The sequence below is a fragment of the Lagopus muta genome, chromosome 1 (genome assembly GCF_023343835.1).
Source record: "Lagopus muta isolate bLagMut1 chromosome 1, bLagMut1 primary, whole genome shotgun sequence".
Lineage (NCBI taxonomy): Eukaryota > Metazoa > Chordata > Aves > Galliformes > Phasianidae > Lagopus > Lagopus muta.
The window spans coordinates 170,303,909-170,448,087 of record NC_064433.1 but is presented as its reverse complement, the minus strand read 5'-3'; positions in this window follow the sequence as shown (position 1 = coordinate 170,448,087).

The following is a 144,179-nucleotide window of genomic DNA, read 5'->3' as shown; positions in this document are numbered from 1 at the left end:
ACATGGGAACAGTGCTGCAAAAACATATTCCTTGGTGCAGAAAGTGAATGAGCTTATACATTAAAAGTCTGTAGTTTATTGGTGGGTCAGTGAATTAGGAGCGAAGTTTTAGTTTTTGGTCTGTTCTCTCAAGGTTTTCTTAACATTACATCTTGTAAATACTTCATGCAAAATTCATTTTAGTAGTGAGAAGAAAGGAGCTCTCTATTTCCCTCCCTGCCCAGTGCCAGACTATAGTATTGCTCCACCTCATTAACAGATACTCTGTTATTAAGTTTTATTTGTATCATTTTACAAGAAAGAAAAAGTAAAAATTTTTTCTCTGTTTCATAGCCCAATTCTGCTGTCAGTGTAACTCCAAAGAAGTTTCAGAAGAATGTTGGGTATTATATTTCTGGAATTGTTTACCCACTTAGTACATAGAAATAATAAACTTAGGAAGTGTTGATAAATATGGCTCTTACGGATAACTAAACAAAATTGAGTTGAAGATGAATTTAGCTCTTAGCCACTGTGTGACAGAGGAAATAGCCTAAATACTTGTGGTGGATTGCACTACAGACTTAGAAGAATTAACTTTTCTTGGGTCAGTTAACATTATTTCACTTGCTAACATTTATTTCTAACATTTATATTCTAACATCATGGTGAGGCAAGAACTCTTTGTGCTAGAGACAGGGTTTCAAGTACTGTGCACCAAGCAGTAGATGCTTAAGTTCATGGTGTCAGGACTAGTTATACAATATATATATACAAATATATATGCAAAGAACTTAGCTGGGTCAGTGCAATGTTGTAGTTAAGGTGACATGCATTGATGATAGTCCTTGTTAGCTTATGTACAAAAGTGTCAGTGATGATGTACTGCTCTGTGATGTGGGGTATTATCTCCACAGTGTTCTATCAGTGTCTCATGTATGTATCTATATTGCTGATGGTTGATTCAGCATCATCTGTGTAATGTGAAGAGGCTTGCAAAGGCATGAGACATTCCTGAGACAGTTAGAGAGACCACAGGTCTGTCTAGTAGAGTTGTTGGGCAGCAAGGGAAGTGGTGACTTTCCTCTGCTCTCCTGAGCAGTTAAGCACTCATCTTCAAATCATTAGCAATGATGTCATTAATCATTCGTACCATTAGTCAGTTATATTCAGATTCCAGAATCATGGCTTCTCTGTGACACTCAGCAAGTGTTTGACAGTCCTAGAGCTACTGGTCTTCATTTTGATGGCTCACTCTGATCGTATTGATCATATCATATGCTGCTCTAGTTAACTTAATGCAGTTCTCTGATATCAAACACAGCAGTGAGACCAAACTTCATTTCTTTTTCATAGGTAAACAACATCTCGTTGAACTTCTTCCATCCAACACTTAGTTACTTCATGATGCATGTTCCTAGTTCATGTTGGCAAGGATAGCCCAGTGACCACTGATCATTTCTCTCAATTTTTGTCCAGCATTCTAGTCACCCTCCACATTCAGAATAAGAACACTCAAAAACTTATGAAAGCTGTTCGGATGCATTTCTTTGGTCTCATATCAGAAGAACAATCCCATATATCATTAGCTGGTGAGATATCTAACAACCTTTTTGCTCTTGATATCTCTAGTGATAATTGTCTTCTTTGCTATAAGAATGCATTTCATTTGGCTGTTATTCCATGGCAAAACTGAATGGCTGAAGGTAAATGTAGAGATCACAGTGATGCATTCAGCAATGATTATTGCAGGACTTTGGAGAATTTCTGTGTAACACTGGAATGGCAGTTGCTACCCCCCTAATTCAGATAAAGAGAGAATGAAGGAAAAAGTGAAAATTTTAGAATACATTTGCTATTCAGTTGTTTAAGTGGGCATCAACTCATCAGGGAGATATGTGTTAATTTTGGTTTACATCTGCTTTACTGAAATAATGACATTCTAGACTTTTACAATGTTCTTTTTAAACTCTGTTGTTCTGGAATGGGTATTTCAGGCATTCCCTGTGTTAGAAAAATCTGATGAAGGGAGTGACACTTTTTTGGAAAATGGTCTGTTCAGGAGCAAAGGGAGGAGTAGCTCTGTGCAAGGCAAATACTCTTGTTTTTATGAACAACATACTTGTTTTCATGTGCTGAACAAGCCCATCAAATACATGTAAAATATGTATGGGGTTTTTTTTGTTACATTTATATACCATATTAAAATGTTCTTTAGTGCTATATACATTATGACTGGAATTCAGTTCACTGATAATTGACCTGCATGAGTAAGAAAAAAACTGGAATATGTGTTTCTGAGCTGCAGCTCTGAGTTTTGCTCTGCTGCTACATCTTACTAAAGACGGGCTCAGTTGGCAGAGTTCAATTGCAGGGAACAATATTTCCATCTCATCATCACCACATTAAGTTGTTTTGCTGTGGGAAGCAGTACATAGAAGCCAAGCAACTAATGAGAGTCAGGGGATTAGGAAAAAAACTGAAGTAAGGAATGGAATAATAATTTTAAAGTTCTTTAGATATACTTAATCCTGGTTCCATACAACTCCATCTAAATGATTATTTAAGTAGATCTCAAGGAATTATCAACCTTTTTTCAAGTGATTTTGCGTTCTATTTAGCTTTGATCTGAGAGGACACAAAGAGCAAAATAACTTCTCCCTGTCTCAAAGAGGCAGCATACCAGTAGTTTATTCTTTCCAGTGCATCTTGTCTATGCTTGATGTTTACTAATATGGTGGGAAACTGTTAAGGCAGATTTTATTTTGTTTTTGGATGGATTTTAATGATCCACATAGGACCACTGATGAAATTTTCTTACAATACCCAAGGTGTGTGTATCCTGAGGAACTCTCAGACCTCTTCTATTCTAAAAACATCATGAAAACATCTGCATTATCCCTGTGCCAAGGGTTTTGGCTTAGCAGGCACTATATGAGAGATGCTCTTCCTTCCAGTCACTTCTCCCAGTGCTCTCTTCTTGGGAGGCTGAACCTGATTAGGTCTTGGACAGGAGGACCTGATGGAAACACTGCAGACACTGACACAGCAGGCTGCCTTTCAACTCCAACTCTTCAAATATTCAAATAATTAACTCCTTCCTACTAGAGGGAGATTAATGCTTTTATTGTACATGAAAATCTGAGGATATAGCTGAGAATGGCAGTAAAGCACATCACAGGCCCCCATGAATGTGTCTGATAAGACAACCAATGCTAAGAGAGCTAAGCTCAATCTCTGGGCTGGAAGCAGAGGTCATCAGCAAACCTGGCTTCTCATACCAGACATCTTTCTACCCCATCTGCATGTATGAGCTACAGGAATGCTTCCACCAGTGTGGATAATGGGCTGTGCAGGCTTGAACATACCCTCTAAGCATTGCAGACCTCAGTGGAACCATCTACTTGAGGTCCCAACCTGTTCTCCACATGACAGGGATAGTTACTGTGTTTTAGTAAGATTTTGATGCAGATCAGTGATCTGTTGCCTGGCACCACACAGTCTCAAGTTACTTTGATGAGATGATGCTACTTCTTTACATCCAGCACTGAAAATGGGTGGAGCTACTGCACTTCAGCCCAGAATGAATGAAGGAAACTGATGATTTTAATAAAATAGAAAATCCTGTAGGTCAGTTTATGAGAAAATTGCATTGACTAATAAACAATATTTAAGAATGTAGAGCTTGCAAGACAAGCTGATACTTCACATTTGAAATTTTTTCTCATAATAATGGAAAAAATTACCAGGTTGTAATGTCTCTTCTTTACTTTTAAACATTGGAAGGCACTGGTACTGTTATGGATAACCAGGTGCAAAGCTATTATTTAAACCTTTGCCTCTTATGGGCAAGAGTAACATAGTGGGTGTTGGCACCTATGAATCAGCTGAGGTACAACATTCAGGCCCATAGTCAGTTGCTATAAGGAAGAAAGTTGGCCAAACAACTGTTGCTCATGGTAAAAGTATAGTCACCAATGTGGCAAAACAATAGCATCACCACTAAATAAAGACTGAAGATTTATAACCATGGTTCTTAGGTGAAACTTTCAACGTATGGAAAAATTCAGAGAGCTAAAGGTGAAGAAAGCCTGCAGGCAGACAATCCAGTGGGAATATGAATCAATAAGCAGTCATTTACATTGCCAGGTCAGGTCGAAAAAAAAACCATCCCATTTCATCAATGAGACTAAGAAGGGAACCTTGAAATATTTTGCCTGTGTGTGTGTGTGGAGGGGGGGGTTATATTTTCTGTTTTGTTAGTTTTTATTTTTCCTTCTTCCTTTTTCCTTTTTCCTTTTTTCTTTTGCTTTTCCTTTTGCTTTTTTTCCTTTTCATTTCCTTTTCCCTCTTTTAAAAAATACTTTGGAAACATACACTTAAGAAGCTGGGGCAGTTAAGTACTACAGGACTGAGAATTCACTGGAAAATGACATGAAGCAGTGTCGCAGGGTATTTGCCAAGCAAAGTACAAAAATTGGTAGGGAAAGGTCTCACAAGAAGCAGAGGTACTGAAGGAGACCAACAGTATGCGTCTGGAACCACTGTGCAGTGACATCTGACATTGGAGGCTTAAATGCAGCAGGATGTGCCAGCTGCAGCTGAGTGCTGGGAGCGTGATATAATGAGACACCTCGTGTCTGGCACCATCTGACACTGCTGGAGAGGAGGCTTGCACAAGAGCTGTTGGGGGAGTGACCAGGCCTCTGGAGCTGCAGTCATAAAAGCTCAATAGGTTTGTTCCGTTGTTGGGTGAACGCAGTCACATGCAAAACACTGAGATGAGCTGCAGTCAAGTGCCCTATCTCTAAGAAAAGGAGAGTCTGAAAGAAGTAAAAAAAAAAAAAAAAAGATGAAGGACATCTATCTCTGGCATCTACTTTCTTACTGCTGTGTGAGCGTGCTCCTGGAAAGTAGGACTTAGTGTCAGGAAAATGGCTTGAAAGCAGCCCTAAGGAGAAGGATTTGGGGATGTTAGTTGATGAAGCTGGCAGTGTGCTCTTGCAGCCCAGGAGGCCACCCGTATCCACTGCTGCATCAAGAGAAGTGTGGCCAGCCAAGGGAGGTGATTCTGCCCCTCTACTCTGTTCCCATGAGATCCCATCTGGAGCCCCAACACAAGAAGGACATGGAGCTGTTGGAGCAGGTCCAGAGGAGGGTCACGAAGATGATCAGAGAGCTGGAGCACCTCTCTTATGAGGACAGGCTGAGAGAGCTGGGGCTCTTCAGACTACAGAAGAGAAGCTCCAGTGACACTTTATAGTCTCTGAAGGGGTCCTACAGGAATGTCCCCCTACAGGAGGAACTTTTAATAAGGACATATAGCAACAGGACATGGGGAAATGTCTTAAACTGCAAGAGTGTAGATTTAGACTATATATTAGGCAGAAATTCTTTACTGTGAGGTGGTGAGACGTTGGAACAGATTGCCCAGAGAGGCTGTGGGTGCCCCCTTCCTGGAAGCATTCAAGGCCAGGCTGGATGGGGCTTTGAGCAACCTGGTCTATAGGGAGATGTCCCTGCCTATGGCAGGGGGTTGGAACTAGATGGTCTTAAAGGTCCCTTCTAAACCAAACCATTCTATGATTCTATGATTCTGTGATATGTCTGTGACTAGCAATGAGCACTAAAAGGATGGTAGAGAGGTTGAGTTTATCTCTTAGTAAGGAAGGATGATTTGGCTGTTATACTCTATAACCTGTGTCTTGAAAGAGTTGGGTTTGTCTGGACTTTTACAGATTTTGCACTCAAACTTGGGCAACACATTCCATCTACATTGTGTTTAGCTCTTTGTCCTGAGTTTACTGGGCCTTCTATGGTGATCCAAAGATTTAATAAGCACGTGCGTCTACTTCAGTTCATGGTATCTGAGATAGCACAGGGGCCATGTGCAGGCTACAAAATTGTTTTTTTCATAATCTGTAGTGTAAATTCTGTGTTGAACATCCTGAGGAGAGGGAACATAGGAGTGTGTGTGCTGTGTTTCAGGGTACAGAACCAAAGGAAGTTGCAGGACAGGAAAAGAATCTGATATAGTGGTTTCCATTTTGCCTTTTGGAGGGATCCCTGCACTGCCTCATATCCATAGTCAGACTTTGCTTGCTAGCTGGAGCATGCTGTGGAAAAATCTAAAAATACTGCAGTATGGACAGCCGGTGTCAAGCTGTGTCCCCAGCCTTTTCTCATTTAGTGGTGCACGTATTTCATTGCTTCTATTTGCCTCCACCTCTGAGCAATTTCTATTTCACACAGACGGTATGTGAGGAGGAACAGCAGGGACAGAGAAGCCACTGAGAGCTACAGTAGTGATGCTGGATTCACATTCAAGTAGCTTTGAAAACTGCAGTATAAAACACTGTAAAAAATAGTTACATTGAATAGAAACCTAGAATAAAGAAGTTCAGAGCAAGGAGAAAATAGGGTCACTAATGGATTAAACAGAATGTCTCTAACAAGCAGCAGTATTAGGCAGAACTGGGAAATCAAGTGTTTTAAAAGGCTGTATGATACTTGGTCTGTCTTTATAGGCAAATCTGTCTGTCTTTAAAGCTTTACTGCAGGCAGAGATGAATAAGCAGATTTAGAGATGTGTCTCCCATGTTTGGATCTGATACTCAGAATTATAACTTTCATTTCGTTATCTGATTGAGTATCTGGAAATTACCCTGGGCCTGCTGTACATGTCTCCCAAGACCAACATGACTTCTTTCTAGAGAGAATTTTGAAACTTCAGAAATAGGTTTTCCTTCAATTCCAGAAATCCCCAAATAAGTTTCCCATTTTCAGAGTTCTCCAGGGAGTGTTACTGATGAATGGTGGAACAGCTGGCTGCTGCTGCTCTGGGACTGTGGGCTGCCCATGCAGGAATGCAGCACCCTGCCAGGGGGAAAAGTTCAGGGCATACCTGATGGATCTTGTTGGAATGGCTTGGTTTCCATCAGGTCATGATAAAACAGCATAAAAATGTTCTCTTGGAAGCTTCCCAAGTGGAAACACCCATTAGTGACACCACATCAAAAGCATCCAGTCTCCCTCAATCATAAGCAGAGAGACAAGCTTGCTAAAGCATAGCAGACAAAAAGTTTTAAAAAGATGTCATAGAATTATAGAATGGCCTGGGTTGAAAAGGACCACAATGCTCATCCAGTTTCAACCCCCTGCTATGTGCAGGGTCACCAAACAGCAGATGTGGCCCAGAGCCACATCCAGCCTGGCCCTGAATGCCTCCAGGGATGGGGCATCCACAACCTCCTTGGGCAACCTGTTCCAGTGCGTCACCACCCTCTGAGTGAAAAAATTCCTCCTAATATCTAACCTAAATCTCCCCTGTTCTCAGTTTTAAACCATTCCCTTTACACACTGTCCCTAAAAATGGCTTGCAAATTGAAAACACTTGACAGCAGGAGGATCAAGTTCTCATGGGCTGCATCTTTTTGCCAAAATGCAGTGATGAATTAATGTATCCTCTCATTACCTGAGGAAAATGCTATTTTTTTTTTTCTTCCAATTTAATCAGTCAGGGTTTTGTGGGAATTTGCTGTTATATGTTGTGAGGTCACGAGACAGTTATTAGTAGTGATCATCCTGTGGAGGGTTTCTTTTTCAAAGTGGGCTGTGCTGGGTTTTGGACATGAGAAATGTTGGTGTTTCCTTGAGAAAGGAATACTTCTCATTGGGTCCTTGGTGACAGGCATAGTATAAAAGCTTTTAAAAATGAGATGACTATGTGAACAGATAGCAATGGCTATTGGTTATAATCAGTGCAAGAGAGAAACAAAAGAAGAAAAGTCAGGTCCGTAGCATGGATGATTATATGCTTGGAGGGGGAAGATTTTAAGGTTGGAGTAGGTATCTTTTATAGATGCTTTTTATCTCCCATCTCTCCTGGATTCCTCATTTCCAGTTAAGTACTGGAAGTCACCTTAAGTACTAAGATCATAGAATCATAGAGTTGCTCAGGTTGGAAAAGACCTTCCAGATCATCAAGTCCAACCACAACCCACATGTTCCCCAGGCAGGAGCTATGAAGAGTTAACACTCAAAATAAATATTTGAAAACAAAACAAAAACTTAACCAAAACACTTTAAACACGAAATTTGTAAATCTGCATACAGAAGAGATTAAAATCAGAGACACTTATTTAATGGTTTCAAAGGTCTTGAAGCCTGTAGCAGCTACACCATTGCAAATACACTGCAAGAACAAAAGGAGACAGAGACTCTGCAAAGTTTTCTAATAATCACAGTCCTTACTGAAACTGGAAAGGAAAGCTATAAAAACTTATACTGAGTCTTGCAAAGCACAGGGGAAAGATATAGTGCAATGAACACTTAAGGTCATAATATTATAATCCAAGAACACAACCACTGCTGGCAATTACGCTGTCAGAGGGTGCCAGAGCAAGAGTCTCAGTGCCTTTGTGACGAATGATCTGGAGCCCTCCTGCAGCTGTGAGTCATTGTGCTCGGAACTGCACACAAACAGGGCTGACACCGGGTGTGGGAGGCAGGGAGGGAGAGTGCTGCATGTGAACAGGTGGAGCTGGGTGGAGGAACTGCCCTGGTCCTGTGTAGTGTGAGCCCTTGCTGGCACTGCTGAGAGAGAGCTGTTACCTCAAAGCCCTGCGACTGGATCTGTCCCTGCAAAATAGTGTACATTTTCTCATTGCACCCTCGTGAGTTTGCAGGAGTAGTTGGAAAATGCAGCTCCTTAAGTATTTTGTTGGCTGAAATTTGCATGGTCATATTGCTGTTATAATAAAAGAAGTATTTATCTCATTCTGTTTTTTTTTTTTTATTATTTTTATTTTTATTTTTTTCTTCCCTGCCCATCAAGTGAGATATAAAGAAAAGGTTACAGGTATAGTGTAGTATGTATCACTTCTACATTTTCCAACTTCTTTTCTCTGGGAATGGCCAGAGCTCACTTCATGTTTTTAAGAAAAAACATTATCCATATTTAAATATCCAATCCTGAGGTCACTTGGCTGCATGCAGCGATGTATAAGTAGCTGTATATTGTAACACCTTTCTCAAATACTCACGAACATTTTTTCTTTATGATGGATTGCATAGGGTTGTATTGTTTCCCTCAGATCGGTGCATCCCTTAGCACTTAGTGAGCATCCCTGCTTTGGCTCTGTTTTTCTCCCTCATCTCCACTCCACTACATGTATGGCCTCATCCCACTTCTCTGATGCAGTCTTAAGGATTTTCCTTCTTCTTTGTTCTTCACTGTCCCTCCTTCAGCTCCTACTAGAATTTGGTCATTGTCATTGTCACTTTATCCCACTGATTCATTCAGAATCAGGAAAGCCTATTAGTACCAAATCTGATTTCTAATACTGGCAGGTGATGGCTTCATTCTGATGTGTGCACACACACACCTGTTCTGCCTGATGGAGACAGGGGCAGTCTCCAATCCTGGATACACCAGCTGGAGGACAGTGATGAAGCAAGTCCAATTTTCTAACTGTTCTTGGGAATTAAATCTTGATAGCTAGAGTTAATTCCAAGTAAAAAATAATCAAGTTATATTATAATGATATACTGAAATATGGTAATAGCAACTTCTTACTGTACCCTTGCTGTAGCCTGAACCTGATTACCACTCCATGTGTTTTTGTTTAGCACCAGTGTGTTACTGGAAACATGGAGAAAACCACATGCAGAGAAACATGACATTTCTTTTGAAAGAACTAGCATGTGATGAAGTTAAACTTAGAAATTATGACAAATGTAATAGAGAAACCCTTTAAGCTGCTCTAACACAGCTTGTGCCTGCATTTATCTTCATTTGCATCTTTGTATCTTCAGTTATTGTCCTATAGTGAGCAACATCACTGGCAGGATGGTCGAAATCAGTTAGGTCTTATTGGAGCAGGAGCAGCTTGTGAACCATTTTCAGCCTCTGCCTGCCATGTTCCCAGGTATCCGGAGCTGGTGTTAAGCTTTTCCTCCTGTCATTTCCATTTCTTCTGAGATCTCCAAGCATAAATAGTCAAAATATTTTTGGCTCCAACCAGTGCAGGTCCACTAAATTCTCCATTAGTTCCATTAGAGTGGTGGATCTCACCTCATTTCTTTCCTTTTTAAATTTGACATTCTAGACATTTTCTTACAGTGCCACTTTAAAAGGCAGCTTTTACCACCTGTCCTCTTTGTTGTAGCCAAGCATTTGTGCATTCGTTACAAAGGAACTCACTAAGTGGTCTTGTTACAGGAGTCATTTGTGGTGTCTACAGATTCATTGCCACGTTTCTTTCTCTGAACAAACTTTCAGCTCGCACACAACACATTCAATAATCCTGGACTTGGTCTATTTATTTTTTTTTCTGATACTGCTGTGTGCCTTTCATGCGTGTTCTTGTAATTGACTATTTTTAGTATTAAATGCCCTTCCTTGGTAATTTTACAAGGACATTTTTTGTTGAAATCCAGCATAATCTGTCATTTGAAGAGCCACATTCACAGGATTGGCATCTTAGTTGTAAGCCTGTGAAAAACTTAGTTCCCTTGTGCTTTGCTTTTATCCCGAGCGGATACATATGTGAGAATAATCTGCTTACAAATGAAAATCTTCCAAGTTTTTCATCCATTCTTCAGAGCTTCCCTCTTCACTGCAGCTCCACTGGGCACACTGGACAGAGTTTCCCAGCCAGCCTGAGTCAGGTGAAAGATCTGCTTGGATTTGTAGTTTACTTACCTCTCTGGCTTTCCTATAATGTTAAGCTTGCTGTCTGAACCCTTTCCATGCATGTGTTTCTCTGCATTGATAGGGTTGGTGACAACATCCTTATACAGGTGCCCTGGTAGCTATTTGAAACTTTTTGGCACTCTGTATTGTACTTCTGGCATCACTTAAATTTCATTAATAAGCGCAACTGGTTTCAAAGTAAAACTGTTGTTAGAACCTGAAAATACATGCAGGAATGAAGTAAGAAAATGTCATGTATTTTGCTAGGGGTAACCAGGGCTTTTGATCTAATTGTTTCCATTTCAGTTCCTTTCAAAAAATAAGAAATGACATTGACATCAAGAGTTTTTCTCTTTAAAACTCCTGTGGGTTCTGACTCAAAGTTCTTGTGCTCTGGGCCAACAATCACAGTGAACATGGCTCAACTTGAGGGTGAAAGTTGATGTAAATCTATTAGATCTCTTTATCTTCATTTCTGGGTCTGAAAAACTACAGCCATGAGGATATGGTCTTCCTGTCTAAGTTCCCTCCAAAATGTTTCACTGACAGCTTGGTTTGTCACAATAACAGAAAGAAGTGTGTGATAAATCCCAAGGGGATGATAGTGAGATTGAACTTTGGAACTATCTTATTGGAAATCTGGCATGTTCAGAAGTTACAATATCATCTCTTCCCAGCCCTTCTGAGTACCTGACCATGTTTGCTCTCCATACTTAAAAGAATTTGAGAGACACATAACTGCCTGTCCCCACTGCGTCTTTCTTCTCTTCAGTATATAATAAAAATTAATTATTTAATTAATTAGTAGTTAATAATAACAAAAGGAAGATTGCTACAATCCAAGCCTGGGATCATTTCTAGGAACAAGGAAAAGATGAGCTTAAAAAGGTTGGGCTTGGAAAAATTAGACGTGAGGGAAGAGACAGTGAAAATGATGTTAATTTGTATATGTAAAAATATTAACATGATACCATGGTTGGGAGCCAGGGGAAAAAAAAAAAAGAACCACAAACACAAAACAGGGAAAGAAACCCTAATATTATATATTTACCACTTACATAGCAGAGAATTAAAGAGAAGCATTTGCGAGGAACAGTTCAGCAGATTGTAGAGTCTGTTTTATATTAGTGAGCATCTTCTTGCTTGTCTGCCATGCTTTCTTATTGCACAGCTGTTCATATATTCTATCTAGAGTGAAACTCAATTTTAAAAAGGGAATTGAACCTCATTCATTACCAGTGGCCCCCAGTTCATCCAGACGTACTTAAATGATTTACTATTGGTACTGTCAAGTAGCATGTATAAAACTATCTTGCATCCCTTAAAGAAAAAAACTATCACTGACTTCAGGACTTGGCATTGCCTGCTCTGATCTGTCCTCTCAGCACAGGCCCAACAGAGACTTCTTAATAACAGTAATTCTATCTTAGGAACTCTTGCTACTGAGCTTTTGTGAATGGGTTGATTTTGGGACTGGGGACCTCTGGCAGAAGAGAAACTACTTTGCTGCAACTAGTTTGAGAAGATCTGCAAGCATGTCCAGAGCCAGTGCATCTTTCCCAGGAAAGCTGCAGTCCCATGACAAACTCTGGCATGACTCTACAATTGGGACTCTGTATTGGTCAATGGTATGGAAACATTCTCATGGTTCTTTCAAGGTCATATTTTAGACGAGACAGATAACTTTCAGGAAAAAAGGTATTTCCCAGAAGTATATGTCAGGTTGTTTGTTAATAGGAAAAAGTGACATAAACTCTTATGATAGTATTTCAAATGTAAACTTCTGAAAATAAAATTTAAAAATTAATTGCAGTGGGTGGAAAACATAAATCTGAAAAGACATCAGAAATATGAAAAAGACATGGGTCTACTCAAATGATCCTCCATATGCCTTGTGTTTTGCGTATGATATATCTGAGGATAGCAGAAAGGGCCTCAGGAACTATATATTTAGTCTTCTCACTGACTTCAGATATGCTGAGTTAAGCAGCAGCTTTCTATCTTGCTCTGAAATTTGTATAGATATGAGCAGATCAGTTTATGCATAGTAAGTTATTATGCTGATCTTCAGAGAACATGGAAGAAGGAGATGTGTAATTCTGCAGTTTTAGAATTAATACACATTTCATTGCCACACATTTCATTGTCTTTTTATTTCTTTATGTATTTTTTACTGAATAAAACTACAAATGTCATTTTGAGGCTTGCATTTGCCTTTTTTGTCAAAACAAAAACGTTTATCTAATGCTAAATTCTTCTTTGACTTCTTCCTGCCCATTTTATGGACCTACTTTTAAAACACACGTGCAATTTGAATAATGTACACTCTGTACTGTACAGGTACTGTACTCTTCATCAGTTTTATTATCTTTTTTCCTTAAGAACATTTGCTGCCTGGGGTAACATAGGAAGTACTGGTTTGGCTCCAGACTGAAGAGATGAAGAATCTTACACCTCTGCTTGTAATAACTGTGGCCTATTTTTCCTTCCATGTCTGCATGTTCATCTCCCCAGTAATATGTAAATAGGAATAGGAACATGAAATTTAAGAACTGGATTGCTCTGAACTTTAAGCCAACTAAACCACATTTTTTTTATTGTCTCTTTTTCATTTCCAAGAGAATTTTGTAACCTAGGGAACTGAAATGACAATCAACTGAGTTTTGATATGCCCCAAAATAGCTAACCAGAAGTACACAGAAACAGCTCTTGTAATTATTGTATTTTAATTACAAATTATGCTAATAGTTATTATTTAATTACAATTATTCATAATTACTTAACAGTTATTTATTATCCCAGTAATAAATATGATATTGATGTTCTTGAATAAAATAGTAGTTTGGGCCCAAGTCAGTCTTCTCCTTCCTTTTGTTGTTCCTACCTGAATGTGCGATGAGTTTGTGTTTGAACCCTGAGACTGAGGGCTGGTTAGCTGAATCTGCATGCATTAGAGGTGATCCAAGTGAGCAGAGCCCTATTACCTCATGAAAGAGATGCCAGACCAGAGTGTGGAACACTCCAAGTGTTACTGCTGCTCTTGTGTCTGCCTGTCCTGAAGCAGAATTAGTGGGTTTGGTCACAAACCTTCTCTTAGAAGAGGATAGTTGTGATGGAACACACCTGAATGAGCCTCTACAGTAAAAAGTAAAAAGCAGTGTCGCTAGACTCTGTGTCTCCCACTATTTGCTCTTGGGGAGAAGGAGGCCAAGAGGTGACCTCAGTGCCCTCTGCTAATCCATGAGGAGAGGAAGCAGAAGGAGGTGCCAGGCTCTTTTCTCTGTCAGACAATAATGGGATACACAGGAATAGCAAAAAGCTGTGCTAGAAGAGGTTCAGACTGGACGTTAGGAAAAATTTCTTCGAAGATGTTCAAACACTGGGACAGGCTCCTGGTAAGCCAGTTAATGCCCTGAGTGTCAAGAGGCTTCAGTCTTGCAGGAAGCCCTGGATGGAGCAGGGCACTGCAGCTGCTCAGACAAACTCCTGTCAGTGTATGGGAGTGCTTGTCAGGAGTTTAACGCTCAAAATTCCTTCCCTGCCCAGGAGGACTTTCTGGCAGTAGTCCATTCCCAGGCTACTCTGGGTGGGGATGGGAGTGGAGGGGTATTTCTCAGAGCACACTGTGTGCAGAGCTGCCAGAGTGGCAGCCACCCCTACCAGCCTGTGAGAAAACTATCATTCAACATCTCGGGAAAACATCTTTGACTTGTGAAGGTGTTTTCACCTCGGGGCATAACATTATAAGCAAAGCCTATGGCTCAAGTTCTGCTCCCAGCTTCTGCCAGTGCTCACCTTCCCTCCCTGTCCTCCCAGTACAAACATTTAGGAAGTTAGGACTACTTTCAACACATGGCTCAGTTGCACCCTCACGCTATACTTCACAGCTTCAGCAGGTCAGATTATTCCCTCAGCTCTGTCTTTTCCTGCCTTCATTTATGGATGAAGAAAGTACTTACTCTTTAAAATGTAACTGGCGGTTTAGGCTTTAGGAAATCCTCCTATCCGGTTAAAGTAAATTGTTTTTTTTCCCACGTAACTTTTGTCTTCCTGGGCTCCTCTTCTGTGTTTTCTTCTTTTTCCTGTGGAGAAGCAGATGTAGCCTTCGGGCACTTTGTAGGCAGCAAATTATGGCAAAAAGGAGGAATGTGGTGAGCTTGGGAAAATCATGATTATTTGTTCAGCATGCATACTAGTAAGGCAGGACTTAATAAGTTCTGTCATCCCAAACTACTTTGTGCTCAGTCTGGATGTCTCTGCCTCCATGGTGAGTTTTGGCCTCAAACCAGATAATATATCTGCTGACACCAGAGAAAAATGCTTTTTCTCTTTTTTCTACATCTGGGACATTTTAGACGCCAATGTGATACAACTTTTAATTTAGATGTCACATTTAGTTATCAAACAATGTTAGAGTTATAACACACCATCTTCTGTGTTGCTTTACCAGCTTAGATGAAGAAATACTAGTTTAGTAAAAAAAAACTGCTGAATGTAGCTGTTTGTGCTCCTTTCCTCTACCAGGTCCAAGACAAAGAGCCATATTTCCTATGTTTTTATCTAGCAAATGTGAGACTCATACAGTAGAGGGCTCTGAGTGGTGGTTGTTGTACTGTCCCAGAAAAGAAGAGCACGCTTTAGTGAGAAGGAATACTGTTATTACTTAGCCCTATGTCTAGTTTAAGTATGCAGTGAGATATTAATGGAATTTCCATGCTGGTTAACTCCCACCATAACTTTCGTAAGGTAGTACCAAAGGGCAATGAATTACAAAGGTAATCCATGTGTTATTTTAAAGTAGTTAATGACATTCTCACAATCTAGTACAGATAGAGTTGGCAGTCCTATCTGTGGCAGGCGAGTTGGAACTTAGTGATCCTTGAGGTTCTTTCCAACTCAAGCCATTCTATGATTCTACGATTAAAATAAACAGAACAAGGGATGGACATAAATAAATGAAGTGCATTAACATCAGAAGCCTGCAGAGATACGCTGACATTTCTTCATATGTTCAAAGAATCAGTGCACAGTTATTCTTACTCTCACACAGTATATTTGAGCTGAAATGCACCAGGAAATAAAATGACTCTTAGTAATGCAGCTTTGCTGGAAAGGAAGAATAACTGGTTGGATTGGAGAGGACAGGGTGTTTTAAATGGTCAGGAACTGTAAGACAGATTGCAACATATTGCTGCAGAGTGAATGGAAATTTACATGTCCTTGTCACAAATAAATAAATAAATAAATAAATAAATAAATAAATAAATAAATAAATAAATAATCCAGTCACAACTTTCTTTTCACCATGTTCTTCTTTTGCATTTTAATAAGAGGCTGATTTCAGGGGCTGAAATCTCAGTCTGACTATAGCTGAAAGTAGAATACTCATTTTCTTCCATGCATGGACGTTACTGGACATGTCTAGTTTATGCATTTTCAGAAAAGAATGTTTTAGTCATCATTGTAAATCATTAAGTATTTTCCAAATTCACACCCCTGAACCTGCAAATCCAGCCATCACGGGGCATCTGAAAACAGAAGGGACAAAATCATTAGTGGTTTTAAAAGAACATGACTTTTTTTTTTCATAATCTCCATTTGGTACGTTCCACATGCAAAAAAAAAAAATAATAAATGCACACAGCATTTGAAAGTAGCATAACTGTTGCTTAACATAATCTCATGCATCTATGCATTTTTTTGTTTATTTTAATAGTCAATTTAAATATTTACGGAAATAACTTTTTTTTTCCCCCATTGGGCAAGAAACATTTGCAATTTTAATACTGAGTTGTTTACTTTCTTAATGGCACTGCAGTTTGTTTTTGAAAATATTTATTGTACATGTCAACTAGACATTAATCTTCCCATTCCAACATCTTTCCAAGAAGCGTTGCTTGCAGAAGATGAGCAAAACTGCCCCTTTAAGGGTGTAAGGCGCATTGTTGGCCCAGGTGAAACAGCTGTTGGTTTGAATGCTAATAAAACAATACTGTTTTGTTTTTTTTTTGTCTCTGTAATCACATAGACCAGAAATGAAAATGAAAAATAACCTAGGCTGTTTGCATGGAAACTTCCTATATGCTTTTGATTACCTTGTGTTGACAGCCCTTTGGATTATACTGCTTCTGATGCCAATTTACACTGAATTTGCAGACAGAATTTACGAGGTACTGTCACATCTCTAAGCTGTGGGTTTCATACATTTTCATGATGTGCACTGTGTTTTGACAGAAACATTGCCTCTTGGAGAAACTCCCTTCCCTTTCTGCATCTTTTGTCACCGATGAAAAGTACAACTCACAGTTTTGGTAGTCATAAATCAATATTATATTACTCATTGTTTCACTAAAGGCTCCAATTCATTTTCTTCTCTTCAAACATTTTTTTTTCTATCCTTTTGCCTTTCAAAACCAATTTCTGCATTAGCTGATTCTGTCTATGATCATTGTCCCCTCTTGCCCGTGTATCCTTTTCCTAAGGTCTCCTCACTTGGATTTGCTGTGACTCTTTCTCTCCACCATGTTGTCCAGAAACCCGTGTGCATTACTTCTGGGCTCTGCTGTTACGCTGGTAGCAGTGAGTTACTGAGGTAGTAACTCAGAAAATCGTAACACTAGATGCAGTACTAGATTGCGAGTGACATCTGAAATAATGCTTTTAAAGCAAATGCTTTACTTCACATGTTGCTTGCGGACGAAAGTTATGAACTTTGAAACAGTTATGAGCTTTGAAACAGAACTTTCTGCCCACTAACTGTGTTTAAACCAAAGTTTTGCTGGATCCCTTCAGCAGCATCTGCCTCTCCATTGATTAGAGCATTCAAGCTCATATTTGGAGGACTGGTTTATCAGGCCCTTACAATTAGATAAGTAAGCCAGGGATGTAGGGCAAAGAGCTGAGTTTTCAAACACATTTAACACTGTGTTGGGAACAAATACAGTCTGAAAAACTCCCCGTGTCGGGTCGAGATCCCCATCTTATAAACACTGAATTTATTTTCCTACTTGCTAACATGTTTAAAAATGTTCATTAGTATGTATTCAGCTTGGACCCTTGCCATAGCACTGACTTCCAGATATTAGCTTTATTCTAATAATATTCTTCACTCCTCTTGTCTCTGGATCTCAGATCAAATTCTCATAGCTGGAAAATCTTGCGCACTTGTACACGCATAAAGCAACACTTCTATGCTTAATAGCTAAGCCAGCAGTTCTAGTAACCAGGGTGTTTCTGAAAGCTTGTTATTCAAATGAGAAAATGTCAGCTCGATTTGCATTTTCTGTAGAACCAATGTAATCCAGGATTAAGTAAAACCAGTTTAGTAAAATTTTTAATACCTGCTGCCTTTAATGCTTTTACATAGTATTTCTTGTTGACTGATTCCTATAAATGAACATTTCAAGCCCATTCACAAAATAGAAAAACTTCATATGCATCCCTATTAACGCATAAAATGATATTGCTTACATCCATCCGGTTACATGTATAATGACATCAAATAAAAAGAACTCAAAGCTCAAAGGGTGCTATAAAACCATAGCCTTACTCAGCCTTATAAACAAAGTCGTAGAGATTCAGCCTAAACAGATATAATTTGTTTGATATTTATATGTCCAGAGAAAAATTACTTATAAGGCCATGAAAGAAGTGTTAAGGTGTCTGATTTTAATCTGCTAGATGGCAAAGTTTCTTGCACTTTCATAGCAGTTTCATGTGGAAGCTGCACTGTATTATTACTGTTAATATCAAGTTTCCTATTTTTTTAGGTGATGGGAAATATTTCCCTCTGCTCTCACTGTTTTCTCATGAAACAGCTACTAATACTCTAGGTGCAAAAGCCATCTCCCTTCTATATCTAAATGTGCCATAACTAAGCTACAGAAGGGGAAAGGAAAACAAAAAGAGAAAAAAAAAAAGGAGTGTCAAGGAAATAAACTAAAATTATTAGTTCATTAGTTGATTATTAGTTATTATTAGAAGAATATAGACAATTAGACACAGATGAATAATAATTCATCATTCATTTCATATTTACATGAAATAACAGAATTTTGTGAGCATAAAAATCTGTATTGGGTTGGAAAGAATAGCTTCAAATCTAAGTTTTACTGAAAGCATACAGTGAATCTGTGAACTGCTGTCAAGATGACGCTTTTCTCAGGACAGAATCCACAAAAGACATGAGCAAGTTGATAAATCCAGACCTGGAAAATCCTCACTCAAGCAATAGCCAAACTGATAGAGAGAGCAGCAATGTGACCAACATTGGACCGAAGGGCTTCCTATGGAATGTAAAAAGCCATGGATATTTTGGTGAATTCGGGTCTTCTCTGAAAACTGAAGGGATGAGGAAAATGAGAAGCAAGGAACAAGCAACACAAGAGAACACTAAGAAGAAGCTTGGTGAGGGGATTCCAGGGCCTGCTTCTTTATTTTTCCCCTAAACAAAACTCACTGCAAAGAAGATAGCTTAATCAATTTTCATTTTATCTTAGTGCAAATTTTTATGGAGACCAAACAGTGGATGTGAGGCTGTGGGTGGCGTATTTCAGCAGTGGTGACAGTGATGGGAAAGACAAGCCATGTTCTGGATGGCCATGCAAATGTTCACGAGTGTGGCATTCAGGCTCTTCTTCATCACTGGTAAAAGTGCACAGCTTATTGTGGTGAGTATATTGAAAAGCAGTGTTTTGTATCTGAGAATTTGCTTTATCAAATAGTGCTATTGTGCTCTCTGTAGTTTCCATGGAAATAAAAAGGAGGCATTGCTTTCAGAACAAACTGTCTTAAGGACTGTAGTGGTGCCATGCTGGTGAAAATCGGTGTTGGGCTTTGGCAGTTATGCCATTTCAGTTGAACTGATCTAGATTTTTCTTTCTTTTTTTTTCCTTCCCCCCCCCCCCCCCCCCACGAATCAGTCATTATAATTTGTGTGATTTCTTTCTTGTGCAAAAGACTACTGATTCAAGTAAATGGTATCTGTTAACTTATTCTGAGACATACCACAGCATCACAATGTTTAAGAGATTCAGATATGAAACCTTAGGAAAAGCTGTCAGGAGCTAACTAAATCCCTGCTCCCTGAATCCCTAATTCTAAGAGGACAGGATTTCTCTTGAACAATTGAAATAGAATTCCCTCTCAAATATCAAATATTCATCCCTTCCTCAAATAACATTCTTAAAAAAATCACTTCTCCCCTTTTTTTGCTTATCTTCTATGAACCTTCTACATTCAATCTGCAGTAACAACACGAGTTTGAAGAGAGACCTTCGGGAGGCCCAAAAGGGGAATTAGTCAGAAAAGATTTATCAAAATGCTGCTGAATACAGGAGTCTTTCCATTAACTGCCCCTAGTGACATAAAACTGTCTCCACACTGATAGAAAAAGTTCCTTAAGCAGCAAGTATTAATTACATACGTGATTAATTGTCTTCACCAGAGCCTTTTATGAGGTTTTTCAAAACTCAAGTGAAGAAATCTTGTCTCAGTGCTTACTTCACTGAAGAGGTTCATGTTCCTGTACAAAAAAGGCAGGTTTTCGTATTCTGAAATCTCTCAAAGCTTCTTAGAAATTATGCAGTTCTTGGCAGTTTATTTTTTATCCGAAGTTGAATCTATGATATGTTAAAATTAAATTTTTATGGAAAATGAAAATAATAAGTTTCCAATGCTCTTACCCAAAGAGGCAAAAAGTGTGATATTTTAAAAGGAATGCAAGCAGAATTTGGCTCTGAAATGTGGAGTGTTGCTTATAACATTCCTTGGGTATTACTTCATCTAGCATACAGCAGCAAATAAGTTTTTTAATTGAAATGTTTTGGGTTTTTTGTAAATTTTTTTTTTTTTTTTTTTAATTACCAAGAGATCCAAAAAAAGAGGAGCTTCCAAACACATTGATTTAACTTCTGGAGAGTCCTTCAGTGGCTCTTTACTGCCAGGAACAAGATGCTATTGTGTTGATCTGGAGTCATGGCAGGAAAACACAACAAAGATGAAATCAAAGTTCTGTGTCACACATGTTGGCTGAAAAGCCTTCAGGCAGCTAGGAAGGGGATATTTTTCTCTCCTGCTTTTCATGTTGCCTCTTGTCCGACTAGTCCTGAATTTACCTGGTGAATGGATGTAAGAAATATTTTGCCTTTTTCTTGTGAAAGAAAGTGTATGCAATATTCCTTTTTACTCAAATCAACATTATGGAAAGTTGGAGTACCATTGTTTTGTTACGTATTTCAGCAGATAATCAGCCCCAACCATAATGACTTAATCTAAGGCTCTGTGAGCTTCTCCAGAGAGATATCTGGAAGACGACATTTGAAAAACTATCATTAATTTGGAGGGTTAGAAATGGAATTTAATGTAAGATTTGGGCTAGCCGTGTAAAGTTTATCTTAGAAATTGCATGTCTAAAAGTACCTGACATTTTCACGGCAATACTTTTGCAAATCAGGCTGCTTTTTTGGTATCTCAGATTGGATGTGTGATTCTTGGCCTTACTTGAAAAGTGTTACGACCTCAAATCTCTCAGAATTACACGTACTAACAGCTGAAATCAGACAGATTCTTCCATCTTCTGATTGTTAATAATTACTGAGATGGTGCTATTGCATAACATCCATATGGTCTACTCCTAAAAGTGCCCATACAGCAGAGCCCTGAATACTGTGGGCTTGTCAAAGGTGCATTTGTGCTGCAGCTCACAGCTGAGGACACAGATGAGGCCTGTGGAATCTGTATGCCTGATCTGGATGCAAACCTGCGGCAGTAGGTGATGTTGTATGGCTTCCATAACTGTATGTTATGCTAGGGCTTCTTTCAACCCAAAGCCATGCTCATATAGCTACAGGGCAATGTGACAATTCTCTGCATTGGAAACCTGTGTATCAGCTCTTCCAGCTTGTCTCATTGCAGATTTATCTGCCAGCTGGTGTCTACTGCAGCAGGAGAGGTGTTCTAGGGGAAGGTGGTGGAGCAGTGGAGTATTGCAGACACCACAAGACCTGACATGAATCTGATAGTACATAGATTTTGGCATGCAAGGACTCTGCTGCAAGCTTACCTGCTCTGCTACAGGTTGACAACATCTGCTAACATCTGATTTCAGAGCAAAACCATCTCACCTGGAACATTTTTTGGATCAAAACATAAAGTTAAGGATTCTTAGAAAAACAATAGGCAGGATCGTACTTCAAACTCCTCTAAACTGAGGAGTTGGACTGGATGGCCCTCAGAGATCCCTTCCAACTCTAAGGATTCTATGATTCTATGATAAATCAATACTTGTTCAGAGTAATAGTTTTGTTTCAAAGCCTTTTCTACTTACTGTGACCAGGTGGAGGAGCTGAAAGCAATTTTAATTGTGGAACAAAATTTTAAAATAAATGAGGTGTTCTGAGTATTGAATTCACTTTAGTAGTGCTTTTTTTTCTCAACATATTCAGACACATGCAAATATCTCACTTCCCTCAAAACTGCATCACCTACTGGAGCAGGAAACTAATTAATTTGAAGTTTTCATCACTCTTAACCACTTGGGTTAACATCCTGGACACTTGGGACTAGAGGTATGGTAACTTCACAATGTTTTCTCTTACTTTTGCAATATACCTCCTAAATTCATTATATGAAAAGTAAAAAAAGGAAGCAAAAGAAAAAGAACAAAAGCAAAATTAGAGCTTTTTCACATTTATTAATTCTTTGGAAATAAGTTTGAAGATTTAATTATAAATAAAAGCTGAAAGAGTTTCTACACTGAAATCTGTGGAAAAATTGAAACTTTCCATTTTGAAATTGTTACACAGAATGCACTTTAACTGAAACCAAAGCAAATATCTTTTTATTTTTTCAAGAATCTTGACCTTTTTCTAAAAAAAACTGAAAAAAATCTGCTTAACCTTATTTCTTAAGCCTGAGCTAGCATATTTCTAATGAAACAATCTTAAATGCCCTGGCTATCACTGTTCTTTTAGCAGAACAATACACAACAGCATTTTTAGCACTCAGTCTTAAATACAGTATGATAAACTGCGAGTTACAGCCTCTTTAAATTTTTACTTGCTGTCTTAAGACTTACTATAATCCACTGAACAAAATGGGTCTGTGTAGGAAAAATATACTGGCTTCACAGCAGTTTCTGAATCCTCAGTAACGGTGGTTTGCCAGGTTTGCCAGTCAGAAAACAGAGCAACAGGAAAAACAGATCATAAGAGTGTAAGTAATCCTTGATTCACTGGTCTATGTGCTTGGCCATCATACAGCCTCAGCTGTAAACATACCAATATTCATCTTTAAGTCCGCTGGTTTTGAATGTAGTTGATTTTCTAATTTGTTTTAAATATTCAGTAGAATTGTTTGTTCATTATAGTGCTGTTTAAGTAGCGTAAAATCAGGCACTAATGCATGCTAAATCTGAAAGTATAGATAGGTAACATTTAGTTCACGTAGAATAACTGTCAAAATAAGATAATTTTGGAGAGAATATTATCATTTGAGACACAATCTGCTTTTCTAACTAGAAGTATTTTGCCAAGAGGATCTAAGAAAAATATGGAACTCCTCTACGCAAAGTCCTGTTTCTAGTAATCATCTCTCACTTTCTCAGCATTTGTTGAACAGTTTGTTTGTACAAGCTGGTGGAAAGCTCACTTGAGTAGGTGAAAGAAGAAATCTGTGATTAGGCTCTACAGGACAATATACAAGTGGTTTCTACTAAATTTAGTTTATCTAAGAAGAAAATGGGCAAACAGTATTTGGTGCCAAATAAAACAGGAGGTACCTTCTATGAGGTAAATCGTATGTAGGATTGTTTTGTGGTTCATTAACAGCACAATTTTCTCAGAAAAAAAAAAAAAAGGATAATCTTTTTTTGAACACAAATATATTAGAAAATTGATTTTTTATGTGATCATCATTTGATTAGGTATGATAAACAACATGAAATCAAAGAGGAACTTGCTAGCAAGCAAGATAGAGTTCTGAGAAAAGATATAAAGGAATCATTAGAAGAGATTTCTTCAAAACTTACAGTGGAGTTAATAGGAATATTTCCAATTAAGCTTAATGTGTAGATCATTTACAGTGCTTTGTGCCCTAATTTCAGTTTTGTACTTTGTGTACTTCTCTCTGTTTTACAATATTTCAGCAATACTATAAGCCAATAATGAGTAGGTAAGATCACAGTAAAAACATCCAGTATCACTGGTTGGGTAGAAGAGGGCATGTTCCTCCTTACCATCTTTTTGAACTTACTGTCAGCCAGTTAGATTCAATGTTGAAGCTACCAACACTCTATTTACCTAACTTCCTGTAGCAACAGATTACAGAAGATCACCATTTTTTGAATAAAGAAGTATTGCTGCTATTCATTTTAAACTGATCTCCTGTGAATTTTAGTGATTGCAACCTAGTTGTGGAAATGTGAGATTTGGTGAAAATAGCCCTGCATACACCTTACTCACTGGCTCTGATTCTGTAATGAGTGTGCTAAAGAGGTAGAAAGTAAATCTGAGAAGTGAAAGAGCAGACAATTCACGGCAACTATAACAAAAACAATTCCTATTGTTTTTCTCTTTGTTTCAAGTGATGGAACATTCCATGCAGGGTCAGATGACCACCCAGAAGTGGAGCAAGGGAGAGCCTGGGAGTCAGAAGGATGCGTTGGACCACTGCCATCAGCAGTTGGATAGTTTCAGGTTCCTCAAGTGTCAGTCTTCTGTATTTGGGTGTAAGCAAGCAGCAAACCCTTATTAAATATTTGCACAGCTCTTAGGAAATCACTGCAGTACTTTATTTGATCTCAAAAATGAAGAAAACTGGCCAGTTCTGTTAAGCATATGAACTTTGTCATATAGCTGTAAAATAATCTATTTTCAAGCTTCTATTCCGGTTGTAAATAATTATCACCTTAGAATGAGCAGCAGTATGCCTTTGAAATACCTACTTTGAGTTAATTTATTGTGTCTTTGAATCTCAGACATTTCTCAGCCCTGTCATGCAGTGGTTTCTAAATGAGGTTTTCACAATGACCACCAAGTCATCCTCAGAGATTTATTCCAAAGATAAATTGCTTATCATAGATGTCTGACCTGAAATTTGATGATATTTGAAAAACATATCCTTATTTCACTTGAAATGGGAAAAATAACTCTATATTATTATAAATTATACCTCTCATATTTCTGTGATTTGCAATATTTAGCAGTAAGGGTGTATGCTTTTAATTTTATTAACAAGAAAGTCCATGACAGATCCTTCCAGGACATCACCTGAGTAATGTCTGTGTGATGTATCTTTTCCTAATACCTGTTGGCAACTACAATTTGAAACCTGTCATTAAGGAACTAAGCCAGTAATATGTCTAATTTTTTTCTTAGCTAGAATTCTTTTCTTTTTTATTCCAAGGTTTTAAGACTAACATTTCCTTGAGACATCTAACATTTAAAAGTGCGCCATGATTACTTACATCTTACGTAAGTCCACTTTATGTAGACTTATATAGAAAAATGAATCTTATCAAGAATTATATTAGTGGACTATAGTACCAGAGAGACTGAAATCAGAATTGCAGCTTGTCAGAACATGTAGGCTTAGAAAATTATGTAAGTTATACACCAGTGCTAAATGTTTTTAGGTCAAGAAAGAATCACAGAATCATAGAATCACCAAGGTTGGAAAAGACCTAAAAGATCATCCAGTCCAACCGTTCACCTATTCCCAATAGCTCCCACTAAACCATGTCCCTCAACACAACAAGAAGCAACAGAAGACATTATTGTTTAAGAAATCCCATCAAAATAGCAGCTGAAAATACTTTCATATCACTCAAACATTTAAGAGACTACTTAACATTTTTCAAGTAATCAATAGTGCTCTTTTTTAAAAATTTTTTACTGATCCATGGATATTCTAATTTTTAAATGACTTGGCTGCACTTCGATAATATGTTTTTCTCTGGAAAAGAAATACAGCCAAATTGCTGCCAAGTGAAAAACACAGAGCAAATATGTGAATTACAGTATCTTTTACTGAAGGAGTGCTTTTGTCAATAAGCATTAACATTTGTACTCCTTCAGAACAGATGTTTAAATGCTCTCATGCCTGACTCAGTCTTTTGGCCTTTCAGGACAGACAAACCATGTATTGTTGTCTTTTCACTGACATCTTAGTAACAAGTCTAAGTCATCAGTGCCTCTGTGAATACCACAGGAGAATGGGTTTGTTCTATACCACTGCACAAAACAGCTTTTCTTTATGTGCCCTGATTATTCGTCCACTTGCCACCTTTGAGAGATCTTTATTTAATACTGCTTCGTGTATTTAGTCTGTGAAGAGTATAATCTGTAGAGCTCTTGAAGATTAGCAAAAAAAAATAATTTTTGATGCTCACATAAACCACTCCAAACCTCAAAAATTTGCCTGGAAGGAAAAAGTAATACATTAGTTTTCTTTAAGTGCTACTGTGGTGCTTCATCATACTTGGTTTTTGGCTGTCCTAGGAGCCTCTGCCTTTCTGTGTCCAGTACTGGACCTGGAAACTTTATTACCAGTCACACACCATTGCCTTTGACTAAACTGATTAAGTGCTATAGGTTATGGTGAACGATGGGATATGTAGTCCAGGAAAGACACTCAGTCTAGACAGGAGGGTGGGATCATGAATAGTTCTACTTAGGATACTCCTGTGAGGCACTGTGGCTGCATTTCAGAAATAATTTGGAACCTATGTTTCAGTTTTGTAACTTTTCTGAATATTTTCTATGAAGAAACTATTTTCCTGCTCTATTTCTATTTAATACATGTATCTCATCATAAAGTAAAATTCATCACAGATTTTGTGACTTGAAGTTTTGAGAGAAACAGGGCCTTGATCATTGTTTGTCAATACTGCCCAGATTAAAAAAAAAAACAAAACAAAATGAAACAACGCCCCCCAAAAAGCAGTAGGGCAGTTTACAAACTGTTTCCTGTATAGTTTATGTGGCTTAGGTAATGCTATAGGTCAGTAAATATATATTGGTAAGTAAATACAGTATCATAATGGCAGAAAAAAAGATTATAAGAACTGGAAGACACATGGTAAATTAGCTGAAATTAATCAGAAGTTTGTTACTAGTTGAAGCAGGACCAGAATTTAATCCTTCAGATTATATTTTAGAACTCACTTTATGCAAAACAAAAGATAAATTAACATTTCAATGAAAGCATTTAGTTCAAAACTATAGGAATAATTGAGAGATTCTGTGGAGTTAGTACTATTTATCTTGTGCCTTGTACGGTTAGAGTGTAGCGCATTAAGTAAGATATCTCAGGGGAGACCTCATTGCACTGGACAGCTTCCTGAAGGGAGGTTGTGGTGAAGAGGGGTTTGGCCTCTTCTCCCAGGCAACGAACAGAATCTGAGGAAATGGCCACAAGTTGTACCAGAGGAGGTTTAGGTTGGACATGAGGAAGAACTTTTTCTCTCAGAGAGTGGTCAGGCACTGGAATGGCTGCCCAGGGAGGTGGTGGAGTCGCCGTCCCTGGCAGTGTTCAAGAGGTGTCTGGATGACGTGCTGCGTGATAAGGTTTAGTGCTTGTGGTAGCAGTGGTAATGAGAAGATGGTTGGACTAGATGATCTTATAGGTCGTTTCCAACCTTGTAATTCTATGATTCTATGATTCTGTGATATGAAGAACTTTATGATCAAAAGGTAGACTACCAAAATAGAAAAGAAAAAACATACTGGTTGAAATAACAATATGTAAAATGTAGTCAATTTACAAACACCAAGCTTCTTGGCATTATTCATATTTTTTCCTCTATTTATATGAGAATAATTCATCATAGCAATTCTTCCACTTTAGCTAAAATCACTTTCCAACACCATTAATCTGTAATTATAACTTATGATAATATTCATCTGTCTTCTCTCACAATAGATAATGTTTTTCTCTAAGTTCTCACTGAAGGTGGATAATTTTAAGGTATATTATTAATTTTCTGTGAAAGAGAGTGGCAGAATCTGACTTCTGGAAAATTTAAAATTAAAATTTAAAATTTTTTAAATTAAATTAAAAATTTAAATTAAATTTTTTTTAATTTTTAAAAATTTTTTAAAATTTTTTTAAATTAAATTAAAAAATTTAAAATTTTTTAAGCACATAATTTGAAGTAGTTTGTCACAGACTCCTTTGGGAGGTATTTGCTTATTTTCATGCAGCAATCAGTGATATATTCTTCTTTGTCCCAACAGTTATTTGGTGCATATGTACTACATCACATCAAGTAAAGACTGTAGTTGTTTTGAACTCCTTCTACAGTCAAGGGCAGATATGAAGAAGTACATGGGAATACTTTTCCACAGTGTAGATGTCTTAAATAGGTATGATGAGAGTGTAGTTGATCCTGGCGCAGCTACTTTTCTTCCTCTGACAGGGACTCAAATGACTAACTCAGGTAGATAAACATTTATACTGTGGTTATTTAAAATTAGATGACCAGTGTCCTACTCATCCAAGAGCTGTACTAATCACCTCTTCTCAGTTAATATACAGAGACCCTAAAGAATCTAGACTAATGAGTACCTAAATCTATCTGCAGGTCTTTTTATGCAGGGATAACAAACCTTTGTGACTCAGTGGAAGATGATTATAGAAATATGGTAATGTGACCCGAAGGAAAAATAATAATAATAAAAGAGTATTTCCTTACATACACCCATACATTTCCCACTAATATTGAAAGGTTCCTAAGAAGCTACCAAAAAGTGCCTAAATTATGGAACTTTAAAATCACAGTATTATAGTATAATAGAATCATAGAATGGCTTGGGTTGAAAGAGATCTCAAAGATCATGTAGTTCTAATCCCCTGCTGTAGGCAGCCTTGCCAGTCACTAAATCAGGCAGCAGATCATGCTGCAGACTCTAACAGAAAATGTATAAAGGGTCTGTTGGTGTTAGGACTCTCCATGTTGAGGTCAAACAGGAAATCACCATATATTTCTTATTTGAATCCATCTAAGGAGCATGTCTAGAGAAGGGCAAGAAAGCTGGTGAAGGGTCTGGAGCACAAGTCTTATGGTGAGCAGCTGAGGGAACTGGCATTGTTCCATCTGGAGAAGAGGAGGATCAGGGGAAACCTTACCACTCTCTACAGCTACCTGAAAGTAGGCTGTGATAAGGGGGTCAGCTTCTTCTACTGGGTAACAGCGATAGGATTGGAGGTATTGACCTCAGTTGCACCAGAGGAGGTTCAGGTTGAATAATAGGAAAAACTTCTTCTCAGAACAGGTGGTGAGGCATTGGTACAGGCTGCCCAGGTAGGTGGTGGAGTCACTGTCAGCTGCAGGTAAAAAAAAAAAAAAGTGTAGACATGGTAATTAGGAACATTGACTGTGGGCAGTATTGGTGGTAGGTGGATGGTTGGACTAAGTGATCTTAGAGGTCTTTTCCAACCTTCTTGATGCCACAATTCTGTGATTCAAAGGTACTATGGCACAGATTTTTGTCTGTAACCTTTCTAGGACAAAGATTGCGTATTTGGTACTTTTTTGTTCTAGCTCTTATCTGGTGTTCATTGAAGGGAGGCCTTTGAATCCTAATGAATTGATACTTAACAGACACAACATTTTTTCTCCTAGATAACTGCACAGAAAGAAGCTTGAACTGATTATCTAAATAAGGGAAAGCTAATTAGCCTGATTTAATTGTTAATTGTAACATTTTGTGTTGTATTTACATTACTGTGCCACTATGTTAACTAGCATATGATGCAGCCTTATGGCTTTGTGTCCTGTATGAGTAAATGAGCTCTTTCTACCACACAAGTGACTTCCCACATTGTTTTGTAATTGATATAAATGCTGACTCTAGCAATGTTTCTGTGGAATCAGATTGCTCTGTAAACTCCCTCGCTGTCAGTGAGAAGAGAAAGTTGTCTGAAAACTATTGTTCTGCTCCCAGGAACATAGGTTTCATGGGAGGGTCTGAGTCAGTAATTGCAGCCATATGTAAGTTCAGTTTATTTCACAATAATTGAACAGTTGTAGATACTATTCAAAAAATAAAAAACAATTCCATATTATTCATATATAACAGGCTGACATTATCCCAGTTTGCACAAAAATGTGTCTATTCCTAAAGATGACAGATGGTGCTGGCATCAAGATTCTGCCTTGTTCATTCTACTGTATTCTTCTGTCATTTTTAACTGATGTTCTAAGGCTCCCTAGAAGCTTTCTTACAGCTTCACTGCACCACACTCTGACACTCTGCAGGCATTACCCATGAGTGAATCAAACACAGTGTAACTTGAGGTTAACACTGAGGGTACTACACATTTGTGAAATTTTGTATTTTCAATTATTCTTGGTCAGCTGAGGTTTCTGTTTTCTTTTTTTCTTTCACAAAGCAGCACAACAGTGGTTACATCCAGTCGTCTAATCCTGGTCTCTGAAGTCACAGTTGGTAATTACACAAGCTGTTGCATGGGGCATAAGAACTCCAGCTTAATATCCATGTTTTTGGAGAGATGAAGTGATGGGAGTTCAGGAAAGAATTAGAGATCTGCCAAGCTACTCAAAACATCTGACATTTTTAAAATTGCACCAATCAGATTTTCATTTTAGATAATACGGTAGGAAGCATTTTGTTTAGAGCAGGTGCTCTAACAATTGGAAAGAACCGTGCAACGTTTTCAGTGAAGAAAATATCTTAGCATTAATATAAAAGAATATAATTGATATCTGATCAATGTTTCTTAAGGGGCCACTAATGGATTTAAAGAATTGGCAGCATATTGATATTTTGAATAAAATCGTGCATTATTTTAACCAGAAATGAATTTTTAAAGCCTAAAGCCTGTCAGCATGTTACTTGCCATTGATAAACAAGACAGATAATACTTGAAGAAGACCAATTTCTCTGCACTTTCCAGAAAGTTCTTTTACAAGTTCTCCGGACCTACATTAATATTTTAAATTCACATACTGATTAAGTAAATGGAAGCAATGAGACCATTCACATGGAAGCAGAGAAAATCCCCATATTTATCAGTTTTAAGTTTGAAGTTCTGTCTCAGATCAGACTTTTCACATTCACTTGAATCTCTGATTTGAATGATCTGAAACTAGCTGATGGGTACAACTGTAATTGTAAAGGGTTTTTAGATAGATCAACCCTATGTACACCTGCGCATTTGCAAATGATTAATGAATGTGAGTGAGCTGATGGTCAAAAAAAGAGAGCCAGACAAGTAGCAATGAAGGGGAATTGTGAGCTGTTGGAACAAGTCTAATTGATGTGGAATGAGGGCAGCAATTGTAGCCACAGAATTTACAGGAAGTGGTTGGGTGGCATAAATTTTCTTGTTTAAAGCTATGGTTTGCTGAAGGGTGAGACAGAGCACAAAGAGAACTAGTGTACAACATGTACCTGGCTCTTTCAGCAGTTAGACTGTAAAGCAGAGAGGATGGAAGGGCCACATCACTTAGATTTTCCTCTTTCCGGTCTTCTTGACATTAATCGTCCTGGTATCCTGGTATATTTTCTTTTTCTTCTTTTTTTTTTTTTTGGCAGTGAAACTATTTCACTCATTTCCTTTCTAAACTGGGCAGACATTAAGGAAAGCCAAATGACACAGCAGTTTCTGACTGCTGGAGGCTAGAATGCTAACAACTTTGCAGACATCATAATGAGTGCAAGAAACTAGCAGTATTTCCTTTTCCTTTGTAATTTAAAACTAACTTAAATATAATTGCTTTTGAGGGCACACTAGCTGGGGTAATTGTATGACTGTATGAAACTGACGCATTGGCTTGAAACTCACCATGGCCATAAACGAATAGTGACTGACTTGGAAATGTAATGCTTTGCTCAGTCTGTACAAAACTGGAATGAAAAATACTCTGGGTATTGCAGAGAGACAGGTTTTATTTTTCTAAAATGCAATCCTGATTGACTCTGAGCTCCAGCAAGCTTCTTTATAGAAGAAGGTACTGGATTACAGGACAGATTAAAGTTCATAGGACACAGCTTGAGAAAACCAGATGAATTACATTAATGGTATGTCCATGGCTTTAAAAACTGGGATGGGCTCATACTTCTTTCTATGCTAGTGTAACTGCAAATGTGTATACTTAGGAAATGGATGTATATGTAAAATGATGAATCTATATGTAACACAACTGGTGGAATGCATAACATAAAAACACATTTAATCGATCTTAGAAATGGAAATCATTAAGATCTTTCTTCTGGAGACTTGCATAATTAAAATGGAAGCCAAAATATGTCATGCCACTTAGTGGGATTTAGCTGTTGGTAGTTTCAATCTAGAAGAGTCACATGCCTCTTGCACAAGAAATCAAGCATGCAAAATTTAGCTGTATTCAAAGTCTCAAGTGAGGTACTTTTACTTGAAGCTGATGTTCAGCCTTTAAGGTAAATGAGAGCATTCTCTCATTCCTCCTTAATTGAAACATATAAACATATTCATGAGCCACAGGGACAGACTTCATCCTTGCTGTATGGTGGGCGATATAAAATATTTGCTCAAACTGCAATGGGTCACAGAACTGAAAGCGCTCAACTCTTAAGCTTCAGCTCCGGATGTGAAATTTGCTGATCTGCTAGATTGCTCCTTTTGCATCTTTTCTCCTTGCATCATCAATTTTTTTCCCCCTGAAACACATAATGTCTTCCTTCAGATAAACATACAAGATTTACTTAAAAAGGCAATATATTCTATTTTAAAAAAATACCTTCACCTCCATGTATCAAAGTAAAAAGGAACAATTGTTTTTCCCTGCCTCTAATTCAATCAAGCAGCCACTGAATAAAAATGACGTACAGTTACATTATTTTAAAAAATGAAAATAATCTATGAATGCGTAAGAGGTAATGCATTTGGATAACAGGGCAGGATGCCTTCAGGTACTGAAACAGAAACATTTTAGCCATGACTATGAATCCAGCTATTTTTATAGAAAATCTTTTATCCTCTGCAGTCTCAGTGTAAGTCTCAGCATCTCTACTGATAGTTTGGTAATGCTTGGTCTCCTCAAATCTCCAAGGGATGTACAGAAAAGTCTTTTTCTGCATGGGATGAGATAGGTAACTCAGAGACAGTGGTGAGGCACTAGAACAGGTTGCCTACTGTGATTGATACCCCATCCCTGGAGACTTTCAAGGTGAGGCTGGATAAGGCCTTGGGCAACCCGATCTAGCTGTGGTGTCCCTGTTCATTGCAGGGGAATTGGCCTAGATGGCCTTTAAATGTCCCTTCCAACTCTAAGGATTCTATAATTCTATGATTCTACGCAAGAGATTCAGCTGAAATCTGATTTGTTAGATAAATGGAATATGTTGCAGTAAATCTATGTTGCAGTTTCTTTCCATTGTTCCTTGTCCTTCCACTGGGCACCACTGAAAAATGTTGGGAAGTATCACAGAGGACTCACCATATACTTATAATCTTTATTAAGCACTTGCTATTGACTACAAAAGCAAGAACGGGGGCTATGGGGACCTTTGAATTAACCCAGTACAGCTATTCTTGTTTTCTTTTATTTTTTAGGGAATGAGGATGAATATGCAACAGCACTACATGAAAAATTTTAAATGAGAAGAAGAAAGCTGTATATAAATTTGATGAGAGAAATAAATCTATCCAGGGAATTCCAGGAGATCTGATTGATTGTCAAGGATCACATCCACCAACTTCAAGAGGAACTGACTTGAAAGCCTGCCTAAAGACAGAAGGAGGCCTACATGAATTAACAGGGAGCTATGGCAGTCTATGACTGCCTAAATTAGATGACAAAGAAGAAATGTTTTTACTTCAAGAGACTCAAAAGTGGATGAACCAGTGATCTTTACAGTACAAGGGAAACATTGTGCAATAGTATTTCCAACTGGAAACAGATGTTGAAAAAGAGGCGCTATTCAGGGAAGAGACAGTTAAATAGGTTACAAATTGCAAAGAAATATGTGACAAGGAAGGTAAAAATAAGCATCTTATATCAAAATCAGCTAGAGAAAGTAGAACTGAGTAGTGTTATAGTACGATAATCTGAAGTTTGTTTAAATCTCAGGTATTGAACTTAAATCGAGAAGATTAATAAAATAAAGGAAAAAACTTGTGACATTAAATGTTGAACTCTGGAAATGAAGTACAAAAAACGTCTTGAAATTTCTTCATGAAAGAGGTCCAACACTTTTTGGAACTTATATTTAAGTGAGTAGAAGAACTTGTTGTAAAAATATCCTAACCTAATTGAGTGATAAATCACAGGGAAGGATACCAACCAGAGGCTACTAGGAATGGAAATCCAGACTTACCAGAACAAAAGTTTGTCCTTTAGAACAGTATGCATTGCTATAAAGTGAGGAATTCTGGAAAGGACAAGATAATCTTTGCAGTTTTGAGAATCATAGAATCATAAAATGACTTAGGTTGGAAAGGACCCCAAGAATCAGCAAATTCCAACTCCCCTGCCACAAGCAAGGCCACCAACCTCCAGGGCTAGATCAGGTACTAGATCAGGCTGCCCAGGGCCCCATCCAACCTGGCCTTGAACACCTCCAGGGATGGGACATCCACAACCTCTCTGGGCAGCCTGTTCCAGCACCTTACCACTATCTCTGTAATGAACTTCCCCCTAGCATCCAATCTAAACATTTCCTCCCTGTGCTTAAAATCATTCCCCCTTGTTCTATGACTGTCTACTCAAGTAAAAAGTTGATTCCCCTCCTCTTTATAATCGCCTTTTAAATAATGGAGGGCTGTAATGAGGTCTTCTCTTGTCCAAGCTGAACAAGTCCAGCTCCCTCAGCCTGTCTTCTTCTGGGGAGGTGCTCCAGCCCTCTAATCATCTTTGTGGCCTTCCTCTTGGACCATCTCCAACCGCTGCACATCTTTCTTGTATTGGGTGTCCCAGACCCAGGTGCAGTACTCCAAATGGGGCCTCATGAGGGCAGAGTAGAGAGGACAATCACCTCCCTGTCCTTGCTGGCCACCCTTCTCGTGATGGAGCCCAGGATATCATTGGCCTTCGAAGTTGCAAGAGGAGAATGTTGGCTCATGCGCAGGTCCTTCTCCACAGGGCTACTCTCAAGGAGTTCTTCTCCCAGTCTGTATACATATCTGGGATTACTCTATCGCAAGTGCAAAACCTTGCACTTTGCTACATTAAACCTCATTAGGTTCAGATAGGCACATCTTTCAATTTTGTCGAGGTACCTCTGTGTGGTTTCACTTCTTTCTAGCATGTCAACTGCAACACTCAACTTGGTATCTTTGGCAAACTTGCTGATGGTGCACTGAATTCCATCATCAGTGTAATTGACAAAGATGTTAAAGAGCACTGGTCCCAAGATAGACTCTTGGGGGACACATCTCATCAACAGCCTCCACCTGGACATAGTGCCATTCACCACAACCCTCTGTTTATGGCCTTCTAATCAATTCCTTACCCACTAAATAGTCCACCCCTCAAATTTGTTTCTCTCCAACCTAGTGATAAGGATGTGGTGGGGGAACATGCTAAAGGCCTTGCACAAGTCCAGGTAGATGACATCATTTGCCCCTTTGTCCACTGATGTTGTCACTCCAACATAGAAGGCCACCAGATTGGTCAGGCGTGATCTTCCCTTTGAAAAGCCATGCTGGCTGTAACGGATCACCTAGTCATCCCTCATGTGCCTTAACTCATTCTAGCAGGATCTGTTTCATGATCTTCCCAGGCACAGAGGTGAGGTTCGCCAGCCTGTAGTTCCCTGGGTCCTCCTTCCTCCCTTTCTTGTAAATGGGACTGACATTTCCTTTTTTTCAGTCCCTGACAGCCATGACTTTTCAAATATGATGGAGAGTGGCTCAGCAAGCACATCAATCAGCTCCTTTAGGACTCTGGGATGCATGTCATCCAGCCCCATATACTCATATATGTTCAGTCTGATGAAAGTGTACAAGACCAAGACCTCATGAGTTGGCCTTGGACTTGCTCTGCCTTTACAGTGGGGGATGATTTACTCCCCTAGTTCCCATCTAGAGGCTCAGGAATGCAGAAATACGAGAATCAAAGAATCATAGAATGACCTGGGTTGAAAAGGACTAGTTTCATTGTCTAATTTAATTAATCTAGTTTCAACTCCCCTGCTATGTGCAGGATCGCCAACCACTAGACCAGGCGAGGCAAAAAACTCATTTAGTACCTCAGCCTCCTCCATATCTGTTGTAGCCAGTTCTCCTTTCTCATTTACCAAAGGAAGTACGCCCTCTTTGGCCTACCCCTTCTGGGCAATGTACCTATAGAATCCTTTCTTGTTGTTTTTAATATCCCTCACCAAGTTCAGTTCTATCTGCAATGAGGGAGGAACTGTCAGTTCCTTGCTCTTGTGCGTATAGTCATTCCTATATGGAAACAGAAATGTAAACATCAAGGCAGAAGTACAGCTCTATAGAGCTCTCTAGTGCAGAGAATTATAGTACCTTCCATACTGAAGAAAGATGAGTTCATATTGCTCGAGTGGGAAAGATACTGCAGGAGAAGGCTATGAAAGTAGAACATACAGCTAGGCATGCAAAGATTGGCCGTCAAAACAAAGTGAGAGGTGCTGATTCTGTGATGCTATGGAGAACAACATGTGTTGTCACGGGGATGTCCATCTGCAGCTGCTACTGACCCGGGCCTTGGGGTCTGTGTGTGCTGAGTCTCCTGAATGTAATATGTGGTGTCTTGTGTGGGCTGGATGTCTTCCTTTTTTACGTGTTCACTGCTTGCATAGACAACAAACTCCTGTCTCTGTAAAGCCATTTGGATTTTACAAAGAAAATGAGTCATATCCCTGAGTGATGCAGCTTCATTGTGTGAGTCTAATCTTTTCTACAAAATATTTTCTCTTAAGCATATCAAATTCGTGTGGTCAAGACTTCTAAGGAACAGATAATATAAACAAACTAATTAATTTGTTGTTGAAAATTTCTCCGCAGATCACAAACTGTTTAAAAATGTTAACAGATGTATTTTGAGATAGTTTTCTGGTAAAAACAAATAGAAATAGTATCTGGAGTATCTTTATTGGTCTATCCTTCCACAGCAGTTGTAGCATTCAGAATGAATTAACATAAATTAAATGGACTTTTATTATATAAGGTTGTAATTTACTGTTCTTAAACAGAGTTTTGTTTTTCTTTTACACAAGCATATGATACTCTACAACCATCTCATTCCTTCATTTGATTAAATAAACCAAGCAAAACCACAAAGGAATTATATCACTGCTGGACAGATAGGAGCCAAATGTAAAGACCAAGGAAGCATGATTTCCTTTGGCTATTGCTAACTATGTCTGTCTTTACTCCACACAATTCAAGAAATAGCCAGTCTTAGTTCTGGTTCCAGTGCTGCTGAAACTGGAATTTCACCTGGAGGCTTTGAATTTATTCTCAGTACTTATCCCAACAACTGTAGCATATATGTAAAGTCTGCATTCAAATGGCAGCAATACACGTGACAGCACATTTGGAAAAGCTGGTGAAACAGACCAGTACACAGACAGGGACAATCTGCTCACAGTCACTGAAATCTCCACGAGTAAGGCTTTTTGCTTGGGCAGCTATAACTGTAGTACAGCACCTGAGATATCAAATCAGAGAAAAATCAAAGCATATTATTTTTTTAGAGGCTTATATATATTAGAAAAAATGCTCATATATATTTCTGTATACATTTCATGTGACCTTCAGTGAGTAAGTAGCTTTCTTTTCCTTATTGGTTTGCTCAGAATAAATATAATACGTATTCAGTGTATGAGGGCTACTGCAAAAATGACACCTCCCATTTTGTTACCTTAGTCCACAACATCAGAGGTGGATGTTGGTGCTTTGGCAGCAGAGGTTCCTGTTATATTTTGTTGCTGTGCCACAGATAGAAGCAGAGGGGCAGTCTGGCAGAATGGCATCTGATGTGGAAGGGCATATGAAGGAAAGGTGTGATTGAATCTCTCCATGTGAGAACATTGCACTCACTGACATTCATCGACACCTGTTGAACATTTATGGAGACTGAACAGTGGATGTGAGCACAGTAAGGCATTGGATGGTGCCTTTCATTGCACATTTTAAGGAATGTGCATGGCATGTAGGCTCTTGTTCATTGCTGGTAAAAACACACAGCCAATGGAGGTGACTATGTTGAAAAATAGTGTTTTCTATCTGAGAATTTGCTCTATCAAATAGTGGTATTGTGGTTTTTTTTTTTTTTTTTTTTTTTTTTTTTTTTTAATCTGATATAGTTTCCATGGAAATAAATAAAAGGCATTACTTTTGGAATGACTTACTTGTGTGCATGTGTACGTATGTATATGAAGCATGACTTTATCATGAATGAGGGATTTGTTATACCAAAATTTCTGTGGTCCTTCTGATGTACTTGAGTTAGATGAGTGTCTCTAATTTCTTAGTGTGTTTTCAGCTGGCTTCACCTTTTGGGTTTTTGTATACGCTGCCTCAGAAGTAACTCTAAAAATATTCCTCTAGACATTTTTGCTGTACAGTGTGTCTGGAAGAAGAGATTCGTCTGCTTGCCTTCCTGAATCAGACTCTCCTGAATCAAACTTTCCTGCAGAAAAGCCAGAAGAAACTGCAGAACACAATTAAATAACCAAAAATGAGAATTGCAGAAATGCTGGATTTCTCTTGAAATGTCTCTTGCAGTCCTGTATGAGTGTTACAGCCTCTGGAAAGAGAAAACAGTAATGGGCTGTAATGGGTTTATCATCTCAAAAGCACACGACCTGATGGCTTGGATACCTCTTCATGTTATTAATTTATACTGTATCCTTCTGTACATTACCTGATCCTAACAGGGAGTTTAAATTGTCACGCTCTGGGCATAGTGCTGACTTCCCATTCTGAACTCTTTCCTTTCCATGTAGGAGAAGAGCACTGAGGCAAGTATTTTATATTCAACCAAAAGAGTAAATGAAACCACTTTCTAAGAAAATACCTTTGTAATAAATCAGTAAATCTCTGAGACTATCATGTTCAAGAGCAATCCAGTGATTTCTAGAGAACATGTAGAATAATGAAGTTAGAATGGGGGTAAATCCACGGGAAATATGTCAGTTGCTCAAAATGTAGGTTTGAATTCTGAGAGAGTTCTCAAACTTCTTAAATTAAACTGTCCTGCAAATTTTCAAAACTTGAAAACTCCAGTACAGCATCTATTTACTCGTTCATACTGAAAAACCAAGGAAATCTACAACCCTCAGTTTCTATCAGCTTTGTTACAGGTCTCACCATCAACAGGGATGTCCATCTTCTTGATCTTTATTGTTTCTCAAGGTTTGTTTTGGATTTAAATCCAGAAATCAAAGTTCAACTAAAGAAATATAGTTCTGATTGATAAAATAAAAGACAAGCCTTCTTTCTAACTTTGATCAAACTAAATTACTGAGCCGTCTAAATCATTTTTTTTTAATTATATAGTTTTTTTTCTGTGCATTTTTTCAGCCTCCTTATCTCTAGACAGTTCAAGTTTCTGTTAGTCTCATCTCTTTGAAGAGTCATATTGATTGTATTGCATCATATTGGACACATTGGTTGTGCATCCAGTTCTGGGTCTCCCAACACAAGAAGGACATCAAGTTGTTAGAGCAGGTCCAGAGGAGAACATGAAGATCGTCAGAGAGCTGGAGCACCTTCCCTTTGAGGACTGGCGAGGAGAGCTGTGGTTCCTCAGCCTGGAGAAGAGAAGGTCCTGGGAGAATTGAGAACAGCCTTCCAGTTTTTGAGGAGGACCTACAGGAAAGCTAGGGAGGGACTTTTTATAAAAGCATGTAGCGACTGGAGGAGGGAAAATGACTTTAAATTGAAGAGGATGCATTCAGACTAGATATTAGGAAGAAGTTCTTCACTGTGAGGGTGGTGAGACACAGGAACAGGTTGCCCAGAGAGGTTGTGGATGCCCCCTCCCTGGAAGCATTTAAGGCTGGGCTGGATGGGACTGTGAGCAACCTGGTCTAGAGGGAGTTGTCCCTGCCTATAGCAGGGGTTTGGAACTAGATGATCTTAAAGGTCCCTTCCAACTCAAATCATTCAGTGGTTCTATGATTCTATAAAAATACAAAATGCTTTTAGTATCTTCCCTATTGCGACAGAAACCACTGATCTCAAATACTTATATAATGTTTAATATAATCTTTTATAGTGGGGACTGTTTTAGATAATACAACACAGAGGCAAATCTAACATCCCAGTCATTTGTGCCCTTAATCTGTATTATTAACTGTGGATGTGAACAAATAATTGACCAAAATTAGTCTTTACACTCAAATCTCATCTTACAGCACAAATAGTAAGCTAGTAGGCTGCTATTAAGAACTTTTCCACATGAGGGAAAAGCACAGCAATATGTGGTTGGGAATCAGGTCACTTGTTAATTACATATGTCAGTTCTACAACAACAGCAAGAATTTAAAAGAGTAATGATACAGCATCTGTGCTTACAAATCTCTTTTACTGCTTAGTTTGGCATTAAAAAATTTTGAACTAATTCTTTTGCATGCAAAGTTATATATTATATATAATTTATATGCATTTGATTTGATTCTTCTGTTATAATTCATAGCTAATGTCATACTATTTTAGTAGATAAGCATGAAATTCTAAACTTTCGTGTTCTGGAATATTTAACATCTGTGCTTGTTTTGGCTGACCTTGTCAATATGATGTCTGCATTGTTAAATACTCTCCAGTTCTGCTGCAAGACTGGCCACTTCATATCAGAGCTGAGTCCAGCTTCATGATTGTTGGCTGCTGCAGGGACGGGAAACTGCTTAATAACAGCAGCAACAAACTTATAAACCAGCATCTGTCTTCACCTGTTTTTTTTTTTTTTTTTTGTGTGTGTGTGTTTTTTTTTTTTGTTTTTGTTTTGTTTGTTTTTTAAATTAAAAAATGGTTTTGGCACTAGCAAATGTTGCTCTGGAGATAGGTCCTGCTGATTAAAGCTCTGCAGTTGGTGTTCTCAATATTGCAGTCCCTGCAGTCCCTGGCTCCCTGTGGAAAGTGGGGGCATTCCCAAGATGCACAGGGACACGTGTCCAGTTTTGCCCCTTCAGTTGTCTCTTTCTTTGAAATTGAAATAATAGAATAGAGTAGAATAGAAGGAAAGGACCTACAAAGATCTTTAACCCATCCAACTGAGGCTGATAAGGATGTTAAGAGGGAGTCTGCTGTGACAGTGACATAAAATGCTTGGCAATGTGGCTGAGCACCACGATGAGCTGGTTCCTCACCCAACACAAGTTCATTTTGGAACTTTGGTACTTTGGAACCACATTTTGGCTTAGGAATGATTCATGGTGAGAATATGTGAAAGTGAGTTTGGGAATGGAGAAGGAAAGGTGCCTGGCTTAACCTGAGACTGGGAAAGAAGGAGAAAATGTATTTTCTTAAGTGTTCATTTTATTTTTTTTCTCAATACCAAATGAGTGACACTGAAGGCTCTTGTTCATCACTGGCAAAAATATGTAGCTGATGGTGGTGATATCCAAGAATTTATCCTATCAAATAGTGCTCTTTGAGCTTTTTGTATCTATTGTAGTTTCCATGGAAATAAATAGGAGGCATTACTTTCGGAGTGACCTACTTATATACTGAAGGGGAAGAAGAAAATAACTTTTCTGTGCAGAAAGAAATTGAATTTTGCAGATACTAAGTTTTAACAGAACTATACCGTCTTGTTGACACATCTGAAAAGACCTTCCTGAAATATTTTCTCCCGTGTTTTTTGACTATATTCCATTGTATATATATATAAATACAGATACTAGCAGACTTTGCCTTTCCTAATACCATTTCTTTGTTCTGTTTCTCACGGATAACTTTTATTTCCACATGAAATTAGCATGCTTAAATAGATATGCAACATTCTAGCATCCTGATATTCCAGAGACAGTGCCAGACACATGTCTTCAGTACACGAAGAAGCAAAAGTGAACAAATGAATACCTATTACAAGTAAATTACATCTAGTAGCAAAATCTGAGTATGGAGCAGCTCCTGAGAAACACTGTAACTAGATCATGAAGAGATGAAAGCTATTCACTTCTAGAAAGAATATTTCTACAATTGATTTATTTGGAGACAAATTTTGAGGAAGTCTTGGTTAAGGCCTTTTCAAGCATAGGGAAGATGCCCAATCTGATTTCAGAAGTATGCACGCACAGATTTCTAGAGTTCACAGTGCACAGATTCCTGTCTACCAAAAACAGTGGCAGGCCATAGACTTTCTGTCTCTTGCTTGCTTGAATTTCTGGGATACTTCAGGCTTGGTATTAAAAGAAAAAGATTTACGTGTTTGTTTGTGATTTGCATAGCATCACTGAATATCCTGAGATAGAAGGGAAATGTCAAGATCCCTGTGCAAGACCTCCCTTCTACTAAAGGATTTAATAGCTCCTCCTAAATTAGCGTTGTCTGCAAACTTAATTAAGATGCATTTGACATCTGTATCTAGATCACTTATCAAATCATTGAAGAGAACCAGCCCTAAAATGGAGCCTTGGATAGCCAGTGGCCAGCTGCCAGCCTGGTGTAACCCCATCTACCATAACCCCTTGAGTCCAACCCATCAGCCAGTTGTTTACCCATTGTACCTTTCCAGCTGTATGCTGCATCTTTTGTCCAAAGATGCATATCCCGAGAGGGAAGCTTTCCTGAAAGCAAATCAAGCTACCAGGTAGCTGAATTTCTCTAGTTTCTTCTTTCTACCTGCATATTTTTTCTTTCCAAAATAATCATATGCCTGTTCTTTTTTAATTATTATTTTGGAAATCTAATGGTCCCACTATTTATATTGCATGGTACTTCTAACTGGGCTTCTGTGTATTTCTGCAGCATGCATACACATGACAGTGCAGGGGATGACAGTCAGTCTGGAAAGGTTGACGGTTGCTGTGTTTGCATGCAAATTGTGAATCTGATACCTCCAACTGCATCAGATTTACTACATGGATTTCTCATCATTTTCTCAAGATGTACAGACAGGAGCTGATATTTCATTCCTGCATAAAAATGATTACCCAAAGCAATGAATGTTAATCTGTCTTTGCTGATGATTTTTTTTTTCATGGATTTTTTTTTCTTCTCAGTTAGCTGCTGCCCAGAGCAGAGGGATATGAACTGACTTTTACCTGCACTCACAGAACCTTTTTTCTCTGCTTAAACCTTATCAAGAGAGCTCTTTGAGAATTGCTGAGGAACTTGTTATGTGGTCCCTGAGAACCCTGAGTTGGGTTGGACACTTCGTGACAGACCATATTAGGGACCTCTTGAAAAAAAGAATGTGTGGGTGTTTTTTCCCCCACAGAATGTTGGCTGCTCAGAAGGGTATTTGCTGCCAGTGCTCCTGTTCTTCAGAATCATAAACTGTGTCTACTAGCTTTTTGTTCTCCAGTCCTGTTTGGTTTTTATAAATTTGGCTGATCTTATTCTGCTACTCTGGTTAAATAAAGTTCTTCTTGAAAAGAGAACTGACAGAAGTCTTATGGTAAGTAAGGCACATTTTGGAATGAATACCACTTATTTTTAAACAGAATATAAGGAGTTCTTAGTTCTTCCTATTTAATTGGCATCGGTGTGTACTAGAATTGACAGACCCATCTTAATTTATTTCAGACAGTAGAAAAATATTTCTATCTAAAGTAATGTACTCTCCATAGGAAAAATGACTCAATTCCTTACAACTTCCATGTGGAGTATTTTAAACATGAGGTAATTCAGGATCAGATTATGCTTAGGAAAATCTTCTGTACTGAACTTCCTGCCATGAAAGTCAACAACTAAATTCAAGTGGTTCTGCAAATCTTCACAGAATTCATAGTTTCAAATAAAAATACAGGACAACCCATATGGGAGTTAAGTTTCTGAATGGAGATATTACAGCAGCATGATCTGAAAAACTGAGATCTAGTTGTGAGAGCAGGGCTTGGTTACAAGCGAGCTAGAGAAGGAGAATAAAATCCAAATTGATTAGCTAGAAACAGCCAAAAAGCAGTTTGTGTAGATACCTTTAGGCACAGTACAGGGTTTGTCAGATGCCTGAAATCAGTGTGGGTGAAAAAAAGATTCTGAACAGTGTGATCTAACATGGAAGGTGACTTTGCTCTGAGCAAGGGCTGGGCTGGACCTGATATCCTGAGAACCCTTCCCTCCTGAATTAGTATATGATTCTGAGAACTAAGATGCACTTCCCAACTGGTATAAGAAGGGAAGTTCACAACTAGTCAGGTATCCTTTCAGGAAAATAAATCTAGCTATCCAGACATATTTAGTTTGTGGATTAGAGGCCAGAACTGCTTCTTGTCTTATTCCCTTTTTTGAGATGCACAGGGGAGCCTGGATTAATGCTGCGACTGACTGAGAAGCTTTAATTGAGCGGTTCCAGTTGGAACTGATCTAGGCCTTGGAGTGACAATTAGGGTCAGTGGTAACACTGATGGAGCAGAAAAGGACCCAGAGGGGCAGCAATGGCAAAACTACCTGCATAGACACACATTCCTCCCCACATTTCTCATGTCAGAAGGAGCTTAATCATCATTTCTCTGTTCTCCAAATTTCACAGCAAGAGACTGGCTCCCTCAAGCCAGGAGTCTGTCACAAATAGAAAATAATTATTTTAATGCTCCCTTTTCTGATTCAGTACTTAAACGTAAACCTCTCTACTGGCCAAAAAATGTGTTAATACAGTTTTCGACTTAATAACCAATTGGTCCTGTGAGAAATTATATTTTTAGTTGAAAAGAAGCTATCATCAGAGCATAGTCAACAATATCTTGAAATACAAAGAAAGAGTGTGGATCATCTGGCTTTAATTAAATTATCCAGAGAATTGTTATATGAAAGAAAACCCTCAGTTCCCAAGTAGTTGGAATCACTGGTGAAATTAGCCATCAGAGTCTTAAATTAAAAGCTTTTTTCTTTTTGAGAATACATTAATCTGAGGATCTCTGACAGGCAAAGAAAAACAAATATCCACTTAATGGAATGATGTACTTGAAACAAGAAGGAAATGTTAGATCATCTAGTTTCATTTTCTGTTTGAAATGGATCAAACAACTGCATTCAGCTCTCTTCTACTGTGGCTAAAGCTTATCTTTCAAGAAGACATCTAATCTTAATTTGTAGACATAAGAAATGTCTTCACCAGAAGGCTGGGCTGTCATCCAGAGGGACTTTGGTAAACTGGAGAGGTGAACTGACAGCAATCTCTGCTTTATCTACATCTTTTCTCTGCCCCTAGCTGATAGAGAAAATTCTGCTGCAGGAAGCAAAAAGGGAGCAGGGAAGCTGCTGCATCTGTAGTGCCTCTCAGATATCTGCTTGCTGCATATTTTGTATTTCCTGTGGATGAAGGTCTGTGTTTTCCTATTATATCTATTTCCACCTCTGATATCAACTTTATGTCAACCAAGATTCATTTAATGGGTTAGTCTAAGCTGAGAGGTGTTTTCCTCATTAGATAATAGAGCAAAAGTAATTTTCTTCCATCAGCCAGTGTTAATTTCCCAAGTACATGAAAATTAATTCCCGCATTTTAGGGGATAGAGAGCAAATTCTTCCTATTTCAGAAGGTGAAGGCAACAATAATTATATTGTTATATTGTTATATTCTATATGAAGGCAACAATATTATTCCTTTTTATGTTTTTTGTTTTGTTTTGTTTTTTGTTTTTTTTCCCCCGGTTTATGATTTGGGAAATCTGTAAGAGGAAAACAATATTTTCAGAGGACATACATCTTTTGTCTTTAGAATAATGTCCTTCATCACTTCTTAGCCCACAACACTGAGTTTTCACATATTTCCATGGTTAAAATTCATCACTGTTTTTGCAGCTTTCTTGATAATGGGACAACCAATAAATACTGCAAGAGCTGAAAGTCAGTTTGCAAACTGCAGTGTGAACGACACATAGGTAAGTACCTAAAAAGATTATTGGAGCAAAGCTTATGGAAACATAGGCTGCATAAGTAGAGTAGTCTTGTCAAAACTGGATGAAGTTCCCAACTTGGGGTAATTTGCAATAGCCTGTTTCAAACAATGCTGTTTCGGGCAACATTAATATTTAATATCACAGATTTAAAAAAAATCAACCCAGAACTTCACCTGATTATCCCCCTCTTCATCTGAACTGAATCCAATTATAATTCTACTGAAGAAATGAGGAATGTTTCTCTGGAATTAACTATCAAGCCGAAAAGAACTCACACTGTTTATTCCTCAAGTCATTCTGTGAGAGTTTTCATGTACTCTGTAAAACGAAGACAACCTCTGTCTGTGATGGGACATGGACGACTGTTCAGTAATAAGTGAAGCTATAAACATAGAAGAGAACTGAGACATACATCCCTGACATGTGGAAGGATACTTCCACGTCCTTTGCTTTTTTCCATTAAGAAGATGAAAGAAAGAAATTTACTGTGTCCAGTTCTGGGCTCCCCAGTACAAAAAAGACAGGGATCTCTTGGAAAGAGTCCAGCGGAGGGCCACGAAGATGGTGAAGGGCCTGGAGCATCTCTCCTATGAGGAAAGGCTGAGTGAACTGGGTCTGTTCAGCCTTGAGAAAAGGAGACTGAGAGGAGACCTGATCCGGGTCTATAAATATCTAAGGTGTGGGGGGCAGAGTGGCGAGGCCGGACTCTTTTCAGTGGTGAGTGGAGACAGGACAAGGGGAAACGGCTGGAAACTGGAGCATAGGAAGTTCTGCACAAACATGCGCAAGAACTTCTTTACAGTGAGGTGACGGAGCACTGGAACAGGCTGCCCAGGGAGGTGGTGGAGTCTCCTTCTCTGGAGATGTTCAAGACCTGCCTGGATGCCTACCTGTGCTACCTGCTGTAGGGAACCTGCTTTGGCAGGGGGGTTGGACTCGATGATCTCTGGAGGTCCCTTCCAACCCCTACAATTCTGTGATTCTGTGATTCTGTGAAATATCTCTTCTTCCTACAGTGAAGTACCTGAATATTGACCTGAATATTTTTTTTAGCATTAGCTGGACAGTTCACAGACTTCATTCCACACAGATAACTTGAAAGCATCTCCTGGATGGCAATGACAGGAAACTGATCTGTAGACAAAAATGCACAGTGAAGACAAGCAAGAAATGTTGATAGGAACGAATAATTAATTATACTCAAAAGGTTGCAGCTTTGCTAGAAGATTTACTCAGACTCTTAATATTTTGTTAATCCACCCATCCACATTTCCCACTTTCTCCCAGCTCTTCTGGGGTGTCTGGCCATTTCTAGGCTCTTTGGGTAAACAAGAGAAATGAGAAGGAGAAAGTTTTTTCTCCCTTGTACAGCTCTAAGTGTTTGTGGAAAAGCATTTGTACTGGTGGAAAAGTATTTGTACTGAAAGATCTTCAGTGCTTACTGCTCCTTGCTGTACAGAAATGCTTAACCTTTAAATGGAATCTGCTTACACATCTAAATCTAGTTTTTATTCAGCAATGCAGTGGCTTTGCAATTTCCATAGGTTTGTTTGGTGTTTTTCCTTCTGTGATGATATATTCTGCAGAAATAGCTTTCTAAGAATTTGACATTATTACCATGCTGCTTTGAACTTAGAGAATATTTAATGGTTTGATTATGTAAATCTAAGAATGTCCTTTTGGTTTATTTAACATTTGCTGTGCATATGGAATCTTGATTCTTTGTCTTTACAATTAAATTATACTGTGTATGTTTTTTCTATTATTATTATTGTTGGCTCCCACTGCTAGAGGATTACATTCAATCTGGCTTTTATCTGGCAGTTATGTAGAACTCTATATTCCTGCCCAGTTGATTTTTTCATTAATTCTTTTGTGAGTTGGTTTGCTCACACACATACAAATCTTCAGCTGCTGCCTGAGGAACTGGTACAGAGTAGACAGAACAGATAAGCCTCTCTTGCGTCTTGGTATCTAGGGTCTGCTTTACAGCAGATGTTTTACTCATGTCAATAGATGACATATGCATTAACAGTTCAAAGAAAAAGATTTCTTTTTTCATTCACAACATACAGTCCCAAATAATAAAATGATGTGTATAGTTTAATAAACAACAAATTTTTTATGAACATGCAGTTTAATAAACAATCTACTGTTTTCCTCTCCAACCAATCTGAAAAGTCAGATGGTTAATGTGGTGACTGGTTACCCACCAAGTCTGAGTGCTCCCTTTTGACTCTGCTTTATTTTATTGGATCAAATATATAAATATGTTAAGATAAATGAGCTTAAACAAGAATTTACCTGACCAGTTCCTTTGTCAGGTATTAAACCAACACTTCTAATCTTTTATTATGTTAAGCATTAAAGAACTAAGAAATAACTTCCAGTCCTGTCCTTGTCCTTCCTCTCACTGCCAGTTCCTGGGCCATATAATTGATACTTGCTGTGATACTTGATTTGATGCTAGCAAATGGATTATATTTAGTTTTCTTTATAGTTGGGAAATACTTGCAGTCTTTCTAAAACATTTGAAAAGGAGATAGATCAGTGATACACTTACGTTGTATTTGAAAATGTAGGCAAAATGGTTTTGTTAGTGTGCATACTGGTGAGAGCTTCTGCGTGACTCATACAAACTCTGTCAAAAAGCTGCAAACATGGCTTTATTTAGAAATCAAATAACTGCATAAATACATATGCCTTTGGTATCCTCACAGTTTCCATCAGTAAGTACTCTGTCTGACTCAAACCAAACCAAATAAAATTGAGGAAAAGATCACCGCGGGCGAGGAAAAGCCTATGCAGCATGGAAAGGTGAAAAACGTGATTCTAAGTGGAAAATCATAGTGCAAATATTTATGCTCATAACCAGGCATCTGTGGCTTTAGTCTATTTCCAACTTCTACATTAAGATTAAAATAAAATGTACACAGTATGCTTTAGGCTATAAGATCTGAGACAAAACACTTTCTCTGCTTTAAAAAGAACTATGCCTAGATGTTCTTAGGCAAAATTCTGAGACAAATGTTTGAACCAACTTACTTTCACAAGATTAATCCTTTAACAGGATTATTTAACAGGATTTTGTTTGGCGCTTTCTGCTACCATTTTCCCTGACATGGGCTGCTAGAATTTCATCTTTTGGAGGTAACAAATTTTATGGCATGGTCAATTCAATCATAAAAGAAGGCAAACAGTCTCTCTGAGCTTATCTTGATTTAGGGCAATTGAATAGGATATATTCTAGAAACCAGGGGTTGTGGAATCTTTCATTATATCATATATGACCTCTAGAAAAAGCTATTTAATGATTAACTACTAGTTTCCTTTCTGTCACAGTTCCTTTTCTTTCACAGTTTATCTGTTCTGTCTACTCTGACTCTTTGAAATAGAACCTGGCTCTGCAAATGAGAGGTAAAGTCCCTAGATGTTGAAATACTGTAGAGAGTTTCCAGTTTTCTACACTAAAAAGTTTTCCCAGATACATTAGACTTGCAACAAACCTTCCAAAAAAAAAAAAAAGAAAAAAAAAAAGAATTAATTCTAATGCTCACTTATATGCTTACTTATATGAGCTCTGGTCAAAAGCAGCAAGCAAGAAAATTGAACAACAAATAGCTAAAAAGGTAAAATATCAATTTTGACCTTATATCTTGATTACTATTTTCTACATCACAGTCTGCAGTCATGATGCCTTCTTCCTCTTTTTTTTCTCTTCTTGGAATTGCACTGCTCTGCAGAAGTAAATATGCATGGGTCTTGGAAAGAGGATCAAGATCTCTCACATGCTAGGCAACTGCCATAGCTGCTAATCTGTGAGTACAATTTCTTGACAGTTTCTTGCTTTCTTTTTCTGTTTCCTTGGCTTTTGCTTCTTCTCATGGAAAAAAAAAAATAATCAGAACCTGTTAGGTTTGTCTTGATGAAAACGGGAATATTTGTCTAAGCTCATAAAGTTATGTGATATGGGAAATCTTTCCAAGTTAACTCTATTAGGATTTTCTAGATATTCTGTAGAGTAAATAACAAGTTGTCAGCAACTGCAGGTCAATTTCAGGTGTTGCTAACTGTAATCGTTAGCGACAACTTTAAGGGTTTTGGGTTAGGAAGAACAAGTTTTTTCAGAGGCCACTACACACTAAAGTGGAGAAACCTCTGAGAATCCTGAAAGTTAAGTTATGTGACTGAAACTCCCACTTACCGAAGCTGCAAGGATTATTGCAGGTATCCATGCTGACCAACCCTCTACCTCTTTCCTCACTTAGCACAATCAGATGTCCCAGTAAAGTCACGAGGGCCAATTTTTATCATTTGTCCCAGTGAAAATGGAGAGTTTTACCGCCTATGTCCTACAAGCATGGCTACTGCAAATTTAGCTGCAAATTTGTCTTAACGATTTGCTGCCCCCACTGGGCAAAGCTAATCATCAGGGAGTAATGGTTGTAATTTTCCATGGACAGATTTAGCAAATTAACAAATTATGTTGGCATAGTTTTGGTTTTGATGTTAATTTTTTTCAAAGATACTTGTATGATGCTGTATTTTAGATTTTTATTGAAAATAGCAGTGATAACAAACCAATCAGTTGTGGTAGAGCAGGCCTTACACAGAGTCAAGAACTTTTCTACTTCTCATGCTGTCCTGCCAGTGAGGAGCTGGAGGTGCACGATGATCTGGGAGGGGACAGAACCAGGGCAACTTGCTCAGACTGACCAAAGGGGTGTCCAATACTGTATAGTGTGATGCTTAACACTAAAAGCTGGGGAAAGAGGAGTAAAGGGAGGAATATTTAAAGTGTTTGTGTTTGTCTTCCTAAGAAACCACTGCACATGATGAACCCTGCTTTCCTGGAAGTGTCTGCTGATGGGAAATAATGAATGAGGCCCTTATTTTGAGTTTCTTGCATGCTCAGCTTTTGTTTTACCTAATAAACTGCCTTTGTTTCAACCCATGGGTTCTTGCACTTTTCCCTTTCCAGTTTTCTCTCTCATTTCATATGGGGAGACTGAGCAAACAGCTGGGTGGTACTTAGCTGCCAGCTGTGGTTGAACCACAACAGATGTTAATGTATAATCTGCAAAAACATAGATCCTTTCCAAATGAATAAACAATTCAAAGGTTTAGCTGGGGATAAGCTAGGACACAACTAACCACAAATGATAGATTTATGTTCATATTCCTTACTGGGATACTGGAGCTGCTCGGATTTAGTCAGAAGACAAATAATCTACACAAGACAGACCAGATGAAGTAAAATGTTCATGTGCCTCAGGAGTGTGGGAGCAACCCAGTTTTGTCAGTTGTCGAGTCAAAATACTGCATCTAGCATGCCACTCTGTGAGGTAGACTCCAGATTAATAGCAGTGTTCATTGAATTCTGTGAATGAAAGATCTTTTTTGCTGCCCACACTACTTTTTTTAAGTGAAAAGGAAAAAGCCTTTTGTCAGTCTTGCTATGAAAGGAAAAAAAACACCCTGTTGTTTTACAAGTATTAGTTTTCGGACCATTAGTTTTCAGGAATGGCTATTCAGACTTCTTTGGCAATATTTACACTTGCTATTAATTAGACTACAGCTGTCAAAGCTTGCTGTTGAAAATATATTCTAAAATCTCAGACTCATCAATGGCTTCAATTATTTTATTGCTCACATAGCTATTGAAAAACAAAGTATTTCAACTTCCTATCTCAAAATAAAGGCCTTTTCTTTTTCAGTGGTCTCCTATTGTGGCCCTACCAGAAACCCCTCTCCATTCAGAGGGAATCAGCAAATGAAAGAAGTATGGGACTGGACTGATAGATTAGCTGTTAATTTGCAAATCCTTTTCTTAGACTTGCCTATGCACAGGGACACTCATACCTTGATGGAATTCATTCTCTTCTACTCACTTCACATCTATTACAAGCAAAGAAAGATCAGAAACTAAAACCTCCTATCCCTTTGAGTTCATGAGTTGTGAGTCCAACTCACAAAGTTCAAGGCCTTGCTTTTATAGTTAACAACTACTGTACATTTTTTCAAGGTCAGATCTATTTGGGTCATTTGGTTAAACTCATATGATCTGTTGGTATCCGTTAGTATCTGTTGTGGCATTTGTAGAAGTTAAAAGAATTTCTTAAACATATCTATAAAAAGACTTAAGCAGAAATGGAAAACACCTTTAGGTCATCTAGTCCATGTCTTTGCCAAAGGGGCATTGTTCCCTTGAGTATAATTTCTAGGATTTTGAATAGATTTCCAGTTGTTTTTTTTTATTGGTTTCCTCTTTTGAAAGTTAACCCAGGACTATACCTATAAAGCTCAGATTGTAAACTGAAACTCAGTGTTTCCAAGGTACATAGACTGCTGATCCTTCTGGAAATATTGTTCCATTTTGGACTATGATTCTGTGGTAAATGGAAAGAGAAATATCCATTATTATATTTTGAAGATGTTAATATTTCTGAAATAAATGAATGGAACCTTCTACTTTAGCAGTAGTTGTTAATGTTGTCCAGTGAACGCATTTGTCTTGCATTTGTTCAACTTCTTGTAAACTTTCTGTTATGGGCTGCAAAGATCACATATGAGGCAGAACTGTGAATAGAAGTGCTGTTGTTCACTGTAGATCTCTTTTGCTTGATCTCGTTCTCTCTCTTCTGTCAAGAACTGAAATGATGTGCAGAGAGTCATCAAACAGAAATCTGGTTGAAAAATAGATATATATATTTTTTCCCAGCTCTATTTATTTATATCTAAGTGTATTTTCACTCAAACCAGAATTAAATGTGGTCTTGATTTGCATTGGATTTATGTTTAAAATCACAGAATCACAGAATGACAGAATTGTAGGGGTTGGAAGGGACCTCCAGAGATCATCGAGTCCAACCCCCCTGCCAAAGCAGGTTCCCTACAGCAGGTCGCACAGGTAGGCATCCAGGCAGGTCTTGAGCATCTCCAGAGAAGGAGACTCCACCACCTCCCTGGGCAGCCTGTTCCAGTGCTCCGTCACCTCACTGTAAAGAAGTTCTTGCGCATGTTTGTGCGGAACTTCCTATGCTCCAGTTTCTGGCCGTTTCCCCTTGTCCTGTCTCCACTCACCACTGAAAAGAGTCCGGCCTCGCCATTCTGCCCCCCACACCTTATGTTCTGTTCAAGGTGATATAAAATAGGTTATGATGATACATTACTTTGAGTGAAATCTCCTTGGTCACTTAGAGAGGATCAAATAAACTGTTAACTGCGGAGGAAGAAGTTAAATTATAATCTGGAAGTCACAGAGAAGCTGAATAAATGAATCAAAATACCACCACAGCTTCTATTTTGGTGTGTTTATGTAAGTCATGCTGAAAGTAATGCCTCCTATTTATTTCCATGGAAATTATATCAGATACTAAGAGTACTATCAATATTTGATTGAGCAAATTCTCCACTGCAAAACACTCTTGTCAAAGCAGTCACCACCATTAGCCTTGCATTGTTGTTAGTGATGATGCATGTTATGCTCATGAATATCTGCACCAGCAGAAATGACCTAGTGTCACCACTGCTGAAACACACCACCCACCACATCACTGTACTCACATCCACTGTTTGATCTCCATGAATGTTCAGGCTACAACCATCCAACAAATTATCTGCCTATTAGGCCAGCCTTCAAATCCCTATAGAGATAAGGAACATGATGCAGGACCATGCCAAAGGCCTTGCACAAGTCCAGGTAGATGACAGCAGTTGCCCTTCCTTTGTCATCACTCTATCATAGAAGGCCAGCAGATTGATCAGGCATGATCTGCCCTTGGTGAAGCCATGCTGGCTGTCTTGAATCACTTCCTCATTTTGCTTATGCTTTAACAACCCTCACAGGAGGATCTGTTCCATGATCTTCCCTGGCACAGAGGTGAGGCTCAGTGGCCTGAGTTCCCTAGGTCTTCCTTTCTCCCTTTTTTGAATATAGGACTGATGTTTCCCTTTTTCCAGTCTCTGGGATTTCACCTGACAGCCAACATTTTTCAGATATGATGGACAGCAGCTTGGAAACCACATTAGCCATTTTTTTCAGAACCCTGCAATGCATGTCATCTGGTCCCATAGACTCATACACATTCAGACTCATGAGACTCTCAGGCTTGCTCCACTTTTACTCTGGAAATAATTTTGCTCCCCTGATCCCACTGAGAAGTTCAGGGACATGAGAGGCATGAGAAGCCTGACTGGCTGTAAAGACTGAGGCAAAAAACTTGTTTAGTGCCACAGTCTTCTCCATGTTGGAGGAGGCCAGCTCTCCCTTTTCATTTATCAGAGGTAGTACACTCTCCTTTGCCTGTCTCTTTGGCCTGATGTATCTAAATAAACCCTTTTTGTTGTTTTTCTCATACATCACCTAATTCAATTCCATCTGTGCCTTGACTTTCCTGATCCCATCCCTGCATATCCTGACAGCATCCCTGGATTCTTCCCAGGCCACCCATCCCCAATTCCACTGCTTATACTTTTCCTTCTTTTCCTTCATCCTGGACAGCAGATCCCCACTTGGTCATGCCGGTTTCCTGCCTCTTCTGCTTCATCTTTTATTCTGGGAGATGGAAAGCTCTTGTGATCTCAGAAATGTGTTCTTAAAGTGCTGCCAGCTCAGTTCTGTTCATTTGTCCCTAAGGACGGTTTCCCAGGGGATCTCATCCAACAATTCCTTAAACAGCCTGAAGTTTGCTTTCCTGAAATTCAGGGTTTAGCTTGGTCTTCAGTTCACTCCAGGTGTCTTTATAGGGGAATCAATGAAACAAACTGAATAAGTGAATAATAAGAGTAGCTGTTGCTAAATCAATCAATAAATTAGAAATTATAATAAATTAGAAAAAAATAGAAATTCATCTCTATTAGGTAAGAGTTTATTTTTAAATCAGCAATATAAAAACAACAAAAACATTCAATACATAGTAAAAATAAAGCAACAAAGAAATTGTTGCTTCTAGATAAACATACAGATAGTCTCAAAGAAGTTTAAGCATTCCTTTATGTTTAGGTAAGTTCTCTATAAATTAATAGATGCAGCCGAGCTTCCAGATGTGAAAGTGTTTGTGGGAGAGAAAAAAGAAAGGTGAATTTGAAAGAAAAATGTTCCCAGGAGAAGAGGGGAAGGATAGGTGAGGACTAGCTATTTTGCAAGTAGAAAATCCTGTGCTCCAGTTTACACCAGTAAATCCAGTTTTTCATGTTATATCCTGACATACCAGACCCTCTTATATTCTTTTATTCTCAGTGAATTTTTTCAACATGATTAAGATCAGCAATAGGCTGAATGATACAGAGGTGAGACATTTGCAGAATTGCACATCACTCTTATCATTGACAGAGTTTCCTGCAGTCGTTTCTCATAAGTTGCTGTAAGTAATCAAATGTGATGGCTGCTCTGAAAGTAATGCCTCCTATTTTATTATGTTTTCCCATAATGTCAGAGACAGATATTAATGGTATGAAGATGTTGAACCTTCCCACCAATATTCCGTTACATTTTGTTGCTGTGTGACAGATGGAAGCAAAGGGACAGTCTGACAAAATGGAGCCTGACGTGGAAGTGCATATGAAGGAAAGATGTGTGTTTGAATCCATCCTTGTGCAAACCATTGCACTCACTGGCATTCATCGATGTTTACTGAATATTTATGAAGACCAAGAGTAGATGTGAAAACAATGAGGTGGTGGGTGGTGCATTTCAGCAGTGGAGACAACTGTACAGTTACGTTCTGTACAGCCATATACTATTGCCACACCATGAAATGAATAGTATCTTCATCAGCTCACTTGCACATAATCAGTGGATTACAACCAAGGAACTGTGTATGGAACTGAATGTTGGCTTTGATGCATTAGAAATATCAGTGGCAATATTGGAATATAGCAGTTTGCATCAGATGGATTCCTCAAATTCTCACACAGGAACAAAATGAACACTTTTTGCAAGTTTTTCAGAATCAATTGAAAGAGTATGAGGCAGAAGAGGCCTGTTTACAAGATTTCATCATTACCTGTGATGAGATGTTACGTCACTTCTGTGAGCAGGAGTCAAAATTGCAGTTCGTGGAGTGGTGACATGTGAATTCTCATCAAAGAAGTTCAAGACGCAGCCCTCAGCAGGTAAAGCGATGAGCACTGTCTTTTGGGATAGAAAAGGTGTGATGCTTCTGGATTTACTGTAACCCAGACAAACCATCAAATCTGACCACTAAATCGTGGTACTGACTAAACTAAAGGGTTGAACTTCCAGAATTAGACCAGAGAAGACAGTCTTTCTCTTGCAGTATGAAAATGCCAGGCCCCATACCAGTTTGAAGACTGTGGATCTCATTGTAAATCTTGGCTGGACTGTCCTACTACAACCAATGTCTATTGTGGATTTAGTGCCTTCTGACTTCGGTCTGTTAAGGCTGATGAAAGATGGACTGCATGGGCAACATTTTCCTAGCAATGACACTGTTACTGCAGCTGTGAAACAGTGGATCACCTCTGCTTGTGCAGATTTTTATGAGCATGGCATGCAGGTTCTTGTTCATTGCTAGTGAAAACACATAGCTTATGGTGATGACTGTGTTGAAAAATAGGTTTTGTAGGTGATAATTTGCTCTCTCAAACAGTGCTGTTGTGTTTGCTGTAGTTTCTTCAGAAATAAATAGGAGGCATTACTTTTGGAGAGACCAACAGTTTGAGTTATGAAAACATAGCTTAATGAACAAGAAATCATTTTTAAAATGCCTTTGATATGAAATTTTGGATATGTTAAAAGTAACTAAACTCAAAGGAAAATAGATTTCAGACAACTTGAATCAAGAGTCCATTAAAAACACATTTCCCCTTTCAAACAGAAACTGTAGTGCAACCAGTGCTCCATTATTATTGTATTTGTCTGTGGTCTAGCAATGTCTGAATCACAAAGTGTAGGCCAGACTGTGAATTCAATTTCAGCTATTCTAAAAGTAGAAATTACAAATCTTAGATTGGTGTTTGTGCTGACTGGATTTTATTTGCTGATGACTGGCATTGATAAGTATATGTATTTCATATTCTTTTTATGATCTCTTGAAAATTAAGTGCGAAACTGGGGCCAGGACATAAAATACAGATTTTTTCAACCCATCAATCCTCAGCTCAGAGCTAGAGGTGATAGAAATGAAAAATTCAGAAAATCTAGGATTCAGTTTTGTAATAGATTTTCTTGGCAATACAGGTTCGTCTGCTAGACTTATTACCAGTGCCTACTTAAATTGCAGATATACTGCAAACTAAATATATAACCAATGCTAAAAATTCAGAAGATTTTTTTTTTTCTAAATAGTATCTGATGGTATTACATCTGGAGCTTTTTAAAAATGACAGTTCTGAACAGAAGGAAAATGGAACGGAGATAAATCTGCTGGAATAAATATTCACAGAGGGGAAAAAAGAGAAAGCGATCCAACCAAACAGCCCTATGTGTTAGACTCTTTTCGTGATGCGTGTCTGAAGCTCACATGATTTGGATAGGCCTGATGTCTCATACTGGGTAGCAGTTGATGGCGCCAGATGCTCCATCAAGCAAAGATAATCACAAACTGAATCCTGCCAAGTTGTTGATGTATTAAACACTCTGTCTGTAAGTAGTGTTATAAACAGAGAGGCTGTTGCTCTCATCAGTCCTAAAACCAATGATGTTCAAAAGCAACTTTTAAAAATTTTTATATCTGTGGGTGTTAAAGAGGCAGAGATACCGTAGTTCCACAGATCGTGCTCCAACAGCAAAACTGCCTGTAGCTGTTCCTGCCCTTCTCCCCTGCGTCCATGCTTATTCCCATCCATACCTCGTCTCATTAGTGCAGAGGTGCTTATGATACAATGGATTTGCCAATTAATCACACATATATCAGCCGATTCTGATTAAGAATATCTTTTAAAAAAGGCTATTTTTAACCTTAAGCCTTTTTAATCCCTTCCTTGTATTGGTTCATCTCACAGTCTGACAAACAGCTGTGCTGCGCAAGGGTATGGCATGAGAACAAGAAAGAATACCTCTGGGCAAGGGTGGAGCAAACTGAGGAGCAGCCAAGGGAAACATCCGCCGAACCGCAGTTCAAGCCGCATGATTTCCTTTGGAGCAGTCAGGCAGGGAGCCATATACAAAATCAGAAGTAGTCCTACAGCAGAAAGCTAACGAGGTAAAAGAAAAAGACAAAAGGCTCCAGTGTCCTGCTTCACTGATAACAGCTGACAGGTGGATCCCAAATGTTGATGGTTATCGTAGTTACCATAATGCTGAACATCATGGCCCTTTCTTTTGCAGTTCTAGTGAATGTAACATTTCTAGATTAGACCTATGGACCTACTCTCCTGCAGATATGAGACTTGCTCAGCAAAACAAGAAGGAAACTCCCTGTAGATAACTGAAAAAAAAAAAAAAAAAAAAAAAAAAAAGGAATAAAAAGGAATTTATGATATGCTCAAAATGAACAGAATAGGAAAGTTCCCTACACATACTGTGGCAGATAAAAATATTCCTGTAACGAAGAGTAAAATCCCTCTGAATGCGGAAGAATACATGCAAAACAGCCATAGAAAAATACAGAGACACTGCAATTTCTTTTGCAGTGGCAAAAATAGACTTATGCTGCAGCTTTGCTTAGCAGTGAGAAAGAGTGAGGGAGCATACCTTCAGAGCCTTAAACTATCTTGTCAAGTAAATGCTTTTCTTATGTCTTTCCTATTCACTTTAAATCTACTCAAAAGATGCTGAAAATATTTTCTTATTGAAAACTTCAAACTTAAATAACAAAATCCTACCACTTATAAAAGCAATCCGAATGTTTCACAGTTCAAGAAAAATACCGGTGCACAGAAATATTCTATGGAACATCTTCATTCCTTCAGAATAATTTATTTCCCTCTTGAGGATGTGACCTTTCATGATACACGCAGTGATTGAGATAACAAAGCAGTAGGTGCCTGGCCAGCAACATCCCAGTAACTCCCTTGCACTGTTGTTACAGTACCACTGAGATGTCCACTTCTGCTGCAGCAACATTATCTAGCACTGCAGTTGACTTTTAAATTAAAAAAAATTCACATTGTTTATAGAGTGTATATCAATTAGCTATTATATGTAATATACACTATTTCTTGCAGACCTTGAAAAATGTTCTGAGAGGACAGGAATAAGCTCCAAAGAGATAAAGCCTTCATGAGAACCTGTTTATTTACATTTTAAATTCTTCAGTTTGGAATGATTATTGTGTCTTCTTTATTTATTCTTTTATAAATATTTCTGTAGAAATATGAGAGTTCTAGCATCTGGTGGTGTTAAACTAAGTAAAATAGAACCTATTCTTCAGAAATGAACTATGTGAAAAGGAGCGTCGCAGTAATTGTAACCTGGTAATTCCTTGCAAAAAGAGGAAGTGAATTAAAAATATCATGTATCTACACTGAAAAGCTGTATTTTAATCAAGAAGAATCTCTTGCGGTGAAATTAAGATACTGCTAAGGAATTAGCAAGTAGCAGAAGATAAAAATATTTTCTACTGTTAAATATTTGACTGTACAGACCATACATTCCTAGAGAGGAAATGTGGGTCTAGCATGGATAAACAAAAGGTTAGGATAAGATTTCTGAAGTCTGAATGTTTTCTGTTTTCTCTCCCTCTAAGCATCTATCTGGTTGGTTTTGTCTGAGTAACTGACAAAGTTTTCTTTCATTTCTTGGTATTTAGGTTGATGCACACTTAGGATTTGAACAGTCACGCATTTCACTTCTTTGTTATATGTTTAGTGATATTAAATAAAAATACTGACAGTTAGCAATATGAATTATTGCTTTCTGCCTCGTAATCATATTTGTCTCAGTTTTGAAGTGATGATCTATGACCTAAAGACCCGAAAGAATGATGATTCTATTCAGAACCACCATCCTCAGGCCTTTGCTTACTGGGACTGCTGGGAGCAGTCTTCTCTGAGGTTTCAGAGAGAGTGCAATGGGCTCCTTCAGGAAGGAAAGACCACTTGAACCTCCCTAAGACCAGAAATTGTTTCGGATTGACAGGAAATGCAACACTTCCCTTTCCTCATAAAAACGTTAACAATCCTTTTTTTGTTCTTTAAAAAATGTATTTTTCTAATTGATCGTTCTACCTAGATGTGATGCAGACTGGCAGGTGATTTCTGTTTCCTAAAAATATCTTCTTGATAAAGTCCTTATGTTTATCTACGAATGAACTCTTTTTTCCTCAAACCTTGTTAAAAAAAATAAAAAGAACTGATTTAAATAACATGGCAAACCCCATGAACTACAGTAAGATGTTAAAATGGAGCAACAAACACAGAAGCAGCTGTTGCTGCACATGTAAAGCAGGTCAGAACTGAGGCCCAGAGTCCTGTGCTGACAGAACAGCTGTTGACCTGAAGACACAAGCACAGCAGGGTAACAGCGTTGCCCAACTCCCATTTTTCACTGCTATTTTCTGTGCAAGTAGGAGGTTCATATTCACACTGTGTATTTTTTATATTCCTTCAGGCAAACATGTTTTTGTTGGGACAGATAAGGGTGCCTGATGTTTCCCCTTCTTTCACTGCTGTTTGGTAGTCTGACAGCATATTCTTCCGCTGCCGGAGAAGTAGAGCCAAACCCAATGAGCTGTGCAGGAATGCACAGGAATTACAGGAGGAATACAGGAACAGAGAGAGCTTGCTGTGCAAGATCCTTCATGGCTGTTTGCACTTCTGATATTGTGGGATGAAAATGAACCAGCTGCTTTCTCTGCTGTACTTCTTTTTTTAACTTTCTTTTGTCTTTCATTTTTTTTTTTTTTAACTTTCTTCTAATGCAATGAATGTATACAGAACACTAACTTCACAGTCATTAATAGTATGCTCTTATGAATGGAGACCAGTGTCCTCCAATGGGTCTCCATCTTGGTTTGCTCCCCAGCTGTGTGAAGAGATCTCTTATCAGTTCACACATTATATTAATATTAGCTTGGGACACAGGGAGATCAAGAGTCACTGTGAGAAGCAGCACTAACTTCTAGCGGCAGGTGGTGACTTTTGTTTTCTTTATTTGCTTTATGCTTGCATATGAGACACGGCATGATTGCTTCCATTGGGGATAAACAGAGAAATTACTCTTGGAATAATGTCTCATCTCCTCAAAGGCAGCAATTTTAGACGCTATGTGAGCTTTTTCTTTATCTAGTTTTCTTGAAAATGACTTTGCCACTGTAACAAAATATGTAAATGAATGGAACAGAAGAGCTACACATTTTAGCTACTAATCTGTTGAGATATCTTCCTGCCATCATTAGTTAGAAGCTGTTTCTTGAAGAGCAAAATTACGCTTAAGTAGTTAAAAGCTGTTATCCAATAACAGGCTACTTTGGTAATACACAGCTGGATTCCATCTAAGTTATTTAATCTCTTATTTAGGGACTCATCCTTTCAATCATAAACATGGTATTTATGCAGATTTTATAAGAAAAGTAAAAAAAAAAAAAAAGATTAGATAATGTGATATTCCTTTGAAATAGCAACATTGAGTCCTACTTGTCATTAATGGAGCATATTTCACTTTAAGTAGTCAGTCAAATTCAGCAAGCAACCTTAGAAAACTGACAAACACCTGCAAAACCCTTCTCAGTTTCTATTTGTTTTCCTTTGTTATAAGGGTAAGTATGCAAATATACATACCTGTGTACACACACACATAAGTAGACCTTACAAACTCAATACAAAAACTGTGGCTTCACTAACAGTCTCAGACACTGCAAAATGATTTTCAGATGTAACATATTTGACTCATAATCCCTGAAAACCCTTGTAGCCAGAGAGTCCATATTTATCTTTTCTACCTTAAGAGTCTATCTGCAGGAGCTTTGCAATGCCAATGAAGAGCCTGCCACATATGGTCTTTAGTTTCTTTTTACACAGGGCTGAAGGCTTTGTGTTTCAGAGAATGTTAGGAAAGCTGTAGAAGAAATTACACTGGGAAAATGAGTAGCACAAGCAAGTGACAGGCACACTGGTTTTATTAGCTACGAGAAGTAGAAGTATCTACTATTGGTGTTGATGGGTTGATGGCTGAATGACATGATCTTAGTTATCTTTTCCAACCTTCATGATTCTGTGATTATCTACCACTATCTACTATCACCTAGACATGAGGAAATCAAAGCAAGAATATTCTCAATACTCTGAAGAACAATGGTTCAATGCTGTAGTTTGGTGACAAAAAGTTACCATGAGTTATCTATTTAAAAAGTTACTGGATGCTTGTTTAATAAAAGGAGATATTTCCCTGCAAAAAATACTTATCATATTGCAGAATTAACTGTGAATTATGTTAAAGAAATGCAATAAGTATTGTGTAGAAGTGTCAGAATTCATACTGTATATTGCCATTCTTGACTAGTACTGCAAAATATGAGTGTTTAGGAAGGTTTGGCTATCAAAATAACTTCCAAATTATGAAAGGAGGCCTTGTAGTTTTGTAAAAACAATTTCTTTTCTTTTTTTTTTTTTTTTTGTGGTGAAATTGGTCCCTCTGAGTAACGCATTTTCTAGAATAGGTGCAGAAATGGCTAAATACCCTGATCTGCTTTTGGAAGAACAAGTAATGTATGAAATGTGAATTAAAAATAAAAAAGAAACAAGTAATTCTGAATATTGGTCTATATATTACAGGTTTTTGTTTTAATAGATAATGAGATAAAGATAGAAACTATTTTCACCAACTGCGCACCAAATATCCTGTCCTTTAATAACACACAGAATCACAGAATGACCAGAGAGTAGGGACCTCAAGGATCGTGAATCTCCAACCCCCCTGCTACATGCAGGGCCACCAGCCTCCCCATTTAAGACTACACCAGGCTGCCCAGGGCCCCATCCAACCTGGCCTTGAACACCTCCAGGAACGGGGCATCCACAACCTCTCTGGGCAGCCTGTTCCAGCACCTCACCACTCTCATAGTAAAAATCTTCCCCCTGACATCCAACCTAAATCTGTTCTCCCTCAGCTTAAAAACATTTCCCCTTGTCCTGCTATTATCTACCCTATCAAAGAGTTGATTCCCCTCCAATTTGTAGGCTTCCTAAAAACACATATAAACTACATACACAACAATTTTATGTGCCAAATAGATATTTATTAAAAGTGACGTGTGTAAAATGAATTTTCAAATGTTTAGAATATCTTAGTTTGAATGACTGCAAAGCAAACCTTAGTATGGTGGAGGCTAGCTGAACAGTTTCCCACAATAACACATATATTGTGCCTCATTTACATATGCAAATCCCACTGGGTATTTCTGTTAGTTGAGGTATGCATAATGGTCATAGTGTTTTAGTAGACTCATAGGGAGAATATTTGTTTTTCAAAGTCAGTATAATACAATACATTTCCCCTCAGTAATCTTTATAGATTGTGTTCCATATAATCTCAGCAGATGGGACTTGGATTTGTAGATGTTACAGAATCAAATGAAAAGCATATGCAGAAATTAATTAGCAAGTGAATGAGATGGCTATGGATTTATATGTAAAGACCATGCACAAGTCTCAAATGTCTCACTTTCCACTCCAAACTAGGAAACAGGACTGAAATTTGTTCACATAACTATGTGCTATTTGCCGAAGCAAATACTTATAGATGCATTGATAATCATGCCTAAAAAGACTGCTGAAGGACATCTAGTCCTTTTCCCTAGGAAGAATAAAACGTTTTACTCCTTGTAGATATTTATCTAGAAATTTCCAATAATTTATCCCTGAAATCACTATACTTAGAGATGATGTATGGATGACATTTTTTCAAATTTTAATTCTTAAAATGATATTCTTTTTTCTACTGATTCTGTTTGTGTCTTTTGGCATATGAAACTTAAAGGAGGGGTTTTCCTTCTTTTGATGTTAAGTACTTGAAAGCCTCCACTCTGTAGCTTACAGAAAGGTAAGGGTTCTATTACACTTTAAGGACATGCACTTCTATTATTGACAATTTGCTTTTCAGATGAACTATTAATTTTCATTGGATAGTGATGATATATGGGGAAATACTTTATCTGACACATATATTTGAACACACTCTGTATCAGTATTCTTAAAGTTTCTTTTGGAAGAAGAAAATATAATATCCATATTACTTTATGAACAAAACAGACTTGTTCTATTTAGAAAACAGCCTCCATTTCTTGCTTTCTATGTTTGGGGGTTTTAGCAGATCAGAGAGATTTGCTGAGACTATTATGGAAAAAGCTGAAAAGCTGTAGGCAAAATTTAATGCAGGTATTTATCAGGCAATGCAAATTTTTTGCAGTGATTAGAAAATCACCTCTTTAGTTGCTTTAACTTATTTGTATATTTTGTATTTATGTGTTGTTTATATATAATGACTTCCTTTAGATGAAGAGATACATTATATTGTCTAGTACATAATTAGTTTTGCCACACTTTCTCAAACAAAATAGCATTTATTCAGAGGAGAAATTCTATTAAAGATCCAATCTGCAAAATTTACACACCTGCTTAGCTATACAACATCCAAATATTCCCACTGAAATCAGTGGAAATGCTCCCAGGTCTCAGTTCTGCAGGCCACTGTTATTCTGCAAAGTATTTAAACATATTCTCAAGTCCCTTTACCTTTAAACAGCTGCAAGAACAAGTTTATAATTAAGCAGGGAATTGTGACAACCATTCCATGTTGTCCAAATACACTTCAGCCAAATGTCTTTGGGTTTAACTCCTGCACCCCAGTTACTACTATATTATACAGCAACCTTTTCAAATGCAAGAATGGTTTTCTTTAAATGGGTAAATATTAAAGACATCAGCAGTAACTAAAGTAGAAAGCCATGTGTTGTGAAAATTAACATGTAGGCCCTAATTTAGAATCATGTGATCAAATATTTACAGGCACTTCTAGTCAGTCAAATGTTTACTTTTTTAAATGCATACCCAAGGCAATATCCATATGTTAAGGGTGAGGGTTTGTTCTCAGTCCCCAACGCAAACTCCACAGCAAATGTAAAGCAAAGCAAAGCTGTCTTGCCTCAAACAGTTCTCTAAACGTCCTATGGGGAATAGTCCATGGAACAGACTCGTTCTGAATAATACCTACAAACTCCTGGAATGGTGCTAACTAGGCAAGGGCAAAGGTTTCCTGGGACTGAAATGCCCCAAGGTTAGAGATGACCAGAATTGGATGTTCAGGTCTATGTCCTGGACCTCATAGTCTTTCTCTCACAGATACGTATGGTAGGGCAGATGTGGAGAATAGACATCTGAGTGTAAAATTTAAATACCACAATGAATGTGAACAGACTTCCTGAATGGAGGAAAAAAAAAAAAAAAAAAAAAGGAGCAAAGGCTGTTCATGTTTCATAGAACCCTAGAATCATTAAGGTTGGAAAAGAACTCTAAGATCATTTAGTCCAACTGTAAATTAGAATTGTGGTTACAAATACAGAAAAACTGTCTTGCCACTCATACTGCATGAAGTAGACTTTCTTTACTGTTGGTGTAATGTGTTGAACATGTTTCTCAAGTAAATTCTTGAGATATGTGCCTTTTTAATGTATTACTCTGAATGATTAATTATAAATATATTTTTCAAAATCTTTTGCATTTTTTTGGTCATCATGAATTCACCGATTCTTTCAAATTGGTGGTAATGTAATTATCTTTCCATGGGGTTGCAAATTGTGCATTAAGAGCTTATTTCAGCTGTAGTATCACTGGTTTCTTTTTATTATTTTTACCTTTTAAACTCAAATCATAACCAGATTGTTTTAGTCCTTGAGGAGAGGAGGGAAGCATTAGGAGGCTGAAGTATTTTAAATGGGAGAATTTTGACTAGTGATTGATGAATAATAAGCACCATCATCTGAATCATTATTTTTTTCCTAGAAGTCCACAGGCTTTTGATTCTGGAAGAACCTTTATTGAGTCATACCTTTGGCTTGGATTCAGGCAAATATTTTTGTCATTCTGCAAATAACAGAAGTGGTGAATTGCAAGTTGTCATTTGTTGAAAATTTCCATCAACTCCTGTATGAAATAGTGGTACAGCTCTATGTTAGGCTTTATTGCACATTTTTTCTGGTTTAGAATTTCTCTCCATAATAAGACATTTCTTCAGCTAAAATTGACTAGATCTACGTGAGTTGTGGTTCGGATACTTTGGTATTAATAACATTCGAAATCATTACACAATTCAGATATGACACTTGGTAGTTCTTCACCTCTAATTTCAGTATGTCCCAACAGAAAAAAATGTATAAATAAATTAAATAGCAGGGCTATCATATGACTTTCTTACACTGAATTCTCCTAACATCTCCAAAATATGTACAATTAACAGTAGAACAGAGTTTTCTACACAGACTTTTTCTTCCATGTATACTTGCAAGTACTGGGATGTATGAAAAACATCCAGAGGAAGAATTGAACATGACATCAGGGAGAATCTGACAACATCAAAAGATGCAGTAACTGTACATATGTTAATTGCTGGATAACTGTTCTAACACATAGATTTGTGATTTTTGCACAGATATTTAAATACTTTCTGCCTTTTATGACATCTTGTTTAAGTGGAAAATGATGGGGTGATTTAGGTTTGGCGCATTCACTTCCAGTTTAATACTCTTAACAGTATTAAAATGACTCCCACTGAGCATGGTTAAATTTACTTGGGAAGCCAATATCAAGGAATTTTAGTACTGAATGGGGGTGATGAAAGTCTTTATATGGTTTGATTAATCAAATTTAAATTCACGCCTCTAGGGTCTTCTGATCAGCTCTCCAGAGTTTCCCATTAAGTGCAGCAAAGTAGATTTATTGTCTTGTTTCCTACCAGTGAGAAGGAAATGACTGGAAAAAAGCTTTTGTAGCACATAATATAATTAGCACAGTACAGTGCCATTACCCTAGAAGAGAGATGTTTCAGAAGCACAAGCTGAAGATGTCTACTGAAGCTTGGCTTCCAACTCACTGCTGAAATTCAGGTAACTTTTGTTGGTACCCTTGACAATTTTGCATCAGTCCACCAAAATTATTTGAAGTCACTCCAGAGCAATGCCATTCCCTCTCTGCTCCAGTGCAGGAGGGATGTTTTATGATAAATGCCCTACTGACTTGAAGCAAAGACAGAAATGCAGACAGCAACGTGTATTACTCCAGCCTTCTGCTCTCCAGAAAAGACAGTGCTTGTGAGATCTCATTCACATGTGTTGTGAAGGCAGCACAGGACTGGACCAGAGAAATAGTGAAATTACTTGTTGACTGCTCATATGTTATCCCCAGACATGATCTCCTTGATCTGTAATCAAGCAGATCATTCTGGTTTATATATGGAAGGGGAAGGCAGGCAACAGATTGGGAAGCTGTGGAAGAGAAAATGCATCAAGTTCAATTCAGCAGAGCAAGCACTTAGAGAAGCTAAAGGGACAAATCTCACCTTCAGAGGTGTAAGTCCCCTTTTGATTAATCCATGAGATAGACCACCTCTTGATGCCTTTTCGCTGGCTATATGAGAAGGTAATTGAATTGGAGTTGTAAACACAACTAACTTCAGGACTTTGTACACATCTTTATGTTTTATATAACAGAAATGTAATATTTATGCTTTAATTTATCTTGTTATTATGCTGCTCCTGTTGTCTTTTTATTTTAAGTGAACATGGTCAGGCACTACAGGTATAATATGACCATGGACAGATGTCATATTCTTTGACAGTAAAGATGCAATATTTCTACATAACAGGATTAGAAAAGGTGATATTTTTTCAGGTTATAAATGTATATATTTACTGACTCAGTAAAACACACCTGATAGTAAAATCAGATATCTTAGCTAGTCATCCATGACATTTTATTCTTATCAGTTAGAATTCATGAAAATAAAACATCCTGCCCCCCAAGCTGAGAATCTCCCTTGGCTGTTCTCCACATGGTACTGAATTAAAGATATCACAGCCCTTTTCTCTCAGTCATTTGCCAGTATATCTGGTAAATTTAAATTCTACATTCATGTTCCTTCTACATTAAATTTTAGCAACCCATCACATGTTGAAGTCAATTTCCCATGAATCCTACTTTTTTCCACCACAATACTTATTTTGCTGTTTTTTTGTTTTTGTTTTTGTTTTTAATAAGTGTAAGTTGGATAATAATCATCTTTCCCTTTAGAAAGATCTTAAAAATAACCATTCTAGGAGCCTTTATTTAAAGCAGTGACGAGAACACTTAGGACTATAGATTGGACTACGACTCCCAGTGTTATAGAGATTAAGAACACAGGAATTTAAGGCAGCACTGAAATATGCAGGGTTTTCAGACGTGTCTATCTTCTGATGAGTTACCCAACCTACTCAAAGCAGAGCTCTTCTAATGCTGCATCCATATATAGTTAGTGGAAACCTAGGTTTTTTTTTCTGCCTAAACACTATTTAAGCATTTAAATTCTTGCTAAGAATTTTAACATTAACATAATGATGCTAAATGGAAAATTTATTCTCTTTTATTAACTATAAATTTTGTATTATATAGGGCCACACGCGATGTGGATTATTGTGCAAAATATGTCCTGTTTAGAACCAACTATTAGATTAGACAGATTTGGTCTGTTATTGCGTATCTTCAGATCTGTTTTTCCAAAGGAAGTAATCAAGATTCACCCCTCAGTCAATGCAGTGGGAAATCTAATATCATTTTAGTACAAAGAAACTTGAATTGAAGTGTAAAAATCTGCGTCCCTTGAAGTCTGCTCTGTCAGTATGTATCATGGTCATTGTTACCATGCAACCAGCCTGCTTTATTGAGAGGAGAGCATTCATTTAAAAATCCTAAGTAGAAATAAACTATCTAGAAAACTTTCTAAAAAACTGCTAGTGATGTATACTGAAAAGTCTAATCCTAAAACCTTCATAGGACTCAGTCGGATAAATTTCACTAAGTCAAAATCAGGCCAAGTTCTATGCATCATTTTGAATTATATTTAGGATTAAGTGTTCAGGCATCATGAAAGAACCAAGCAGCTCTTTGAAAGTTGACTCCTTTAAGTACTATTTCAGAACTATTACATTTCTTTGTGTTAATACCCATATTTCTGAAGTGTCTACCTAACATTAGATTTCTCAGTTGCAATAGTTATTGGAGATCGCAAATGGCTCCAATTCTGTCATGTGCAGAATTTGATGCTTGACATTAAAACAGCCTTATGCTTTCAGTTCTTAAATCGTTGCTGGAGTTGGAGGACACCCAGGGTAGATTCACTGTATTGAAACAGCTGATTTGCATGAATGCAGGACTCCTGGAGTGCAACAATATTAGGACTGCTCCTTAAGAATAAGTGAGCCCAGAGATAAAGGGTGGCAACAAGGCAAAGGCTCCATCCCATGACACTCAAGCAAGAGGAGTCTGGGAATGGAAACTGAGGCAGCCAAACAGCCCAAACAGCCACACAAGTCTGTGATGATGGGTCTAACCGTTTGGTAGAGACAAATACTGCAGACACAACCTGAGAAATTGGATGAAAAAGAGCAGAGGGGAATGTATTCATGTATGTGAACCAAATACATAATTTTTAAGCTCAGCCTTAACATGTGAAATAAATCTTCAGAGCTGTAAAAGGAGGGCTATCAGAAGTTCACTTGTAGATTTTTTCTTTAATAAATATTATTTCAAATTTATTCATAGTAATAAAAATATTTCTTATTAGACATTACATTTTTTTCAGAGATTTTTTGGATAAATTAAATGCATGATTCAATACATTTGATGCTTCACTCTATAGGGAGTTAGGCTGATTATCAGGTTTTTACATAAATGATCTCTATGACTGAAGTCTGAGCAGTTCTTCTGAAAGAGCAACAGAAGTTAGAAGTCTGATTTAGTCTGGCAAGCAGAATGAAGGTGAATGCAATACATTCAAATAGGCTACGGCCTTTTATCCCTTTCCTCCTTAAAAAAAAAAAAAAAAAAAAAAAAAAAGATTTAAAGAATTTAAGTTGTTTAAGTTTTTTTGAACAATTACAAATATGAACTCCAAAGCTCTTTGATTCTCATGTGCTCTGAAGTTGTTCTTTTATAGTTAAAATTGTATCCCCTAATTTACTGACAGGGTTATAGCACTGTGATATGCCAGAAATTTGAAAATTATCATAAGTAATGAAGCATTAACTTACATTGATCACAAGCATTTTTAAGTGCAGCTGTTATAGATCTTTGAAGATCTCTGAGGTCATTAATGGAGAGAAAGTTAAGAAAGATAAATCTGCTAATCTATGTAAAAGTAAACCGTCTCCCCGAGTGACTGTTTTGGCTTCATGCATCCTTTTCATTATTTAATTTGATGGTTTGGCAATTTCAGCTGCCAAGATGAACCTAGAAAATAGGGCAACAAAAACCATAGAAATACTAGAGAAAAAGAGGTACAGAAACTCTGTTGCTTGAAATAGTTGGGAACTAGGAGGATGTAGCTGCAGCTTCTCCACTGAATTATTTTGCCATAACTAACTCTCTTTCCAGCCTCGTTTTGAATGGTAAATGCCATGTTCCTTTTTGAAAACAATCCTTAGCACAAAGTATTTTGTGCATCAGGCCCAATTAGTTAGGTCAATATCTTTGGAACCAATTCACTTGACATTGAATGCAGTGGAAACAATGGCTTTATATAATGTAAATTAGGAAGTAGGAGACAAAAATAACTCTTTAGAAAGTGAAATTCTCACCAGTGGTATGTATCTGTATCCGAGTTTCCTTTTGCATATATTTATATGGCATATATTGGTTAATCCAAGTGACCTTGAGCAACTTGTCTTTTTTTTTTTTTCATTTTTTCAAGTATGACACTGTTTCAATCTGACTGTTCCTGAATTCTCATTTTGTCACAGGTTGGTGGAACTGAACATATACAAGATGATAATTACTGAGGACTTTTCAGAGAACTCACAAGAATCCCTCCAGAGGGCTCACTCTGTACCAAAAAAAATATCAATATAGATGAGTGAAACTTTACAGTCAGGAAAACCCCGTTCACTGGGAAGGTCATTATCACAAGAGAATTTTTCTCTGTGGGGAATTTGCTCTTCAAAAATATGATGAGATAAAACATTACTGGTACCATGTTTTATTACTTCTACTGAAATGGGAACCGCGTGGGTGGCTGACAAGCTTAAGGGAGTGAAAATGCATCTGACTAATACTGTTTTTATCTTATCTTTTCTGTGGGCTGAAAAGCAGCATTGGGAAACACTTATGGAATGGTCTTTTCTTCATGGCTCTTTAACTTGATTATACCCTTATTTACTATTTATATTCCTTCAAGTTCTCCTTTATTATATCGGAATGCAATGCATGATTCAAAGGATTGAAGGTAAATAAGCAGTAGTTCATTTACTCAGAAGCCTAGTGATTTTTCTTTAGATATTTATGTTTGCAAGGCACTGAATCAGGTCCTCATCAATGAGTAGATTTTTATAGCATGGATAAGATAATGTGATTGACATTTTTTCCCATTAATCTAATTCCTTCTAATGTCTATATCTTATGTACAACAGAGCAAGTGTTGCATGTTGATACACAGCTCTGTTCACCCACATGGATGCTTTTGATAAACTTCTCCTGAAGCCCTCTTTGGTGCTGGGAGAGTAACTTTTGGCCATGGGTTATTCCAAAACAAAATAAATGTTTGTGGGAAAGATCAGCTGACCAGTGCATCTGAAACTTGTGTCGTTTCCTTTCTGCCTCAAGGAGGACTTGTAGATTACGTTGGATCAGCCAAACCTGAGTTCAAGACCTCATCCAGAGTGTTGAAACTCTTTGGCAAACCTAAGTAACATCTGCAAAACCTTGGGAGGATGTTATGTATAGCTGCAATATGCTCAATACACGTCGCAAACTCTGTTAAGAATTACACTTTTTAAAAAACTGCTTCAACAGGATGTAGCACAACAGTAACGAAGAAAATTGTGATCTTTGCTAAAGTTTGCTGGGCTATATATTTGCATACATAAAAATAATTATACCATATATTTATGTGTGTATGAGTGTGTGTATAAATAACTATTTTGTTTTCAAATAACTATCTTAGATTTCAATCCCAGTCTTACTGCATGCAGTAGGAATTACTCAGTGAATAATGAGAACATAGAAAAATAATTAAAAAAAAAACAACAACCATTGGATCTTACTTTCAGTGCTGTGTGATTTTAAAGCTAAGTTTGTTAAAAAAGATTCAGTAGATTTAAAGCATAAATATAATTTGTTTATTTTTCCATTATTAATTTATATTAAAGACATTTGTATAAAAAAAAAAAAAAGGAATAAAACAGAAAACTGGTCACAACAATCTTTAATTTACAAAACTATTTTCGATGTGTCTTTTTTTTTTTTTTTTTTTTTTTTTTTTTTCCCATGGGGATTTTTCTAATCTCCTACAAAACTATTAAATTAAGTAAAATCTTCTCAGGTTTATGAGAAGTCCGTGCAACTCCAAGAAAGGATTGGAAACAGACACTTCTCACCCTTGGAAATTTTTGACACTTCAATAGTATAATATACAGGCAAATAAGAAAAAAAATGCTTTCACAAACTTTAAAAATCTTAGTTGAAAAAAATAATTTTCTAAATTATTGAAGGCCAGTTCACCACTGAATGAAATTTGTTTGAACTTGCATATTATCTAAGGAAGCTTAAATTTTATGTTTATTTATCTTTTCAGTCTCCTACTTGCCTCGTTTCTTGAGCAGGCATCATGAATAATAATATACTACAGTCATGGGGCTTTCAACCTGTTTTCCAGGTACGGGATTCAAAATAAGTTATGAAACCTGTAGCATGAATAGGAATCTTGTTTTCTTAAGTTTTATGGCTCCCACAATAAATATAAAATTGGTCTAAAAGTAAATAATTTAGAAGTGAGTCAGCACTGCTCCTGAAATCTCTGCCATTTTGTGTGTCCTCTCCCCTCCACGCTCCCTACTGGCTCCCACCTGTGGGTGGAAAATCACTTTTCATACTAATCAATCCCACTGACTAGTTTTACCATGAAAATTATGTGCAAAACACAAAACTCAGTGAGAGCTGAGTAGCAAATTTAATTGTAAGATTAACAAAGTGATGTAACTTTTATATATGTATTGTAGCAGAGTATTTCCTAAGGGAGTTTTAGTGTGTGGTCATATGTGCAAGATCAAGGTGGCCATTACATGCATGGTATGAAGAGAAAAGTGAAGGAACAGCAATAAGGGTGAAATTATTGAGGGAATACAAGACATGCACTGGGACTGTGAAAGAAACACACACTCATGTTTACATTTGCAAAGACTATCTTCCACAAAACTGAGAAAAAATAGCTTTCCCTATGTAATCATAATGTTCTTTTTAGTTAGCACTGAATATGGACTGTTGAGTGCTAGTATGTATTTGACCCAAATTGCACAATGTGAATAACTACTTGGATTGGTAAAAGCAGTCTGGTTGTAGTCACTGTGTCTCTCATTACCAAATCAACTGGACTTTATCAGAATGTGACAGAGTATATAGAAGCCATCTTTCCTGGGGAAACAAGACTCATGCTAACTCATCTCTCACTCTTTTTCTTGGCCAATCTTTGTCTAAAAATATTTGAGCCCACAATTAGAGAAGTGGAGATATCAGAGATATTAAGTTATGACAGGTTCCTTAGAACAGAGCCTCTGTTAATTACTTCAGTGACAGAATTGAGCTTTATGCATGTTAGACATCTGGGAATGTACAGAAACACTCATCTCCAAAACACAGCTTCTTAGAAAATTAGGCCTTACTGTCCCAGCAAAAGTACAGCTTTTCTGTAAATACTTTCACATTTAGCTTGGACAATAGAAATCTGCAGGATAAACTATTTTGCCCAGAGATTTTCTTTTACTGTTTTTTTTCTTTTTTTCTTTTTGAAGAAACACGGACACATCATCACACAAGTCTCCACACAAGTGTACTCCAAGGGACCTAACCCTTTCATTTGGTGAAGTCAGCCAAAGGGAACTAGAAGTCCAGTAAGTAAGTCTTGCTGTCTGTCTTTGGAGAATAAATTTGCTAAGTTCTGGGAACTTTCCAAACATCTGTACCTTTCCATGTACAGTATCAGAAATGTGAGCATCATTGACAGATATGGATCCTAAATGAGATCTCTTCTTCAGAACAGGCCTGGTGGCACTCAACCTAATCCTTACCTTCTGCCTCCAGCGCTTTATATTCCACATGCATTTGGCTGATATGAACTAGGACTAAGTGAAGGGATTTGGATGTGTTCAGCTTGGCCCCCTTTTCAGGTTGTGTGAGAAGCTGTGGGAACCAACTATGAGGCTGATAGACATAAAAACATCTATGCCTGAGGCATCTGGCTCTTCACTGGCAGTGGACTATCAGCCAAAGGCAGCAAACGAAAAAGGCAGGGATGAAGTTGGTCAGCTGCTATTAGCCCTCACAGAAAAGTGTGCCATGAAGAAAGGCTTGCAGCCATCCTACTTCAAAGAATTTATCTGGCAATGAGAAATCCTTTTCTTCTGCACCTCCTCCAGTACAACCAGTGATGACTCACAATACCCATTATGCAAGTCCACAGGAGGAGGGAAGCATCCCACAGCCCATAAATTCTTCTTATAAAGACTAAATGGAACCTATCACAATGAATATCTGATCCACTGACAGAATAAAAGTAGTAATAATAAAAACAGCAATGGACAAAATTATTTCAGTTTGCTTGTAAGATTTTGCTCAGTATTTGTTGTTGTTTGTTGCACTTTTGAAAACATTTCAGTTAAATATAAGGTAACATTTGATTTGGCTATTCTTAAAATGTTATTAGTTTGTTTTGTATGAAACATTAATGGTCAGAAAGTTTGGACCGTCTCTTATCAATTTGCTTATGCAGTTATTTTATTTCACCATACTATCTCCATCCCTCAGATCCAGCAGATATTTAAGTAATTGTGCACAGAGTCCTGGATTCTGTGTAAAGGAATGGAAAAAACTTTCCTCAGTTCTGTCCCATAGCTTTGGATCTCAGGTATCCTTAACAGCAATGTTTTCATGTGTTTTTTTTTTCCCCAACTCCTATGAAGGAGGTTGACTGGGGTGTATGTCTAACTTCTTGGCTTTAAAATGGGTTGTTGGGCAGATGTCTCAGCATCCACTGGTACAGTGCCTGTAGCTTTGTGAGTGTCTGCATGTAAGTGGGCTCTGGTAACTCATCTCTTTCCACAGAGGTTGCCAGGTAGAGAGAGCACAGTTCCTTTGTGGGAACTGTGGGAGGTTATAACTTGCTTGACTGCCCCACCTTTGGTTTTCTTTGGGTAGAAAGCACAAAGTCCTATGCTACTTCCTAATAGCCAACTCAGATTTCTCACATTTTTTGTTCTGAAGGATGAAGTCTCCTTGGTCAGTGCTGTAGGTAATTTAGGGTTCAATTTGTCTAAAAGTTAGATGCCTTATTCCTTATTACTCCCTCATTTGTCTGATATCATCTAGGAAAGGGCAAAACCAACAGCAGCCAGTAGCTTGGAAGAAGCTCAAAGCTTTATTTTTAAACAATTTCAAGAGTCTCCTTCATGATCTTGAGTATTTGATTACAGTCCAAATCTATCCAATCTATAAAACGATAAACATTTCCTTTGTAAAGGCATTTCCAGCTATTAATGTTGCTTTCTGGTAGCTAAGAATTTCTAATATAGAATGCCTGTTGAATACTTCTACATACGGAGAAGAGTCGGTGGAAGAAAGAGAAAGTATACTAGGTTAAAAACAAATACAGGCATTAATTTAATAGACCTTGTTCTAAGCAAAGCAAAAATTGTGTTTTCTCACAGTTTCCTGACACTGAAATGCTGTTGTTTTCCTGATAAAGTAGTCAGGATCCACAGATCTTACCCAAAATTTGCAGGTCACTGGTTTCCAAAAATACACAAAACTAATTATAGCTCACTTCAAAACACAGAACTTAATCTTATGACTACTAATAACTGCCTTAAATTTCTGGTTATCTAAACATGTCCTAAATAAAATAAAATTATAATTATTTTAGTTTGAAAGAAAAAAAGTAATCTCTAAATGTCAGGTAAATCCATCCAAAACACTGCCCCATCCTTTCCTTTGTTCTTGAATCCATCACCATACCAGAAATTCCTGGATAATATACCTGTACAGCTATGGAAATGGGGAGAATCATTTTTTCAGCATCTTTGTGGAACTCTAGGGCAAAACTGTGACTGAAATAGTAATCTCTACAGAGCCAGTGCAAGTGTGAGGTCCCTTATACCAGCCACTATTTGAAAGAGGTGCCACATGACAAATAATTTTATGAATTCTGAACTAGCCTTAGCTCTGGGGTAAGCCTATGGTTTAGCCCCATAGACATTACTGTCCTAGTAGTCTAGGTCATAGATCTCATGGCATTAATGGCAGAAGCTATAAGATTTGCTTGTGAAAGACCTCAAAGTGATCTTTAAATAATTGGTAAGGTATGCTCCTGAAAAGTGGAATTCTGGATTACATGAAATAGAGTGAAAAACAGAGATGGCTATTGCTGCACTTTTCCTTCCAAATAGCAGCTGTGAGTACAATATGACTCTAGAGACCTGCTCCCACGCTTCTCTCTAAAGTCACCCTAGAGTTTTGCCTATCTTTTCTAGCTATTTTCATAAGCAATAATACCTTTTTATTTTTCCAGGCTCAGCCAGCCAGCCAGCTGAGTCTTATATTCCCTTTAAACATTCTCCAGCATCCATATGACTTCTGAAGATTGTCAGACCAGATAATGAAGAGCAGCAGTTTTCATCCTTCTCAGCAAGCAGAGCTTAAATCTTTTTGCAGTGAAGCTGTAGATGGCAGCATATCAACTTTCTGCTTCTTGAGATTCATCTTGCAAACTTCACGTTTCCAGAAAAGGGCCATGAACTCTCAGGGATTTTTGGACTGCAAATTCAAAGTCATTGTTTTAGAAATACAGCCTGAGTTGCTTGCAAGATCATTGAACAACCCTGGGGCAGAGGACTCACTGGAATGTGGGACTGTTGCCAATCCCTTGCATAGGATTCTGATAACCAGCGTCTCTTTCCTTGGAGCCATTCATGAATCTTCTCTGTGTTACTCTGTTCTACATTCTGCCTGTCAGAAAAAAGCTCCCCATAGGTTGAATGAAAAGCTTTGTTTCATCTGAAATTTTATTTTCTTATGCTTCAAATTAATCTTATTATATATGAGTAGAGAGTAGGGGTCTGGAATTTTGTTACAATGACTGAAGAGCACTGTCTACTCGGTGTTTATTTTGGCCAAAGTCCTGCTGAATACTGACAGTCCCATGAGTCCCGTCTGACGATCACTCATCCCAAGATACTTCTACTGCTGTTGTAAGATAATTCCAGACTTTCAGCTGAAGACCTGGCATGCTGATGTCTTGGCTTGTACTAATTGCAAGTGGACAGATTTTCCTCTCAGAGGAAGAGATTAAGAAAGGGTGGCATTTACTCTGGCAAAGCATGTGGGGCTGTAAGTCTAGAATATCTAATTGTTTTAATGGAAGTAATAGACGCCTGAGTATTTCATTAGATGATCAGTCAGTCAGAGGGTGTTCCTGGGCTTAGCACAGGAAGCAATCTCAGACAAAACACATCTCTAACTGGTCCTTTTGGCATTGACTTCCAGAAATATGCTCTGTTACAATAGAAGGTGGAAAGAAAAGCATCCATGAAGTGTGAACCTCAAACAGAACTGAAGGCATCAGTTTGGAGATTAAAAGTTTGGAGGCTTTTATATTCCAAATTGTTATGGTACAGGTCATCATAGAGAGCAATCTACAGCAAACTTTGGGTCTAATAAGACTCACTTTTCACATTTTTGGGTGATCAAATTAGGAATTTTGGAAGTCAATTGCTACTGTGCTTTATAAGCCCTCTGCTACTTAACTACGTGAGGTTTAAAACACAGACTGGAGGGAAAAGGAAAAAATCTTCAAAAACGTGTCCAGGAAAAAATCTAAAATCTCTTGTTTTTAGGTGAAAACTACTTCAGATAGATTGTTGCTTTCTGAGTATTCTACAGCTGAGTGCATTATTAGTTTTGGGCTCCTCACTACAGGGAAGATCTTGAGGTCCTGGAGCGTGTCCAGAGACGGGCAACGAAACTGGTGAGGGGTCTGGAGCACAAGTCTTACGAGGAGCGGCTGAGGGAGCTGGGATTGTTCAGTCTGGAGAAGAGGAGGCTCAGGGGAGACCTCATTGCGCTCTATAACTGCCTGAAGGGAGGTTGTGATGAGGAGGAGTTTGGCCTCTTCTCCCAGGCAACAAGCAGGACACAGGGTAATGGCCGCAAGTTGTACCAGAGGAGGTTTAGGTTAGACCTAAGGAAGAACTTTTTCTCTCAGAGAGTGGTCAGGCACTGGAATGGCTGCCCAGGGAGGTGGTGGAGTCGCTGTCTATGGCAGTGTTCAAGAGGTGTCTGGATGAGGAGCTGTGAGATATGGTTTAGTGCTTGTGGTGGCAATGATGATGAGGAGACGGTTGGATTAGATGATCTTGCAGGTCGTTTCCAACCTTGCAATTCTATGATTCTATGATTATTCTGCATTATCACTAACACTTTTCATCTGCATCCTTACTGCTATTCAAGGGTTTTCTGTGTATAATTCATTCAAAAATATTATTAGCAAAATGAGATGTGGATATAAATAATGGCAAAGTATTTTTAATGTGGATATATATGCTCCTACTGCATGGTGACATGGTTTTCAGGGAACTTTTCACACATTTATTTTACAAAATATCTCTGCTTCCGTTCTTGGTGAAGAATTTAAGTAACTTTCTTCATATGTATTTTAGAAGAGGGGAGGAAGAAACTCCACAGCTCATGCCATATTAACCAGTTACAAACTAAATAAAAACAAGAAACTCTCGTAGGTTTTAATGAGTCAATCTAGTCTTTTTCTTTTTTTCTTCTCATTTATTTCTCATGAGTACAATAGCCTTTGTTGAATGCTCAGTTTGGCATACACAATTAACATAGACACACTAAGAGTTCTCAAGTAGGCCCCAATTTTTTGTATTCTCTTAGGCATGTGGCTGTTCAAGTAATTTAACTCCTTCACTAGAAAACATCAAATTCATAAAAACATAACAAATTAAAGTTAATTTCAAGTCAAACTGATGGTTCATCTTCTCTGACACTGTCTGCTCTGGTGATGAACCACAGTTACTTGAAAGCAATTAAGACAAATGAAAGCAGATTGTGAAAGAATCTTACTTTTAGAGGCTTACTGAATCAGAAGAATGTCCAGAGTTTTCACTGCGGTGGTCCTCTTTAAATTACTAATGTGAAATAACAATAAGGAGGCAAACATATTTCATTAGGTCACTGCACTGGTAGAGAACATGCTTGTTACAAAACATGGTAATAGTCATGGAGCTGTATATTTTAATATACAAACTGATACTCATTTATCCATGTTAAACACAAAATAAGGCTCTGCAGTCAAGCTAATAAGCATAGGATACCAGCTGTTGCATTTAATATTAGAAAGCAAAGATAGATATCCATAAAATAAAATCTTAGTTCAGTGTTTAGTTATGTATACAGGAGTTTAGTATCTGAAGAACACCTCTGATGATTATGCTGATTAAGAAAAACGAATAAGCAATAGGCTTCTCCTGTTCCCCTGCCCCCATGCAGAGTTTTGTGTGCTCACAAGGCATACAAAGCATTCAGTTCTTTAGCAGCCTTTCATGCACACTGCATTTCATTGCAGCTTCCAGATTTTCATTAGCTACAAAAGAGATGCAACGTTTATATGATGACATTGTATGTCATCTGAACGCTGAAATTATTACTAGACATCTGGTACCCTCATTGTTTTACCACAGAGAATAAATGCCCTCAGATGTCTTGTACTTCTTGCATCTCAGGTATTACATCTACATGTGGATGGGAAATATGGTTAGTAAAGAAAACAAAGGAACTTAATACACCAGTAACAATTATCATTCATTCCAACACTGGCAGCAGAAACCTCTGACCTTCCAAATAAGACTAACGATAGGAAATGCAGCCCTGTATAAAATGTGCTGCAAGTAGGAATTCTGAGGAAATTAAAATATAAATCAAAGACTCCATGCTTCAAACATGGGTCTCCACGTTTTAAGGCATTTTAAGGCATTTCTCTGTGATGTGGGCACTAACAGTGGACAGTACAGTCCTGAATAGAAAGAACTATGTTTATCCCATTTGATCTGTTGCTCTGATATCTGAAGCTTCTCTGTGAGACTGATCAATTCTGGCCGAAATATGTGTATGTTACAACGCTCATGCCAGCTATGCTTGATGTGGCTGTGATGTGTTAGATCTATGCTTCCTGCAGTACACCAATGATTTGCTCTGGTTTACATAGTTCTGACATGTCTTGCACAAGACAGATGTGCAACATGAATCTAGTTCAACTCTAAACTGGGAACAATGAGTTCAAGGCAGCACAGCAGATGTAAAAATGATGTAAAGATAATTTGCATCACAAATAATGAATCAGGTGGCTGTTGTAAGCACACAGTTTATGTGTGTAGGACATGGGAAACAGTCTTAATGCATCCTGCATATGTGGAAAACACAGCCTATGAATTATAGAGATTGCTTTTGGATATTTGTTGAGTGCTTGACTGAGAGTTTTGGCTGCTGAATTAAACAGGGAAATAAAGAGAGAATTTAGGCTTATGTTTGTCCCGAATTGCATACCCATAATGCCTTTGCATCGCCAAATAACTTGTTTGGAGATAACTCCACTGGCCCTTCCTGTTACTGCCTGCCTCACACAGACATACATGCGTGTCTTAGTAAAAGCTTCTTTGAGGACAGTAGGTGCAGTCTTACCCTATTAGACACTGTTCTGTTGGATCTTTAGCACAGCTGGATGGCTTTCCTGGCTCTGTTAGAGGGTGAAAAGAAGCTGATTGTTCATTTTGTTCCAGCTCATAGGAAAAATTTCACATTTTTTATATCTGTCTTATGCCTAGCTGATTAGAGCAAGGAGGATTAGAACTCTGGATCCCACAGATATCCTGGGATTTCTGCTTCACAAAATACCCACGGAGATTTTCCATCTCTCCTGTATATGCCTATCCTTCCTTTCCTCACAGGCCAGTTTATCACCTACAAATCTATAAATCTGAACATTTTCAGCTCAAATAACCCACTCAAGAACTGGGAAAATGAACAAACCCCTTGACCTTTCAACACGCTTCCTTTGTATAACACAACAACAGATTTGTAGTGCAGTTTGTGCTAGATAATGATCCCATAATTCCCTTCCAGTCCTACGGGATGACATTTTTTATTGTCCTGCTTTGCCTTTAGCCTTTTGCTGTTTTTCATTACTGGAAAGATGTGGTGGGATGGCCCTGCCGGGAAAACAAGCACCCACCCTATTGTTTATCCCTGCTGCAGTTGGATGGGGTAGAGGAGAGAAAGAATGGGAGGCATCAAGAAAGCTTGTGAGTCAAGATAAAGACAAGAAAATCACTTCCCAATTACTGCCAGAGTCAAAATAGACTCAGATTTGGGAAACTAACTTGACTTATTACCAATGAATATAAATATTGAACTACATATTTGGAAGACAAAAACAGCAAAAGGGAACAAATGCTAAAATGCTAAGACAAAAACCATTCCTCCTTCTTGGCCAGTCTCAACTTTAATGCAGACGCTTCTCCTTGCCATTATCACCACAGGTCATGCCCAGTAGCTTCATAGAGTAAAAGGATGGATGAGGCTCAAAGTACTGCCCTGATCTCATCATGAAGTTTGCCTTGCTGTGAGAAGGAGGCTGGGATTAGCTGACATGCGGAATTCCTATCCACCTAACTTCTATGGTATCACTCTGCAGATGGATGTAGGGATAAGCACTAGACCAGAAATTTTTCCAGCCATGACAGTTTTTGTTACGTTAATTGTCTAAGTGTAACATCAAAAGAAAAGGGATGGGTTCATCTGAAAAAAGTAAAATAAGGCTAATACAGATAGAAATAAAATCATGGTGGAAATAAGAGTATCTTGTGGAATGCATTTTTTTAACTGAACGGAGGAAACTGAAATATCACAGAATCGTATATTCACAGAATTGTAGGGGTTGGACAGGTATACCCTTCTTTGGGTAAGGAATTGGCTAGAGGGCAGTGCCCAGTGGGTAGTGGTTAATGGAGCTAAGTCCAGCTGGTGAGCTGTTATCAACCCAGGGGTTGATACTGGAGCCCATCTTGTTTAATATCTTTATTGATGACCTAGATGAGGGGATTGAGTGTATCATCAGTGTGTTTGCAGATGACACCAAGTTGGGAGGTGGTGTCAATCTGCCTGAGGGTAGGGAGGCCCTTCAGAGGGATTTAGATAAGCTGGATCACTGCGCTGAGGTGAATGGGATGAGGTTCAACAAGGCCAAGCGCCTGGTCCTGCACTTTGGCCACAATAATCCCATGCAGCCCTACAGGCTTGGGGATGAGTGGCTGGATGATTGTGAAGAGGAAAGGGACCTGGGGGATGTTGGCTGATGCTCGGTTGAACATGAGCAGACAGTGTGCCCAGGTGGCCAAGAGGGCCAATGGCATTCTGGCCTGCATTAGAAATAGTGTGGCCAGCAGGAGCAGGGAGGTGATCATCCCCCTGTACTCAGCGCTGATGAGGCTGCACCTCAAGTATTGTGTTCAGTTTTGGGCTCCTCACTACGAAAAAGACACTGAGGCCCTGAGAAGGGCAATGAAACTGGTGAGGGGTCTGGAGCACAAGTCATTCAAGTCTGGAGTGGCTGAGGGAGCTGGGATTGTTCAGTCTGCAGAAGAGAAAGCTCAGGGGAGACCTCATTGCACTCTACAACTTCCTGCAGGGAGGTTGTGATGAAGAGGAATTTGGCCTCTTCTCCCAGGCAACGAACAGGACCCGAGGAAATGGCCGCAAGTTGTACCAGAGGAGGTTTAGGTTACACATAAGGAAGAACTTTTTCTCTCACAGGGTGGTCAGGAACTGCAATGGCTGCCCAGGGAGGTGGTGGAGTCGCTGTCTATGGCAGTGTTCAAGAGGTGTCTGGATGAGGAGCTGTGAGATATGGTTTAGTGCTTGTGGTAGCAATGGTGATGAGAGGATGGATGGACTAGATGATCTTGCAAGTCATTTCCAACCTTGCAATTCTATGATTCTATGATTCTATGACTTCTAGAGATTATTGAATCCAACCTCCTGTTAAACAGGTACCCTATAGCAGGTTGGACAGGTAGGTGTCTAGATGGGTCTTGCATATTTCTGGGGTTTGAATATCTCTGCAGAATGAGACTCTACCACCCATCTGGGAAGCCCATTCCAGTGCTCTGTCACTCTGGTAGGGAAGAAGTTCTTCCTTGTGTTACTATGGAATTTCCTGCCTTCCAGTTTCTGCCCATTGCTGCTTGTTCTGTTGCTGTATCTGACCAAAAAGAATCTGTCCCCATCGACTTGGCTCCCTCATTTTAGATGTTTATAAACAGTGATGAGATCCCTTTTCAGCCTTCTCTTCTCCGTACTGAACACTCAGATGTCTCAATTGTTCCTCATAAGGGACATGCTCCAAGCCCCTCATCATCGTTGTTACCCTATACTGGACTCATTCTAGGAATAAATGCACTTTTTGATTTTTTTTGTAAAAGGAAACTTTTTTCATGCACTTGCATGACTTCTTCGGTTTAAATAGTTAAAAAAACATGTTAGTATAAATATTCAGTACATTTGAGCTAAGTACTCAATCTTATATTGAAGATGTGATGCATTTCTGACATATGTGGTAAACACCACAGACTTCAAACAGACTTGATGTCTCCATCTTGAAGAACTGCTCCAAGCCCATTTGTTTTTAATCATCCCACACCATAATTTACAGCTAATAGCAGAGATTATTATTTTTTATTAGAAGATTTTATAGACAATATTGTTTTTATTCTCTGGAGCCTGTGCACAGATTTCTTAGGTACATTGTGTAATCCAACATTTGCCAATTTTCTGTCAAGCGAAGATGATTCATTAATGATAAATTATTTTTGTAATATAATAAATTATTTTTGTTGTGTCAAAGTATAAAAAATATCTAGGTTTTGTTTATTTGAGAAAGGAGTTCTAAGAACGTAGTTGATTTATACGCTAACTGAACTCCAGTCTACACATCAATGATAATATTGCATTATTCTATTTTCAGTGCAAATATTAATTTTCTTCCTAAGATAAATTCTAGCCCCACCCTTTCCATCTGAATAACTGGCAGAACTACTAGGTACGTGTGGAATGGTGTATGAGAAGAGGCTGTCAACTGATGAAAATCACAATAGACAAGATGGTTACTAAAGAAGCCTTAATGTCTCTTAATAAAGGGCTACAGTAAGTAAAAGTTTACATCTTATTATATCATCTTCTTACTGCAAAGTGAGGTTTTTAATTCAATGTGCATAAGTCCATCGAGATATGAATCATTAGACCCTGTATTGGAAACATAGGATGAAAATATATATCGTTAATTCTTCATGACATTGATTTGAAAGAAACAGTACCTTCAGTGTTCGTGTTCACTGGTATAATCTTACGTAATTTTTATAAAATTTGGCCATTAACCAAAACTTGGAAACCCTGAGTCTGAAGACAATTTAAGTTGAAATCCAAGTTAACATATTACATATGTCATTTTTGTATAGTTGTGCAATACTTAAGGATAAATCAGATTAATTCATTATTATTATTATTATTAACTCAATTTATTTGTGGCCATCAGCTATAGCTATATATATTTAGCACAAAATAAAAAGTTGATATAAAGCTGTGGAATAGAAACTTAGATGAGACTTTCATATATATACATTTGATCTGAGATTTCACAGAATTGAAAATAACCCAGCTTTACAGAAATACATCTCTGGAAGGTGAGAAAGCCTTAAATTATTCCTGTTGAACTGGAAGTTGATTAACTATCAATTGCTCAGAATTGTCACAGAAAACACATCTACATGTTCAGGTTTCTTTGCTCCTTTTCTTTCATCACTTTATTGTCCACATGGCAGAGATGTTAATTTACACTTGGGATTCTCTCTGTGATGAATTAGATAGTTCCCTGACAAAGCTGCCAATGCACAGAGAAGGCTAAGATTGGAATGGAAGTGAATTACTTTACCCAACAATAGATAACAAGCTGCAGGTACAATGTCTGCATGTAAGTAGAGTAAACAGCAAAAGAAAATTCGGACATTTCTTATCAGCATTAGAAGGTGTATTTTAAAATGATCTCTGCCTAGATTTATTAAGCAACAAGACATGTTTTCAAAAACACTTTTTGAGGATCCAACTTTGCCTTTGTTATATTCCTCCAGTTTCAGTTTGTCTTTTATCTCCACCTATGATCATGTTGCAAACTGCGTTGTTTTGTTAGAAAAAGTTACACTCCTAGAATGCATTGTAAGTAGTTAATCCACAGTTAATGTAGAATAACTACTATTTCGTTTGTGTGCATGGAAACCATAAAATTAGAGAATGTACAAATACAAACACAGACAAATGTCTCACACAAACATATTTTAACTGATGGAAAGTATTTTAACAAAACACAGACACTGCATGCTGTTAAAATGAATCCAGCAACATCAGAATCAGTAGAAAAGACAGTAATTATAAAGCAAATTTCTGGCAACAATCATTCAGCCAAGCAGTTGATGAAGTGAAGTGTTTATGGGATAATATTGCTTCACTGTGAAACTGAACAACTCACCATAAATCTCAGGGCTATAACTCAACTTTTTCTCTATGATCTTATGAATTCTTTATATATCACAGAGGAAGGAAAAATGTTTTCAGACAACTTTAATTATTAATCAGCTTGTCTAAGCACTAGTCAGATCATATGTGGAGATGGGACATATTTACTAAATTTTACAAATTGCTGGTAGAAACTCTTATGTGCAAAAGCTGCTGAGGACATTTATAAGCGTTTATAAACTGTCCTTGAAATGGGGCATGGAATGAGGTATCCAAGGCACACAGAACAGCTGGGAAGGAACCCACCTTTGTCTTTCACTCATCCTTGCCTTAATGTCTTTCAGATTGTTGAGTGACTGGGATGATTTACACCAGGCAGAAGAAGCCTTTTTTTTGTTGTTGTTGAAAAGCTGGGTGGAAGCGTTGGCTGTATACAGTATATTCCAAATGTCTGATCTACATCATGTCCTCCTTTTCACGCTTTCCAAATATTCCCACTCTGTAAAGAGACAGGTGATAGAATTCCTTTATATTCCTAAACATGAAAATTCATTAAGTCAGAGAACTTTCAATGGTACTGTCACAGTTACTAAGCCCAGTTTGGCCTAGTTCCATGACAGGGGACAAAGTTACACATGGTCCCAGGCCTGCGAAGAGGGAAAAAGGAGTAGGGAAAAAGGCAGGGAGATGGGCCTAGACAAAGAAAAACAGCAGCAATGAGCTAAGGGAGAAAACTAATTTACTAAATGTGATAGCAGAATGTGATATAATACAATAATACAATATAATTGGAATTGAAGCTAACAAATCAAATAAAATGAAAGAGTGTCCTTTATACTAATGCTGTAAGCAAGACAGCTAGGGAGAACACCCAGCAAAGTGGGCAGAAAGAAAAAATCAGTCTTGTGACTCCTGAGCACTTTTATCTTTCCCTCTGAACAGAAAACAGAAACAGAACAATGCAGTCTTCTGGGAGCTGTAGTTCATTCTTCTCTTCTGAGAGCAGGTACCTGGAAATATCGACAGTCCGAGAACTGCAGCATTAATTCTTTAACTCCCACTGCACTGCATTATGTTATAATGTGGAATACTGACAATAAAGAAAGGTTTTTAGTGAGTATATGGATGTTTTTACACCAAAATTAAGACTACTAACAATCAATTTGCATTTCTCTCATACAGCTCTCAGGAGTAATAGAATTCCAGGCTGAAATCTAGCCTATGGAAGATATTCAGTCATTCAGTTCCAGATGCAAGTTTGAGTAGAAGCCATTGGACTCAAATTTTGCAAACCTTCTTCTGTAAAACACCAGATTAAATTATTTTCACAGTCTTAAAAATAATCATTTGACAAATGAAGTGCATAACTCTTAAGAAAACTCATTCTAGACCTGTTTGCCACAGCAATAGCCTTTGTCAAATGTTATGAGTATATTAATAAATACTAATTTAACACATTTTTACTGAAATAATATACAAATTATTAGATACAAATAGAAGACAACAAGATACAAATAGAAAGACTGACTTATTTCTGAAGCTAGTCAAGATCAATGAAAAATAATTAAAATTCCTAAATTTTACTTTAGATGTCCTTGACAAATCCTCTTGACCTTTTCTTTCTGTTAACCAGGGAACCTGTTAAATAATATAAAGAATGTAGTGTTTAAACTACTGCTGACTAAAAAATTCATCTGTATGTAAAAGAAAAGGCATTAGAAGTTTATTGCAAACATGTATAGAATTTAATTTGGAGTGCATATTCTTACTCAGAGCAATGGCTTTGAGAATTACAGTAGGAAGTAATATTATTATCATTATTTTTAATTTTCCCAGCAGTTGGAGATGCATCCTTACTCTGTATGGTCAGAGAAACAATGCCGAACACAAAATGATTCAGCAGGACTATTTCAGAAAAGCCATGTATTTCAACTGAAAAAAAGAAAAACATGTAATGTATTTTGAAATGTAGTACATATCTGTAGCTTCAAGGACAGATATGTCTCTTCACTGTCAAGATGGCTTTTCAGAAAGACCAAGCTGTATGATTCCTGGAATGCAATTGCATGGTCAAAGACCTTCACTAATGATAACATTTGCCAGCATACATTTAATAAAATGATTTTCATATATCCTACTCTCTTTTCCTTTATTAAAATGTATGCAAGCTAAACCACTATCCAACTACACAGCCTAAGAGCAGGAACTGTATTTCTACCCTGAGTGATATAGAAGTCAAAAGAGTTCTTTAAAAAGTACTTAAAAATGAGATTTTCTTCACCGTTCTCTGGAAGACTCTGGGTGTACTGTATAGAAAAAAAGCTATAAAAAATTAAAAAACCCTTCCTGAAAAATAAATCATCTTTTATTTTATCTATATTATAAATAAACCTGGTTTCACATACAGGTGAGATGTTCTCTTAAAAGAAAATGAAGTTACTGATAATAGATGCAAGTACTGTGAACTGAAAGGTCTTAAAGTATATAATGAAGGAGATGCAGCCTAGTACCTGTGTGTGATAACACAAAGTCCTAAGACAAATTTTCAGTTTTTGTTGCTCTGTCTTTAAGTAGCACAGCTCTGCTTAGGAAGGAGATCTAAAGGGATGTAAAGGGTGGAGAGAGGGGGCATAATCTGGTAGAATTCAGAGAGAAAATCAATAAGAGTGAATTATTTGTACCATGAAAAGCAGACACCACAAGTAGTGTCAGCCATGATGTTTCAAGAAAAAATATATATTTTTTCACAAAACAGATGTTTGAGTGCTCTTCTTATGACTAACTCATCTGGTGGCCTCTGTTTGATACTAACAGGTACCAAACTGCCACTTGGGCAATCTTTTTCTGCTAGTCCTTCTGCCACTGCCTGAACCCAAGAAGAAAAGGCTGAACCCAAAGGCTCTGCCTGCTGATCATGTTACTGATGGTTCCTGAATCGTCTGCATCTTTTAAGCCCTCATAACTATCCCAGAGTGTGGTGGTAAAGGATTAATCCAATCACATGGTTTTGTTTTTGAAACACAGCTCATAGTTGAACTGCCATTGTTGTGATACCAACTTAGCAGGAACAACTTTCTGTTTCTTTAGATTCCATCTAAGAGGGTGTCAGTGCCATGTTCTTAACCATATCAATCCTATTGATAAGAAGGCTAAAAATAAGAGTAAATACCAAAGACGAGAGCAACATAATTTAATAAAGGCAGCTAATATTACAAATGAGCAATAGGAAATACTTGATGAAAGACAAGGAGAGACAATGTAATATCTGTACTAAAAACATCAGATTTTTATCATGATATCTAATACAGACATCTCAGAAAGAAAATGCTTTTCTCTTTGCTCTGTTACAAGGTAGACAGTTCAATACCAAATGAAGAACATGAAGAAAAAAACACATTATGCATGTAGTTCAGAAGAACTTATTTTAGAAAAGACCGCTCAAATAGGAAAAAAAGATCTCTCTCATTGGTGCAATAAAACTAAGTGTAAAACATCAGTGCAGCACGCAGTAAGAGATCAGTAGATTAAAGAACTTCACCAGAGGGAAAAGTAGTGTTTAAGATCAAGCAAAACAAGTGAAAGAAAAATGAGCCAAGCCACAGGTGGCAACCGCTTCTAGGAAAGGAGATGAAACATTAAATGGCACATCTTTGTAGGAACTTGTAGGAGCCCTCAGGTGGAAGGCTGATGGAGCCACCTCGTGAGATATAAAGTAGACTAAATAATCATAACTCGAGCTGCTGAATCTTCTATGAAGGATTATAGCTTCTCTGACATGTGCAGTGATCAATTGGATTACATAAAGCTTTACAAATTTGTCAGGGCAGTCCAAGATGTGCAGGAATTTTCAGTTATTCTAACTGAAGGCTAAATTTTGCAGAATGCCATTGGCCAGATCAGGAATATGCAAGGGTTTGTCTTTGTTTTTACTAAAAAAAAAAAAAAAAAAAAAAGACAAAAACATTGTGTAGACAACTTTTACAACTTTTTACAGCTTCCATGAAAATGTTAGCTCAAAGTTGTGAATGGTCTCTAATCCAAGTGTTCTAGCTATCATCTTTTAGTAAATTTTAGAGTTTAATTGCATTATGTGTCATTCTGTTGTAGAGCAGGTGTATAGAGAAGCATTTGCTTTTGGGAATGCTTTTCTCAGGTGGTTGTTGCTCTTATCCTATAAGGCCATGGTGGGGGAAAAAAAAAAAAAAAAAGAAAGAAGGATCACATTGATTTTCTCCAAAACAACATGTGGAACATGTGGCTTACGTAGAATTCTTATTTCTGTCATACACATACATACTTTCTTCTCTACTGAGAAATCTATGGACTTGATTGAGGAATTCTGGCAGAAAGTATTAATTCAGATTAAAGCTAAATGACTGAAGGATACATTTAATTCTGAACATATTTAAAAAATAACTGTATTTGAAATTCTTCGGCTTGCAAAATCAGCAAACACAGCCCTTTGTCTGTTTGCAATGCCTAAAGAATTTATCACAGCAGAAGCTTTTTAATGCAAAACCATCTTGAGAATATTATGCAGAAAAAAAAAAATACATCGATCAAGGCAGAAATACTCATTCAAGAACCTGGGAAGAATTTGGTAGTATTTGCTGTTACTGTTTCTACAGTACTTCCTTGCTTGCCTGGATGTGTGCCTGCTCTCACAGACACCTTGTTTCACCCATAAGCAACTGATTCTTTGAGATGGCATTCCCCACTGGACAAGAATCATCTTGACACACCTACTAATTTATGCTTTATATTCCTCTTGACAACATGCCTCATTAACTCTGTTGCATTCCAGAAAGCCTTTTTCTGTCCTTCACTAGGGCTGTTAGTTTTTTGTTCAATGCTTATTATACACTGAGAAGGTCCAGAATGAATCACACCTTCCTCCTTCATTGATCTGCTTCAAATAGTGCCTTACATTTAGTTTTCTCTTTAAGCATTTTACTAACCTCAGTATGATCATTTCACTTGAGTGTGAATATCATCACGCTATACATTCATATCTTTTCAGTTCTGAAAACAATGATATCCTCTGAGTAAACATCTACGGTTGTATTTGAGAGTCATGTTAAAAAAACAAAATATCCTACTTGTAACTATAACAAAAATGAGAGAAGAAAATGGAACCTATTACATGTTTATTTATTTTGTTCAAAAAGCAGTGAAATACATAGATGGTTACAAACTCACAATCCCTCTTCATTCACCTCAGATTCGTATAATATTTGAATCTTCATAGAAGAGTGGTCTGCTTAAACATAAGCTTTCCAGAAAAAATAAGTCAATTAATTTACAAAATATCTGGGGAAGGATTAGATAACAGTAGTCAATGAGGTGATCAGACTAAGTGGAAAAAAAAAAAAAAAAAAGAAAACAACACAGGTGATGATATGATGTTAACCATATATTCCAAATTATCCTTTCAATTGTCTTAAACCAGATCTGAATTAATAAGCAATGAAATGGACTTAAATGAGGAAGATTTGTCTCTATATAAACAATTCAAATTCTGAACAGGAATTTCACATTAAGCACACATCCTTTCTTTGCTGTTTCATTCAATCTCAAATTCAGATCTATGCACTGATATAGGTTGGTTTGTTTAGCAATAGGGATTAGTACATTATTTTAAGGACCAGTGTATTAGTTTTGCAAAAGGAATCAGTGAGTACTAGTTCTAAAACTTTCAATTTTGTCTTTGCTTGGTGTGTGAACAGCCTTGTTTGACCCAGTGATTCTGTTTCATAAGAAGCACTGGAGTCTATTATGACTACTTTTATCTTTGCATTTCTCCAAGTGCAAGAATGTTTTCCTCAGATTTTCATACATATTGTTTTGGAAATTGCCCATTATGTCCTAACAAACAATGGAAGTTTTCTGTATTGGGGAAAAATAGCTGAAGTCTGACTAAAAGTCTCTGTGATGAAGCTGATGTTGGAAAAATGGAGACAAAGTAAATGCAACTGTGCATGTCCAGAGGAACAGTAGCATATATTAATGAGTTCTATGAAAAGAGTGAACATGTATGCCAATGTCCTGTATACGTATTTCTTGACTTTCAAATGTAGAACCTAATCTCCAAGATGGTACACTTGTTTGTCAAGTTGCCCAGTACATATTGTGAGGAATAAAGGAAAGCCACTGTCTAATACCATCTGGAGTTAAAGATTTTTCTTCCACAGAATCACAGAATAGCCAGGGTTGGAAGGGATCTCAAGGATCATGAATCTCCAAAACCCCCACTACAGGCAGCACCGCCAATCTCAACATTGACAGCACAATCATTTTTTTCTTTTTTTTTTTAATTATAAAATTATTATTATATATATTATAATTGGAATGATAATATATACTTGCAGATTCTTTAACTATCTTTGTAAGATCTCTTCTTCAGTTGAGTGAGTGTTCCACAGCCAGTTATGACAATGGGAAATAAACTTGCGGAGCCACAAATCTCCTGTTACATCTTCATGTCAAAAGTATAAGGAAATGTCTTGTAATTTTTAGATTTCTGAAGTGTTTATTGTGTCTGATGGGGAAGAAAAAGCTAGGCCAAGTTAAATGGTTACTTGTTCATCATGATGCTTTTATAGATCTTTTTTTTAAAAAAACCTAACTCTCTTCAACCACTATGTATGGGTTGGGTCTGAGGAAAGATAGTGTTGTTTAGACAGTAAGCAAAAAAGAATCACAGAGGTGTAGGAGTTGAAGGGATCGTCTAGTCCAACATTCCTGCTAAATGAGGTTCCCGTGAGTAGGCTGCATAGGAGAAGCATACAGAAGCAGAATGCATGACCTTATAGATCTGATTTCCATAATAGTCAGTAGTTACTGGAAAATGGCATTCTCAGAAGATTTCCTTGGTCAGTCCAGCTAACATGCTCCTGGACATGAAGCAGCTGTGCAACTTCAGGCACCCCAGGCCAGAAGAGTCTCATGTGCTTGCCAGCTGGGCAGGGTCTTTTGGACTGGCCTATTGGGTGTGTGAGCCCAGAGTCTGTCTAAACTGCACTTCAGGAATTTCATTCTGTTTTTGTCTATGTTGACATCATTGCAAGACGAAGAGTCATGAGACCTTTTTTTGCTTCTGGTCCTTCAAGTCACACTGCTACATTGTGACAGAATGGGAGACTTTTACTTATATCTGAAAAATTTAATCACCTAGCCTCTGTAATTTCCTTCCCAACACTTATAGCAAAAGCAGAATTAACCTGTTGATTTGATTCTGTGTGTTGAGATACTCTATTTGTTCTTCAGAAAATGAGGAAAAGCACATTCTTACGGGAAGGCAAAAAATGATCAAATTTCATTCTTTGCATGATATTTTTCTCTACTTACAGCAAGGGACAGGATATAAAGCAATTAGGCAGCATGAAACGTTGCACAAATCTGTTTTGGCTTATTATTTCCACACTGGAAAAGAGTAGCTAAATTGCTGTGCTTGTTTGCTGCCATAATGGACCATAAGGATACTGTAGAAAAGTTCTTTGTCTTATCAAGGGTTTAATTTCTGGGTTTATTATAGTAGCATAATACATCCATTCTTCCCCTTTCATCAAGTGTTTTTCCTTAAATGCTTTCTTCATCTCTGTCTTGAAATTATTTTCACTTGTGCTGCAGATTTTCCTTTTGCAATACTTACCTGATCCAAGAAGTGATCTGTCTGCAGCAGTGATTGCCACAGTGTCAGAGAATGAAACTGACTGTTGTCTACTCTCCATGAGAATGTTTTTCCTTTATTTTCTCGGAAAGAATCTGAATCATTCAACAAATATAAATATGAGGAAATAAAATGGGAAGAAACACTTGCACGTTATATTTTTCCCAAGATCTAACATTAAAAAACAAGTTATGCCATTTTCAAGTTACACAGGCATGTTTTCATACAATTCATGACAAAATGGGATATTGCTGAGTTGAGCAGAAACATGCATACATACAGATTACATTTTCTAGGTGGTTGTTTTCCTTCTAAGAAATAATCCCCTCAAATTCCCTTCCTTCCTTCCTTCCTTCCTTCCTTCCTTCCTTCCTTCCTTCCTTCCTTCCTTCCTTCCTTCCTTCCTTCCTTCCTTCCTTCCTTCCTTCCTTCCTTCCTTCCTTCCTTCCTTCCTGCCTCCCTCCCTCCCTCCCTCCCTCCCTCCCTCCCTCCCTCCCTCCCTCCCTCCCTTCCTCCCTTCCTTCCTTCCTTCCTTCCTTCCTTCCTTCCTTCCTTCCTTCCTTCCTTCCTTCCTTCCTTTCTTTCTTTCTTTCTTTCTTTCTTTCTTTCTTTCTTTCTTTCTTTCTTTCTTCTTCTTTCTTTCTTTCTTTCTTTCTTTCTTTCTTTCTTTCTTTCTTTCTTTCTTTCTTTTCTTTCTTTCTTTCTTTCTTTCTTTCTTTCTTTCTTTCTTTCTTTCTTTCTTTTTCTTTTTCTTTTTCTTTTTTCTTTTTCTTTTTCTTTTTCTTTCTTTCTTTTCTTTCTTTCCTTCTTTCCTTCTTTCTTTCCTTCTCTCCTTCTCTCCTTCTCTCCTTCTCTCCTTCTCTCCTTCTCTCCTTCTCTCCTTCTCTCTTTCTCTCTTTCCCTTGTGTAAACCATTTTATCACTGCCAGAAATGATTCTGACTTTGTCCAAATTTATATGAGTCAGAGCTTGGAAAACATATCAGTAAGTTTGCTGTGTCTCTTGGATGGTGTCCATATGTTACAAAGTGTTTTGATAGGGTAGTGTAGCTTGCTTCATTTCGCATTTATTCCAGTCAAAAAACAGAACGATAATTTTATTCCCAGACAGAAGTTCAGGTTTCCATCAGCCCAAGGTTAAACAGTTTTATCACTGCACATTTCTTACTACAAATACAAAGATTAATTTCTGTATTTTATTGCCAAATTATGGTGGATTTCTTTGAGCAAATATCGTTTTATATGCTGTGGAGATTTCAAGTTTGTTGTGTAGCACAGAAAATGTGCAAAATGGCCATTATATAATAATTTCTTTTTCTAGTCAATTTTGCCTACATGTTGTTGCTCTGTTTCAATATGTCTTAAAACATATCTTTTGATGAAATCACCATAACTTTGCCAAGAAAAAAATGAACAGTAGACACATTAGTAAGCAAACAATGCCTTTCTTCAGTCAAAAACTTTTCTTGTCAGGATCTATACACAAAGCTTATAAATTCCACATAAAACTTTGGTTTGTTCTTTGATAGATCTATTATATTACTTACACTGTTTGCTTTTATTTTTTATTAGATTTTATTAGTAATTAAATTCTTTTGTCAAGTTTATTTTCTCTTACACCTTATACCAGGCAGAGATTTTAGAAAAAAAGAAATACATCTTCCTCATTTTTTTCTCCCTGAATTCCACCCTATCCAGCCAAAACTTGATGTCTCTGTCCTTCCAGGTTAATGACAATATTACCATTGACTTTGAGTGCTTATGCATTAATATATTTACAAAACAATGGCCAAGTCATTATTTCCAGATGAAGCACCGTGGTTCAAATGAGAAAGGGTACACTGAAGCAAAAAATACTGCATCAAGAAGAAGGCAATGTTTGTCATTTACATCATAGAATACTGGCAAAATTTGTCCAGGGGTTTGCAGAGTTGTAGCAAGGATTCCAAGTAAAGCTATTAACTCAGGAACTGTGCCAAATTGTGCTTGATCTGCCTGTAGTTAACTTTCCTCACAGCAGCCCATATAGTACTTGGCTTTGGACTTTTGATATTGCACCAGTGTTTTGGCTACTGCTGAGCAGTGCTGAGATAGCATCAAGGCCATCACTCCAACTCACTGTCCCAGTAGCCAATGAGCTGCAGTTGGCAAAAGTTAAGGAGATTTTTCTGTACCTTAGATGCACAGAATCTTATTCATATCTCATTGAGGGAAAACAAACAAACAAAGAAACAACATAAACATAAACAAAAACAAACAAACCCCCACGAAACTAAACCAGTCAAAAAAAGAGAAATCCCAACAATAATAGAATAAAATAAATTGGGATTATTTTTCATTTTAGAAGGGAGGTGAGTGCACAATGCATATTCAATTACTCTTGGAAGTCTGTTGAATAGGCATTTACTTTTTTTTTGAAAATCAAATCCAGAAAAAAAATAAATCACCAGTGCCAAATGTAGGACTCACAGAAAACACAGCATCTAAATTTAGACAGAAATTGGAACTCTTAAGGCTTAGGTTCTCTTTAACTTTGGCAAAATAAAATTTTGGACTGTTGCATCTTGCATTGTATTACTGTAGTCTTCCTGGAAGAATTAGAAATACTTTCAAGACTGTGATCAAGACTGCTTTCACAGTCCAGATTTCTAGTTAGCTAGAAACGAATGTTTTGAAAAATATGTTCTCTCACAAAAAATGTTTTGCAAACCAATGACTTTATTTCCCAAAGACAAAACTTTAACAAATACCCCAACAACTAACCTAAAAGCTTTATTAAACTAGATACTTCAAAATTATGTTTGAGAATTCACCAGTCAACTGGTATGAGCAAGCTCCTTCCATAGAAGTTTCAAAATTTATTTTTCTTAATAGGCATTATTCTAAAGACACTGACATGATTTTCTTCAAAATTTGTGAGACAATATTTATTTATCAATGGAGACCACAGAAATGATTGTTAAAAGAAGTTTACTTACTGACTTTTCAAGCCATCCAGATTCATTCTGGTGCCTTGTACAAACTTTTGACTGAACCATTCATATGTGTAAATAACCACTAAATTAAAATCACTACCTGCCTGCCAGATGTAACAAGACAGATTCTACCAAGCATAAGTAAATCATAGATTTCTTTATAGAAGAAAGTTTCCAGGCAAGAAAGCCGTAAATGTAATTTGCACAATTACCATCCTTATGTGACTAATGTGTCCAGTTTATATTTAGGTTAAAAATGCAAAAAAGAAAAATTGCTATGTGTACAATTAGTATAAATCGATGTTCTTGTTACTATCAATGTTCTTAATGATTTCTTTTGAAATGTTGAGAGTTCCTTATGTTTCATTTGTGTATAGCTTAAAATTGTATGCAATTTCCTTTGCACGTAATTTGAAAGAATCTCTTTGCAAAATATTGTTTGTGTCTCCTCTCTCTCATGGAGGGGAGAAAATAAAGTTTGTTCTAGATGGAGCATTTGTAGAAGGTACTCACACCACTTGCACCTACAATTTTTACTCATCAATTAAGTGGCAGTCTGGATTCCTGCCACTAAATGTCAAGTGTCTGTCCAAATGTGAAGCCCTCAGTAGAGAAGAGACATGGACCTGTTAGTGTGCATCTGAGGAGAGCCACAAAAATGATCCAAGGGATGGAACACCTCTCCTACGAGGACAGGCTGAGAGCTGGGGCTGTTCATTCTGGAGAAGAGAAGGCCCCAGGGAGAGCTGAGAGCAGCCTTTCAGTATCTAAAGGGGGCTGTAAGAAAGAAGGGGAAAGGCTCTGTGGTAGGATCTGTGGTGATAGGACAAGGGGAAATGGTTTCAAAATAAAAGAGGGGAGATTCAGGGTGAATATAAGAAAGAAGTTTTTTTACAGTAAGGGTGGTGAAGAACTGGAAAAGGTTGCTCAAAGAGGTGGTAAAGACTACTAGTCCTGGAGACTGTCAGAGCTTACAATAACAGTCCAGTCAATCTCAGATGTGGAACTCAGTGTCCAACTCTTTGATTTCACTGTGGCAGCCACCAGGCATAGAATAGAACAGTACCCTACATATGACCTCTAAACAATATGAGAAGGAGATACTATTGTCTATTATGCTGTTGGGAATGAAAAGGAACTCTGGTCAGTGGTGTGGAATTTAGACTTGGCATAGCTACATTTGCTTGAATCCATCTACAGTCACACATAAATTACCAACAAAACAAACAGGCATTGCTGAAGGAACTGGAATGGTGTTTCAGCTTACATAAATTGGTGGCACTTGAGTGATCCAGACCTGAAGCAGTAACCAAGGTCTTGAGTTGACAATTTGTTTTGCATTCCACTTCCAAAACTACTAGGAAAAGGAAAAGGTGAATTCTATGAATATTTGGAGAAAAATGTGATTGAGAGATGAAACGATCCCCAGCTTAACATTCATCTGCTCTTTTGAAGTTTGTTTACAGACCTCACAGGCCAAGAGGCAGAAGATATTTTCCAACATTCATGTCTGATCAAGTCAGAGTTTCTGATTTACTAGATTATTTATTTTTACTTGATTTACTTTCAGCTGAATGGGCCAAATAGTCTACCCAGTGTGATTTCTTTTTATGATATCAAAAAGCTTGATGACTCAAAAATATTCAATTTTAAGATGTGAGAACCAAATCTTTTGCATATGGTTTCCACTAAAAAAAAAAGGATCATTTGTAAACCTCCAGTGAAACCATGATTCTGTATCTAAGTCTACAGTCTCTAAATGTGCTTAGGCACAAAGGCACAGGAATCATTTTATTAGTACAAAATATTGCAGACAGGAAATAAAAATAATGGATAGAGGTAAATATACTCATTTTTAATTTCTTATTAGAAATTATATTCATTAATTCATATCCTTAACTTAAAGTGAATCAATTGTATAAACAAAGAATGTCATAATGAAAATGATAATAAATGTAGTATTTATATCTCAAACAAAAAGTACACCAGAATATAGAGCTTATAAAAACAGACACTGGAGTTCGTGGTTTCATCGGTTTTCATCGGTTTTCTCCCTCACAATTTTCTTGCTTCATTCATTTTTTTTTATATTCTATTTTGGCTTTTAATGCACAAAGAATTGTTCAACAGATGTAGACTACAGAGAAACAACAAAGTGTTACGCATTGCTTTACTTTGCATGATTCCTTCATGTTTTATCTGTGGATTATAAAGAGTCAAGATGAATATGCCAGATAATTTTATGACATATAGAAGATATTCTGTAAGGAAAAGATCAACACCAGCAAACTCATTTCCTTTGAAGTCTCCAGAGCTGCAAAATTTGAACAGTGTCACTTGCCAACTTCAAGCTGGAATCCAAAACATTCAACAGGTGCTCACCAAATTGGTCATGTTATTTATTCTGCCTGCCTTCTTCAAGTAAAAATGTTTGAAGTTGTTGGACTCCATTATTCTGAACAGAGAATGTGTAATAAAATTCAACAGTGGAGTCTCACACCACTTTTAATCATAAGAATAACATAGTCAGAGCAAGGCAGTGAATTTACACACTGGTAAAATGGATTTATTTCTAATCCTTCTGAAAGCCACACAAAATACAATAAAGGTGGACAGCATTCAATGGGTTCAAGCAGAAACTACAGAAATATTTCATATGTATTACTATGCTTCTAGTAACATGATGTTTTCATTGCAGGCTTGCCTTGTTGATATGACTTCCTTTTTCTAGGTAGGAAGTTTGAACTACGTTAGAGCTTAATGCAATTCTGATCTGATGCTTGCATTTGTTGCTTTATTATTGCCTGTTTGGATCTAAGAATCCTGAGTGGGTGAGAATTTGTCACATTTTTAAAGCAACTTGAAGTATTTTCTTTGATATGCAATCTTTTCTTCATTTTTGTGTTCATATCATTCCATAGGAGACAGTCAGGTCATAATGCTTCATCCATTGGAATTATGTGTCTATTCAATCACACTTAGGTCCTTATTCTTACTGCAGTATGCTCAGCAAGTGTTTTTCTCATATCAACTTGTTGCAACCCATTATTCATGGTACGAATGTAAATGACAGGCATTGCCATTTGAAGGAAAATAATTATGCACAGTGTGAACCCATTAAGCAGTATCTCAAGAATGGATAGTGGTGATTAGATCCAGGATGAATGTTACTGTAATGTGAGGAAGCACCTAAGAAATTTAATATGTCTACTGAAGAAGAAGAAGACTAAGAAGAAAAGCTTGATTACAGATTACCGTTATAATGAAATTTGGAGTTTGTATAAAATTCTTCCAGTAGAAAATGATGGCATTTTAGTCTGAGATACGAGAACATCATGCCTATTTAGCCAGAGTTTTAGATCTCTTTCGTTCAAATGAAGTATTCCATGGCCTTCAACAAATTACATCAGTACTGGATTAGACCTGTCTTCTGGTGAACTCATCAAATGATGGAAATGCATTATTAAAGCCAAAGCTCTTCAAAGTTTACTACAGACATCACTTTCCTGTGCCACTATTCTGAAGGACTGTGGTTTCCCATTTCTGCCTGAAACAAAACAAAGTGAAACTTCATCTCTTAAAGCTGGTGTTCCATTACCTTTGCTCCTTAAAAAAATATCTTTGAAATCATTTATTTATTAGTTTTTCTCTCTTGTCTCCCTGGAATATCCTTTTTCTGTAGTGTGTGTAGGAATGAATAAAGATGGCGTGCAGATTTCCTTCCTTGGATTAATGGTGATATGTTGAGGACTTTTACTGCTTTACAGCACTTGTGACAAAGCTTTCACTTGTTTTTAGGCTAAAATATACCACAGAGACCTTGTCTCTAAGAGAAATTGTAGTGTTGATACTGCCAACTTTCCAAAACCTAAAGTAAATTAAGGTACATTACTATTTGGCTTGTATAATTCATATAAACTCATATAGTTCTTCTCAGTACACTTAAAAAAAAATTTCCTAGGAAAATGTTCTATGTCAATATAAATTTTAATGGCCCTGTATTGATCATGGAAGTGAAATCGTGCAGACTACAGAGAACGTATTTGTGAGTAGGCCAGAGAACAGAACAGAACATGGCATTTGATTTTACAGATTTTTCATTTTCAGTACATTACTAAGATAGTACTTAAGAATGTGTACAATGTCCTGTAATATATGTTAGTTTCCATATCTGACTTTGTGCTTTGAAATTATGCAGCAGGATACAGGACTGTCTTCTCTGCCTAAGTTCTGTTTCCTGAATACTTCTCTGTCTTATTGTGGATTTATTTCATCATTCTGTTGAAACCCTAGATTCCTGGACAAATTCTGTTTCTAGAGCAGTGTTAATGTCATAATTATACATTTCTCATAAGGGTCATTAAGTATATCAGGAAAAAGTGCTGTATACTACAGCCTGGTTTCTGACTTCTGTAATGTTGCTTAAGCAATGGGATTACAGCAGTGGGTTACTTATAAACTTTAGAAAATCAGGTGAAGTCATTTTAAAATGTCCTTATCAAAAATTATATGATGGATTGATCAATTTGAAATTAAAAAAAAAATATATATATATTTAATAACAGGCACTGGCAAGTTTAACTGAACTCATAAGACTGGGGAAATCAATTTTCTCCCCAAAACTTGGCTTGTAGCTTTTAAAAAAGTGATCTTCCATGAATAAGTGCATCAGTAGTTTGTGAAAGTCTGCTGTTGTGAAAATGAGCACTCAAAAGCTGATTTTTTAAATCTTCAAACATGCAATTATCTTAAGCACAGCATCAATGGGAGAATTTATTGTGACAAAAGAAATCAGGGGTGGCAATATCAGGCAACTTCCTAAATACTTGCAGATGAATTAAGACTATTAGGATTCTTATTCCTTCACAGAAAAGCTTCTAGCAAAAATGTGATACCTGCATAGGGAATTTGATCTTTCAAACAAAATGATTTTGTGGTTGTTTGGCACTGAAAAGAAGTTGGGTTGTCATATTCCTTGTAATTTCGTCTTCAAAAAATCACTGTTCTGCTCTGTTCTCATGGTCCTACATTACCACCTCAATGCATGCAAAATTCATTCCTATCATGACATCTCTTAAATATCATCCAGAAGTCTGTTCTGTGCAGAAACAGTTTACTATTTACAAATTGTTAAGTTCCATACCTCTTAACTCTTGTGGGATGTGGGAACGTGGGAAATGAACGCTGTCAAGATTTAGCTACATGTAGTCTTGAGCTGTAGATATGCTTGTTAGAAAACTGGAAAAAAATAAACTACATAACAAAAGCTGATAAGCATGATAGCTTGTATCATACAAATACCCACTAATTATTTCTTATCGTAACTGGAAGACTTCAGATTTTGAAACAGAATCATAACTGAGGTATGCATGTGTTAGGTGGATTCTGAAGCAGTGTGAAGCTTCAGTAAAAAAGTTAGTTGTTATAAGATTCATTATGGAGTTGCTGAGCTGAAAGAAAATTTCTATTGGATGAAGTATTTGAAATATAAAAAAACACTTTACAGAAGGTAACAAAGCATCTTCCTGTGGCAAGTGGGCACACTAAGCAGTGTCTCCTACTGGGATTATGCAATAGGGAGCATTGCTGTAAATATGATGATATTGTTACCTGAATGAAATCAGTTAACAACTTCTTGTGATAATCATAACTTAATTTATTGCTTGCTCTCACATTTATCCGTTCAGGAAAAAGGTAGCTGTGCTAAGAGCAGGCATTTCTGCTAACCATTCCAGCGATTTGGGATTTGAAATGAGCTATACAGAGGTTAAAGGATAAAACTTGAAATATACCTCAAGAGGATTATAAAAGTTTTATGATGTATTAGATTTGTGCAAATCTCACAACCTCACAGTCCAGGCTACATTCAGTCCTATGTATGTACTTTTAGCTGCCTATCTTTTTGTAAACTGTCCCAGACACACAAAGACTGAATATACGCTGCTCCATTTAGTAGCATAATAAAGAGCTGATGATAAACAGTAAAAAACATATCCTGAGGCTCCTCAGGTTTGAGCATCAACCTGGGATTTCTGTTTCTGTTAGTGCTCTGTACAAACTTAAAGCAGAGAGCTGAACAGAAATTGTCATTCTTACAGAACACCTATATAACTGAAGATAGCCATTTAATTTAATGTCCTGTAAGATGTCCACCTAAAATAAATGTCTGAAAGTCCAGACTTCTTCTGCCATCAGTATTCTCTTTCCTTTCACCACTCAAATGTTGGCATGATGCTAGTGTTGCCATATAGCAATATATACATATACATATACATATACGTATACGTATACATATACATATACATATACGTATACGTATACATATACATATACATATACATATACATATATATATATTTATTTATAAATATACATATATATTTAAATGATCAGAAATAGTATTTTGAAGTTATTTCTCAGCTGGATGGGTTCTGTGATCCAACTCATGGGTTAACGGAAAGAAGATGAGGCCTAACACAAGGACAAGAGCAAATGGCATGTTCACTTTGACTCCTTCTGTGACACTATCAGATTCTTCATATATTTGTCCCAGTGTTTAGGGAATTAAGCTTAGTTCTCATAAAAATACATGTTTCCCAAGTATGTGTTAGCAGGTCAAGTAAGCAGGGAGGAAAGAGTAAAGAAGCAAAAAAAATACAGTTTTAGAAGAAAAGTGCAAACAGGAAAGAGAGCAAGTGAGAAGCCAACTTTTGGGAGATTAAATTTTGAGATTAAAAAATATCGATTTGGAAAACACTGTTATAAACTCTAGCAAAGTTTTGTATATGTTGTACAGTAAATCAGCAAGCCTGCATTGAAGTAACATGTCATAAAATGAATATTACTTCCTAATTGCTTCCTAAATGCCCTGACGTCCAGCCATCCAACATCTTAAAAAGTAAATTAATATTTTTTTTAACTTTTATTTGGGATTAGGAGGAGTTGGTGATGTATTGTTGAAATTGTTATCCTGATTGTTTTCATAATTCAGTGACTAAGAATTAAGTTAATTTTATTCCTAAGAAGTGAATTGTGAACAATAATTTTCCAATGAATTTTGGAAAATTCTCTAGAAACAGAAGCTCCAGTTTTATTTCATAACTCCAATTAGCCTATTTTTATATATTTAGTTTTACAGTTCATTATGGGCTCTCAGAACTGTAGATCTTGCCCAATAGATTATGCAATAGTATAGATGCCATAAATGATATCAAGTTTCAAGTTTCTGACACTCAAAAATTTGAGTGGTTGTGGAATATTCATCTTGAAAACTGCCTTTTTCTTTTTGATGGATGGGATTTGCTTTGTTTTCTCCGAGGACTCAATTTCTGCTGAACTTTTAGTTGTATGTGATCTATGAGCATATTAAGGCTATCCGCAGAGTGAGGAACAACTTTCAAGAAGATAGAGTCCTTCCTAATTAAAATGACTTTTCAAACTTTCCAGTATAAATGGTATTTTGCTTTCTAGTGTGACAGTGTAGTAGTTAGCATAGGAATGTTTAACAGCCAGTGATGTTTTCAATGCAAGATGTAAAGTTTGTCATATGCAGAGTGATCTTTAGTACTAACTAACCTAAATAGGATTTTGGCATACCCTGTCCTAATGGTGTTTAAATATAACAAATAAGTACAAATACAGAAGTTCCTCTGACAAAGAGCAAAGATATATTTCTGGGAGAAATTCCAAGCCAGATCATTGAAATTTCTCTGGTCTGTTTCTAATTTCATTTTTGGTTTGATATACTGACTACGTAATTGTCTTGTCTATATCATTAGCTTCTCATTAATAGAGTGGGACAGGTAGAAAGCTAATAGTGTCATAGAATCATAGAATCACCAAAGCTGGAAAAGACCTACAAGGTCATCCAGTCCAACTGTCCACCAATCACCAATAGTTCTCACTGAATATGAGACTGTTAATGATGCATAGAATCATGAAATAAAATTAATGCTCTGTTTTAGTATAAGAAACGACTGCATTGCTAGCCCATAGGCTAATAACATAAGGAATGTTCCCTGCCAGGGTGACCTTTATTAATGCAAATCTCTGTTCCTGAGTGAGTCTTTTGAAGTTCCATTCCACTGTGGAAGAAACACAAAGTGCTTTGCTCTGCTTCAAAGGGGCTAAAAAGACAACGGACATGATGCTGCACAAGACAGCAGCCCTAGTTTTGAAGTCAGGCTCAGTCCAAGAGCAGACTGGCATGACTATTTGACCAGTCTACTGGGACGTCTACATAAAAGGTCACGTAATTTAGTTATACAAATATGAAACTGCTTATTTTCTTTATTTTTCCCTAAGGTGGTTTTGTTCTTAATTAATAGTAATTTGTTTAAAGAGAGATAGGTGGAAGCTGGATAATAAGTTCTCTAACATGATCAAGGAAGATAAAAAATTTGACCTCGTATTGCAACATGGAATTAATTACAGGCCACTGCAGCTGCTGTAGGGTCCATTCAATGTGGGGAGACTTAATACCAGCTCAGAGACCTGAAATCTTTATGAAGTACCTGAGAAAAAGTCTCTCGGAGACTGAGGACTTAGTGGATCAGCAGACAGAAAGATTATGTTTATACCTATCATTACCAAGCTTAACTAAGGTGAGAAACAGAATTATAGGGCTACAGTACATCAGTGGCAAAAATTTGTGAGCTTGGTCTCAAGCTCTCTGACTTCAAGCCATGGGGAAGTTCTCATGGAGCTGGTGGCTTTTTAAAAGCTCTTTGTACTATAGATACTAAAAGGCAAAGCATAGTGCATTTGGTGAGTCCTTGCATGCTTCCCTGGGGAAAATACTGAGTGAAGTCCAGCACTTGTGTCTTCTATCCCATTTGTAGAAGTTTACCCTAAATTTCTAATCTCTTTGGTCCTGTAAAACTCCTGCTGCTTTCAGCTGAGTTGTGAGAATGAATTATATTTGATTCTTCTTGAAGGAATAGCAAGTGAGAATGAATGTTTTGGGATCCAGCCCAGCAGTACAAAGTGAAAAGGGCTCTCAGTAAAACAAAAGGGCTCAAAAATATTAAAACAAACTTTGTCCATATTTGATATTTCTGGTGCATGCACAACAATTCTTAAACTATGCTGATCTTGAAAAAATGAAATGAACAGACTGGCTGGTATAGGTGGCTTTCTGCCAGGTTTTCCTGTACTCCAAACTAAGAAATTTGGCAAATAAAAGTAATACTCACATGAGGTTCTAGGCCGTCTGAGTCACAGGCACATGGATGAGCCATGTGCTTCTGGTTAGACAGATGACTTTATTTCTGCTATCCTGTTGGACCATCTTGATTAACTGAAGTTGAAGTCTCAATCCTATGCCACAGAAACATGTACCAAACATGTACATGCTTTCCACTTTCTCATAGCCAAATCCTATCCAACTCATCATAAGCTTATCCAATCAGGCTTCTAGTGTTCAGATTCACATATTACCCTCTCTCCTTTTAACATTTGGCAATACGTTTGTGCAATCAAGGGGAATATTTTTTTTGGCCTTTGTATGTATTTAACAACAACAAATAGAAAATAGAATCCTGTAATTAGTTTAATGTATGAATACAGCCCATTTAGCTAAGTCAGGAATCATAAACTAGCCACAAAGGGCCATAGTAGACACTTCAGATTAGAGAAAACCCCTTCAGCATGAGATTTAGGACTGTTAAAGTTAGCGGTTACTTGTGATGTAATCTACTTAGAGTGGAAATCTAGCAGAAAACCCATGGTAGGAAGGCCCATGACAAATACTGCATCCACACTGGGTACCAACCATCTATGTCACTGTAGAACTGAATGTTCCTGGTACTTATGGTGACTGTAAAAAAGGAAATAATCTGATAAGGAACAAAAATATGAACTGAAAGTGGGTGAAAATTTGAATTTGCTACCATTTGTTAAAAAGCAGCTGCAACTTCTAGATATTTTTTTTTTAATTGAACAAAGCAGTGTTTTCATTTTGAGGACCAGAGCAAAGTCTCTCTCCTGGTCTCATCTTGGTAACTGTTTCACTAATTCTGCAAATAACTTGTCTCAAATAGGAACACTGGAAGAAAACTTTTTTTCAAGATTTCTCAGTAAACCTATCTTAAAATTTCCTGTAGAAAACAGGATTTCTTTCTTGTCTAGGCAGTTTATTCCCTCTTTCAAATATCTTTAGTGCTCCAGAGCACCTTGAATTAAAAAGAGTGGAACAGTGAAATAAAGAAATTTAACTGATCCATATCACAAGAGCACTAGACATCTTTGCAGACTTTAATTGAGTCTTCTGAAAAGTTTTGGTTTTTGTTCTCATCATTTTCACTTCTTGTTTGGTTTCCAGCGTATGACATCCATTTAGGGTCATTCATAATCTGCATATTTACATTTAGCTATTGGAAATAATGAAGACAAGCTCAAAGAAATTTGCACAATTCTTAAGAAACAGAAAACTTTAAATCAAGACTCATTTCGTGAGAAACAATAGCACTGACTATCAGGAGAAGGTTCTATGTTGCAAGATGAGAGGACAGATTATTTCCATGCTCAGAGAATTGAATTTCCAATAGTTGAATCTGATATATCCTCCTTGAATTTTTCTTTAGTATTGTTCCATAGCCTGTAGGAGTTCCCCTTGTGCTGTCTCAGAGACTGAATATTTGTATAAAGTCAGCTGCCATGTAAAACCAGACACTGAGAGTCTCTGTCCTGTCAGCTCATTCTTAAGAAAACGTAACTGAGTTTATACATGTACTAACTTAAGTTTGATTAAATTTCCTGACAAATATTAGATTTCTCTTTTAAAACATTTCCTTTCTTCATTTCCAATATGTGATACCCATTTAGAATTATTAACTATTTACATAGCAATATTTATTTTTTTGAAAAAATTTTTGAAAATGAAATTTAGGAATAAATTCTTCTGCCCAGCTCCAATTCAAGGTGTTCTCATTAGTTTAAAAGCTGTTCCTGCTATGTAAAATGAGCTTCATTTTACTGAGCATATTCTTCTTCATCTGAGCAAAAACTAAACAGAGGCATCAAACCTGCAGTGGAGTTCATCTACCAGAATATACCTAATCACCCTTCCTCCTCTCAGTAAAGAGGGCATTGGACAATTCTCTGGCCTTGAGGCTGAGTAACTTAAACCACTCACATTCTCCCTGTGATGCCTTCTTAGAGCACTATGTGTACTGTTATACTGCTTTTCCTTTCTCCTTTGTCATTTCTCCTTGCTCCTTTTTTCTTCCCTTCCCTTCCCTTCCCTTCCCTTCCCTTCCCTTCCCTTCCCTTCCCTTCCCTTCCCTTCCCTTCCCTTCCCTTCCCTTCCCTTCCCTTCCCTTCCCTTCCCTTCCCTTCCCTTCCCTTCCCTTCCCTTCCCTTCCCTTCCCTTCCCTTCCCTTCCCTTCCCTTCCCTTCCCTTCCCTTCCCTTCCCTTCCCTTCCCTACCCTACCCCTCCCCTCTTTTATTTATTTTTTTTTTTTTTCCTGTGTATATATGGTATTTTTATGGCAGGGAACTGTATCTGCATACTTTTGCTTGTGGAACTCATGGAAAGGATGGCAAGCCCACTGAAGGAGGGCTTCTTACATCCTTGTCAATACAGCTTTGAGGAAATGTTTTCCTGCTTGTGCATAGGAGCTGGCTTGGAGACAAAACCAGGATTAGGGGGAGAAAAGTGAAATTCTGTGGGCAAATGGGAGCCCAGTGCTCAAGTTGTCTCTGTTGCATCATTTTATCAGGATAGATGGATGTATATGGAGTCCGTCATAGGTCAACTTTTTGTCAACTGTCCTTGCTAATACCTACACCGAGCGCTAGGTAATGTGCAATATGCTTTCCTCCTGAGGGATTTGCAAAGTACTTCTTTGAGCTCCTCTCTAAACATTTGGAGTTGCACAGAGGGGATGTATGAGAATCTGCAAATCTGTGAATTTGCATATTTGCGTCGTGAAATCTGACCTGGTGAGATTGCATTCTTTTTCCAATTGGGATGTAAGAATATACTGGAGATTAATTTTTTACTTTTAACCACACAAAAAGCCAAGGATCTGCAGTTAGGATATGGGCTTAATTTCATTCCTGAGTTTTCAGATAAGAATTGTCTAAAAGGAAGGAAACTTAATGCATTAGATTTAAACAAAACAGTCTGTAGAAAAGTCTGGTTCTGAATGTCTACCTTTGATAGAGAACTATGAAATTTATATCCATGGTTCTGGTTTACATCTCTTTAAAGAGTTTTAAAATGAATCTAGATGTTTTAAACTTCCTTACATTTGCATGTCCACATTTATTATTATTTTTTTTTTTTCCAACAGTGCACTGCCTTCTGTTTGTGTGAGTTGGCTGACTGATGTTGCTGTTGCTATCATTTTTTTATTCCACTGAGGCAGACTGAGTTTGACCAGAACTTCCTCAGAATTTTCTGGTATCACTGTCCTCACAGGATGGCTGATAAATAGAACTTCATTTTCAGAAAGGTCAAGTGGAAAAAGAAAACTCTTTGTGGTTATGCAGTGCTCACATGGGAAAACTGAATCCTCTCTGTGTTTCTCAAAGCAATGAAAGCAATTTAGCATCCGCTAAGGGGAGGTAGAAGCCTCAAAATTCAGCAGTTAAGTTATTAAAGTAAACATTGTTGAAATAAATTAAAAAAAAAAAAAAAAAAAAAGGATTAAGGATTTTCTGGGAAAAACTGAACTGTTTTCAGAGAAGTATATGAGGAATTTTTTTTTCTGTCAGAATCAAAAATGTCCCATACCACCTTTACCCAGAAATTACTTTGTCTCATGACTTTTTTGTCATACCAGCTTTCTAATTGAGAACACAGCATTTTGAAATTGCAGTGTGAATCTCTACTTCTTCCAGATACCACTAAGTATGGGCAAACTATGCAGTAGGCTGAGGATTGAGGATAGTAAATCACTTGTTTCTTTGGACATTCTGGCCTAAGGAGTTTTGCTGGGTGCTGCAACTGTTGAAAAAGTAGGAAGAGCACATGGAGATACACTGATATGCTTCATTTGCAGCTACATCACTTCTGTTTCTTATCAGAGCAGGAAGAATTTAATCCATCCTCTTTGGGATGAAATTCCTTTTTTGTGTGTGTGTGTGTGTGTGTATAAATGTTGTGTTTGAGATAGTTTTTTATTTCTTTCATTCAAATCTTTTCCCAGACAACATAATAGTCAGTAGGATGATGGTGCAATACATTGCTTGACAGATGTTAACATTACATAATCTCGTGCCAAAATAGAATATAAAGATGAATTCCTCTGTATAAGATGTCCATGGATAGGATATCCACACCCACTTTCATATCTTCATGCTGGATTAAATAACTACTTAGAATGACGTTTGTTCTCAGGGAACAGTGTTATGTAGAGAATGAACTAAGAGAAAAATTAGAAAGGAAGAAACTACGTGTATACGAAGCTTTAAGGGTGGCTCTTTTTGCTGCCTTTTAGGAAGGTGAGCTGCAGGTACTCATAGGTGAGCTGGGTGGGAAAAGTAGTGGGAAAGTGTGTGAGGGTAAGGCAAAGAAAAGAATAAAAAGAAAAGAAGTTGGGGCCTTGAAAGCTTCTGAGGTGGGAAGTAAGCAGCTTGGAGGACATCTCAGGGGAGGTTCTCCAGCTGGCAAAATATCTTCCTGAGGTAGTGCACGTGGAATATTTTATCCAGTTACACTGTGATTAAAGATGAGACAGGACATGGGAAATGTCTAAATCTTGTACTAGACTTATGCCTCAGGGAAAAGCTGATGTGATAGTGAAGCCTGTGCAGCTACAGTGTGAAATATCTCTTATGCCTGGAAGTAGATAGTAAACAAGTGCTTTGTAAAGTCCTTACTGTCATAGAGTTAGAAAAGGCACAGCTGCATACATTTCCTTTGAGGGCTCTCCAAAAGGAAGTAAAAGTCTATTCAATTCACCCTGATGGGTACACAGTGTTATATTCTATTTGGTTCCAACAGACAGAGTATTTCATATCTTTCCCACAGCATCTGAAAATGCTAATCTAAGCAAAACTGCATACTGTCACTTGATGAGAACATCTGTGAAATTAAGGTAGTAAGTAAAAATTCTGGAAGGAGATTAATATTCACTGGTTGAAGAAAAGATTAGGAACAGTTACAGCACTTAATTTTTTCCTTCTGCACAGTGGAGCTATTGCTGTAGTATAGTGAACTTAAACATTAAACTGGGCTTTCATTCTTACAAACACATCAGAGTGTCTCTCACTGTTCTCTGAAGGCATTCAAGTATTAATACGGCTTGCAGAAAAGTGATGTAATAGTATATTTCAGTGTGGACGTATTTGTCATATATGAGAAATTAGGAAACTATATAATGCCTTATATGAGAAATGAGGAAAGCATATAACTATTTAGAAGAGGGTTTTATTTCTCTGCTTTTAGTTTCAACTGTGCGCAGGAGACACAAAACACCAGATTGTGTCTGGTTTTGAAGACTTCTCACTCACTGAAGCTCATAAGAGGCAAAGGAGGAGTTGAGATTTAAAGGGATATTGAAGTCTGCAAGACTAAATGAGAATTAGTTATTTCCCAGATAAATCAATGGAAACTAAGAAGCTGAATTGGTAATAAGCTTTTGATAGGTAAAGTTCTATGTGGTACTGTCTACCTTTCCCCTCCACTGAGTTTAGTAGAACATAGATCAAGACCAGTAGTTTCTAGAGCAAGGATTTTTTAGTACCCCATATTTATCTTATTTACTACCTCATATGTATCTTAAAAAATGATGAGAAAGCAGCATTTTCAGCTACAGGAAATTTGAACAAAATCCCATTGCTAAATAAGTTATAGAGAAGTTGATCCTAAGCCTCCTGAAGTAAGTGGACAGGCTCCATCTGAATTATATTGGCTTTGGATCAGATTCAGAAAGGCAGTAGGGAACTGTAATCAGACAGTTTAACTTATCATGAGATTGCCTAAGAAATTCTGCTCAGAAAAGGCTGTCTCCTCTGGACGTGGAAAGACCCGATCTTGTGAACTGCTGTCTAGTAATAGATGCTCTCATTTTTGCCAATGTGAGTAGCTTTTGGACTCAGTGTGAGCTAGGATCTGCAGTACTACTAAGTGTCTGGAATTTGATTAATAACAAGAATATCTTCAGCAGTACAGTATGACTTGCTTTATATGGCACTTTGCCACGCACTATGAATTTGGACTGGTATTTGGACTCAGTGTGTAATTAAGTGATAATGTAATATATTTCATTTCATGCCTGTTTATGAAAAATTAGAGGACAGCAGGGGCTCTGAGAAAGTTAACTACTAAATAAACATTTCTGAATAGCATCACTAAAGATAGACTGTCTAAAGACTGTTGGAAAATAGTGGTTTCATCAATAAAGTTTAGAGAACACTTTCTACTTTTCCTCATGCTATTGAAGTTTGAAAAGAAGTCTGGTGCTCATTAAACATTCTTCTAGGTTTATCCTAATGATAATATGAGCAAATTGATTTGATCATCACTCTTAAACTGGCCAATGTTATACGTTTAGAACAATTTTGGGGAGAATATTCCCAGTTTTCTTTGTAATTTTACTCGGTATTTCTCTGTTATTAAAGGTAATTTTATTGTTTCAATTCTAATCAGAGTAGTACTTTAAAAGCTATTAATTACAGTGGGATCTTCCATACTTGTGAAAAGTTGAGCTACTCATCAAAGTAGTAAAAATTTGACATAACCAACAAAATCTTGGCTAAATTACATTTTGAATATCCATTCAAAGCAAAAAGAGCAAAGGAAGGAACGAAAAACAGCATATATATATATGTAATATATATATATAAAAGTACTATCACAGTTCAACATACCAATTGTTTCTCTATTTCATTTTATGAAAAAAATTCCATCTGCATTTAACATTCATTGTGACTCATAAAATAGCATTATGTTAGGTAACTTTTTCCTTAGAATCGGTAACAGTAAAATAGGAATGGGGAAAGACTACGATGGAATGAACTCAGCAAGACTGAGATCCAGGTTTAAGAGGGTAATGTTTATGGACACATAAAGAATTTTAAGACATGGATGTGAGTGTAGTTAATAAAATAAAAATACATCAGTGACATGCTTTGTTCCAAAATATTTTCCCTTTATATAATGCTTATAAATGATGAAGGCATTGAATATAGTTTAGTTTTGAAAATATACTTTCACATGGATTGCCATCAGGTTTTATGTGTGCCACACTGGTATACATGTGTTGTAAATAGGTCTGTATGAGACAAAAGATATTTTATGTGGCTGCAGAGACAGGAGCTGCAGTGCTCATGGAGATGATCGATGGCAGTGGGCAAAGAGAGATGGCAGTTTTTGCCATCTGGGCTGTGACAGGAAGATGGAGGACTATTAAAGTAGGAATAGGATCCTGTTTTGAAAGACCCAAGAAATACGTGGAAAGAACAGTGAATAGTCAGTTATTTTCCCTGATAAATTCTTGTAAGTGAGCTGGACAACTCAAACAGAGATACCTTTTGGTTCTATTTCAAAACTGCAATTTGATAATCTTAGATACATATTGCCTTCCCTGTATGTGAGATTTTAGAGAGGTAGCTTAGGTCTCTCACCAAACTTACACTAACTAGAGCATAGCTTTCAGTTAGCAACACTTGTGAAAGTTCGATATCTTCAGTTTTATATCTCTTGCAAGAGGATACGTATAGTCCAGTTCACAGATCCAGTATGGGAGCTTTGTTGTTTGGCCTTCTTTCACATGGTTATCCTATCAGCACTCTTCAGCTGTAGATTACCTCTTCAATAGTATAACTAATGCAATCTATTTTTTTGACGTCTTAATTTATTTTTTTAATTTCTTTTTTCATTTGGCATGTCTTCTTGTGTGGATTTTCTGGTGTCCAATAAAGCTTTTCCTGCTGTTAAAACATTAGTAACTCTCTCCTCCTCAAAATTTTTGTTGTATAATAAACAGTGAGTTCATGCTGCAGTCCTCCTTAAGGTTGTCACCATTCAGGAAAGTATACCAAACTATGTCTGCTCATGAAATCTAGGTAAACATCGCACCTTTGAGAATAATTTTTCTGTGAAGCTTGATTGAATCTATTCAGTGTATTCAGAAATTATTCGTGAAGTATTTAAGGAGATTATATAAATCATTTTTTGCTTTGGAAATCTATTTCCTTATCATTTTCAACACAGTAAAAGGGAAAGTAGGGTTCGGAAAGAGGATATAGCAAAACATGCATTTGTTTCTTCATGTAATTTACAACAGGCACCAGTAGTTGCATACAGGTCACTGAGATATTTATGACAGGAAAAAAGCTTGTGTATGCAGGTTGCTTTTTGTTTGTTTGTTCCTGCTATATTCTCCTTCAAACAATATGCGTTTTATATCAATAACTAAAATTGATGTGTCCTATCAGATAATTAACTGTGAATGAACAGTCTGAGACAGCAGAGGCCACTTTTGCTTTGGATGCTTTTCCACGCACAGCATATGAACATAAATAGGAGATTATGAAGCAGATCAACAGACTCATAACTTCAAGAACTTTTGCTTCTTTGATGCTTTCTATTAGATGAAAGAGACTTGAAGGCTGCTTTGTATAGGGGATTGTTTTCCCTAAGGTATACTTTGAATATTTTGGGGCTGAGAGACCTTTCACTGGAACAACCATTGTGTCCTTGGGTGCTGTCTTATGTTGAGATGCCTGCTTTGAAGTGTCATGACCTCTAAACCCCTAAACCTAAAGCCGTATCTTTCTACTCCCTTTTGAACACAGCAACTCATTTTAGTTCCAAATGAACAACAAGTATTTGTTGTTCTCTCTGACTCATGCTAAAAGAAGTATTTTCCACAACCTTTTTCCGTTTTTAACAATTATGACATTTACAAGCTCTGTGGCTATATCAAATACATTATTTTCTCTTCTGATGGATGAAGACACCATAAGTACCTCTTTGAGAAAGGGCATTGAGCCCTACTAGAGAGAGATGAAACTTTGCTTTTAAAATCAAAGGAGAAATCATGGAGATATTTTAATTAGGGGCCTAATTACTGAGTCCAAGTGAAAGTCATATTATGAGAAGGATTTCCATTCTTCTTCTGTACTCCTAAGCATTTTACTTTTGACTGCCTGCACTCCACTGTCTAAGTAATCTCATCTCTGATTTGCTGAGCTCACATTTTTAGCAAAAGATGCCTTAGTATTTGGGCAGATTAACACCAGGGTGGTTCCATGAAACAACATTAAAACCAAACCTTGAAAAGCTAGTAATTATTTCAGAAACTAGAAAGTTTAGTCTTAGTTTTAACGGTAGAATCATGAAATATCCTGAGTTGGAAAGGCCCCATAAGGATCAAGTCCAACTCTCTGTTCTAGACAAGACAACCTTGGAGTTAAACTATGTATCTGTGAGTACTGTACAAACACTTATTACAGAGATCCAGAAAGAGCCCTGAACCATCCCTCACTGTCTCCTCATTATCTTTCCCTATGCAGATTACTTTTGTTCAGTGTGAATATTTGTAAACTTTCAGTTTTACTGAAAGTCCATCATGATGTTATAGAAAAAAAAAAAACAAACCTTTGTTTCATATATTTTAGCTATTTTTTTGGTTTGGGACCAGAAAATTTCTTAGCTTTGCTAGAACCCTTTCCTTGGGTAATTTATGTATTTAATAACTCAACACAAAGCCTAACTTTTTGTTTCCTATCAATATGTATCACATTTAAGTGTATCTGCTCAAGTTTTCATTGCTATAGTGCACTCAATAAAGTCTTCTTGAACAGTTTGGACCTAATCTAGAAGTATGCTTAGTTTTAATCATGCAACTAACCCCAATGAAATGAAGATACTCATGAATATAAATATATTCCCAGGTGAAAGCTGGCACAGATTATTCTACTACTGTTGATTTGAATTCAGATCATGCTGTATTGAAAAGATAATTTAAACATCTATCTGAAAGGAATAGTGATTTGGAGTACATTTACAATTTTAAATACATTCTTGATTATGCATTAAGCATAGATTGCTAAAATTTTGAGATGAATCTGATCCAAATGAGAATTCACTAAGCTCATTAATTTACCATGAAAGCATTTAAGTACTTATAAAGTAATATGTTCCACAAACAAATCCACTAATACCAGTGAATACTTCTGCCAAAAATTTCTCTTGTTACAGTTTCTCATCTCTACTTGCCCTTGGCCCAGCTGACAGGCATCACCTGAGCATTAGCTATTCATGTTTATCAGAGACTGCTCACCTTGATAAAGGTAACTACCTAGTTTTTAAATGACTAAAGTGAGTGGAGAGCAAGAAGTTCATTGTAAATGAACAATGCATTGACATTTTGGGACCTTTCGTGGAATTAGATGCTGTCTAGAACAAGATTGGGGTCATTTGTCTAGAACAAAAGAAAAGAAAAAAACAGAAAAACATAGTCTTTTCCTCTTCTAAATTTTCAGTTGGTTTATTGAAAACAGCCATCTCTTACAAATCCCTCCTACAGATCCTATCTTGTGTATATGCTTAGTTTGCCACAACTATACAACACTGCTTATGTTTTAATAACTGTTAAAAAGAGATTTTTTGTGACTGTGGCCAACGTCTCTGTCTAAAAAGGAGAAATCATATATTTCAAAAAAATGATGTATGACATTTATTATCTTGCATTCATAATGTGTAGTTAAGAAATTTTATTTTAGTAGCAGTGAAGAGTGAATAGACATTATCTTCCTTATCTCTTGCATCTATACATATTTTGCAGGTCTCATAAAGGACCTTAGAAAGTTCTTTTTAATACAAGAATTGTTATGCTATGAGGTAGTTTTAATCTCCAGCATCTTTCTGACTAAATCTGATTCTAATAAACTTCATGGTTGATTCTTGAAAAACAGTCATTGTCAAGCAGCAATAAAAGTAAATAATGTGCTGTTTGATTCAAGTTCTAAATATCTGGATGCAAGCTACTTCCAAATACTTGTCATAAGTAGCACCATCCAAAAGTGCTGATCCCTGCTTCTAGTCACATTCCAAGGGCTTTGGATGTTGTTACAATCAATAGTGGTGACTCATTGCAGCGTACAGTCATCTGTTGGATCTGGAATTTAGACTTCAGGAAAACATTACACAGATGTCAAAGGAACATATTTAATTGATTTATTTATATTTGAGGGGAAGGGAGAAGGTTCTTTAGAACCCCTCTTGGAGTCTGAAGGATCCTTCCTTCTAATTCCTCCCCTGCATCCTTGCGGCCCTTGTGGTCCTTTTGGCCATGAGGAATAGGACACACCTTATTTAGCTGCCAAACACTTATCATTCTGGGATGGGGCTCCCTGCCATCTACAGCTAAGCATGAGAAATATGGAAATATGACCCAACAGAATAGAGCACCCTTGGGATCTATCTTCATAAAATATAATAGAATCTCTATTTCACACATTTGAGTGATTTTTCTTTTTCCTTTTTAGCTTCTTGCCAGCATTTTGTGCATGAAATTCAAATGTGTTCCTTTCTGTAGATTACAGGTGGCATTGTTTTAATAATTTTGAGGGTGACTCATGAGTGTATGCTTGTGTGGGGGTAAAGGTGATGTGGGAGATCTGGATTCTGTTATAATCTATAACAGATTTAAGTAGGGATAATACTTCTTATGAGAAGATGTATGAGAACTGTAAGGAGGAAATCCTAACTGAATATATATCTAGTTCATTTTTGACTAAGTATGTTTCAGTTTATTCACAGTGTTAATTCTGATTGAATAGTTGTGAAAAACTTACATGATACAGACTCTAAAAATGACAGACGACCCTACATCATTTTGCAGGTGCAAAAAAGGACATAGCACAATATCCATCTTCCCCATACTCAAAAATGACTTCCTAACTAGAATGTGAAGTAAGATTCTTAATTAAATTCCAGTCGTCCCAGCTATGTGCTTCTATCAAGCATATATCTGAGGTCTGAATTGACCTGAGTGATGATGAACATTTGAAAATGTGAAACTTTTTAGAATATTGTTTGGCAATTTAAGTTATTATAATGATGCCATTTAAGTCAGATTTAAATAAAGAATTACAGGAATAAGAGTATGGAGTTTTCTAGGTAAAACTGAATATTAAAATATCAAATATTTTAAATGTATTTCTAATGCAGCTTTTGTACATTAAATTGAAAGTGTATTTTACGCATTCATAGATAGAAAATGAATTAATGGAAGCATTTATCTATTCAGTCAAATATACTTTCAATCTTTCATTTAAGTAGTTCTTCATAATTTTCACAACACTCAGGTGGAATTCATCTCAACAAGCTTGTGCTAGTTGACCTTTTGAAGTTTATTTTAAATGAGTAATTTAAACTTCCTGTCATAATAAAAAAGAAAAATTACCTTCTGTAAACAATATAAACGAATAAGATGAATTCTTGGTGTGACTTTTTTCTCAATTTCTTTTTGGAAGAAGCCATGGAGTTTCTCCTCATCTAAACATTGAACCTGTAGACTACTGAAAACATTTGAAATAAATTCCACCATGACTGATCATAATGGGTCTACATAAATTTAATGTGCATGTATGTTAGTGCATGTATGGGTTAGAAGATCATAGTATATGCTTATTTTCTCTGATGGTTTAAAAAAGCAACATAGGCATTTCTATTCTGAAAATGACAGATGTGAATTAGAGAGACTGTCTAGGAAAGTTTCTAGTCAATTTTTCATTAATAAGAATGAATGCATTGCACACTTTTAGGCTTCAAGTTTTATGTGCATAGTAAGTATAGAATGGAAAAGAATTTCATCTGGACAATATATTACTAAAAAAAAAAAGACAGATTACACACATACTAGAGAATGAAAGAATGGGAAGTGTTTGTATACTGTAGGAATGCTGATATTTCATAGAAAGTGATACATTTACCTTCCAGTAGTAAAGGCTCACTAAAAAAATATTTGTCTGTTTCAGATTTTGTTTGACAAAAATAAAATAGAAATACTTTTTTATCTATGGTGCAAGTGAAACAAAAACATTCTCAACAGTATATTAACAGTTGCTGAAAGTAAGACCTGAAAACTGGCACCAGGAAGAAGTGTTATTTAATCTTAATTAGAAAAAAAAAGAAGCACATATTTAATATCTTACTGATAGATCACAATGAAACTGATAGATTTCACATACAATAAACTTTATTTTGCCATTAACAGCAGTAAATATCAAGTAATCATTAAGAGCTCAGAAATAGAGCACAGCGGAAAGATTTGCATCGATTACATGGGCCTTGGAATGAACCTTGGAACCATGAATAATGAAGAACAGTCATTAGCTAGCAGATACACCCTATGACTGAGTGGGACTATGAGATGCTTTTCTGGTGCCTCATTTCTGGGCTTGGAAGAGAGTGTGATGGCTGGCAAGGGAAGTACCAGCTACTCAGCTCCTCATTTTCTGGGCTATAACGTTTTCTCCTACTTTATCACATTGCAAGAAGGATCAAAAGAGACCATAATGATCCATTTTCACCTCCATTGGCTAAAAAGGAGTATATGTGGCTGTTCTGCAAGTAAAATCCTCTACACCCCAAATAAGTCAGAAATGAAAAGACCTGGGCTGTCTTACATGATATGGAAAATTTATCCCTGTATGAACTAGCAGTTAGTACAAACTAGCACAAATTCATTCATAGTCACTGGGGAAACACTGGTACTTATAGCAGCAATTCATCCAGCCACATAAGCTTATTTAAAGCAGATAGGATGAATTACACTGTGAAGGTGCCCCTCTTCCTCTGCTGATAATAAAGGGCTCAGGCTGTAAATTTAAGGCAAACCTCCAGCTTCAGTTGGCTCATGTATGTAATGCGTGTTAGCGTGTGTATATACAGAAGAAAACGTGAAGGGTTTTTCTTCTAGCCTTTATTTCCTGGTAAGGGAACAAACAAAACATTGAAGACTCAGATCTGCCATTTACAGAATAACTAATTTTTTTTTTAAATAATAATTATTATTATTTTAAAATTATTTTTTATTTGGTGAACAAATAGCAGCTTTAAAAAGTAGAATACTGATTAACTGTGACAACCAATGGATAGCCATCTCTGCACAAGAATCACAGGAGAAACTTCCAGCTTCCTCTACAGGTGTCCCAGACCTGACACAGGTAATCCCCTGGGCCATGGCAGAGTTGCTATTCTTTGCACCACAAAAGGGAAACAAAAACAAGCTTTGCACTTACCTGGATTTTTTAGAAGTGCAGTGCAACTTTTCCTTTTTTTTTTCAACTAGATTTTCTTGATGCACACCATGAAATCCACTGATTGTTTCTGGTCTCAGTATTTGATCTGACATACAATGAAGGGTTTACAGCATCATAAATGCTTGTCAGTTGTTGAACCATAAACTTTCTCCACAACATTTAAGATAGATAAACTTGAGAGATTAGAATGATTGACTCAGTATGTCAATCATAATCTTTACATAAATTAGAAAAATCTGGGAAAAAGATCATTTTTTATATTATGTCTAATGCCATGAAAACACATTTATTGCATATCACCGAATGTGACAACACACTATAAATCCATGCTGTTTCTCATATTTAAATAAAGGTTCTGATCCATCTTTTCTTATGATGGTTTGTTGGGATTCAGAATACAAGATAGCATTGTCCATTCCAATTCAGGATTTCAGTTTGCACAGTACTTTTGATTCCAGATAGATTGCATGGCTTGTGAAATCAAATTAAACAAAATAAACATATAAATCTGTCAATATTGTACTAACTTATACTTTGTAACTTTTTACGAAAGCAATGATTTTCCCCTGATAATGCCAAGAAAAAATGTTGCTCTAGAGCTTGCCAGCTTTCTTTCTATTTTCTGCTGCAACTGCTTTAACTAATGATCTTAAGTTTCTGTTGAAGTAAGGTAATAACATTTCACATAAATTTTGTCTGAAAATCTCCCTTACGCTTTTCTGCAGTAATATGGAGACCCATAAGCAACTTTTACTGTTGCAGAAAGTGTAGATGATATCAAAGTTAGGTTTTATTCTGGTTATTTAGGCTGCTGTTGTAGACAAAACATCTCTAAGAATGACTCCTTCCACATTCTATTCTTTAAAAAATTCAAGAAAACCTTTTTTTTACTGTACTTGTACAGTATATACACAAGGAAGAAATGTTGCTGTTGAGCTAAGTGTAATAATTACCACTGATACACACTCTGCTTTTCAACAAGTCATACTTTTAAGTTCTGTACAACTATAAACTTTTTTTTTTAGCTGTCAGACAAAGATTTTCCCTGGGAGTGTGCAGGGTCTGTTCCTGTGACCATAAGCTTACAAAGTATGCTATGAAGTATAGAACTTACAGGCAATATAGTCTTTTGTATGGTCTGTTGAAAAGGTCATTATTGTTACACAAAATTCAAACAAATAGATACATTGAAGAATATATAATTTCTTAAGGCAGAATTAGTAAAGATCCATGTCTAAACTAGCTCTTCTTAGTGAATACTACAGTTTATTCTAAGATACCTGGCAGCATCTCCAAATTCTGTGAGAAAACAAGCCAGAGAGTAATTAAATCATTAACATGATTGGAAGCTGCTCTCTACATTTTCCAGGAAATCAAAAATGAAGCCCTCGTGCATAAAACATTCAATATGATTTACAGATAAGTAGGCAAAATTTCTCTGAGTTACTTTTCTGAGAAAATGCGTCAACTTGTCGTTGTCATAGATCAGACAGGTAAGAGACAAGCTTGTACTTCTGTGAGACAGTGAAACATTTCTGAAGAAATGTAGATGAATGCTCAAGTACACAAAAGTAAAATTCAGGGCATAGAAATCCAACATTCAGCACATAGCTACGGTTCACACAGCGGTGCCTATTGATATCAAAACGCAACCACTCTGTCTCACAGCTTTTACTTTCTTTGGGTCACAGAATTATACACTGATGTCCTTAAATCGTCAGGGAAAGTCAGTCACATCTTATATAGTCCTTCAATGTTCAGAAAATGTTTTCCTTTTCTCAGTGTGAATATCTCATGCTGCAAGCAAAATTATTTTTGTTGAAAGCAGTTATCTTATTTTGCATCTAGTTTTTCATTTTCCACTTTTTGTTTGTCTCAGTTTTTCAGAGTTCCTAGGTGTATCTGAGCCTGTTTGATTCCTGCTCTCTATCAATTTGTTCACTTAAGTTGGTATTTGGGGTTGAGCAGATGGAGGGGGAAGCAATCTCAGAAACACTGTTTAGTTAATTTATACTGAAAAGCATTGACTTAAGCATAGCAGTGAAAAAACAGCTTTTCAAAGAATGCTTAAATGCTCAAGTTCCACTCTGATCATTTGAACGTCAGTAAACGAGATGCAATTTTCTACTTAGGGCTGCCCAGCAGGGACTCCCTTCCACTTTACCCTTTGTTTAATTACTTTCAGTCCAGATGTAATCATGGCGAGTTAGCTATGACTGACTCCATGGAACTTATTTGCTTACCTATATCTATCAGTAAATACCTCTCAGACTAATTGCATGAACCTTTCTCAAATAAGATCCATATCAGAAAGACCTGAAGGAAATACATTTCTCAGTCTAGACCTTCTGTTTTTCCTGAAGAGGTGCTTACCTGCTAGAATCTCCAGAAAAGTGATTTTTTTTTAAAATTTAGAGAAGATCTTTTCTATTTTTATTGAATATATAATTTTAGCCAATAGCTTAAATTGTTAAATAGTTACATGGAATTTATTTTGATACATGCTTCATTATGTCATATGGCACATTTTCCCCCCTGAATGCAATTTCCAAATTAATCTGTTTTGTTTTCTGATCAGCTGCACACTTGAAAATTAAAAACAGAAGAAATAGACAAAAAAACTAGAGCACAAACAAAAACAAGGCACATTGAACATCTGTGAGTTGCACACCGAAGTCATAATATTCTATAAGAGCTGATTTTTGAACTGCCTTTCCAGGGGATATTATGACTTTGATGTTCACCCACTTGAGGAAAACTTAATGCTTGTAATATGAGAATTATTGCAAGAGATAGTTGTTGCTTTTTGTAATCCTCCAACTTCTTAATAATGTAATGTGTTTTCTTGATAATGAAGGGAATATTAGAAGAAAGCATGTAGCTTCTGTGTTTGCAGAAACAACTATGCAGTCAAGTACGCATTTTCTTCCAGCTTTGAGGTCTGGGGAGGTGATGTTCTATCCAACAAATCATTCAGGTAAAGCAAACGTCATCTGCACTTTGATGTTCAACCATGGACTGAAATGCTTGTTGCTATTTCCATAGTTCCTATTGTTGGAGGGAAAGTGGACTTGAGCTTCAGTGAGACCAGATGTTGATAAGAGTATGATGCCTTATCCAATGTGAATTCCATACGTATTTAAGGCATTACATTAAAACATACAGCAACTAACATTTAATTCTATAACAAAGAACAGAAAAATAATATTATTGATTTTTCTTGATAGTAGGTTCATAAGTAATTTTCTTGATAGTAGGTTCATAAGTAATGATAAGATCAACCAGATTAATTGTTCAGCTAGACAAGGCATTTTAAACTATGGGTATTTTTCCTGTGCAAATATATACAACTGATATTTTTTTTTCTATTACTACTCAGTCTAGAGATAACCTTATTCAGCTATTCCAAAATCCAGTATAAAAGTCAAATTACAATCTAAGGTAAATGTTTATGCTCTTGTGTTCAATAGAAAGGCGTAGATTCAGGAAATTATTATTTCCTCTTTTAATGGGTACTTATTTCCAAGTGAGATGAGTCATTCTGTAAAATACTTCTAAGTTGATTACAGAGGGAGCTAAATTATTAGTGGACAACACACCTATTCAGAGATGGCTAAATTTAAGTGAAATTAATATTGAGTGAAATCATTCTTAATTAGTAATTCTGCTTCAGTGACTGGATTGTCACTGACTGGATTGTCACTGAAGTTTTGAATCACTATTAAAACTAGAACACAATAAAGCAACAGCTTACAGGACAAATGAGGCTTTCTAAGAAGGATTCATAACCCTATTCAAAGGTTACTGAGCTGATTAATCTCTCCATATCTCATAGCTTGTGTGGTCAAGGATGTAATAAATAAATACATGAAAGTTCTTCAAAATGAAGATATGTAGAATCATAGAATATCCTGAATTGGAAGGGACTCAGAAGGATCACTGAATCCAACTCCTGGCTTCACAAAACACCACTCAACATTCAAATCCTAGGACTGAGGACACTGTCTAAAGGCTCCTTGAACTCTGGCAGTTTGGGGCCATGGCCACTGGGGAGCCTGTACCATGCCCAACATTCTCTGCAGAAGAATCTTTTCCTAACCCCCAACCTGAAACCGTCCCCTGAATATGATGTGGTTAAATTTGGCAAGCAGCTAAACACCACACAGCAATTTGCTCATTCCTTCTTAGGTGGGATGAGGAAGAGAATTGGAAATAAAATACAAGTAGAACTTGTGAACTTGTGTGTTGAGACAAAAACCATCTGATAACACAGAAAAAGAAAAAATAAAGCACTATAACAATATATATATAGTCTATAACTCAATTATTTGACACTCACTGACTAATGCCCAGCTAATAATACAACTGCTGCTGACCAGTGCACCAGCAGCAACACAACATCTCACCACTCTCCAGCTGATACCCAGCAATCCTCAAGCAGCAGGCATCCTTGGCCAACTCCTCACAGCTTTATAGCCTTACACGTAATGTCCCATGGTATGGAATAACCCATGCTTAATCCAGGCTAGCTGTCCTGACTCCACCCTGTCTACTGCTATCATGCCATAATAGTGGCAGTTCTTCTGCTGAGTGGCCCAGCCTGTCTTTCTGTCACTCAGTAACAACCAAAACATTGTTGTGCTACTAACACTGTCTCAGCTGAAACCAAGACAGTAGATCAGCTCACAAGTAAAGAATTTTCTTTCCATGTTTTTAGCAAAAATAAAACTTTCTTCACACACTTTCAATGCTGAGTCTCTGGTTAGGCCCATTTCTGATTTTTTGATGCATTTTTATCAAGTTTTCAATATATAGAGAGATGCTTCTATTCAGATTTCTATCTCAGGGCTGAATATAGCATTAGATAGGTGACAGTAAATTCTCAGAATATTTCAGTCCTATAAATTGAATAAAGATGCCAGGAGACATGCACAAATCAACAAACATCTCCTGGCAACACTAAGACATAAATATGAAACATACAGAAACTGTAATCAGGACAGAAAACCTTCAAGGAAGTTAGAGAACTTGCATGGGCATGCAAAGATGTATTTAGGAAAGCTGAAGCCTATCTGTAATCAAATCTACAAGGGATGCCAAAGACAAGAAAGGAAGACTAATGAAAATGTGAGCTTGCTGCTGAATGGGATGGGAGACCTAGTTGGGCTGGTGAAAAAGGAGCTGCTGAATGCCTCCTTTTCCTCAGACTTTACCAGCAAGTTTCATCTTCAGGAATTCAGGTTCCAGAAAGCAAAGGAAAATGTTGGAGAAAGAGAGATATATACATTTGTTGGAAAAGAATCAGTTCAGGGAATACTTAAGCAAACTGGGCAATCTTTGAGTCCATTGACTCTAAAGAAATGCACTCACAGATGCTGAAGGAACTGGCTGATGTCATTTTGAGGCCACTATTGCTTATCTTTAGATGTTCATGATGACTGGGAGAAATTGCTGAGGACTGGAAGAAAGTGAATGTAATTTTGAAGTTCAAGAAGGACAAGAAGGAGGGCCTGTGAAACTGTGGGATGGTCAGCCTCACCTCAGTCCATGGGAATGAAACAGGACCGGCATTCCTGCAAACCATTTCTAGGCACATGAAGAAGAAGGAAGCCATTGGATTAGTCATTGTGGGTCCACCAAAGAGAAGTCATACTTTACCAAGTAGATTAATTACTATGATGGAATGACTGGCCTGGTAGATGAGTGGAGAACTGTGGATATTATCTGCATGGACTGTAGCAGGACTTCTGATGCATTCTTCCTAAAATTCTCATAGAAAAGCTAATGTATTAACTGAATGAGTAAACAGTGATTTGGATCAAAAAGTAGCTGAATATCTTGGCCCAGAGGGTGATCACTGGCAGGAAATATAGATGGAGGTCAATAAGTAATGTACCCCAGGGGTCAATACTGCTCTAGTCCTGTTTAACATCTTCATTAATAATCTGAATGATGTAGCAGAGTGTGACTTCAGCAAAAGTGGAGATGACACAAAACTGGGAGGAATGGCTGATATACCGGAGGGTTGTACTGCCATCCAGAGAGACCCTAAAAGAGAAATTGGCTAACAGGAACCTCATGTAATTCATCAATGAGAAATGCAAAGTCCTTCATTTGGAAATGTGAACCCTCTCCCAGGCACAAGGACATGCTGAGGGCCACCTGACTGGGAAACAGCTTGATAGAAAATGACCTTGGGTTCCCTGCTGTACAACAAGCTGAACATGAACTGCAGTGAAGAAGGTTAAAGACATTCTTGTTGCATTAAGGAAAGTGCTGCCATCAGAAAGAGGGAGGTTTTCCTTCTCAACAAGCTAGTGAGACCACATCTGGAATGCTGTGCCCAGTTTTGGGTTTCTAAGTAAAAGAGAAATCAGGGAGTACAGGAGAGATCTCAGCAAAGGTTGCTAAAATGTTGTGACACAGCGTATCTCTCCTATTAGGACAGAAAGGATTAGAGCAGAGTAACAGCTTAAATAGACTGAATTCTGTCATCCATGGATTAGCCTATGGATCTGCATCTTCATTTTATGCCTTAGAATCTCCCACATGGCTATGTGTGTTCTGTAACCTAAAGAGCACTTGAAATGCGAGTCTTGTGTGACCTTTAGAGGAATGTATAGCTGTTGGCATAAATAACTGTAGATGTCATAAAGATCTATAAGATGCTGGGACATCTTTCAACTCAGACTCAAAAGGGAAAAATAACCATTTCTGGAAAATGATTCAACCTATTTTTAAAAATGAATTCAATGCACAGAAGAGATGTCTTCGGATGAACTGTTAACTTTCCACTGATTATTAAAAGGGATCTAAACAACTGACTTTAAATAGATATAGACTGCTAAAGCTAAAGATGATAAATAACATCTTTGAGGAAAAAATGTTAAACAGAGTTAAAGTAGAAATGCACATAGACTAAAGTGTATGAGCTAGAATTGAGGGTCACTGAGGAAATCAGCTAAATAAATTAAATTAAGAAAACATTTTATTTTACTTCTTTGTAAATCCATGTTTGATGAGCTGATCTTGAAGCAATAGGTCTTTGTGCTGTGTAAGTACATCACCTTTAAATTCTAAGGTTAGCTTCTGAGATAATTGGAGCTTATCTACATTTTCTCTGTGGTGTTGCTCTCAGGACTTTTTCTGGAATTAGAACCATTAGCTGAGGAACAGTCCTCCTGCTCCTGGAACTGCTTAGGATGCTGCATGTGATTCACTGATGTGGATAAATATACGCAGATGCAGGCATTAATAGTGAGCAGAGGTTCCAATCTAGATCTTTGAACAAGTGGACAGGTTATGTATCTCATATGCCATGTCCACAACCTCTAGAGATTATCAACCATCCAGAGGATGAAACTCTTCCTGTGTTCTCCTAAGCACAGATTTTCCACAAGATTCCTTTCACTACCTGTTCCAGTTTATTTGTGTGTTGGCAAAATTTTACAATGAAAAGAAACTATTTTATGAGAGATGTAGAAATCCCAAGAATAATTATTCTGGAAATACATGACAGTTTGTTTGCTATTGATTTATTTAACAAAATGATGTTCTTTTTCTTTTCTGGAAATGCCATTCCACGTTTCAATCTTTATGATTAAAAAAAAATGTCAGAGAGAAAGAAGCTCAAAATATAATATTATTTTTTTTATCACATAGCACTTTCCAGGATGTCATATGATGAATTTGGAATTGTGAGCTCCTAGTCTGATTGAAAATTCAGAAGACTGAAATTAGGAAGGAAAAACTCAACTTTACTCCAATGTGAACAGAAAAACACCCTTCTACTGATTTCCCATTTTCACTGACATCAGCAAATTAAGATTTTCTGAAATATTACCTTAAAAAATTAACAAATTTATTTGACACAAAGACAGCCTTCCAAAATGAGGGACAGACTATTGAAAATGAAAAATAAAGCTGGAATATTGTCATAAAAAAAAACAAGTTTAGAGGAAATATGCTAAACTTGTTTCTTTTGAAAATTAATTGTTCACTTCTTTGTTATTACTATTTTCAGAAAAAGAAAAGATGCTTATCAGATTATGTTTCTGTTGGCAACAATAAACAAAATCAAACTTGGCTTGAACAATGGTGCCATATTTTCCAATCATGACATGATAGATTAACTGTCATTTGCTAATACTAGGAAAGCAAAAACTGACTCATATTTTGGTCTCTTGTGTAAGTAACAGAGTTCTGCTTTCATCCAAGATAACCTTCATGCATCTCCATTTGGCTTAGCTAATATAGCAATCTCATTTAACACATCTGGAAAGCTCCTGACTTCATAAATGGCTGCCCATATGTTTGCAGGCAGTCCAGGAGGTGGACTGGATTACTTACTGGACTGTAACTTAGAGACATATGAAATGGTAAGGAAAGAGACACTCAATTCATTTTATAAGCTACAGGGGAACTTAATGCATTCATTGTCTCCCTTTACCCTTGAATTATAGCGTACAACAGAAAAAATATTGGTTTTACAGGAGTCTGCACAACAGATCTCCAAATGTGCTGCAGGAATGGGTCAATATAGAGATCTCTTCAAAGGCTGTGTACTGTGTATTTGGAAATCCCAGGAAAATCTGGCTAGTCCTACACTCAGTAGAGTCTATGAACCACAGACCACGGCTCCTGTGTTCATGCTGCTCTCCTGGTTGCTGACTGGGTTCCACACTGTGCTGTCAAGAACAGGGCTTACAATATTTCCTCAGTTTTGAGTAGGTAGCATCATTCCCTTGGCTACTCCTGTGTCAAATCCATACACTTTATATGAATGGCAATCTGAAACTAAGCTGTGGTGCTGAATGGACTAGGTTGTCCCCACTCAAGGATCTGTGTTTTGGCTGGAGATGATTATCAACGTGGACTGAAATTAGAATGTGTATGGTGACAAAATGTAGTGTAAGAAAAAGAGGGCATCACCACCCAATCAGTCTTGCTGTTTCCTTTGGGGTAGCCCACTGATTGTTATATGCTGTAACATTTTCTTCAAGGAAACATAGCCATCTGAAATGGCTTCGATGGTGCTTTTGGCTGAGGAAAGAGTGAGTATGAGTTGCAGGGATTTTTCTTATAAAGTTGAATGACACAATTAACAGTAGATTACATAAATTAAATTTAGATTGATGTTTTATATACGAAATTCCACTGTATTATTAATTCACTCTATTTATCCATTTGAATGTGTTTCAGTATTCTTTAAATTGCATTTGATCTAATGAAGTTTGTCTACAACACTGGATATTCACTTTGAAATACTGTTCTCAGAGAATCCGATTTTTTTTTAATCTACTTATTTTAATCTTCTGATTAAGTGATCTGGTTAATATAATTTATACTATGAAGTTTGATTTTTTGAAATGTGTGGCTTTCCATAATGAAAATACACCTTTCTCAGGTGGTATGTACACAAATTAAGGAGGAAGTACATTACTAGTTAAATCAAAAATCCATATTAAACACCTGCTCAGATTTAAATAACTAACTGCACAGTGTAAAGCAGGAAAACTCCTGTTGGAGTTACTCTATGTTATATAAATCATGATTGTCCTCCAGATTTAGTAATTCAGAGGAGCTATAACTTGAAATTAACTTTTCCAGATATACGATGACTGGCCTGGGCGCAGAGATCCCGACTGTCTTGAGGCAGAGTATCTTGACTATCAGTATCAGTATCAGACTATCTTGAGGCATAAGTATGATCAGTAAATTTTAAAGAACTTGGTTGTTCATAGTATGGAATAAACTATGCACCCAAACCCAAAATGCTCCTGGCAAACCTAACGAAAAAAAAAAGGCATTTTCTTTTTTCAGTGCAAGCTCTTCTTTACCCCTGTGTAAGCAGTATGGGTATCTTAGCTTCTAGAATGGAAATGTCAGAAGTCTATAAGATCTGATTGCTCCCTTCCTGTGAGAAAACCCAGTGGTGATCACACAGGCACGCACAGACTGAGCTGGCTCCAAATTCCTGTGCTTTACATTTCATGTAAAAAGTCTTTGCTGGAACTACACAATGCAGAAAATATGCATTAGTTAGGCACACAATGACATATGTGATTGATCATGGTTTGCATATGCACACATTTGCAAGGAAAAAAGAGCTTAAATGCTGAATTTCTTGTGAGAGTTTAATCTTGTGGGTATACTTTGATGTCTTTTTTTTTTTCTCTCAAGTAATTATAAAAGCACTGATGAATGAATATCACTTCATCAGTTTAAGCATTAATCAACATCAAACATTAATCAAACCATGACAAAGATGATTGATTCATTTTTCATGAGAATCAAATTGGACTGTGATTCTTCCAGCACTTAAATAAACATATTTATTCCCATAGTCAATGTTTTCTTGATCAATGTATTCCTCCACAGATAGTCCTATCACTAATGCATGGAGGTGAGAGGGACGTTGCTACAAGTTTTAAATGTTTTAAATTTAGGGAAAATTTTTTGATCGTACTTTTTTTCTCCCAAGAAAGTATTTGAGTAGTCTAGGCTTAAGCAAGTTCCGTTTCCCTGGAAAAATGCTCTTACCTTTAAGTGTTTTATGAACATAGAATCAAATGGCTTAGTTGGAAGAAAACTTAAAGCTCATCCAGTTCCAAGCCTGTGCCATGGGCAGTGTCACCCACCAGCTCAGGCTGCCCAGGGCCCACCTAAGCTGCCCTTGAGCACCCTCACAAATGAGGCACCCACAGCTTCTCTGAGCAGCTTGTGCCAATGCCTCATCACCCCCTGAGTAAATAAGCTTTTCCTAACAGCTAGTTTACATTTCTCCCTTTTTGGTTTAAAGCCATTCCCCCTTGTCCTATTGCTATTAGACCATGCAAAGTCAGTCTTCCTCCTGCTTGTAAGTAGTACTGGAAAGCTGCAACGTGGTCTTCCTGGAGCCTTCTTTTCTCCCACCTAACCAAACCCAACTATCAACCTTTCTTCAAAGGAGAAGTGCTCCAGCCTTTTAATCACATTCATGGTCATCTGGAGCCACTCCATCAGTTCCTCATCCTTCCTGTACAGGAGCCCCCAGGCCCGGACGCAGCACTCCAAATGGGGCCTCACAAGGGTAGAGCAGAGGGGAGCAATCTCCTCCCTCATCTTGCTGGCCTCCTCTCTTTTTGATGGCCGTCTGGGCTGCAAGACTACACTGCTGGCTCATGTCCACCAGGACCCCATGACACCAAACTTGGAGGCAGCACTGATGGCAGACTCTGAAAAACAGAAAGCAGCATAAGGCGGATATTTCAGTCCACAGAGGGGTAATAAACAAGACCCTGGAGTTTATCCTCCAGAGATTTCTTTGTTTTTAGGTCTCTGTAACTTTGTTGTGACAATTTGCTTCCAAAAAGCCTAGACATTCTGTAGGGTAGATTTATGGGAGGAAGAGCAAATTGATCCTTGAGCTTTCCCCTTCATAAACACGGTGACACAAGCCTTCTCCATCATCTGATCCAATGACTGATGGAAATAGCAGAGCCCTTTACCCCATGCTGTCTCATCATACACATACTTTGACTTGGAATTATTATATTGTTTTCTGTGTTTATGGCTGGATTGACAGAAGGGAATTTCTTAGATCTTACAACACTTTGTCTGCAGAGTTCTGAGGTATTTTGGCATAGTGTTACACCCAAATCAATCTTTACCTGCTAACTTCTATTTAAAATGTAGCTGAGGAAACTGCATGGATGGGAAAGCATATCTTGTAAGCTTAATATCATTTTTATAAACAGGGCCAAAACAGTTGTTTTTGTTGGTACCTCAAAAATTTTATTTTCAAGACATCAGTTGTTACATATTTTATAAGAACTCAATTGCGTGTTCAGTTTTGGTTTTCATGTCTTTAAAGAAAATTAATAAGGATTGTGGAACGATGCTCCATCCCATAAGTTTAGCCAGAATACACTGATAGGATTATTGCCAATTCAACAATTGATAAAAATAACTCCCATATTGCAAAGCCCATAAATAAGTTGTGCAAAATAACAAAAAATCAATTGCTTATGACCTTGTGTGGTCAGTGCACTAAAAGTCATATGTTTCAGAGCTGTGTTTCCTCTCAGTACTGGCCTATGCTGTCTGTGTACTCCGTGATGAGACCTGTTGCTCTGCCAGAAGAGAATTCCTATGTTTGAAGGTAGTGTTGGAAGAAAAGGTCCAGCCCTAAACCATCTGCTAGTGCAACAGCTTCCTATACAGCTCTGTGGCTGCATTTTGTCAAGTGTTACCTTAAGTATAACACACGTTAAAAGGTAATACGAAGAATTATTTTCATTCTGAGTTAACTGATGCTTTTCCAGTGACACTGCTAGAGCAGAAACTTGTTTTTTTTTTTTTTTTTCCAGGCATATCACTTATATGTTGACTATGAAGGGTGTTGCTTGTCAGTTCTCTCACTGCATCATTGAAGTAAGGGGCTGCATAAATTTAAACACAGTGTAAGCCTGAAGATGTTACTGATATTAAAGGAAAATCTTTTGAAAAAACTAGTACTTAGTAACAACTCTATTCTGGCACAGAACTTGCCTGTCTCTTGGTATGTTAACAGTTGGGTCCAATTCTACATCAAAGGACTGATTTTGTAAGACTGTTTAGCTGCTACCTTAGACACTGTGGTAAGCCTGAACTTTCAGACAAGTAAGCCAACACCGTCTTAGCAAACAAATTAACAACAACAAGCAAAGAAAAAAATCATGAATTAAATAACACACAACAAAGTTATGCAAAAATTATTAATTTAATTAAGGCTACCTGCAAAATGTTAACTGTAAAATCTATAGCTTGTAAAGCTGAGGAATTAAGAATACTGAAACACTGCTAGAAATTTCTTATTTTGATCCACTCTTTTGGCAAATCTAGTCAAGTAGATATCATGTCCAATCCCAAAAATCGTGTTGTCAGACAGTAAATAAAAATATGACAGCTTTGTTCTTACTAAAATAATTCCTTTTCCTTAGAATTTTCTTCTGCCCAAAGTTTTAATTATTTTATTTCTCTTTGGGTATGGGAATAAAATTTCTCTCAAGTTCTGAGTCTCTTTTTGACTTGAATTCTACATTCTTTTCTTCTAATTGTAAGAAATATGAAAATTATTTTTCAGCAGTAACATTTATCAGTTGACATAATACTTTGTTGTGCTTTTTCCAATGCAGAGTCCCTATGAGATGGAATATATCTTTACTGGTCAGATCGATGACTTACATTTACCAGTAATGACTGCTAACATAAAAATGTGAATATGTACCAACGTACAGAACCTTTTGCAGATGAGCAGTTCTACTGATTTCAAAGAAAATATGCAGATATATGTAAGGTGCATGTACTTATCTACAAATCAGACAAATCAGATAAGTTAATTCCAGATAGACCAGTGATTAAATAAAATTCTTTTATTTTGTAAGACAAATTTTTCATCTTTTCTCTATTATAACGTCATATAACCAACACTACAGTAATTTTTCTTACTCTTTAGCTAAAATGTAGAATGAAAAATCAGGTTTTTGCACAACCTAGCACTTGAACTTTTACATGCTAAGAGAGATGAAGAAGGATTCAACTTTAATAATGATGTAGTAATTAAGAGAAACTAATCGTAAGAGAAGCTATAAATGTAATCATTAAGAGAAAGTACAAATTCAAATTCAAAGACAATACAGGCAGTTAGCATAGAACTTAATCTCAGAAACAATGCTCAATACACTAAGAAAGTCAGGGCAAGTGTCTCTGCTCCTAAAAATATAGCAGACCATGACTACAACTGTGATGATCGTTCCTTAAAATCACATTTTCTTTCCTCTGTATGCTTAATTAGCTACAGTAGTTATTAAACAATGTTTAATTCATGCCATTTCAGAGAGAAATTAAATAATATGTGATTAAAAAAGAAATAAGCCAAACTTCAGTGCAGTTAGCATGTCTTTGAAAAAGTTTAAATTAAGAGCCTGAGATGCCTTTGTTATGTGGTATACCAGCTGGTCTACATAGCACAGCCCTCTGGATTCAGCATAATAATAGTTTTCATTTTCAGTGCAATTTATGGTAAGACTTTATGATTTTGTAATTTATTTCTCCCCTAGTCCCAAAGAGCACATCTCCAATTATATCTGCCAATCCACACCCCATAATTGTAAGATTATAAAAATTCCTGAGTGATGCAAAAAATCATCATGATAGATGTCATAGAGCAGTTCCACGAAGGAAATAAGTGTGTTGGCAGAGCCTCCAGCTATACAATTTGTTATTTTACTTAATATGTGAGATAATATAATTAATATAATAATACAATTGCTAGGTTTTGTTTTAAACTTGATAATTTCATATAAGAATAAAATCTCTAGATTCAGAAAACATTACAGTTAAGGGAAGAGTTTAATGGGCTTTGGATTTGTTCTAGAGATGGCAGTAACCTGCAATTCAATTCATGAACTAGATACTTGAGTCACAGCTATTCACAGATAACTATTTTCCCTGACTTGAGTCAGATATTTGTACTTGTTTGCCTGTGTGTCCAGGACTCATTAAATTCATATGGAATAAATCCCTTGATTGCTGCCTGAGGTTAGGCAGCAGTGATAGTTTACTGCAATCAAGATGGGAACTACTAGTAGAACACTGCTATCTACAGCGATCCCAAACTTACAGAATAATTGAGCAAGGAAATAGCTGAGCGTGGAAGGCCCTCTGGAGATAGCCATTCTGAGAAGAGAAGTTTCAGCTACAGTAGGTTGCACAAGGATTATTTCTGTGCATACTCCACGGCCTCTGAGCAACCTGGTTTGACCATCCTGACATTGAAACATTTTTTCTTAGAAGAAATTTTAGAAGATATTTTCTGTACTTCATTTTTTGCCCATTGCCTTTTGTCCTATCACTGTGTACCACTGACAAGAAATCTCTGGTTCTGATGTCTTTACTTCTCCCCATCAAGTATTTATATGCATTGTGTACATGTTCATGACTGTCCTTAAGCCTTTTTTTTTTTGCCAGGTTGAACTGTTCCAGCTTTCTCAGCCTCTCTTCATATGAAAGATGCTCCAAAGGCTTAATCATCTTAGTGGTCCTTCACCAGAGACAATCTAATGTGTCCACATTTTACTAGAGAGTCCAAACTGGGACCCAGTACTCCAGGTATGACCTCACAAACACTGAGCTAAAGGATCACATCACTCCACCTCCTGGCAACACTTCTCTCACTGCAGCCAAAGGTATCTTTAGGCTTTTTTACTACAAACACATGTAACTGGTTCATATTACATAACAGGATCTGGAGGTCCTCTGTCATGTTGTTTTCCAGCTGGTCTGTCCCCAGTATGTTCTGGTGTATGGAGTTGTTTCTCTTCAGCCATAGGACTTTGTATTTCCTTTTGTTGAGCTTTGTGAGCTTTCTGTCTGTCCATTTCTCCAGCCTAATGTCCCTCTGAATGGTAGAACTACTCTCTGCTGCATCAGCCACTCCTCCCAGATTTATATCCTGTGGAAATTTGCTGAGGATACAGCAAATACAGTCATACAATCCATTAGCAGATATTCTGAACAGTGTTGGCCCCATATTGATCCCTGAGTTATACCGCTGGTGTCTTGCTTCCAAACAGGAGTCTGTACCATTGACTGCAATCCTTTGAGACAGTTTCAAATTACCTACCTATTTTAGCCAGTTTTCAATCCATCTAGCTGTCCACCTATCTAGTTTGTCCATGAAGATACTACGAGAGACCTATCTTGCTAAAATCAATACACCATATCCAGTGCTCTCCCCTTATCCAACATGTTGGTCATTTCATCACAGAAGGTGATCAGGTTGGCTGGGTATGACTTTCTCTCTCATAGATCCACGCTGACTGATGCCTTCCTGTCCTTATTTTGGAAATTGCTTCTAGGGTTATTTGCTGTACCACCTTCTAAGGTGAAGATCAAGGTGAAACTGGCCTGTAGTTATTACCTCCTTACCCTTCTTGAAGATGATAAAGAAATTTGTTATATCTCAGAACTCAAATATTGTGAGACAGAAAATTGTGGACTTAGCATAATTATGTGTCTCACATGGACAAAATTAACTGAGAAATAATTGTTGATTCCCTCTCTCCCCTTCCATGAATGAAAAAAAAAAAAAAAAAAAAAAAAAACATGTTAAAAATATTTTTTATTCACCATTAAACATGCTTTTTTCATTCCTGGTACAGGAAGACTGAGTGATGTCACTGAAGTGATGAGACTGCACAAATTGTTTGGCTATGACTTGTGCCATTGTGATTTGCAAGGAACACCTCACATGGGTGGTCCTGGTCATATTGCCACTACTTAGTTAGTAATATGATGCTACTTATTTTCTGTTATGCCTCTAACTAGTAAGTCATGCTTTCATAAAGATGTGAAGCTTTTTCCACTCAATCTCATAGCTACAGCCCTAAAGATAGGATGTGCAGATGAATACCTGGCTTGGTGAAATGTTCTCTGCACATCCTGCAAGTACCTGCAACCTCTCAGTGATGCACATATTCATGCCATGAAAGATTTTTTCCTCTTAATTCCACCTTTCTCAGGGTGATGTAACAGCAAAAAATGGGAATGTGTTGCATTTCCTGGTGTGTGGTGTGACAGTGCACAGATATTTCCAAGGGACAAATGGCAGCTTGAATAATTATGAAGAACTGAATAGAGTTGAAGCCTGGTGGTTGCAAAGCCATCTTTCCTTTTATGATAGTCTCGTGAGACAATTGTCCTCAAAAGAACAGTTGAAAAGAAGTGTACCCAATGCTATCCACCAGGTATTTGTTGGGATTTCAGTGGGGTTTGTCAGAGATTTATGTGTAAATCTATCTAATTTCTGGGTCACAAATGGAAATCTGGAGATAGATTCCTATGACTGCTCCATGTAAAATAGCCAAGCCTCTGGACTAAACTTTCAGTATTAAAATACTAAATGTTGCTGCTAAGTCAAGTATCTACATAATTAAATAGTGTTTCTTTGTTGACTTGTTTCTACTTTGTGTAAAGCTACAGTTTGCCAAATTTGCACCTCAAATGGACTCATTTGAAATACTCATTTGAAGCACAAGTTGAAGTACTCATCTGGATCTTACTTAGGAGTTTGAAATAGTTTGTCTGAATGATGGCATTCTATTACCAAACAGAATGAATGAACGTTAGAGAAAATTATAACAGCTATGAAACACAGCAGAAAGAATCTTTTATCTGTGGAGGAGGTGGATCATATATTTTCCTTTTTGGGGATTTGCCTATTAAAGCAAAAATGTTTTGCAAAGCACAGTATTTCAATCTATTCTTACTCCATCAACAGAATTAAAAACAGTCTTTGTTAAACTCTTAATTATGTGATGGCATGTAAAAAGCAGAATCATAGGCCTGTAAAGTGTTTAAAAAGCAAAGTGCGGAGAAAATAACCATTAAATTTGATAAATTGCCAACAGAAACAATAGCTTGTTTGCAACTGGCTATTCTCACTAAACCCAAGCTTTTAGAAGTATGGAAAGAACAAATTATGTGTTAAGACAGGGTCACACTGTTGTTCAATTACTAAGGAAAATGCATTTCTTTAGAATAAAAATGTGGCAGTATTTGATTATTTACAGTTATTCTAACTTGCCTATGGTATGAATTTTCCTATGTACTTTCCCATCTCCATTGTAGTTCTGATTTATAAAACCATCAGAATTTATATCTGTCTGTGTTTATTACTGAAACCTAAACTGGGAGGAAAACTTGCAGTATGACCTGAATTTTAGTTGCTGTTATGCTACCAGTCAAAATTTCCGCTGAAAGAACACGTGCTACCTCAGTTTTAGCAGTTAAAGGCTTAGGTTATTTTTTACATGTTAGGTTATCCTTTTTACACATTTCTGTGTGATTGCATGGCTTCATGAGACAGGTATGCATCAAATATGGGGGAAGATCTTAGGCTATTACAGTTAATGTAATGCTGTTATTAAACTGAAGAGACATGAATCTAGGAAATTCAGAGTCAGAAATCTAAGAAATAAGGAAGAAAGAAAAAACATGTTTCAGTGCAAAATTTCAATGCAGTAATGCCTCTACACTGAAAAAAATGTGAACACTGCATCTCTTGACAAAAGTGAGAGAATCAATAACTAAATTAAAATGACAAGTAATATATACATTTTTCCATCTGTAATTGTAAGAATATATACAAAGTCCTGAAACAGGCCTGGCTGGTAAGTTAGAAAGGAAAGCAGAGCTGGAGCAATCTTCTCTGCTGTATGTTTTCAATGGAGTAATATTCTAGGAAAAAGAAGAGCTTCATATAGAGACCGAAGTTTTAATGGGATTCTTTATAGATGGTGTGATCCTAAGAAAAGAGAAAGAAGCAAGGAAAGAATCCACCATCTTATACCTTTATTTTTATAAAGTTTCTTAAAGCACCAGTCTTTCAAATATTTACTTCTATGCTTAACTATATTTCATGTGGAATATTGAAAACACGTCATTACTCAAAATACAAAGTTTAACTATCTAAATATGGTGCTGAAAAGAATAATTGAAAAAAAAATCAGACAGAACTCCAAGAAATAATTCCTCCTCATCTCCAAAAGGAAGTGTTTTCAAAATAGTGTTTATGGTCTTATTTTTGGAGAAGGTGTGAAAAGATCCTTAGGCACGAAAAGCTTAAAGAAACACTGCAGTTTGGATAGTATCACAGTCAAAATTTCCTGGCAGTGGTTCTCCACCAGAGAAAAGATGCTCTATGGAAACCAAAGGAAGAAGAAACTGCATTATCTTAAAGCAGGAAAACGTAATTTAATTTACTGTTCTATTTTTATTTATGCAACAATCTGGAGAAACAATCATCTCTTCTTATAAAAGAGTCAATTCCCTATTCTCTGGAATTAATTTAATAATATTGGTAAAAAAACCACATTCTTGGAAACAGTTCTGTCCTCTTTTGGTGAGCTCGCACTGATTTCATAAAAATAAAATAAAATAAAAATACATCCCACCCCAGTAGTGTAAAACCTATATGCATGAAAAATATAATACATATTTTTTTATCAGTATGTCTAGTCAGATGTCCAAAGAGAAAATATAACTTGCTATTACATTTGATAAAACAGCTCAAATATACGACTCTAAAAGCCGTGGATGATGTACACTGTGCAGAAATAAACTCATACAAGACAAAGCTTTCTGAACTTATCCAAGGTCCAAGGAGGCAATTACAGTTTCTTGACATCTGTGAAAACAAATTATACCAGTCAGGTGATTACACTAATATGGAATACAAGATTATAAAGAGGTATAGTTGGAAACCTAATAATCAACTGTTTGGAAAGCAATGGAACTCTTCTTGCCTAATTTTCCAGCCAATCTCTGATTGTGGTAGTAATGGTAGTGGAAGGACAGTTGGACCAGATGATTGTGTAGGTCCTTTCCAACCTTGTGATTCTATGATTCTGTGATTCTATGATTTCATGAAAATTTAGACCTCAGCAGAAAAATCTCTGAACAAGCCTTGCTGTCTCTTGTCTTCCTCTGCAGCATCTAGATCAAATCATAACTAAAAAAAAACTTAAATGAAAAAACTGGCTTATCTTCTGGCCTGACCTTATTGAAGATCCTCCATAATGTCTAAAATATGCCTTTGCATTTCACAAATAGGTCTTTACATTCAACTTTAACTCTGAAAAACTGGAAAGAAAGGAGACACTACAGGGTATCGCATAATTCCTGCTGAATCAAACACCCAAGCAAGATGGCACTATACATCATCTATATCATTACCCTGTTGGGAAAATTTTTTGAAGGAGAAGTTATTAGAATACATTGCTTGGGTATAATAGTGATATAAATTTAACAAGCATACAGGTTTTTAACTTCTCCAAAAATAAAATCTAAGTCTTTCTGTAGCTTGAAGTAATTTGAAAAAAGAAGTTCATATACACAAACCTTAGATTACCTTGAATTATTGGAAAATCAAGTTGGAAAAGTTCTCAGTGCCACCTCATCCATTACTTGATGATTTTATGATATTTTATGACACTGCATTAATTTATAGTATTAATGTAGTCCTAAGGATGCCACTAGTTTAAAACAAGTATTTTCCTCCTGCTCCCTTCCTTGGACTGAGTGGTGACTTGGTAGGTTTAGAGAATAGCAAAACTGAAGCAGGATAAACATTCCAGTTTGAAATAGTAACTATGACAAAACTGATATTTACAACTCTTAAATTGTCCTCTTCAATCTAAATGTTATCATTTTATTCATCCTTGGAAAACCTGAGATACACTGAGACAAGAAGTGTCCTCTTCAGTTAGACTGTGGAACATGAAAAATCAAAGTATTGTACTGTAATGTTTATATCGGACTTCAGTTAAGCCCTTGCAGTGGTGTTTACTGCAGATGATGTAGATTTATATCAGATACTGTGGGAAATGTTATCTTTTTTCTTCTGAGGATTGCATGTGTTACTTATTTTGCCATTCATTGTAGTGCATTGTTTTTGGGAAATAACGAAGTAGAGATGCACAGGCATTTCTGGCTTTATATAAGGAATAGCTGAGTTTTCCACCAGATGAACAGCACACTGGAAAAAACAGTATTACTTTTCAATGGATAAGCAGCAAGCTACTTCCAAAATTATAGCTTAAGTTCACAGAATGTCTTTAAGTTTGCAGTGTGGCTGCTTGCCCATAGTCATGTTGAGTTAATGCCAAAAGCCAGAGTTGTTATATGCTTTGAAAAAAAGCCCATGTTCAACAGACTGCTTCTTTTTCTTTTCCACATTTACATCCAGTTCAAGCTAACAGGAAGATTTTCTGAAATTAGGCTTGGGAACCTGAAAATGTCAACACATTTGAAAATCGCTAGTAGATTTCATTGATCATATGAGATGTATTTGCTTACTTATAAGAGCTGTAGAAATGTATTTTGGATATCACCTCCTGGTAAGGTGGAAAACTTTAGCAGGAGAGTTTTATTAAGACATACTATAATGGAGGTTATCATTTAATAAGAGACTTTTGTGTATATATCCTTGCAAGAATGGCCTTGAAAACCGATGAAGTTTGCCTCATTTGTGTGGAAGTGAGTGGGAACAGACTCATTGATTTCAATAGGCTGACAACCAGACCATAACGTTGGAGAAGAACTGGTTGACTTCTCCAACATTTTGTTCAATACATGCTCACTTCTGTTTAAGACACTTCCTTCTCTTGCCATATGCATTAACATTTCTCTGTCTTTACTATACAACAAACTAACTAGAAATGAGCATTAAATCATTCCTAATTCCTAATTTCTTCTGTAGTGACTGGAGAGCCTGGAACCTTTCATTTTACCAGAAATTAAGTGGATGTTTGCATCTAGATATGGTAGAGTAGAAAAATCTATATGTTAAAGTATAACTTAATTCTTAAGGGAAAATCTAACTGCATTTACCTATGTTTACTTGGTATTTAGTGTGAAAAAGGGAGGTCAACACATATATAAGTATAACCTAGTAACAGTCATTGATGGTATGATTTATTAAACATCTAATCCAGAGTCTCTTGAAGCTAAAACTCAATAGACTGTCATTTAATCTTTCTATGTTGACAAACAAGTTCTAGCTATGAAACTGCTTAGATTGCAAAGTTTCTCTGTCCATAAAATTTCAGACAGCTTTGTAATGCTGAGTTTATTAGCTATCTTTTTCTTTCCCTGTATAAATAAGCAAATCTTTCATGCTTTTATATAAGTATTGGTGAGATATCACAAAAATTCAACTTTACTCAACTGAATTCAATTTTTATGCTTATCAAACATAATAGATAAAATTAAACCAAAGAGAGAATCATGCTTTTTGTTTCTAAATTGAAATGATCAATTTTATTTTCTAAATTGTTTGTTTTCAGCCTCAAATAGAGTTGAGACCTTGAGGAATATTATCTCCTCTCACAGCAGAATTTTTTGTATATCTAAAGAAATGAAATGAAATAATAAATGGCCAAGGATAAAACCAGACAGGGTCACTTCCAGAAAGAAATAAGATGTAAAAAAAAAAAAGAAAACAACATAAAACAAAAAAGGATGGGGGTAGGCTCTGCCATATAAGGTATATCAGTCAGACATCTATCCTATCCCTTCTCCAACTTACATATTTGAATAATAGGAAATGATACAATCTAGAAATCTTTTTTTTTTTTTTCATCCACACTTGCATTTCAAACTCAAATTCTATGCAATTCAAGTTAGGAAAATCTGGTTAATCCAATTGGGTTTTAATTATTAAAAAATTAGATCCCTAAAGAATTTTTTAAAATAGATGGCTACTCTAGAGAATTGGAAGCTAAGGACTGTAAGAAAGTGATTTGAGTTTTTTATTCAAGTGGATCAGAAGATGGAGTAAAAATGCATCCTTGCCCTCATAAGAGTAAGAATAATTTCTACTGAAGTATCATGATCTAAGGAGTGCAAAATACGCTAAAAGTAACTTCTATTTGTGGTTATTTTCCAGTTAACTAGAGAGATCAGTTCTTAATTTATGCGTCATGTTGTGTTTCCCCACCTGCCAGAAGTGTATCCGTCTACGTAAGTACAAGTGGTTCCTTATTTACGTTCCAAATTCAAATGCTTGTGCCTATATGACATGAATACAAGTAAAATGTCACCTCACTACCGTAGTTGATGGTTTTGGCTAAATAAAAGAATGTGGATAGTTCACTTTTGGCTTCAGGCTTTGAAGATCCATTCAGGTCTTAGGCTTCAGTTGACTGAAGTTGTAACTAACCATAGCTTAGCTTTTCCAGTCTTACTGAGAAACTATCTTCCAAGAAGTTTTATAGCTTTCCTTCCACTGCAGCATAAACATTACAGCTCTACATATGTTTCTTATGTATCTGATTCACTTTCTTACTACTGATGATGTGTTTCTGTATATCATCTTCTCAGCTGGTCTTGTACAGGCCTTTAATGAATTTCTCCCTTCTTTCATGATACGTAAACCCAACAGATGTGTGAAATGCATTGGTAATACCAGCATCTCTCTTTGAAAGAATATAAAGTTCCTTTCACTGGATTTGATGTGGCCATTGTTTAAAAGGGATGTTATTTGTATTCCTTCCTAGTCACACATATCCTGTTTTATTTTCTGGTTGACTGGAATGTACTCTTGGATACTATAGTACAGAGTGTGCTGTGAATATAATCCAATAATATAAAGTACATGGGAAAAACCCAATGTGAAATCCCAAAAGACAAAATAGTTGATTTGTCACACATTAATGTGTTTTTCCCTCAAAACCCTGAAGCTTTATAAATACGTTTCGTAATCACAGAGGACTTTTCTGCCCTGTTTGTAAAACTTAAATATCTATTTATTTATTATTTTCAATTTATTATTTATTATTATTCATTTTCTGAATATACTGAAAATAAAATATTCCCAAGCCTATTAATGAAAACCGAAGAAAATTAATGAGAAACGTTTGATTAATTTTTTTTTTTCTCATACGATTTCTGATTTTTTTTTAGGTTTATATTAACTGTCTTGATCTCAGCATTGATACAGAGGGTCGGATCAAAGGTATTTAGAGGGAGGATTATTTATTTCTGTAAATCCAAGAGGGAGATAGATAGATTGATAGATATTTGGTCCGAGAACAAAGATGGAAGCTTGCTGCTGAGAAAGTCTCTGTCACCTGACAATTGTCTACTTCATCTTCTCTAAGTACCTCCATGCTTTACCAGCAAAATCATAGGCTCATTAAGGTTAGAAAAGACCAATAAGATCATCTAAGTGCAACCATCGAGCCATCACCACCGTGCCCACTAAACTATGTCCTGAGTGCCACATCTACCCTTTTCTTGAACACCTTTAGGGACAGTGACTCCACCGCCCCCCGCCTCAAAGGCAACTTGAGGCTTTCCTGTCCTATCACCTGGGAAAAGAGACCAACCCCTGTTCTGTTACTACCTCCTTTCAGGCAGTTGTAGAAAGCATTAAGCCTTCCCTCAGTCTCCTCAAGACAATAAAATCCTAGTTCCCTCAGCTGCTTCCTATAAAATTTGTCTCCCAGCCCCTGAACAGCTTAGTTGCCCTTCTCTGGACATGGTCCAGTGCCTCAGTATCATTCTTGCAAGGATGAGCCTGAAACTGAATGTACTTGAAATGAAGTACTTGAAATGATTGAAATGCTGCCTTACTATGGATGAAGGGATGACAACCTCCTTGCTCCTGCTGACAGCACTATTTCTGATACAAGCCAGGATGACATTGACCATCTTGCAAATAATTTTCAGTAATCAATTTCTCTGCACAGTTAAGAGAAAACCATAGAATCATAGAACTACTTAGGTTGGAAGACACCTTAGATATAATCTAGTTCCAAACCTCCCTTCCGAGGACCAGGTTGCCAAACATTAGACCAGGCTGCCCAAAACCCCATCCAAACTAGCACTGAGCACATCTAGTGATGGGGCATCCACAACTCTGGGTAACCTGTTCCAGTGCCTCATCACCCTCTCTGTAAAAACATTCCCCCTGTCATATAATCTAAATCTCTCTACTTTTACTTTAAAACTATTCTCCTTTGTCCTATCATTACCAGAACATGTAAAAAGTTATTCTTCCTCCTGCTTATAACTTTCCTTCAGGTAATAGAAGGCAACAATGAAGTCTTCCCAGAGCCTTCTCCAAGCTAAATAAACCCAACTTCTCAACTTTTCTTCATAGGAGAGTTCCTCCAGCCTTTTGATCATCTTCATTGCCTTCTTCTGGACCTGCTCCAACTGCTCTGCATCTTTCCTAAACTGGGGACCACAAGCCTGGATGCAGTACTCCAGATGGGACATCATGAGGGCAGAGTAGACAGGAACAAACCCCTCCCTCACTCTGCCAGCCACCCATTTTGATGCAGCACTGTTATCCTTTGAGA